Raw genomic sequence first — 144,179 nt, forward strand, 5'->3', positions numbered from 1 at the left:
CAAGAATCCCTTAGAAGAAATGGAGTAGCCATCATAGTCAACAAAAGGGTATAAAATACAGAACTTGGATGCAATCTCAAAGTGACAGAATGATCTCTGTTCATTTCCAAGGCAAACCATTCAATATCATGGTAATCCAAGTCTATGGCCCGATCAGTAATGCTGATCGGAGCTGATATTGAACATTTCTATGAAGACCTACAAGATCTTCTAGAACTAACACCCAAAGAGTTGTCCTTTTCATTATAGGGAACTGGAATGCAAAAGTAGGAAGTCAAGAAATACCTAGAGTAACAGGCAAATTTGGCCTTGGAGCATAGAACGAAGCAGGGCAAAGGCTAACAGAGTTTTGTCTAGAGAATTCACTGATCATAGCAAACACCCTCTTCCAGCAACACAAGAGGAGTCTACACATGGACATCACCAAATGGTCAACACTGAAATCAGATTGATTATATTCTTTGCAGCTAAAGATGGAGAAGCTCTATACAGTCAGCAAAAGCAAGACTGTGAACTGACTGTGGCTCAGATCTTGAAACCCTTATTGGCAAAATCAGACTTAAATTGAAGAAAGTAGGGAAAACAACTAGACAATTCATGTATGACCTAAATCAAACCCCTTACAATCATACAGTAGAAGTGAGAAATAGATTCAAGGGATTAGATTTGATAGTGCCTGAAGAACTGTGGATGGAGGTTCAGCACATTGTACAGGAGGCAGTGATCAAGACCATCCCCAAGAAAAAGAAACTCGAAAAGGCAAAATAGTTGTCTGAGGAGGACTTACAAATAGCTATGAAAGTAGAGAAGTGAAAGGCAAAGGAGAAAGGAAAGCTATACGCATTTGAGGAGAAGGCAATGGCACCCCACTCCAGTGCTCTTGCCTGGAAAATCCCATGGGCGGAGGAGCCTGGTAGGCTGCAGTCCATGGGGTCGCTGAGGGTCGGACATGACTGAGCGACTTCACTTTCACTTTTCACTTTCCTGCATTGGAGAAGGAAATGGCAACCCACTCCAGTGTTCTTGCCTGGAGAATCCTAGGGATGGGGGAGCCTGGTGGGCTGCCGTCTATGGGGTTGCACAGAGTCAGACATGACTGAAGTGACAGCAGCAGCAGCATACCCATTTGAATGCAAAGTTCCAAAGAGTAGCAAGGAGAGATAAGAAAGCCTTCCTCAGCGATCAATGCAAAGAAATAGAGGAAAACAATAGAATGGGAAAGACTAGAGATCTCTTCAAAAAAATTAGAGATACCAAGGGAACTTTTCATGCAACGATGGGTATAATATAGCACAGAAATGGTAGGGACCTAACAGAAGCAGAAGGTATTAAGAAGAGGTGGCAGGAATACTCAGAAGAAATATACAAAAAGGATCTTCATGACCCAGATAACCATGATGGTGTGATCATTCACCTAGAGCCAGACATCCTGGAATGCAAAGTCAAGTGGGCCTTAGGAAGCATCACTACAAACAAAGCTGGTGGAAGTGATGGAATTCCAGTTGAGCTATTTCAAATCCTAAAATATGATGCTGTGAAAGTGCTATATTCAATATGCCAACAAATCTGGAAAAATCAGCAGTGTCCACAGGACTGGAAAAGGTCAGTTTTCATTCCAATCACAAAGAAAGGCAATGCCAGAGAATGTTCACACTACTGCACAATTGCACTCATCTCACACGCTAGGGAAGTAATGCTCAAAATCCTCCAAGCCACACATCAACAGTTCGTGAACCATGAAATTCCAGATGTTCAAGCTGGATTTCGAAAAGACAGAGGAACCAGAGATTAAATTACCAACATCCGTTGAATCATCGAAAAAGCAAGAGAGTTCCGAAAAACATCTACTTCTGCTTTATTGACTACACCAAAGTCTTTGACAGGGTGGATCACAACAAACTATGGAAAATTCTTAAAAAGATGGGAATACCAGACCACTTTACCTGCCTCCTGCGAAATCTGTATGCAAGTCAAGAAGCAACAGTTAGAACTGGACATGGAACAACAGACTTGTTCCAAATAGGGAAACGAGTAAATCAAGGCTGTATATTGTCACTCTGCTTATTAAACTTATATGCAGAGTACATCATGTGAAATGCCAGGTTGGATGAAGCACAAGGTGGAATCAAGATTTCTTGGAGAAATATCAATAACCTCAGATATGCAGATGACCCCACCCTTATGGCAAAAGCAAAGAGGAACTAAAGAGCCTCTTGATGACAGTGAAAGAGGAGAGTAAAGAAGTTGGCTTAAAACTCAACATTAAAAAAGCTAAGATCATGGCATCTGGTCCCGTCACTTCATGGCAAATAGATGGGGAAACAATGGAAACAGTGAGATACTTTCTTTTTTGGGGCTCCAAAATCACTGCAGATGGTGACTGCAGCCATGAAATTAAAAGACTCTTGCTCCTTGGTAGATAAGCTATGACCAACCTAGACAGTATATTAAAAAGCAGAGACAGTACTTTGCCAACAAAAGTCCATCTAGTCAAAGCTATGGTTTTCCCAGTAGTCATGTATGGATGTGAGAGTCAGGCTATAAAGAAAGCTGAGTGCCAAAGAATTGATGCTTTAGAACTGTGATGTTGGAGAAGACTGTTGAGAGTCCCTTGGACTGCAAGGAGATGAAACCAGTCAATCCTAAAGGAAATCAGTCCTGAATATTCATTGGAAGGACTGATGCTGAAGCTCAAACTCCAGTACTTTGGCCACCTGATGCGAAGAACTGACTCACTGGAAAAGACCCTGATGCTGGGAAAGATTGCAGGAGAGAGGGAAGGGAATGACAGAGGATGAGATGGTTGATGGCATCACTGTCTCGATGGACATGAGTTTAAGTAAGCTCCAGGAGTTGGTGATGGACAGGGAAGCTTGGTGAGCTGCAATTCATTTGGTCAAAAAGAGTCAGAGACTACTGAATGACTGTACTGAGAAACTCTATATAGAGGCTTCCCTGGCTCAGATGGTAAAGAATCTGCCTGTAATGTGGGAGATATGAGAGACTAAGTTTTTATCCCTGGGTTGGAAAGATCCCCTGGAGAAGGGCATGGTAACCACTCCAGTATTCTTGCCTGGAGAATTTCCATGGACAGAGGAGCCTGGTGGGGTACAGTCCATGGGGTCACAAAGAGTCAAACACAACTGAGCGACTAAACACACACACACACATACACATACACTGAAACAATCCTAAAGAAGTAATTAAAGCTTGTCATTTCTTTGTACTTATAGATGTAGTGGGAAAAAACCAGCAAAGTTTGACAATAGTCTTTGAATATCTTATAGAAATAATTTTCCATATATGATAAGTTTTCAAATAAAATGTTTAATTTGTGATTTTTTAAGCAGGCTAGTATATGAAATCTCTTTAATTCTACTAAAAGTCTAGAAATGAAATATATTTAATTTTTAAATCCTTTTCCAAGCCATATTAGTGTATTTAATGAAAGGAATTTCAATTTTTGTTAGGCAACAAATCATAGCTGTGGAAATGGACTGCATTCCTCTTCATTTTTATACTCTTATAAATGTTTTTTCTATGCAAGCATGATTATTAAACATGAAAAAGTTAGTTACTTGAATGAAAAATCTTTTCTCACTTGTTATGTCAATTTTATGAAGTTAAAATGAGAATTATTCTTTATTCCATACAATGTTTGAAGATAAGCCATTATTGCTTTTGCTCCCTCAGACCTAGAAAAGTTTATTATGATCAAAACTTTAAATTAAAGTGAGAGAATACAATGACTCATAAGTAGATAAAAATGATGTTCCTTAGTTTATTCTTAAAGTTATTCTTAGAAATTTATTGGAATTATATATATATACATATGTATCATATAAATATATATATGTGTATAATAACATATATACACATATATGTATAATTCTACACACATTTATTTTAATTAGTGATGTTATCATTATTAGCTATAACTTTTATTATGGAAATGACTGATAAAATATGTCAGATGATATTACCTTTTTATAAGAAATGATCGCAGAATTTGAATATAACAGACTCTAAGAAGACTTACCAGTGTGAAAATGCATAAAAATGATATTCTTCCAAATAAAACAGTTCCTTAAAGCAGCATTCCTGAGACTCTGCAAGTATTTAGCTATTTTGTGACTAGGGATTTAACAAGAAAAGGATACTATCTTGGATTTCAAACTGGTTTGGATCTAATTAAACTGAGTTGTTTAATAACATTTTCTTTTAAATAACTGGGAGGGGACATTTTCTTTGCAAATTCTAATTCTTTGGCTCTGTTATCATGTAGGATCTGATATTAAACTGGCTTGACATTTCACTTCTAATTCCCGGGCAAAGATTGCAGCAGGTTAGCTTGTGCAGAAAGGCTCATGTTTTTTCACTGCTGACATTTCACTTGGTCATTTTCTTTGTCTTTGAAAGAGTGACCTCTCAACTTTGCTCTTTATCTCTTCTCTGTCAATTTCTTCCTCCCTCAGTCTCTATTCCCTGGAAATGCTTTCATCAACAAGCATAGCCCTGCCAACTAGCGAGCTAATTTTGATCTGAGCAAGAAGTGCATTAAAGCTTATAAATCCACCAAACCTGGAATTATTCCTGCTATTATCTGGGGCTGCAAACTAAACAGCACAATCTTTGCCCCGGGAGGGAGACATTATCTTTATTATTCTGGTCAGGAAACAAATCTGCCCCTGCCCCGGAGACACTAACTTCCTGAGTGCTCAGTAAATTGAATGGAGCTTGTCCTTGCAGATGGACTTAATTCATACAACTGATTTTCTGCTTAGATTTTCCTGTCTAGGAAGGATTTCTGCCCCAAGCATAGTCTCCTTCACTGGAACCCTTACATTTTACCTAATTTTTCTAATCTCTTTCACAAAGATGCTATTCTTTTCCTTACCCCGTATCATCTCTGCCTTATGTCTTGTCCTTTCGCTAATGGGCTGATGACATGGACCCTAGAGGCTGAAGACCTACATTTAAATCCAATTTAGATATGAATATATGCAAACATGCACCAAACACAGATTCATCACACCTCTTTGGGCTTTTGTCAGACTGTCCAGCAAACCTCAGGATCTATTCTATTTCGACTTTTCCCTTAGTTGGGGGGTGGTGGTGGTAATTCTGCATGACATTTCTATATGACTGTGACAGCTTTTCTCCAAGGTATCTCTTAAAAGATGTTTATATAGCAAGCAGTCTTAGAAGATAGAGATAGAGTCTTTATATACCCTGTAAAGGTAGAGGGCAAATTTGTTTCCTGAACAGGATAGTAAAATATTATCTTCCTCCTGGTGGCTGAGATGGTAAAGAATCTGCATGCAATACAGGAGACCCAGGTTTGATCCCTGGGTCAGGAAGATCCTCTGCAGAAGGAAATGGCAGCCCACTCCAGTATTCTTGCCTGGAGAATCCCATGGATAGAGGAGCCTGGCAGGCTACAGTCCACAGGTCTACACAGAGTTGGACACGACTGAGTGACTAATACTTTCTTTTCTTTCTTGGACAAAGAATGACATTGTTATCTGTCATCACTCTGTAAGACTGAAGATCTTCCTGAACTCAAGGTTCATAAGCTATAACCAAACCCAACTGTGTGCCCAGCATTCACCTAGGCCTCTCTACATTGACCTATGGTGTTTGGGGGTTGGGGGAGAACTGACTGAAACGTGAAGCTCATGTTGCTTGCTGTGCTATGAAGCCCTTTTGCCTCTGACCTAGGAGTCTTATGTCTTCTGCTAGCATGTGTGAAATTGAGAAAGGGTAAAATTTCAGACCCTTCACAGGTTTTGCAATTACTCCCCTCTTTTTCTGTGGAGTGGGAAAAAATACAGGCTTTAAACTGTAACAAAATTTAAATTCAGTCACTTCTCTGCTTTGTGATCTCATGCAAGTCATTAAGCCCTGTTTCAGTTTCCTCATTCATAACATGAGCTAACATTGTTGAGGATTAGAAAATGCATGCATATAGAAATGTATATGTGTATACAGCTTTGTGTATTTCATGGATCATAGACATAAGGACTGAAGCCAGAGCATCTGGTTCCTACAGCCGTGTTCTTTCCACTGTAGCACATGGATCTGATAGGAAATACCATTTAATATATTGACTCTTTTCTTTCTTCTGTTTTGTTAATTTCAGACATACTTATTAAAAAAACTTCAATGTATATAATTAATTTTTCACCAGATATTTTCAGAGAACAGGAGGTATTTATATTAATTTGGAAGTATTGGTTGACTTGAGAATTATGCTTCCTGAAAAATGACATTTTGCATACATTATACATTTGTATAATACATAATTTTCTACTTAAAATTTAAAGAACTATACTCCTTTAAAAACTTTGCCTCTTCTGTTGTATTACAGATGATATCCAAACAGATTTTGCGTTTAACTTTTACTGGTTGAAATTCTCAAATTTCAAAGCAACTAACACAACACAACAACAACAGGCTTTATCTGTAGATATAGTCATGGTGGAAGGCTAAGGCTGCAACATGAATTTTGGAGGGACACAAACTTTCAGTACCTAACAACTATGGTAGTATTTCATAGGATAATTTCTTACAAAATCCTTAAGTACAGGCCAATGGCAGTATCCCAAGTACATTAGGGTAAACGCACTATTGATGTCCATTTCAAAAATAGCTATATCTGTATTTGGAAACAATGTAAATATGTACTAGCAGGATATTAAGTAAATAAATTTTGATATTTTCATACAATGCTGCTGCTGCTGCTGCTAAGTCACTTCAGTCGTGTCCGACTCTGTGCGACCCCATGGACTGCAGCCTATCAGGCTCCTCCATCCATGGGATTTTCCAGGCAACAGTACTGGAGTGGGGTGCCATTGCCTTCTCCCTTTCATACAGTAAATGTATGTAAATATTAAAACTCTGTTTTCAGAGAACCCTTAATTAGTCAGATAATCATAAAATAAATGTTAGTGAAAGAGTGAGGGCACAATCTATTTCTGTCTTTTGTATCCCAATTGTAGTAATGTGTCTGTAGAGGAAATGCAAGAACAAAGGATTAACAATGATTAACTCTGGGCAGAGAAATTTGAAGTGATTTTATTTTCTTCTCTATATTTTAAAAAAGTTCCCACTTACACTGATTACACAGAATGTTTATGTTATCAGTGGTGGAAAACAGTAGATGTTTAAAAAAAAAATCATCTGACTGTGACCATGACAGAAATCCAACTACTGGCATAACATTTAAGGCTCCAAGACCTATTTCTAGTCCTTCTCTCTGGCTTTCCTTTCTCTTCATAGATCCCATTCCCTGGCCAAACTGAACTTCTTGCTGTTAGATCAATAAGTATTCATCCTTTTTTTTTTTTTAAACCTCTGTGCTCATGTGGTTAGCTCTGCTTCCACCATAACACTTCCCCTCACCTCTGTTAAATTCTACCCAGTGATACACTCCTTACTCTTTACCCACTTAATGAAATTGTCTTTACATCCCTAAATGCCCCTTGAACAATCTTCCAAGTTACTTTTGACTTCTTATGGCAGTAATCAACTTAAAAGTAATCATGTTCATTTACTCAATCAATATTATGGAGCATATATTATAATATGAACATTATTTTAGTTACTGGGATTATAGCAAAGAAAAAAAAGGGGGAAAACCAAACAGACAAAACTCCCTGCTCACTCTGAATTTTTAGCAGAAAAGAAAGAAAATAAAAAGTAAATATATTAGAAGATGATCAGTACTATGAGTGAGGTGAGTACGTCATAATGTTCCCATTGCCTGTTTGTCCCCACGTAAATAGTAATAGCATCCTTGCCCATCTCAAAGTGTTTTAATTTGGATAAAAATTTATTTGGACATTCTAACTATGGTAAAAAAAACAATGAGGCCGAGAAAGGCATAGGGAATGTAAGTGTTGGGGTCTACATTTATAAATAAGATGATCAATAAAAATGTCATGAGGAAAGGACAGATGATTAAAGATCTAAGAGGTAGGGAAGTGTGAATGTATTTATATGCTTCAGCCCAGTGAAAATTTGAAATTTGTGTACAAAAATGAATAAAAAATTTTGTTGTACTTTCTAGATTTACAGGCTTTTGCTTCTTCTAAGTTAGTGTGTGTGTGTTTACTCAGTCATGCCCAATTCTTTGTAACCCCATGGGTTGTGGCCTGTCAGGCTCCTTTGTCCATGGGATTTTCCAGGCAAAAATACTGGACCAGGTTGTCATTTCCTTCTCCAGGGGCTCTTCCCAACCCAGGGGTCGAACCTACATCTCTTGTGTCTGCTACATTGCAGGCACATGGTTTACCACTGTGCCACCTGGGAAGCCCCTATGTTAGCATCCTGTGCAGCTAATTTGATTAATCCAAGATACTCAAGTCCCCTTATTCTTGTTTCTGGAAGTAGAATTTGCATGTTACATAAAACTTATGTTGGTATTAAAATAGCTTCTGAGATAAATTTAGTTTAGGCACATGCTTACTTACCAAAAATGAAAAAAAATAGGACCAAAGCAGCTATTTCTAAGAGCCATTTGCAGATTTTGCAGCATATGCTATTTGGAGAAAATTATGAAATATTAAAGTTATTCACCAGGGGGTGCTATAGTTATCTGAAATAAAGTATAGCAGCACAGCCCAATCTCAGGTATGCCCAAGAGTTTAGACTTATGCTTTGGGAAACATACTTTTTAAAATGTTCTCCTTTTTTCATTTTTCTTTCCTTCTTTTCCATTATCCTTGTGTTACCTCCAACAAATCCACAAAATGTATTACCCTAGGCAATGGCTCCCCACTCCAGTACTCTTGCCTGCACAATCCCATGGGCAGAGGAGCCTGGTATGCTGCAGTCCATGGGGTTGTGAAGAGTCGGACACGACTGAGCAACTTCCCTTTCACTTTTCACTTTCATGCATTGGAGAAGGAAATGGCAACCCACTCCAGTGTTCTTGCCTGGAGAATCCCAGGGACGGGGAGCCCGGTGGGCTGCCATCTATGGGGTTGCACAGAGTCGGACACAACTGAAGTGACTTAGCAGCAGCAGCAATGATGCTTTATGTCAGCTAATATTAAAATCAGTTGAGCTTGCTTGAACCATAACTACTGATAACAATCACGAATCATAAACACACAGATAATTCACAAAATGATGCAGGTATAGCTAAGCAAGTTTGATATGCTGAAATACATTTCCTGCCTAAAAGTTACATTACATTTTTACCATGGAAACCACTAACATGTGGTTATCACATAATTTCTTCTCAATGAATCAACACATAATTATATAAATAATTAACAGATTTATGATGATGATAGTGAGCCTCTTTCCATGGGGCTCAAAGTTTATATTCAGGAGAATGAGAATATCTTTGCACCATAACTTATGATAAGTTATGAACCAATATATTGCTTTTCCCCATAAGCTAGGATGAGCTGGTTTTACTGCCCATAAATGTAAATAATAGTACTTATCTCAAGAGGTTGTTTTGTAAATTATAGAGATAATCCACATGAGACCTCTAACACAGTGCCCAGCACATAGTAAATCCTTATTACTGTTGTTTTTTGCAGATCTAGAGTTGGACTATCTGGGTTCAGATCCTGCTGTACTACTTAGTGTCTGAGTAACATTGGCTAGGTCATTTAATCCTTATGTGCCTCTTTTTTTTAAAAAAATAAAATACTGATAATTGTAGCATTTGTCTCAGGTTCATTAAAATATTTAAATGAAACAGTACATATAAAGCATTTATCACAGGGACTTTCTCAATAAACGCTCCATGATTATTATTACCAAATGACTATACCATTTGATCAACTACAACATCTGTATTTTCCAGATTTTTCTGTTCCGTTAAAATACCCATCCATGTTCTACTGTTCTATTTGATTTCTCTGACGCTGACTTTTCTTTCCTGGGTCTAAATTGTCTTTCTTTGCTTACTCACTTTTGAGTTTCCTCTCCAGCCAGGCACACTATCTCCCACTCGATCTGCTGACACAAAAGTTGCCCAAGTGTCCTTGGACAGCTTCAATGGTCCTTTCATGGAGGTATCGAAATGTATTTCAGTTCTTTACTGTTATTTTTCCTCGTAATCAAAATAATAATTTCCATTAAAATATGATTTGGAAAGCTCACAGATGCGTAGTTGAGGAGAAAAAAAAGGCAATCACTATATTAAGAGCTTGTGTGAATTTGGCTCTGTCACTTGATCACTATAGGGTTTTGGACCACATGCTCTTTTGAAAGATCAGGACCCTTCCCAAGTGTCAAGGTCACTTCAGGCTCCAGTTTACCACCTTTAGCAAATTCTCATTTGCATTTCTTCTTTATATTTATAAATATAGATATATTTTTACCTGCTATGTAGCTATAGTTATATAGTCATATGTAACTATCCAAGCATTGACCCATAGGGGAAATCAGTATCTATCGTTGAGTTTCTCCCAAATATCCTTCTCTTACAAGAGCTCTGCTTGTGTGAGACTCTAAGTGAAGGTCTTAGAGGACCAAACAAAGGTTACTTTGACAAAGCAATTCTAAAATTGAATATTAGAAATTCTTATTCTTTAGAATTCCTGGATGATTTGCTCATATAATTTGACTCTTTCTCCTACTACATTTTTTCTCTTTTCAATCTTATTTCTCTCATCAGAGAAAGCAAACAAGTGTAAACACTTTATTTGGCAGAATAACTTGGATTTCAACAAATACATTGATTTTTCTTTCACATTACTTTTCCTGTTTATCTCATGAATATTTTGCCATATAAATAGAAACTTTGTGGACAATATGTTAATGGCTACATATTTGTATTGAATACATCATTTTCTTAATCAACAATGGTTTGGGCATTAAAACATTTGATTTTTTTACTCTTATAAAGTAACCTGAAGTTAACACTTCTTTGTGAGTTCGTTTTTTCTCACATCTCATATTGCTTCAAGAATACTTAGTTTTGCACTTACTCAATAAAAGCTTGACAAAAATAAACTTTTTCCTGAAGAAATAGTCTTTAGTCATATAAAATACAATTATTGAAAACTTGGAAAATATCAGAACATTTTATTGTTTTTTTCTTCCCTTTCATTTGAAAAGCAGTTCCCATCCACCTGTGTTGATATTTCCTGAAAAAATTGGTTCATTTTATATCTTACCTGTGGAAGTTTATACTACCTGTGGTGGTCATAAAATAGCAGGTACTGTTAGCATATACAGAACACTGTATTTGTATTATTTTCCTATCCTCCAATCTTCTACATATTATTATCCTACCTCTTTTGGAATAAAACATGTTTCAACCCACAACTCATTGAGTACCCAACTTGAGCATTCCCCATCCCCCACAGAATTATCTGTGTGTTTATGATTCATGATTGTTATCAGTAGTTACCATTCAAGCGAACCTGTGCTCTGTCTTTGGGCACAAAAAAGCCTTTCTCAGTGTCCTCACCAAGGGCTGCAACAGCAGTGGACTTACTGAACAGGATGCCTCCCTTTCCTCTTCCACAGCAGCATAAGGAAGGCTGTCTACATTTGGTAGTAGTATTGGTGCATCACTGCGTGGCTGAAGCAGGCTGTGAGTGGAGGATGTGGAGGGCCTCTTACTGGCAACACTGCATTCCTGTTAGTGTTCAAAAGGACTGGGGATAGTGGCAGAATTCTACTTGAAGTGACTGCGGCTAGAAAGTTACGTGTGCTAGTTTGAAAGAGTTAGTAGAGTTGAACGATCTTGCATTGTTTTGGGGGAATAATTTCCTCTGACTGACTGATGTCTAGAAGATGATTCTTTCCTACTGTTACAGAGTAGGGTAAAAGTGGCAGTGAAATGGCAAAAGGTAAATTATATATATACTAATAATTAAGGTGTGACACAAGTGAAGTTATTTCTGTTGTCAAATCACTTGCTTCACTTCTATTGCCCTTTATTTCCATTCTGTGTACTATATTCAAAGAAATAAGAAGACAATAGAAAAGAATTCTAATTTCCAATCCAAGTGTAGTACCAGCTTGCTTCTGGTTCAAGATGGCAGAGTAGAAGGCCGTGCAGTCTTCTTCTGTGAGAGCACCAAAATCACCACTAGCTGTTGAACAACCATTGACAGGAGGATGCTGGAACACACCAAAAAAAGATACCCCATGTCCAAAGATAAAGAAGAAGCCACAGTGAGACGGTAGGAAGGGCACTATAATGATAAAATCAAATTCCATACCCATCAGGTGGGTGACCCACAAACTGGAGAACAATAATACCAAAGAAGTTCTCCCATTGTTGTGAAGGTCTGAACCCCACATCAGGCTTCCTGGCCTGAGGATACAACAAAGGGACTGGGAATCCTCAGGGAATCTGACCTTGAAACCCAGCAGGATTTGATTATAGGACTTCCACAGGACTAGGGGAAACAGACTCCAGTCTTGGAGAATACGAATAAAACCTTGCATGCCCCAAGACTCAGAGGAAAGGAGCAGTGACTCCACAGGAAACTGAACCAAAACCACCTGCTAGTGTTGGAGGGTCTCCTGTGGAGGTGTGGGTCAGCAGGGGCTCACCACAGCTATGGGGAAGTAAGCCCTCATGGAAGTTGCCCTTGACCAGAATATAGACCCCAAGGCTGGGTCACCTCAGGATCAGCAGATAATTGGATTAAAGCTTTACTGAGCAAGGCCCTGCCCATCAGAGCAAGACCTAGTTTTTCCCACCACCAGTCCTTTCCATCAGGCAGCTTACACAAACCTCTTAGCTTCCTCCATCAGAGGGCAGACAGGAGAAGCAAGAAGAACGAACCACAATCCCACAGCAAGTAAAACAAAACCATGTTACAGAAAGTTAATCAGCTTGATTAAGCAAAAAGTTATGTCCCAGATGAAAGAACAAGATAAAACCTCAGAAAAACAACTAAATGAAGTGGAGATAGGCAACTTTCCAGAAAAATAATTTGGAATAATGATCCTGAATATGATTCAGGATCTTGGAAAAAGAATGGAGGCAAAGATTGAGAAATGTTTACCAAAGACCTACAAGTACTAAAGAGCAAACATACAGAAATGAACGATACACTAGAAGGAATCAATAGCAAAATAACTGAGGCAGAAGCATGGATAAATGACCTGGAGGACAGAATGGTGGAAATTACTGCCACAAAGCAGAATATAGAAATAAGAATGAAAAGAAATGAAGACATGCTAAGAAACCCTCTGGGACAACATCAAATGCACCAACATTCACATTGTAGAGGTCCCATAAAGAGAAGAGAGAGAGAAAGGACCTGAGAAAATATATGAAGAGATAATAGCTGAAAACTTCCCTAACATGGGAAAGGAAATAATCAACCAAGTCCAGGAAGCACAGAGAGTCCTGGGATGGGTAAACCCAAGGAGGAACACATTGAGACATATAGTAATCAAAGTGACAAAAATTAGAGACAAAGGTAAAATATTAAAAGCAAGAAGGAAAAATGAAAATAAAATACAAGGGAACTGCCTTCAGGCTATCAGCTGATTTCTCAACAGAAACTCCACAAACCAGAAGGGAATGGCATGACATATTTAAAGTGATGAAAGGGAAGAACTACAACCAAGATCACTCTACCCAGTAAGACTCTCCTTCAGATTTGATAGAGAAATCAAAAGTTTTCCAGATAAGCAAAAGTTAAGAGAATTCACCACCACCAAATCAGCTTTACAACAAATGCTAGAGGAACTTTTCTAGGAAGAAAACAAGGAAAAACCCTACCTAAAGAAAATAAATCCCAAACAATTAAGAAAATGCTAATAGGTAATCAGATCATACATATCGATAATTACCTTAAATGTAAATGAATTAAATGCACCACCAAAAGGCTAGACTGTCTGAGCAGATGAAAACATGTGCATGTATGCACTTCCACTTACAAATCACACTGCTTGGTCCCCCAAATTGCTTGTAATTATTTTATATTGTTGGGTTAATCATATTCCCATTATGGCTGTGAATTGTAATTATCTTTTATTTTTTGTCTGACTATTGATTGTGAAAACTGATAAACATTTTTTACTATTGTGATTATGTAATGATTACTCACTTAATACCATTGTATCATGATTGGTCAACAGAAAAATTACAGAGTTCTATTTTACCAAAACTACCATTTAATAGAAAAACCTGCAATCACTTTTTAAAATCCATATGCATATCAGAATTATCTTGAAATTTTTTGAAAAATACAAATGCCCAGGTATTGCTTTTTACCCCCAGAGCTCCAGATATGTTTCTAATGAGCATCCATGTTTAAAAACAACTGTACTATATGAGCATCTTTTACTTTTATCTAGTTTGTTTCACTTTTTCTATTTCATATACAGTGCTCCCATTTCATTTAGTTAATGTTTTCCAGTCTCTCCATCTCTTTTTTTTTAATGTTCTTTCTCAAGCCTTTATCAAGCATAGTAGAAAATTTTTTGTATACATATATATATATATATATTTTAGAAGACTTATAAATTTTTGCCTAATTAAAACATTTATGACATTTTGATTCCACTTGTTTGACTTAGTATGAATAGAATGCTAAATTTCTAATAAAAAAATAGATATGAAACTGGGATCAAAGTTTACTATGTAGCACAGGGAGCTATAGTCAATTTCTTGTAATAACCTATAGTGGAAAATAGTTTCAAAAATAACTTATGTGTGTATGTATAACTGAATCCCACATACAAAACAGAGTTCTATTTTTGAAATGTACTAATGTTTATCTTTTTGCCAGCTTTTTCTAAATGTCCTATGGACATCTAATAACACTGTATGAAACACAAAATTGTAAATCTATTTGTGTAGGAAATGATTAATATAAAGTAATTAAATCTATTATATTTAAATTGTTAATGATATCATTCAAGATGCTGCTGTCCTTATTTTTTTCTGCCCTTGATAAAATATTCTCAGAAAATGTTAATATGTCTCACTATGACTATATATTTTTTCTTTTTCTTTATATTTCTTCTGATTTTTGCTTTATGTATCTTTGTTTCTTTGTTATTAAGTTATCTAATGGTTTATGATGTCTATCTTCTTTGTGAAATTGTACCTTTTTTCATTAAAAATATTCATCTTTTTTTCATTTAAAATTTAAAAAAGAACAAATGTAGTACAATGTGAAGGTTGCTTTGAATACATGTTTTTTGCATTATCCTTATACACACAAGTCATTCTTCCTCATACTCTATTTTGTCTAGATGGTACATAGAATGTTTAAAAAGCTGAGGATTCAGATCCCCGAAGACTTTTACGTTAAATTAAATGTGTACACTGAAATGGGCAAGTGGGAAACTAGCATGAATTTTCAGATCTTTCACAGTGTATGTGTAGATGAATGGTGTTTAATTTAATAGGCAATACTGTTAACTTCTCAACAACTCCCCCAAGGATCTCTTCTGTGTTGGCCTTTCTCATCTATCAGAATCAGTGTGTTGCCAGACAAAGAACCCTGGTTCATTTAGGGTATGCGGGTCACTTGTTATACTGGCAATGAAGACTCTGGTTAGAAAGTTTATTAGATTTAGAGACTGACGATTGAGGGCTGGAGTCTGAGTTTTATGAAAGCTTTGTAGCTTTCAGCTTTAATGACTAACTAGGGAAGTATTCCTTAGGCTCCTGCTGTTAGATGACACAGGCATCAAAAAGAGACTCCTAATTAAAATGAACCAAAACCATTTTGCTCTGCGTTCTGGGGATTGGTTCAAACAGTTTGGGAATGAACAGACTTTTTGCTTGAATTGAATCCAGTAATTTTATTTAGATTTGGAAGAGCTCTTGGAATTTCTCTTCCAATATTTAGTGGGCACGTTAGAAACATTAGTAACATTTGTCAGGGGGAGACTTTTCCACCAGCAGAAGTTTGGGCTAGTGTTGGGAGCCAAGATTTAGCAACCACAGGGACTTTCTGGTGAAGATCAGTGGTTGCTTGTACCCCTGGCAATGTCTGGTATTGCTGTCTGCTAAACCAGAATTATGTCTCCAGAATAATTCACTTGTCTGAAGGCTTCCTAAGGACTATCCCATTTTAAGAATAAGAGTAATGAGACTCTAGAACAATGAACACCTATTCTGTACCAGGAAATGCTCAGTTCTTTAAATATATAATCTTACTTTAAACATGCCATAAGGTAACTAATAGTATTTCTTTCTTTCTTCTTTTTTTTAAACTGGAGAAACAGATTTAGAGAGGTTTAAAACTATATCCTGTTACTTAATAAGAGACAAGGTGAGGATGCCATCCAAGTTTTTGATCCAAAGCCTGTGCCTTTAGCTCCTGTGTTATATTAAGTTTACCTAATTGGTTGTATGATGAACTCTAACAATTGAAAGACTGAAGTGCCTAATACTTTGTATTAGTTATTGATTTAAGTGTTTGCCTCCATGTGAATTTTCAAAACCTCCAGAGCATTTACCTGAATGTGCCAGCCTGTCTTGTTTCCACGTTTCAGTGTTCCAAATATGAGCAGAGGGAAATAGCTGAAGGTCAGTGTGACGCTCAAACGAGATAAACCTGCTGTGTTGGCCTCTGGCTGAAGGCTTGAGAGAAAACAGCACTGACAATTTTTGTTTTATGATGAGTATAATTATATTTTTAATAACCTTCAAGTGACTAAAATATCCTTCCTAGATATCATAGCATCATTGAAAAAGTGACTAAAATATCTTTCCTAGATATCATAGCATCGTTTAAAAAGTCTTTTATTTGTGAAATAATCCTTTCATATGATATCTTTTTTCCTTTTTATCCTTATTGCTTTTATGATCTCAGATGGTGCATTACCACAGTGTCTTTTGAGGATGGATGGGATAAGAAGTGTTAGGTTTTGTCAGTGGTGCCAGTTTAACCAGTTTGAATATCCAACCCACGAATTTGAAAATATAAGTGTAATGTGAAAATGTAGTGTGAAAGGTATATCTAGCTTTTTTAGACTTGTCTTTGAGGTACCTAATTAACAAAGTAAGAGAGCCTTATTCCTAGGAGGCTTCTGAGGGTGTCATTGAATTTCACTTCAATGCATTTAGCAAAAATATAGGGAAAAGATCACCTAAAAGAAATGATTGATTCTTGTTAGATTGCATTATGGCATTACTTAGCTTTTGCTCTCAGTGCCATTTTAAAGTTTAAGATCCTTCCATTGTTTGGTTTACTAAGGTTAGCTAATAAGCTATTAGAAATGTAAACTTAAGAGTCAGTTCGTAGGATATGAAAAAGGGAACTCTTTATTACTTTACCCTCTTCTTTTTCCATCTAGATTTTTGCTTTATTTAAAGGTTAAATGTATATAATTTCACAAGAAATGGCCATGCCAAATGTTGTCCTTACATCAATTAAAGTCAACAAATTCATCTGGAGCATTGACTTTGTGCCAGACATTGAATGAGGTACAGTGTCCTCATTGGATCCTGTCTCCTCTATCACTGGGATTAATAATCCTTCTCCATAGCTTCAGTCTCACCTCAAATTCCTGTTTTAAGAAAGAAAGAAATGAAGAGTTTTATTTTCTTTGTTATCTCTGAACCTAATACCTTGGTACTTGTGTATCTGTCTTACCCTCACGTTTTCAAGTGCTGGGCTTTCTTCCTGTGAGTTCCTATTCTACATGGGTACCCTTTGCTGGAGCCTGTACCCATTAGTAGCCTCATACCTTGCACAGATCATCCAAATTTGTGTGGATTCTGGAGAGAGGGTCTCATGTTCCTTCTATTCTGGGCTTACCTCTTGGTTTTTGCATGTACTTTTTTGACTTACACTCTATAAAAATATTCATGTTTGGTACAAGTTTTTAGGCAGCAGCACAGAATACACGTACTCCCAAATTTAGTTGTCCAAAATCTAAATTATAGGTCTTCTAAGCCTTTGCTATTTTACTATGCACTTGCAAAGATTTCTTCTTTTTTAAAAAAATTTGAACAAAACAGTGTAATTTGTCCTTTAGTTAGATTGTAAATATTCTTCAGTAGGCTTCATTTCTTTAGTTAATTTTTTGCCATTTTTTGATCAAAGTTAAATGGAACACTGCCTCTAAGTTATATGTTTATGTGTAATCATGATATAACCCTTAGGTTTTGGATATAATTATTTTGTAGCCCTCTTCTTCAGCATGAAGTCAAATGAGGACTCTATTCCTAATTAGGACTTTAGGAAAAGTTTGTGCAAGAACCTAGGAATTATTTTGAATCTTAGGCCTTCTGCTTTCTAATCATCTTTTTCTTAATGATACTGTTTCTTCTGTGTTATTTTCCTATTGCTTTGAATTTTCTGGAGAAACAAAAATCACTTACGTGAAGGGAAAATTGTCTGGAGGAAAGTTTATTCAAAGAGTCTAATGACCAATGGGGATGGCATTGATTGCTTATATCTAAGTGATACAGAAGAGATCTTGGTGACAAGTCAACTTCTTAAGAGTAACAGATTTTCTTACAATGACTGAGATCTAAAAATTAGTGAAAAAGTTTAAAGTAACGCATATGTAAGGAGGAAAAATTCCCCTCTACTCCCTTTCGGCCTCTGGCTAGGCCAAAGAATTGAACTAACATAAGACAAATTAACAGGGGAAAAGTGTACAAGTTTTATTGAATTTTTACTTGTACATGGGAGCCTTCACAAGAGAATCAAAGCTCCAGGAAGTGACCAGAGCGAGAAGTTTTTATACCTTTTGGACGAAGAAGATTCATTTGTGAAGAATTGACAAGAAAAAGGAATCTGAAGAAGTAACTAGGAAAATAAGGGTTAGTTTAACAAACTTTACAGCCCTAAATTTACTGTCTCTGGTGATAAGGTTGTCTTCTATTCTTCTGTCACATGGAGGGTGCCTTATTTATAGAAGGTTTATCTCCTGCTTTCAGGAGTACAAAGGAGGGTCAGAATGCCCTTCTTGCATTGTCATATTTGGCTCAATATTAAGTTGTGCAGTTTTGGTTTATATGGGGCTCACTGATAGAAGCAAACCAATGCTGTAAAGGGGTTATAGCATAGGAACCTGGAATGTTAGGTCCATGAATCAATGCAAATTGGAAGTGGTCAAACAGGAGATGGCAAGAGTGAACATAGAAATTTTGAGAATCAGTGAACTAAAATGGACTGGAAAGGCGGAATTTAACTCAGATGACCATTATATCTACTACTGTGGATAAGAATCCCTTAGAAGAAATGGAGTAGCCATCATAGTCAACAAAAGAGTCTAAAATGCAGTACTTGGATACAATCTCAAAAACGGTAGAATGATCTCTGTTATTTCCAAGGCAAACCATTCAATATCACAGTAATCTAAGTCTATGCCCCGACCAGTAATGCTGGAGAAGCTGAAGTTGAACAGTTCAATGAAGACCTACAAGACCTTCTAGAACAAACACCCAGAGTTCCAAAGAATAGCAAGAAGAGATAAGAAAGCCTTCCTCAGTGATCAATGCAAAGAAATAGAGGAAAACAACAGAATGAGAAAGACTAGAGATCTCTTCAAGAAAATTAGAGATACCAAGGGAACATTTCATGCAAAGATGGGCTCAATAAAGGACAGAAATGGGATGGACCTAACAGAAGCAGAAGATATCAAGAAGAGGTGCCAAGAATACACAGAAAGGGAAGGGAAGTTGCTCAGTCATGTCCGACTCTTAGCGACCCCATGGACTGCAGCCCACCAGACTTCTCCATCCATGGGATTTTCCAGGCAAGAGTACTGGAGTGGAATGCCATTGCCTTCTCCGTATATCCATATATTCTCCTTGCTCAGTATGTCCCTTCCCAAAAGGGGTGAGGGAGATTCTGGCATGATCAGAAACTCGTGTGAAAACAGCACAGAATCCCAGCTGCAAGATAAAGAATAAGTGAAATAATACCTTTTGTCTCGTCCAGACAGTCCCAGTACAGAAGTGGATCGGGAAGAAAGTGGGCCAGGGGCTTCAGTAAGCACAGAATAAGTTGCCCCAGTATCTAAAAGGAAATCGACGGATTGGCCCCCCCACAATTATTAATACCCGGGGTTCCTCAGGTGTAATTAGGACAGGAGCTTGTCTGGGGAATACACAGAATACACAGAAGAACTGTACAAAAAAGATCTTCACGACCCAGATAATCACGATGGTGTGATCACTGACCTAGAGTGAGACATCCTGGAATGTGAAGTCAAGTGGGCCTTAGAAAGCATCACTACGAACAAAGCTAGTGGAGGTGATGGAATTCCAGTTGAGCTATTTCAAATCCTGGAAGATGATGCTGTGAAAGTGCTGCACTCAATATGCCAGCAAATGTGGAAAACTCAGCAGTGGCCACAGGACTGGAAAAAGTTAGTTTTCATTCCAGTCCCAAAGAAAGGCAATGCCAAAGAATGCTCAAACTACTGCACAATTGCATTCATCTCACATGCTAGTAAAGTAATGCTCAAAATTCTCCAAGCCAGGCTTCAGCAATACATGAACTGTGAACTTCCTGATGTTCAAGCTGGTTTTAGAAAAGGCAGAGGAACCAGAGATCAAATTGCCAACATCTGCTGGATCATGGAAAAAGCAAGAGAGTTCCAGAAAAGCATCTATTTCTGCTTTATTGACTATGCCAAAGCCTTTGACTGTGTGGATCACAATAAACTGTGGAAAGTTCTGAAAGAGGTGGGAATTCCAGACCACCTGATCTGCCTCTTGAGAAACCTGTATGTAGGTCTGGAAGCAACAGTTAGAACTGGACATGGAACAACAGACTGGTTCCAAATAGGAAAAGGAGTACGTCAAGGCTCTATGTTGTCACCCTGCTTATTTAACTTATATGTAGAGTACATCATGAGAAATGCTGGACTGGAGGAAACACAAGCTGGAATCAAGATTGCCAGGAGAAATATCAATAACCTCAGATATGCAGATGACACCACCCTTATGGCAGAAAGTGAAGAGGAACTAAAAAGCCTCTTGATGAAAGTGAAAGTAGAGAGTGAAAAAGTTGGTGTAAAGCTCAACATTCAGAAAACGAAGATCATGGCATCCGGTCCCACCACTTCATGGGAAATAGATGGGGAAACAGTGGAAACAGTGTCAGACTTAATTTTTTTGGGCCCCAAAATCACTGCAGATGGTGACTGCAGCCATTAAATTAAAAGACGCTTACTCCTTGGAAGGAAAGTTATGACCAACCTAGATAGCATATTCAAAAGCATAGACGTTACTTTGCCAACAAAGGTTCATCTAGTCAAGGCTATGGTTTTTCCTGTGGTCATGTATGGATGTGAGAGTTGGACTGTGAAGAAGGCTGAGCGCCGAAGAATTGATGCTTTTGAACTGTGGTGCTGGAGAAGACTCTTGAGAGTCCCTTGGACTGCAAGGAGATCCAACCAGTCCATTCTGAAGGAGATCAGCCCTGGGATTTCTTTGGAAGGAATGATGCTAAAGCTGAAACTCCAGTACTTTGGCCACTTCATGCGAAGAGTTGACTCATTGGAAAAGACTCTGATGCTGGGAGGGATTGGGGGCAGGAGGAGAATGGGATGACAGAGAATGAGATGGCTGGATGGCATAACTGACTCGATGGACATGAGTCTGAGTGAACTCCAGGAGTTGGTGATGGCCAGGGAGGCCTGACATGCTGCAGTCCCTCGGGTACAAAGAGTTGGACACGCCTGAGCAACTGAACTGAACTGATAATGCTTATGTGACTAGATATATCTATTTCTCTTGCAATATAATCCTGTTTTAACTACTAATAAATGATAATAACTCAGTGCTTTCAGGGACAAGTCCCCCCACTTTATTCATCAGAAATGTCTTGTGTAATATTGGAATTTGCTTCTTATATAAATTTTACAGTCAGCTTGAAAAATTCTTTGAAAAACTGTGTTGGGGTTTTGATAGGAATTATATTAATTTTGCAGGTGTCTTTTTGGAAATTTGACCTTTTTTTGAATATTAAAATTTCCTTTCCTCTAGCAAGTGATTAATGAATACAATAAATTGGGCACCTTTTGTTTATGCTTTATAGTGCTCTATACAGTTACTGTACACTTTCTTAGATATATTCTGAGGTACCTTATATTTTATGTGCAGTTATTTGTGTATGTATGTAGATATAAAAGTGTGTAGTATAATTTTATATATATAGACTTAAATCCATGTAAGAAACCTGAAGCCTGATGTGCCGCAGTCCAGGGGGTCGCAAAGTGTCGAACAAGACTGAGGGACTGAACTGAAGATGTAAATACACCTTAGTGTTACATATAAATTATTTAAATTATATCCACATTATTTAGTAATTTAATTAATACTAATATATTGATTTTAAATCTGGCCTGTTTGCTAAGTGCTTACATAGTTTAAAACAATTTTCTGGTAGATTTTGTGGGGGTTTTCTTTGGAGATAAGAAGGGCTTCCCTAGTAATTCAGACGGTAAAGCATCCAACTGCAATGCAGGAGACCCAGGATCAATCCCTGAGTTGGGAATATCCCCTGGAGAAGAAAATGGCAACCCACTCCAGTGTCCTTGCCTGGAAAATCCCATGAGCAGAGGAGGCTGGCGGGTTACAGTCCATGGGGTTGCAAAGAGTTGGACATGACTGAGCAACTAACACACATACTTTGGAGATAAAAGAATCAAATAATGTTTGAATAGTAAAAATACATTTCTTACTCTTAAATCTTATTTTATTCTTCCATCTTTTCTTAATAACTTTGCTAGGATCTCAACTCTAATGTTTAATACTTTGTCCTTGATTCAAAGTTATGCTGCTGCTGCTAAGTCGCTTCAGTTGTGTCCGACTCTGTGCAACCCCATAGACGGCAGCCCACCAGGCTCCCCTGTCCCTGGGATTCTCCAGGCAAGAACACTGGAGTGGGTCGCCATTTCCTTCTCCAATGCATGAAAGTGAAAAGAGAAAGTGAAGTCGCTCAGTCGTCTCCGACTCTTAACGACCCCATGGACTGCAGCCCACCAGGCTTCTCCGTCCATGGGATTCTCCAGGCAAGAGTACTGGAATGGGATGTCATTGCCTTCTCCGAAAGTTATGCTACTGATTGCCATTAAAATATCTGTGTTTGTTCTTTAAAAAAAAAACACTTTACTGAGGTATAACTTACAGATGATAAAAGTCACATTTTAATAAGTATGATTTTTAGGTTTTAGAGTTGTGCATATGTCTCCACAATCTCATTTTAAAACACTTCCCTTGCTCACATTTTCAGTCAATCCCCATTCCCACCTTCACAACTAGACAACCACTGATCTACTTTTTGTTGTTATAAATTTGTTTTTTCATACTGTTTCACATAAATGGATTATATGTATTTCTTTTATATTTCTTTTGAATTGTATAATATGTATTTCTTTGGCTCTTTTTAAAATTAAAATAACATTTTATTGTATGAGAATAGCACACTTAATTTATCCATTCTTTTTTGATGGACAGTTGGATTATTTCTAGTTCTCACTATTTAAGTAACATTGCTATGAAATTTTCTGTATATGCATTTTTGTGCACATAATTTTTCATTTCTCTTGGGTAGATTCCTAGGAATGGAATGGTTGGATTGCATAAGTTTATGTTTAGTGTTTTAAGAAACTGCCCAAACTAATTTCCAAAATGGTTGTACTATTTTATATTCACAGGCAACATATGAGGTTTCCAGTTTCTCCACATGCTTGCCAATACTTAGGTAAATTGGACCTCACCAAAATTTAAAACTTTTGAGCTTCAAAGAATACTGACTGTCACAACTCAACAGTGAAAAGAAAAAAACCCAGTTGAAAATGGGAAAAAATTTGAATAAACATTTCTCTAAAGGAAAAATACAAAGGCCGATAGGAACATGAAAAGATGTTCATATTATTAATCATTCAGTTCAGTTCAGTTCAGTCGCTCAGTCGTGTCCGACTCTTTGCGACCCCAGGAATCGCAGCACGCCAGGCCTCCCTGTCCATCACCAACTCCCGGAGTTTACTCAAACTCATGTCCATCGAGTCGGTGATGCCATCCAGCCATCTCATCCTCTGTCATCCCCTTCTCCTCCTGCCCCCAATCCCTCACAGCATCAGGGTCTTTTCCAGTGAGTCAACTCTTCACATGAAGTAGCCAAAGTACTGGAGTTTCAGCTCTAGCATCATTCCTTCCCAAAAAATCCCAGGGCTGGTCTCCTTCAGAATGGACTGGTTGGATCTCCTTGCAGTCCAAGGGACTCTCAAGAGTCTTCTCCAACACCACAGTTCAAAAGCATCAATTCTTTGGAGCTCAGCTTTCTTCACAGTCCAACTCTCACATCCATACATGACCACTGGAAAAACCATAGCATTGGCTAGATTAAGGAAATGCAAATCAGGATCACAATGTAATACTCCTTCAGATTCACTAGGATAACTATAATAAGGACATATAACAAGTATTGGTAAGGATTTGGAAAAGTTTTTTTTTCACACAAAAGCTTGTACACAAATATTGATAAAAGTTATTCATAATAAACCAAAGTGGACGCAACCAGTCACAAAAGACTAAATGTTGTATGATTCTATTTATATAAAGTGTTCAGAAGAGGCAAGTCTGTAGAGACCAAAAATAGATTAGTGGTTGCCTAGGGCTGGAGAGAGTTAGAGACTATGTAGTTAGGGATTTTTAGTACATGAGTGTTTCTTTTTGGCCTAACAAACATTTTAAAATTGGATAATGCTAATGGTCACTTAACTCTGTGATTATACTGAAAACCATAGGATTGCACACTTTAAAAGGAGAAATTTAATGGTATGTGAATTATGGCTCAAAAAAGTATTATAAGAATCAATGGATTATAAATATAAGAGTTTATTTCTGGACTGTCAATTCTGATGAGCTAATGCCATATTTATATGATTACTCTTGCTTTTATAATAAATTTTGAAATCAAATAGTCTTCCAATTTTGTTGTTTTCTTTCACGACTATTTTTGAATATTCTACATTTACACTCCCATACAAATTTTAGGATTAGATTGTCATTTCCACAAAAATAGCGACTACAGTTGATAAGAGGTGTATTGAATTTATAGATCAATTGGCAGATACAGTTGACAATATGAAGTCATCCAATTCATGGTCATGGAAAGTACCTTCATTTATTTAGGTCTCTAATAATCTCAGTAACATTATATGCTTTTCCGTATGCACATCTTACATGCTTTTGTTAAATTTAGTCCTAGGAATTTAAGTAAATTAGAGGCTACTGTTAATAATACTGTTTTCATAATTTATTTTTAGTATTTTCATTGCTAGCATACTTAAGCACAATTGACTTTTATTGATCTTGTAGCAATACAGTATGACCTTCCTTAACTTATTTATTGGTTCTAGTACATTTTTTGTGTGTGTGGATATTAGAAGATTTTCTACAAATAAGAGTATGTCATCTATGAATAAGAGTGTTTTATATTTTTCCAATCTGGTTGTCCTTATTATAAATGATAATCTATTATTATAATTACCACCACCCACCACCATCATCATCACACATCAATCTCAGATATTATTCAGTTCAGTTCAGTTGCTCAGTCGTGTCCGACTCTTTGCAACCCCATGAATTGCAGCACACCAGCCTCCCCGTCCATCACCAACTCCTGGAGTTCACTCAGACTCATGTCCATCGAGTCAGTTATGCCATCCAGCCATCTCATTCTCTGTCATCCCATTCTCCTCCTGCCCCCAATCCCTCCCAGCATCAGAGTCTTTTCCAGTGAGTCAACTCTTCGCATGAAGTGGCCAAAGTACTGGAGTTTCAGCTTTAGCATCATTCCTTCCAAAGAAATCCCAGGGCTGATCTCCTTCAGAATGGACTGGTTGGATCTCCTTGCAGTCCAAGGGACTCTCAAGAGTCTTCTCCAACATCACAGTTCAAAAGCATCAATAAACTGTGGAATTCAATAATTCAATCAATAATCCTTTGGCGCTCAGCTTTCTTCACAGTCCAACTCTCACATCCATACATGACCACTGGAAAAACCATAGCCTTGACTAGATGGACCTTTGTTGGCAAAGTAATGTCTTTGCTTTTGAATATGCTGTCTAGGTCATAACTTTCCTTCCAAGGAGTAAGTGTCTTTCAATTTCATGGCTGCAATCACCATCTGCAGTGATTTTGGAGCCCAGAAAAATAAAGTCAGCCACCATTTACACTGTTTCCCCATCTATTTCCCATGAAGTGAATGGACCAGATGCCATGATCTTCGTTTTCTGAATGTTGAACTCTAAGTCAACTTTTTCACTCTCCTCTTTCACTTTCATCAAGAGGCTTTTGAGTTCCTCTTCACTTTCTGCCCTAAGGTTTGGTGTCATCTGAATATCTGAGGTTATTGATATTTCTCCCGGCAATCTTGATTCCAGCTTGTGTTTCTTTCAGTCCAGCATTTCTCATGATGTACTCTACATATAAGTTAAATAAGCAGGGTGACAATATACAGCCTTGACATACTCCTTTTCCTATTTGGAACCAGTCTGTTGTTCCATGTCCAGTTCTAACTGTTGCTTCCTGACCTGCATACAGATTTCTTAAGAGGCAGGTCAGGTGGTCTGGTATTCCCATCACTTTCAGAATTTTCCACAGTTTATTGTGATCCACACAGTCAAAGGTTTTGGCATAGTCAATAAAGCAGAAATAGATGTTTTTCTGGAACTCCCTTTTCTAAAACCAGCTTGAACATCAGGAAGTTCATGGTTCACGTATTGCTGAAGCCTGGCTTGGAGAATTTTGAGCATTACTTTACTAGTGTGTGAGATGAGTGCAATTGTGCAGTAGTTTGAGCATTCTTTGTCATTGCCTTTCTTTGGGATTGGAATGAAAACTGACCTTTTCCAGTCCTATGGCCACTGCTGAGTTTTCCAAATTTGGTGGCATATTGAGTGCAGCACTTTCACAGTATCATCCTTCAGGATTTGAAATAGCTCAACTGGAATTCCATCACCTCCACTAGCTTTGTTTGTAGTGATGCTTTCTAAGGCCCACTTGACTTCACATTCCAGAATGTCTGGCTCTAGATGAGTGATCACACCATCGTGATTATGAAAGGTTGTAGTATCACGTGAATACACTGGGATTCTTGGCCCCTGGAGGAGAAGAATTCAATCCGGGGCCAGAGACGAGGCTTGATCGCTCGGAGCTTTTGTGTAATAAAGTTTTATTAAAGTATAAAGGAGATAGAGAAAGCTTCTGACATAGGCATCAGAAGGGGGCAGAAAGAGTACCCGCTTGCTAGTGTTAACAATGAAGTTATATAATCCAAAGAATGTCTGCAGGTTGTAAAGACCTCATCAGACCTACTCCCATAATTTACATTTTAAGATAACACTGTCCTCAGGCAAGATACATCCTTATAAAGACCAGGTCTACTCCCATAATTAACATTTTAAGATAACAGAAGGTTGAATCCAAAGACTGTCCTCAGGCAGGATACATTATTGTTATATAATCCTAAAGAATGTGGAGAAAGAAAAAAAGTTTGTCCTTTCTTCCTCCTTGAGAATTCCAGACCCCTCTCTCCTTGGGGACCCCTAGACTCCCTATCAACCTGCCTAGGAACTGATTCTCTCAATTATCTGCGTCATAAAGATCTTTTTTGTACAGTTCTTCTGTGTATTCTTGCCACCTCTTCTTAATATCTTCTGCTTCTGTAAGGTCTATACCATTTCTGTGCTTTATCAAGCCCATCTTTACATGAAATGTTCCCTTGGTATCTCTAATTTTCTTGAAGAGATCTCTAGTCTTTCCCATTCTGTTGTTTTCCTCTATTTCTTTGCATTGATCACTGAGGAAGGCTTTCTTATCTCTTCTTGCTATTCTTTGGAACTCTGCATTCAGATGCTTATATCATTCCTCTTCTCCTTTGCTTTTCGCTTCCCTTCTTTTCACAGCTATTTGTAAGGCCTCCTCAGACAGCCATTTTGCTTTTTTGCATTTCTTTTTCTTAGGGTAGGTCTTGATTTCTGTGTCCTGTACAATGTCATGTACCTCCATCCATAGTTCATCAGACACTCTGTCTATCAGATCTAGTCCCTTAAATATATTTCTCATTTCCACTGTATAGTCATAAGGGATTTGATTTAGGTCATATCTGAATAGTCTAGTGGTTTTCTCCACTTTATTCAATTTCAGTCTGAATTTGGCAATAAGGAGTTCATGATCTGAGCCACAGTCAGCTCCTGGTTTTGTTTTTGCTGCCACAGGACTGGAAAAGGATAGTTTTCATTCCAATCCCAAAGAAAGGCAATGCCAAAGAATGCTCAAACTACTGCACAATTGCACTCATCTGACACAATAGTAAAGTAATGCTTAAAATTCTCCAAGCCAGACTTCAGCAATACACTAACTGTGAACTTCCAGATGTCCAAGCTGGTTTTAGAAAAGGCAGAGGAATCAGAGATCAAAATGCCAACATCTGCTGGATCATGGAAAAAGCAAGAGAGTTCCAGAAAAGCATCTATTTCTGCTTTATTGACTGTGCCAAAGCCTTTGACTGTGTGTATCACAATAAACTGTGGAAAATTCTGAAAGAGATGGGAATACCAGACCACCTGACCTGCCTCTTGAGAAACCTGTATGTAGGTCAGGAAGCAACAGTTAGAACTGGACATGGAACAACAGACTAGTTCCAAATAGGAAAAGGAGTATGTCAAGGCTGTATATTGTCATCCTGCATATTTAACTTACATTCAGAGAACATCATGAGAAACGCTGGACTGGAAGAAGCACAAGCTGGAATCAAGATTGCCAGGAGAAATATCAATAACCTCAGATATGCAGATGACACCACCCTTATGGCAGAAAGTGAAGAAAGATCTTCTTGATGAAAGTGAAAGGGGAGAGTGAAAAAGTTGGCTTAAAACTCAACATTCAGTAAACGAAGATCATGGCATCTGGTCCCACCACTTCATGGCAAATAGATGGGGAAACAATGGCTGACTTTATTTTTTTGGGCTCCAAAATCACTGCAGATGGTGACTGCAGCCATGAAATAAAAGACACTTATTCCTTGGAAGAAAAGTTATGACCAACCTAGATAGCATATTAAAAAGCAGAGACATTACGTTGCCAACAAAGATCCATCTAGTCATGGCTATGGTTTTTCCAGTGGTCGTGTATGGATGTGAGAGTTGGACTATAAAGAAAGCTGAGCGCCAAACAATTGATGCTTTTGAACTGTGATATTGGAGAAGACTCTTGAGAGTGTCCCTTGACTGCCAGGGGGTCCAACCAATCCATCCTAAAGGAGATCAGTCCTGGGTGTTCATTGGAAGGACTGATGCTGAAGCTGAATCTCTGATACTTTGGCCACCTGAGGCGAAGAACTGACTCATTTGAAAACACCCTGATGCTGGGAAAGATTGAGGGCAGGAGGAGTAGGGGACAATAGAGGATGAGATGGTTGAATGACATCGCCAACTTGATGGACTAAGGTTTGAGTAGACTCTGGGAGTTGGTGATGGACAGGGAGGCCTGGAGTGCTGTGGTTCATGGGGTCGCAAAGAGTCGGACATGACTGAGCGACTCAACTGAAGTGAACTGATGGGATTGGAATTTTTCCATATGTCAGCAATAATCAGTCATAGGTATACATATGTCCCCTCTCTCTAGAACCTCCACCCGCATCCCACCCCGTCCCACCCTCCTAGATTATCACAGCCCTAGTGGTTTGAGCCCTCTGTGTCACATAGAATATTCCTACTGGTTATCTATCTAGTTTGGCCTTGAAATACAAAATGAAGCAGGGTAAGGGCTAAAAGGGTTTTGTCAAGAGAATACACTGGTAATAGCAAACACACTCTTCCAACAACACGAGAGATGAGGCTGCACATGGACATCACCAGATGGCAACATTGAAATCAGATTGATTATATTGATTATATTCTTTGCAGCCGAAGCTCTATATAGTCAGCAAAAACAAGACAGGAGCTGACTGTTGCTCAGATCATGAACTCCTTTTTGCAAAATTCAGACTTAAATTTAAGAAAGTAGGGAATACCACTAGACGGTGCAGGTATGACCTAAATCAAACCCCTTTTGATTATACAGTGGAAGTGACAAATAGATTCAAGGGATTACATCTGATAGAGTGTCTGAAGAACTATGGACAGAAGTTTGTGACATTGTATAGGAGATGGTGATCAAAACTATCCCCAAGAAAAGGAAATGCAAAAACACAAAATGGTTGAGGAGGCCTTACAAATAGCTGAGAAAAGAAGAGAAGCTAAAGGCAAAAGGGAAAAGGAAAGATACACCCATTTGAATGCAGAGTTCCAAAGAATAGCAAGGAGAGGTAAGAAAGCCTTCTTAAGTGAACAGTGCAAATAAATAGAGGAAAACAATAGAATGGGAAAGACTAGAGATCTTTTCAAGAAAATTGGAGGGATTAAGGGAATATTGTGTTCAAGGCACAATAAAGGACAGAAATGGCAGGGATCTAACAGAAGCAGAGGAGATTAAGAAGAGGTGGCAGTAATATACAGAAGAACTGTACAAAAAAGGTCTTAATGATCTGGATAACCATGATGGTGTGATCACTCACCTAGAGACAGACATCTTGTAGTGTGATGTCAAGTGGGCCTTAGGAGACATTACTATGAACAAAACTACTGGAGGTGATGGAATTCCACCTGAGCTATTTAAAACTAAAGATGATGCTGTTGTGCTGCACTCAATGTGTCAGCAAATTTGGAAAACTCAGCAGTGGCCACAGGACTGCAAAAGGTTAGTTTTCATTCCAATCATAAAGCGCAATACCAAAGATATTCGAACTACCACACAATTGTACTCACTTCACATACTAGCAAGGTAATGCTCAAAATCCTTAAAGCTAGGCTTCAACTGAGAACTTCCAGGTGCACAAGCTGTACTTTAAAAAGTCAGAGGATCAAGAGATCAAATTGCCAACATTGTTGTATCATAGAAAAAGCAAGAGAATTCCAGAAAAACGTCTATCTCTGCTTCATTGACTATGCGAAAGCCTTTGACTCTGTGGATCACAACAAACTGTGGAAAATTCTTATAGAGATGAGAATGCCAGACCACCTTACCTGCTTCCTAAGAAACTTGTATGCAGGTCAGGAAACATCAGTTAGGACCAGACATGGAAAAACATTCTGGTTCAAAACTGGAAAAGGATTACATCAAGGTTGTATATTGTAACCCTTCTTATTTAACTTATATGCAGAGTACATCATATGAAATGCTAGGCTAGAAGAATCACAAGCTGGAATCAAGATTGTGAGGAGAAATATCAACAACTTCAGATAATGCAAATGATACAACTTGAGTGGGAGAAAGTGAAGAGGAACTAAAGAACCTCCTGATGAATGTGAAAGAAGACAGTGAAAAAGCTGGTTTATCACTCAGCACTAAAAAAACTAAGATCATGGCAGCTGGTTCCATCACTTCATGGCAAGTAGATGGGGAAAAAATGGAAACAGGGACTGACTTTGTTTTCTTTGGCTCCAAAATCTCTGCAGATGGTGACTGCAGCCACAAAATTACGATGCTTGCTTCTTGGATGGGAAGCTATGACAAACTGGACAACGTGTTAAAAAGCAGAGATATTACTTTGCCAACAAAGGTCCACATAGTCAAAGCTATGGTTTTTCCAGTAGTCAGTTATGGATGTGAGAGTTGGACCATAAAGAAAGCTGAGCACTGAAGAACTGATGCTTTTGAATTGTGGTGCTGGAGAAGACTCTTGAGATCCCTTGGACTGCAAGGAGATCAAACCAGTCAATCCTAAAGGAAATCAACTCTGAATATTCATTGGAAGGACTGATGATGAAGCTGAAGCTCCAATACTTTGGCCACTTGATGCAAAGAGCCGACTCATTGGAAAAGATCCTGATTCTGGGAAAGATTGAGGGAAGGAGGAGAAGGGGGCAACAGAGGATGAGATGGTTGAATACCATCACCACCTTAATGGACATGAATTTGAGCAAACTTCTGGAGATAGTGAAGGACATGGAAGCCTGGCATGCTGCAGTCCATGGGGTCACAAAGAGTCAGACATGAGTTAGTGACTGAACAACAGCAACATGTATTTTACATATGATAATGTATATGTTTCCATGCTATTCTCGGTTCGTCCCACCCTTTCCTCCCTGTACTGTATTCACAAATCTGTTCTCTATATCAGCATCTCCATTGCTGCCATTCAAATTGGTTCATCAGTACCTGTTTGCCATTGTTTTATTAAGGAGTTTGGATCTTTTTTTATGAGTTATATTGATTTGTAGTTTTCTTTCCTTGTGATATATTTTTCTTCACGCTTAGGTTTCAGAGTAATTGTTGTTAGAGTACCACCAGTCACCTTTGGTAGGTCTTCCCTGGGCTCGTATTTTCTGAGGAGGCGTTTATATTATTTATTTTTCAAATAGTTGATAAATTTCTACTGTGACGTGGTCAAGCAGTCAAGCAACAGTGCAGTGGTTAATCAGGCCACAGGTATTACTACCACTGTTGTTAAGTTGACTTTTCACACATATTTTCATAAACTGGTCATAGAAGAAGACAACAAGCCCAAATGAATTCAGACAGTTTGTTACTTACACAGACAAGAAAAGTAGCACAGTCTAGTCTCAGCTTCCCACAGCCCCCGTGCCACAGGCTGGCACAGAACCATAGTCCAGATGGCATAGTCCATATGACAACATATGCAGTGGGTCAGTCTGTCATGAAGAAGTGGTCTCTAAAATATGAGCAAGCAACTTTATAAATTTCTGTAGAAGGGCTGGGAGGACAAGCTGGAAAGTTCTGCACTTAGCTGAAACCAGGGAGATGGATGAAAATGATGATGGTAGTCTTCCACAAGATAAGAATGAGGAATTTCTGTGGCAACTCCTCAATGGATGTATCTCCTCTTGGTCCAGAAGAAACCATAGGACATTCCACCAAGACGTGGGTTAGATTGCAGTCAAGCCTTGCCTATGAGACCTCTTACGTGTCTACAGGTAAAAGAGTAAAGTCACTAGGGTGACCAGGCAGAGCCTTTCTTGTATAAAATCTTAGTACTGGGCTTTTCTTTGTGGGAATATTTTTAATTCCTAATTCAATTTCTTTCCTTATTTTAGGCCTATTCATATTTTCTATATCCTCCTCAGATATAAAATAAATATTATTCAGTTAGTTTCAGTGATTTATGTCTAAGAATTTGTTCTTTTTATCTAAGGTATCTAGTTTTGGTGTAGTATTAGTTTATAATCTTTTTTATTTCTGTAAGATTGGTAGTAATGCCCCTCTTTCATTCCTGATACTGGTAATTAGTATCTTTTTTTCCCCACCTAGTTCTCTGTAGCAACATGTTTTGTCCGTTTTGTTAATCTTTTCAAAAGTTAGTTAGCTGCTTAGTCATGTCCAACTCTTTGTGACCCTGTGGACTGTAGCACACTGGGCTCCTCTGTTCATGGAGTTCTCCAGGCAAGAATACTGGAGTGGGTTGCCATGTTCTTCTCCAGGGGATCTTCCTGATCCAAGGATTGAACCCGGGTTCTTTACCACTTGAGCCACCAGGGAAGCCCAGTCTTTTCAAAGAACCAACTTTTTGTTTCATTGTATTTTTTCCATTTTTCAGTTTTGTGTTCCAGTGATTTTTTTCCCCCACAATTGTTATTATTTCTTTAGTTTATTTTGTTTATCTGGTATTTTTTGGTGAAAACTTTTATTATTGATGTGAAATCTATTTTCTTATTTGATAAGAGCACTAATACTCTAAGCACTGTTTTAGGTGCATTCCATAAATTTTTGTTTTATTTTCATTGAATTTTGATTGTCATCTTATGAGTGGGGTTTGATATTCGGTTTTATTTTCAGGGCAAGGCTAAAGACATCTGAAGGTATGTTTTTGTGTACAGGGTTTGGATTGATTGGGTCAAATGTTTTTGTGTGGCAAGGTTTTTGATACTACCAACTCGACTTTTATCCTTTATACTGTTTTTCCATCAGAGCTAACAGACTGGAATGTTCCTAAGTGCCAAGAGTAGAGTAGTGCAAAGTTTCTACAAAACTTTGGAAAGGATGATTAACTACTTGACAGGAAATTTTTCTCATTCCAAACAATTGGACTGAATGAACTGGCATTTTGGTGAGGCTGTCCTGAGAAGCCACTTTTCTTTTCCATTTTCTCCTGCTGCCCCCACATCTAAAGAGCACAAGGTTATATATACAGCCATGTGGGATAGTATTGTGATTAATACTGAGTTCTGAAGGCCCTGCTTTTGCTAGTGAAATTATATCATATAGAAGAATAATGGATGTGTATTAAAAGGAGTGTCGTTACATTTATTCTTTTTAATTTTCTTGATTTTTTTAGCAGAAGCAGATTTGAGAATGGTGCTATAATATTTTAATGGTAAATAAAAGCCTCTGAGTGTCTGAGATCTGGCATAACACACTTTTGGAGGTGTTGAAGATACTACTCTTGTCTCAGTGAAGAACAACCTAGACCATAATCCTGGCTTCAACTTTGAGGCCACTTTGCTGTTACTAAGCAGGGAGAGAGAGAAATCAGGGAATAGAGAAGATTTTGAACATTAAACAAATTTTTAAATTGCACCATGGAAATAAGAGAAGATAGATTTAATTTGTTGAAGAATGACTTTCTCTTGACAGTAGAGGAGATTTATGGCAGCAAACTGTTTTTTATTGCTGATGTTGGCTAGGAAGTGAGTCGGTGAATGAGATCATACAGCAATCTTGCAGTAAGATTAAAAAGAAAATAAACACTAGTGTCTGTTGAACCCTTACTATGAGTCAGGACCCCCTAAGTGGTTCTTTAACCTGGTCTCCTTGCTGAGGGATCAACACATGTGGTTTGTACTTCTGCATCAGCACTTTTCACTTTGAAACTCATATTTTAGTTTTTCATATGTGTAGTGTTTACAGTATTACCTTTAAGGGTAAGGGCTGCATTGTATTTGCCTTTTGCCCCTCGCAGTGTCAAGAACCATGCTTTGCACGTAGCAAGTACTTAGTACATTCCTATTAAGTTGCATTGAAATGAACAAGAGATCACAAGCTTGAGTGACGCATTTCAGAAAGATATAAGCAGAAAACCGTAAATAAATGGCACAGCAGAATTGCCAAGCATTGTAGAGCAACTGAAAATGCGGTATATTCAAAGAAATGAGCAAATAAACAGTGCCTAAAATCTGTTTCAGGAATGAGCATAGCACTAAAGGGATGATACTCTTCTAGATGAGAATATTCTCTCAGCTAAAGTTGTTTATGGTATTACCACATTGTATGGTATACATTGAACTTGTGAAGCAAAATTCCTTAATTTCTAAAATAAGTCATGTTCTAGAAATTGGAGCTACCTGGACAATTAGTTGACTAGTATTTTTGATAAAAATTTCTATCTCCTAAACCAGGGAACAAATAACTAATAACTTTCCCATGTGGACTTTTATCATGTGGCCTTGAATTTGTGTCCTAGAGTTTGGAGCCTTGTAAAACATAGGAGAAGCAAGCATTTAGAATTTCTATGTGTAATAATTCAGATACTTTTTTCCCTCCCATGTTTTTTACACAGACATTAGATTTATAAAAATTTAAAGAGAAATTTTTTAAAATCTCAGCTATTCTTTTATGTGATACAAAGCCCATTTGATCTTTCTTTCTTTCCTTCCTTTCTCTCTCTCTCCCTTTCTCTTCTTCTTTCTTTCGTTCCTTCCTCCCCCACACCTTCTCTCCCTCCCTCCCTCTTTCTCTCTATTTCTTTCACAAGCAGAGCATATGATAAGTGTTCCTGTGTAGTGTAGACAGAAAGAGCAAAGGCCCAAGGGAAGGTGTGAGTTTGAACTTGAGTTACATGAATTTTGGCAAATCTTATGTCCCTTCAGCTCTAGAATTTCAGTTTTCTCACCTGTAAAATGAAAGGGATTGAGCTAGAGACTCTTCTAGTTTTATTAAAAAAAATTTTTTTAAGTAGGTGTTTAAACTTATAATACACTTCAAATACATTGCAAATGATGGATGATAAACTCTGTGAGGATAACATACATTTAGCCTAAACTACAAATGTGTTGGTCTAAAATGTAAATGTATAGAAGAGTTCTTTAAGTTTTAAACTGTGGGCTTTTTAAGTCATTGATTCACTTGCTTTGTGTTGTGTCTTCAACGTTAGAAAGTAATAACATAAACTTAGAGGGAGGCAGACATGATTTTATAACTGTTTCCTTGTTTCAAAATTAAAAAGAAAGATTATTTTTAGTATTTTCATAGAGAATTCAGTGTTCTGTGAAGAGTTTTGAAGGTGAAAAGCACTATGTAAATGCAAAATTTTAGTATTACTCTTTGACTGTCAACAATGCTCTTCCCAAGTCATAGCATGTTTATTGCAGTTCTGTTGTCCAGTTCCCTCTCTGAAAAATAATTATTTTTAACTAGCTATTAGCTTCCTATTGTTTAGGATAAAATTGTTTAGCTCAGTAACGTCTCAGCTAAGAAAACTGTGAAACAGCCAACTATTTCCAAGTGGGGGATTTGACTCTATCTTGGTCATTAATTCTTCCAAATTTTTGGGTAGAGTTATTTCATTGTTGATATAATAATACTGCATGAAAAATTAAGCAAAATAATAAACAAGAAAACAGCAAAATATCACCCCAAGTTTTTATAATCGCACAGTAGCCACCATTAGCTTTCAGTTCAGTTCAGTCGCTCAGTCGTGTCCTACTCTTTGCGACCCCATGATTCACAGCATGCCAGGCCTCCCTGTCCACCACCAACTCCCAGAGTTCACCCAAACTCATGTGCGTCGAGTTGGTGATGCCATCCAGCCATCTCATCCTCTGTCGTCCCCTTCTTCTCCTGCCCCCAATCCCTCCCAACCTGAGACTTTTCCAATGAGTCAACTCTTCGCATGAGGTGGCCAAAGTACTGGAGTTTCAGCCTCAGCATCATTCCTTCCAAAGGACACCCAGGGCTGATCTCCTTTAGGATGGACTGGTTGGATCTCCTTGCAGTCCAAGGGACTCACAAGAGTCTTCTCCAACACCACAGTTCAAAAGCATCAATTCTTCGGCGCTCAGCTTTCTTCACAGTCCAACTCTCACATCCATACATGACCACTGGAAAAACCATAGCCTTGACTAGACGGACCTTTTTTGGCAAAGTAATGTCTCTGCTTTTTAATATGCTATCTAGGTTGGTCATAACTTTCCTTCCAAGGAGTAAGCGTCTTTTAATTTCATGGCTGCAGTCACCATCTGCAGTGATTTTGGAGCCCCCCAAAATTAAGTCTGACACTGTTTCCACTGTTTCCCCATCTATTTCCCATGAAGTGATGGGACCAGATGCCATGACCTTAGTTCTTATTTCAGAAAATTCTCTGTACAGTAGAGAGATATACACTCACTAACACACAATACATATAGGTAGGAATAATTTTTTATAAAGTAGTATTATATAATAATGATAGTTTAGAAGTACCAAAATTAATTAAGGTTTTAACACAAAGAAAGATTAAATGAATGGACTAGTTTGAATAAATATTGTTTACCACAAGAGTTCATGAAGATCCCACTAATATTAAGAACAAGAGATTATAAAAACATCAGTGATGTCAAAACCTCTGTTTAATTTTTATATAGCATTATGTGACCTCTTACGTGAAGATAAGAGAGTTCTTAAATTGCATCCAGGCTCTTTATTTGATCTTCGGTGTTTTTATTATTTATATTTTCCCTTTTACTTTATCAAATCTTCTAAATCATTCTTTTTATATAACATAAGTATCACTGATGTTGAGTTTTATGTTTCCTGCATGTGGGGGGATTCAGTACTCACCAAATAGGGTGATCCTTTTAAACATTGTTTCCACTGAGATCTTTCTTTTGATTTATCTTTTTGTCCCTTGGGTTTTTCACTTTTCTGGAAAGGCTCACAGGTGTTATATTCCAGGACTTAAATGTTTCAGTTGGCCATTTTAGTTCTTTCATTACTGTAGGAAATTTTTATATTTTGTCTTTGAATGTATTTTCTGTGCCATTAATTGAACGCCATGCCATGTATACTGATTGCCATGGCCTGGATCATCTTTTCCTTCCATGTGTATCATATTCTCTCTACTTAATTTAATTCTTAATCTAGTTCCTTTACATGCACTTGATAATCTCATGACTATGTGTATGTTTGTGGCTTGATGCTTATAATTTATCTATTGGTTTGCAAATGGTGTTTGGCCTCTCTGTTTCTCTGGCTCTGGACCTCTTTTTTATTTCATTTGGTTGTTTATCTTAGCTTTGAACTCTCATATTATTGAATTTTTATTCTTATTAAGTTCTTTTATAGCATGATGTGTTAATACTTGTAGAGAATGATCTTTTTATTGGATTTGTTCGATTATTTGTTTTTCTCAAAATAAATTCTACATCTGGTTTTGCATGCCATGATCTCCCCTGACTTTTTTTTTTTTTTTTTGCTTTTTGTATTGTGTGTGTATGTGTGTCACACATTTCATCTAGCTTATGCTAAATAGTAGCATCTCTGAACAGACCTCCTATTGGAACTGATTCAGAGGGAGGGTGGTCGCAATTTGTTTATACAGTATTTGAGGACTGTTACTCCCAGTGCTGGGAAAGACTGGGGGCAGGAGGAGAAGGGGACGACAGAGGATGAGATGGCTGGATGGCATCACTGACTGGACGTGGTGATGGACGTGAGTCTGAGTGTACTCAGAGTGTACTCAGTGTTGGTGATGGACAGGGAGGCCTGGCGTGCTGTGAATCATGGGGTCGCAAACAGTCGGACACGACTGAGTGACTGAACTGAACTCCCAGTGAACTGAGTTTTAGAGTCATGTCATGGGAGTTCTAGCCACTTTTTCAGCACCTGCTAGTAGGGATGGGCCAGAAAAGAGGTCTTATTAAAGCCTGAATCCAGTCTGTGTCGGATGACCTGACTTCTGTTTTCTGTTCTTAGGTTTTGTCTTTGATTGTTCTCTAGGCAGAGTTGTACTTTTATTCCTGTGTCAGTATAATTTGGGGTTTCAGATCATTTTCCCAGTTTGGAGTGAAGCCCTGTAAACTAGTGAGCCCTGAAGTTTCTTCTGCATGTTCTCTGAGCCTGAGACCTAGACTCTAATAATTTGGGCATCTATTCTTGGGGATTTTACTACAACTTCTTCCTAGTTTCTTTTGTCTCTGATTATGCGGTATTGGTGAGATTTGTCAGAAGTTGACTTTTCTTTTTCTACCAATACAGCTTCTGAGCCCTGGTTAGGAGCCTTGCTCTTTTAGCTAGAATCTCATTTTTCTGCTTGGCTATCATTTTTTAATGTTCATGTAATAAAGGGTTTCTTTCATTCCATGGTTGTTGTTCTGTCACTAAGTTGCATCTGACTCTTTGCAACCCTATGGACTACAGCATGCCAGGCTTCCCTGTCCTTCACTATCTCCCAGAGTTTGCTCAAACTCATGTCCATTAAGTTGGTGATGTCATCTAACCATCTTATCCTCTGTCACCCCCTTCTCCTTTTGCCTTGAGTCTTTCTCAGCATCAGAGTCTTTTCCAATGAGTCAGTTCTTCACATCAGGTGGCCAAAGTATTGGAGCTTCAGCTTTAGCATCAGTCCTTCCAATAAATATTCAGGGTTGATTTCCTTTAGGATTGACTGGTTTGATCTCTTTGTTGTCCAAGGGATTCTCAAGAGTCTTCTCTAGCTCCACAGTTCAAAAGCATCAATTCTTCGGTGCTCAGCCTTCTTTATGGTCCAACTCTCACATCTGTACATGACTGCTGGAAAAAACATAGCTTTGACTATATGGACCTTTGTCAGCAAAGTGATGTCTCTGCTCTCTAATACGCTAAGTTTGTCATAACTTTCCTTCCAAGGAGTAAGCATCTTTTAATTTCATGGCTGCAGTTACCATCCACAGTGATTTTAAAGCCCAAGAAAAGAAAATCTGTCACTGTTTACACTTTTTTGCCATGAAGTGATGGGACCAGATGCCATTATCTTAATTTTTTGAATGTTGAATTTCAAGCTACCTTTTTCACGCTCCTCTTTCACCCTCATCAAGAGGCTCTTTAGTTCCTCTTCACTTTCTGCCATTAGAGTGATATCATCTGCTTATCTGAGGTTGTTGATATTTCTCCTGGCAGTTTTGATTCCAGCTTTTCAGTATCCAACCTGATATTTCACATGATGTCCTGCACATAAAAGTTAAATAAGCATGCTAACTGTTGCATTTTGACCAGCATACAGGTTTCTCAGGAGATAGTAGTACTACTATTGAATTTCAATGCTTCCCCCACCCCCATTGTTGTCGTTCAATCTCTAAGTCATGTCCGACTCTTTGAGACTCCCATGGACTGCGGCACACCAGGCTCCCCTGTCCTTCCCTATCTCCTGGAGTTTGTTGGAACTCATGTCCATGGAGTCAGTGATGCCATCCAACCATCTCATCCTCTGTCACTCCCTTCTCCTCCTGCCCTCAGTCTTTTCCAGCATCAGAGTCTTTTCCAATGAGTCAGCTCTTCATCTTTATTTCATCAGTTTTTGGCAGATGATTGGTTTGCAGTGTCTGACTTCATTTTCCCTCATACCTCAGAATTCTCTTTTAACACTTCAATAATCAATTAGATTTCTGAATACTCTGATGAAAACAATAACATTTTTGCCTATTTCTAGATATAAAAGCTGACAGCAGACCTTTAAAGAAGGCTGACTACAAACATCCAAAGAACTGGCTATCCCCACCCCACTTACCTGCCTTATTAGACCTTTCATTTTCTGGGGTCTGTCGCTTCTTTATTTTTGATTTTAAAAACTAGTTTTCTCTTCTGGATATAATTACATCACATATAGATTAGTATGCACTTTGGCTTTCTGTGAACATCTACTTGATTAATTTGGCTAATATTTTAAACAGTATTAATAATCTAGGATTTTATTGGGCCATTCTTAAATATTTATATGCTTGTTGTACAAGAATATCTTTTCTATGGTCACTATAGAAGCCATTTTATTGAGTTCAGAATTAAAACTGACGTATGATTTGCCATTTTTAGATTATTATCTTATTTCTGCTATTCCTACCTATTTTGATATTTCAGAATAGGGATATTGTCTTTGGTTTTAACTTTTAAAGTATCAGTTTAAGACAATGACAAAATATTCTTTTCTTAGCTGGTATTTGGTTCCTCTTACCTAGCAAGCTTGGGAGAGAATTTTTAGATTAAAACAAATTCTACCCTGTTTAAGAGTAGAAGGAGTGTTCCACGGTTATTGTTTAATTGGTGAGTTCTGGTTTGCGCTGAATCTATGCTTTCACTTTTGAGGATCTGTCACATATTCAGGTTGTAGAGGAAAACAATTATAACTCAAATACGTGTTGTATTTTTGTTTGTTTACCTGAAATACTGAGAATTTCCAGAGTTTAGAGATACCCCATACTGTACATTTCAAAGGCAGCTGCAGGTGTGGGTTCAGTTGATTGTGTTGTAGAGAATATGAAATTTATGACATGCTGTCATAAAGTCCTTCTACACCATTGGGGAGGAGTGTGTGTGTGTGTGTGTGTGTGTGTGTGTGCAATTTCTCCCTTTGTGTGTATTGTAGATTTGAGGAGACAAAAAGCATGCATTATGCACTGTGTTTTTATTTTCAAGATTTACGTACTGCATAAAATGTACACAGCCCTCCTCTTTCCTTCTGCTACCATAGAACATGTGTGGAAGGAACCTGACAAGACGGACAGCTACATTCTTGCCTAGTTCTCCGGGCCATATGGTACACTCTCATTAGCCATTCGGAGAAGGCAATGGCAACCCACTCCAGTGGTCTGCCATCTATGGGGTCGCACAGAGTCAGACACGACTGAAGCGACTTAGCAGCAGCAGCAGCATTAGCCATTACCAGCTCTCCCTTCTGTTCTTGTGTCACTTGTCTCTCACAGGTGTTTCTTTCATCTTTCTGTTTGCAACTAGCAATTACTCATACTCTGTGCCCACATTTCTAAATAACCCCTGTATTTGCTTGCATTATGTTTAAGAACCAATTTCCTCTTTTAAACCAATTACTGATGATTTTTTCCCCATCATCAGTATTTTTACAGAGCAGTTGAATTCTTTCAAGTTCAGGCTTAAAATTGTTGAAAGTCCATATTTACCTAGTTAACATACATTCTATATGATGTTGCATAGTCAGTATATAATTATTGACTTTTTATTTTCTTTTATGATATCTTTGAAAGGTTGAGCAAATCAAAATATTTCTTTTTTCAGCTCTGTTAGGTCTGGATAAGACATGCCTAGATATTTATAGTTAGAAGCCTTCCAGTGAAACCACCATTTATTATTATTTTTTTAATCCTTTCACTACCTGGTAATGATATTTAAACAGTGAAGTCATTCCCTGAGTGTTCTCTCTAATCTTTATGTTTTTGAGCACTCTTGTGTAACAAGACAGGAAAGAAAACAGAAGCAGTTATTATGTGAAAGAAAAAAATCATGAAAGAATTTAAGCAGTGTTTATATTAACTTCTATTCCTATTTTTAAAGTAAGCACGGTGTTAGCACAATTTTAAATATCCAAATGTAAACAAAGTCAGTTCTTTTCTTTATAAATTTATGGGAAATTCTTCCTAACACAGGATGGATACTATGACAATGTTATAATCTGGATTATACCTGCAAGTTTTTACTTATATTTGACTTTCATATTTCATAGATATTGGCATGTAGGTACTACTGGTAATAAGAATTGTCACAGAATTTTGATATCTTTTATGTCAAATTAAAGAAAATTGGTCACTCATTGGAAGAAGATATATAATGGGAAAGAAGTAATTAATCTTGTGAAACTCTAAATGAGACTGGCTATTATTACAATTAAGCTTGAATAAATGGGCTTCCTAGGTGGCATAATGGTAAGGAACCCACTTGCCAATGCAGGAGACGTAATAGGCGCTGGTTTGATCCCTGGGTTGGGCAGATTCCCTGAAGGAGGAAATGGCAACCGACTCCAGTATTCTTGCCTGGAGAATCCCATAGACAGAGGAGCCTGGCGGGCCACAGCCCATAAGGTTGCAAAGAGTTGGACATGACTGAAGTGGCTTAGCATGCAACACGCAAACGAATCCAGGGTGTTAGTTATGTCTTCCACGTTCCAGGCTCTATTTTACCATGCATGTTATTGCCTAGAGGATCTTATTACCAGTGATAGATGAAAGATAGATAGCCCTTGGTGCAGTGGCAGTGCATTTGGTAAAACTTTCACAGTATCAACTAGGATAGACTGGAATGTATACTGGTGAGAGGGATTCATTAACTGGCTCATTGTTTCAGGAATTTAGAAATATGAGAGGAATAGTAACTGTAATGACAGAGTTGGATGATGCTCTCAAAAAAGATAAAGTGGAAAGTGGAGAGCAAATATTCGGCAATTCAAAGCTAAATATGAAAGGTCAGATTCTCTGAAGGAAGACTTGGCTATACCATGGAATTATGTATGGTGATGTGCGCCCAGTTCTTTTTCCAAAGGGAGCTATGGACATTTAATCAGGTAACTATAAAATGTGGAAAAGGGAATGCCCAAACATTTTGGGAACTAGATACAGGGTCAGATAGAATTGTTTAGCTCTGCCTACCACTCCCTGAACAAATGGTAAATTGTTCATCATATTTCATCTGAGGAGGAATCACAGAGATTAGCACCATCCTTAGAGACATAGAAACCCAGGATGGTGGTTCCCATTGTATTTCCATTTATCTTACCTTTCCAGTCTTGGACCTGCTAAAACCTGGTGGATCCTTGAGGATGTTATCAGATTATCACAACCTCAACCAAGTTGTAGCCCCAGTTTTAGCTGCTGTGCCAGGCATGATATTGTTGCCAGAGTACATTTATACAAAGTTGGGCACATTGCTTGTGGTGATTAATCTGGAGAATGCATTCCTTCCAGTCTTAACAGAAAAGAGGATCAGAAAGTTTACATCTACATAAAACAGATTACAGAATACTTTTACCTTTCCCCCAAGATATAAACTCTCCTGCCTTCTGGCAGAATGTAAGCTCTGCTGTTCTCTGCTAACTACACTCAGCCCACTCAGTGCTTCTGCCCATCCATTTCAGTCTCTTTAGTCTAGTCTCAACCTCATAGCACCTTAACTTCTGTTCCTTTTTAACACTGTGACCTTCTGTATGATAGATAGTTTCTTCAGGCTTCATTTCTACCTTAATAAATGGGAATAATAATTATGCCTCATAAATGAGATCAGTTTTGTGTTAAAAGTTAGGTGAACATGGATAAGACCTGGTGGCTCAGACTTTGTGATAATGTAATCAGGGTCTGTCTTAGCCTGGGCTGCTGTAACAAAATGCCACAAACTTGTCAGCAACACAAATTTCATTTCTCAGAACTCTGGAGGCTAAAAGTCCACAATCAGAGTGCTGGCATGGCTGGTTTCTGATGAGAGCCCACTTCTGGGTTGTAAACTCCTGACCTCATGCTCATTCTCACATGATGGAAAAGAAGAGCAAACTGGCTCTCTAGACTCTACTTAAAATGGGGCCAATCCCATTTATGAGGGCTCTACCTTCATGATCTAATAATCTCCCAAAAACTTACCTCCAAATACTATCACATGGGGTTTAGAGTTTCAACACATAAATTTTGGGGGAGCACAGTCAGTTAATTGCAGGATCTAATGAGGAAAATAAAATGGAATGTGCCTTAAGTAGCAAAAGAGAGGAAATTTCCATAGGTGATGCTGGAGATGAGAACCAAACAAGGAATGCTGAGGACCCAGAAACTGACAGCAGCAGAAGTGTTCATCCCCCACTAGGCTTGAAAGACAAAGGAATGAGATAGACTGGTGTTGTCAGAACTCAGAGGTTAGGTTGACTTGAACCTAACCTCTGGAACCACAGTGGGCTTGAATGGTGGGAGCTGAAGCCAAAGAGGAAATTCAGCCTTTCTCAAAAGAGCTGACAAAAGCAAAGGATGGAGAGATGAAGAGAGAATTACTAGAGTTGCTCTGTTTTCCCTACCCTCCAGTATCTTGCCTCTCAATGACCAGAAGTCAGTTGACATTGAGCCAGGGAAACACCACCTGCAGAGGCCAGCTCAGAGCACAGGAAAAATCTGAAGCCAACAGTGTTTTCATCTTTAGGAGATCACACGGCATAAGGCCACATCACTGTGGGTAGGAGTGGGTGTGGGGTGTCCCATGGAGGTCCTGCTGTTGCCACTATCAGCTTTTCTGGAATTGATTCTGGTTTAGGCAGTGAGGAACTGGAAAAGAAAACTAATGGAACACTAGGCAGCAATAGGAAATGAGTTTCAAATGCATTATGCTAAGTGAGAGATGCTAGACATAAAGAATATGTATACTGAGTGATTCCTTTTATATAAAATTCTAGAAAAGACAATAGTGATGGAAAGCAAATCAGTGGTTTTGGGAGGCCAGGATATGGAGGGAGAGGAGTAACTGCAAAGTGGAATGAGAAAAATATTTTAGGATAATGAAAATATGTTGTAATTGTGGTGTTAGTTGCATAACTGCATATATTTCTAAAAGTTTATCTAATGGCACATGTAAAATTGATGAATTTCATTTTATGTAACTACCAGTAATGTTGACCAAAACAAGTAAAATCAAATATACGCAAGTAATTTTAATATATATTTATTTTAAAGGGATGTTAATTGATTTCTCAAACATGTCTCCCAATTTATTATCATTTACTATTGTGTTCTGTTCTCACAAATCAGCATATAGATTGCTATCATGTGGGAGACTAATTTTCTAACCCATCCTTTGATTATGTTAGAGAAGTCAAAACTCAGTTTTTCTAAAGTCACATTTAAAACTGTGGTTCTAACAGTGCATACTCATCTGAATGATTGAGAAAATTTTCCACTTTTTGTCCAGCATTTAATCATGGAAGCCCAGTTAAGAGTGTATGGTTCATATGAGGCACATGTTAGCATTTGACATCAGGTGCGTTAATGATTAATTTTCTACAACATCTAAACAAGGCATGTTAGAGGGGAAATGGCTGTCAAGAACTCTGGATTCCACATGAAAGACTCGTTTCAGGAAATTATTTTCTGAATCAAACCGTATAACTCCATGACCTCCCTGGAGGGAAAACTTGAAGTACTCTTGCCTAAAATAGCAAAGTTGGACTTCTAAATTATGGAAAATGACAAACACATTGAAAACCTGGAAGAAACTTCTTGGGAGATTAAAACAAACATCACAAAGTACAGTGCATAGAAAAGAGCTGATTAAATTCAATATCATTATGAAAAAGATGGGTGGTACAATTTCAAAACTTAATAATATCATAGACTGACTGGAATGTTTGGAAACACTCCTTAGTGGAATTTTGGCAAGGCTGATGGAGGAGTTGATAACTTAATGTTGTGTGGAACTTACTTTCAGATACCAGTACTGTAGATAAGATCCATAATGTGGGATTAAAGAGGCCCTGTAACCAGAGAAAAATCATGGTAGGTAGAGATTTGAACTCCGGATGTGAGAGAGACCCTTCAGTCAGAAGGAAGATCCTTGTCTTCTTGGAGCTAAGCCTGGAGACGCAGACTAGGGAGGGAAACTGCCTGAAATACCGCAGAGGGCATACTTATTGTTTCCTGTATAATTGTCAGTGACACAACAGGAGCAACTTATCTCCTTTGACATATTGAAGGCACACAAAGACTGCTGGGGAGGAGGCCTCTTGACATCACTCAGACGCTGATCTTGCCTCTAAAATAAATTCAAAGGAACTTTTATGTTTCCTAGAACTAGAGAATTTCTATGATGCTAATCACACTTTAGCTGTTTGGAATTGTTCTATCTTTCAGGAGTTTTCATGTTCTTCATAATTTATCTCAGTCATAATGAGCATAATTAGAAGTTTGTCTTTTTGTGATCTTTTAGCAATTTAAAATATATCATTAAATATTGCAATAAATATGAAGGGTGAGCTTTCTGCATTAATAGTGCTCAATAATATATTTTAATTGCATTATGAAAATGCATTTCATAATGCATTTTCAGCATTATGAAAATATTTTCCAATGTCACTTTGGGGAATCAGGAGAGTTAGGCCTTTGTCAATGAAGTTTGTAGAACTTTGTTTATATCAGTGTGGTAATACAGTGGAGAGGTAAAATGTCATTTCTCAAGCTGTAATACAGAAACTTGATAGGCATGAAACTTTATCATTCTGAAACATGTTTTTGGTTAATCAGACTGTAACTTAAGTGCTGCACTAATAGAATTTTAAATCAGTAAGTTATTATCACTCACAATAGATATATTGATTAGGGAAAACATAAAGATTTTACTCACTAGATTCTTATTTCAAATCCTTTCTGTCATTGAATTGTGAGTTTAAGTGCATTTTGTTTTGTGTCTTTGTATTCCATACAGCTCTGTTTCCTTTGAACACATAGATATTCTAGATAAGACTGTCAGACTAAAAGATAGAGTGACTCTTGGGAGGTATTGGGGGAAAACCTGCACTGAGAATCTGAACAGATGTTAGAAATATGCTTTAATCCCTCAAGGCTCTTCAGATGTCAGTTGGCTTATGTTTCTGGACATTATCTGCTGGATCACATTGAGCTATCTCAATTTTATATTCCCAGGGATTGATTTCATTAATGAAGAACATGCCAGGACTTGGGATTATCTACAATGAAAGATGATTTCTTCAGGCCTGGTGAGCTGAAAGATGACTAGATGACCACTTTGCGAATAGAAGAAATTAAAGCTCAGGGCTGGTGTGAAGACTTTTAACAGCAAGCTGAAAAAACAACTGGACACACGTCAGAACTTTCTGGCAAGTGTTTACAATCAACTGGAACAATTTCAGGGCACATTAGGAAGAGGAGGAGGAAGAGGCCTGAACTGCTGCTGTGAGAAACTGGTGCATGGAGTTCTCATCTTACAGCAATTAAATGCCAAACATTCCCCCATTTACAGAGAGAATGATGTTGGGTTGAGTGAATGCTTAGAGTAAAAAAATATGTGTTACAGAAACAAACAGGAAATATGGCTAGGAAGTAAGGACGTATTCTGATCTGGCTTGTGAACTTTATGTTCAAACATCTTACTACTTTCTGAGCTAAAGGCAATAAGAGTTTAAATCCATCTATGACATTAGAATTTAATTTCCACATTATTACTCAGAAACTAAGTGGCTTGTGGAGGTTCAGAGTAGGAATTGATACTTATTTAAATAGATACCTAGAACATTTAGTATGTTGTCTGATGTCTGAATTACAGCAATTTTAACCTGCAACTATTTCCCAGGGTTTCTTAGTGCATTAGTATTGGGACAGGTTTTATGTTGGAACAGACAGCTTTGGTCAAATGATATTCTGCAGCCATGTGTGCTAAAAGAGAATCCTATGGGCATCCCAGGAACACTACAAAAATGAAGTTTTTATATACTTTCTTATAAAATATTAAATATCACTCTGATAAAGAGCTATTATTCTCTTATTTCCATTAAGGGATTGAGGATATTTCACTAAATCTTGAATAAGATTCTTTGGCATTCCCTGGGGGAATAAAATTCATTTGGAGATAAGCTTTTATTTTTTGTTTTTTTTTGTTGTTTTCTATTTTATTTTCTCATATAACTTAGGAATGATGTGTATCTGCTGTGTCCTCTATTAAGGCTAGTTTACTCCTCTTTCTAGAGCTATTTTTAGCTATTAGACTTTTGACACATTTTTATTCCCAAACATGTGAGAACAAAGCATGCTTTCCAAAAGAAAATTCTAGATTCCAATTCTGTTGAATAGTTCAGTCTCAGTTCAGTTCAGTTCAGTTCAGTCGCTCAGTCGTGTCTGACTCTTTGCGACCCCATGAATCGCAGCACGGCAGGCCTCCCTGTCCATCACCAACTCCCGGAGTTCACTGAGACTCACTTCCATCAAGTCAGTGATGCCATCCAGCCATCTCATCTTCTGTCGTTCCCTTCTCCTCCTGCCCCCGATCCCTCCCAGCATCAGAGTCTTTTCCAATGAGTCAACTCTTCGCATGAGCTGGCCAAAGTACTGGAGTTTCAGCTTTAGCATCATTCCTTCCAAAGAAATCCCAGGGCTGATCTCCTTCAGAATGGACTGGTTGGATCTCCTTGCAGTCCAAGGGACTCTCAAGAGTCTTCTCCAACACCACAGTTCAAAAGAATCAATTCTTCGGTGCTCAGCTTTCTTTATAGTCCAACTCTCACATCCATACATAACTACTGGAAAAACCATAGCTTTGACTAGATGGACCTTTTTTGGCAAAGGAATGTCTCTGCTTTTTAATATGCTGTCTAGGTTGGTCATAGCTTTTCTTCCAAGGAGCAATTGTCTTTTAATTTCATGGCTGCAGTCACCATCTGCAGTGATTTTGGAGCCCAGAAAAATAAAGTCTCTCACCATTTCCATTGTTTCCTTATCTATCTGCCATAAAGTGATGGGACCGGATGCCATGATCTTAGTTTTCTGAATGTTAAGTTTTAAGCCAACTTTTTCACTCTCCTCTTTCACTTTCATCAAGAGGCTCTTTAGTTCTTTTTTGCTTCTGCCATAAGGGTGGTGTCATCTATGTTTCTGAGGTTATAGATATTTCTGTCAGCAATCCTGATTCCAGCATGTGCTTAATCCAGCCTGGCATTTCGCATGATGTACTCTGCGTATAACTTAAATAAACAGGGTAACAACAGACAACCTTGACGTACTCCTTTCCCAATTTGGAACCAGTCTGTTGTTCCATGTCCAGTTTTAACTGTTGCTTCTTGAGCTCCATACAGATTTCTCAGAAGGCAGGTCAGGTGGTCTGGTATTCCAGTCTCTTAAGAATTTTCCACAGCTTGTTGTAGTCCACATAGTCAAAGGCTTTGGCGTGGTCAATAAAACAGAAGTAGATGTTTTTCTGGAATTCTCTTGCTTTTTGATGATCCAGTGGATGTTGAAAATTTGATCTCTGGTTCCTCTGCCTTTTCTAAACCCAGCTTGAACATCTGGAAGTTCTCAGTTCACATACTGTTGAAACCTGGATTGGAGAATGTTGAGCATTAATTTGCTGATGTGTGAGATGAGTGCAATTGTGTGGTAGTTTGAACATTCTTTGGCATTGCCTTTCTTTGGTATTATGTATAAAGAATCAAAACAGCTTTCCTGAGTGTCAGAAATTTTATAAAATAGTCTAAAAAGTTAAATTATTATGCATTGGTTTATTGAACTGTGGGAAACTACCATGAGGCTTTCATTTATTTCTAGTCACAGTCTGCAGTCATGACTTGTTGACTACCCTATCCCTCATATAAGCCCACCTTAGGCAGATTGTACATTCTTATGGTCACTCTCCATCATAAAAAAACATGTCATGTTCTTAATTCTCATCTTCTTCTCTTAATTACTCGTCTCTTGCAACTTTGTCCCAAAGACTTAAATTGGAGGAGAAATATCTGTTTTTTCACTCTTTCCTCTTTCTTCTCTCTCTCTTTGTTTTCTCTCCTTTGTTTTTTAAAAAAAAGAAGATGGGGAGGGCTGAATGTCTAGAATGAAACTCAAATTGTTTGTTCTTTTGCCTTTTGATGTTCTTGGTAAGAGAGTTTGATGCCAGTTCTCCTTTAGAGTGCATATTTGAATTTCTTGGGGTGGTTCGTGTTTAGGAGTGGGATCTGCCCATTTCAAGTTTCCCTGATGTGAGGGGCCAAGTCCCATTTTATTTCTTCCTAATCACTTCTCAGACTTTGTTCCTGAATGTTCACTGCAGCAGGCCTAGATTGCCACCCTGGGCTTGGAACACCCGGACTCAAGACTAGATATTTTCCATGGGATTCAACTGACCTGCCTCCTTTTTGTTCCTCATGGTGATAGTTCAGATTTTCCACAGTTGCCCCCTCTTCTGATTTCCCTCTCCCTTCACCCGTTCTCCTTTCCTCTCGTTCAATACAATAATGAAAAATCAATAAGCCTACTTACTAATTTAGTGCCCAACTAGGGTTGGATGACTCACAAGCTGGAATCAAGATTGCCAGGAGAAATACCAACAACCTTAGATATGCAGATGATACCACTTTAATGGCAGAAACTTACGAGGCACTAAGGAGCTTCTTGATGAAAGTGAAAGAGGAGAGAGAAAAACGTGGCTTGAAACTCACCTTCACTTCATAAAACGAAGATCATACTATCTGTCCCATCACTTCATGGCAAATAGATGGGGAAAAAAGTGGAAACAGTGCCAGATTTCGTTCCTTTGTCTCCGAAATCCCTGCAGATGGTGACTGCAGCCATGAAATTAAAAGACACTTTCTCCTTGGAAGAAAAGCTATGACAAACCCAGACAGTGTGTTAGAAAGCAGACACATCACTTTGCTGACAAAGGTCCGTATAATCAAAGCTGTGAGTTTTCCAGTAGTCATGTACAGATGTGAGAATTGGACCATAAAGAAGTCTGAGTACCAAAGAATTGGTGCTTTCAAATTGTGGTTCTGGAGAAGACTCTGAGAGTCCTTTGGAAGCAAGAAGATCAATTAATCCTAAAGGAAATTCACTCTGAATATTCTTTGGAAGGACTGATGCTGAAACTGCAATACTTTGGCCACAGATGGGAAGAGTCGACTCGTTGGAAAAGACCTGGTGCTGGGAAAGATTGAGGACAAGAGAAGTGGGTGACAGACGATGAGAGAGTTGGATGGCATCACCAATTCAATGGACATGAATTTGAGCAAACTCTGGGAGATAGTCCAGTTCATGAGGTTGCAAAGGGTTGGACATAAAATACCAGTTTCCTTTTTTTTTTTTGCAGGCTCCTCTCCATGAATCCCGTCTCCCCAGGTTGGCATTGGAAAAGGCAGGAAAAAAATAACAATCCTTCCCCACAACTCCAACAATTTTATTCCTGTTCCCCTCTACTTTCCCCATCCCTGCTTGTGCAACTAGATGGAAGGGCTTGTGGAGATTATTAAGGAGGAGTGGGTTTAGCCACCACTTAATAACCTCTGGAAGATGAGTTCCATTGTTTGCAGTTCTCTTCAGATTGATTAATATAGGATATCTTCTTGTATCTCAGGCTTGAATCTTGGTCATCAATTCCAGGGTAAGAAAAAAAATCCCATTCATCACATTGCTATGCTTACAGAAAAACAATTTGTAGTATTCTCTATACATCAATCCATAAGGCATTATAAGTACTCCTGTCATTGGCTGTGCTTATGTTCACTTGTAATCTCATATTGTTCATGAAAGAATGATTGTAAACTTTTAAAGATTATCCAGGGATGTGATTTTTTTTTTAGCAGCTGATTTTTTTTTTCTCAATCAGTCCATGATCTTTAAATCTGACACTAATGGCTGTTAACCACATTCTCCATAAAATTCTTCCTAATTTCATGTTCTGAGCTCCCAGATATAACACCTTTCAAATTTTCTTTATGTCATTCTCCTATTACCTTCTTCCTTGCTGTTATGGCTTACCATTCTAGACTGATGTTTGTAAACTTAAGTTGCTATGAAAGTGTGACTCCAGTTTGATTCAAACACACATTTATGTGTATTAGCCAGACTGACTAATCTAATTTAAAAGGAACTTTCACAGAGCTTTCACCAACTTTAGAACACTGTACTCATTCAGTATTTACCTCAAAGACAGACTCTGCAACACTTTCAAGGCTTCAATAGTGCTGTCCTTTTGTCTCTTTCCAGTTTTTTTTCAGCTCTTTGCCTCCCAAGCTTTGCTTCAGGCATTCCTGTATCCTCTTGTCCTTGGTGTCTTGGGAATATACGCTTTTTCCGGTCTCTGTGTTTTAGCAAATACTTCCCCTCCTAATAAGAAAGCCTCCGAACTTCACTCACCTGCCCAAATAATGAGTTTTAAATATTATACTCTGTCATGAAATATTTCTGGATAGCTCTAGCTTATAGAGATCTTTTCTCGATTACTACATCTTATGGGTAGACCTCGTTTTGTTGGACTTTTCATTCAATATGTTTCCTGCTATGTTTGTTCCTCCTTGGATTTAAATATTTTGAATCATTAATACGTTAATACTTACTGAGGTTGGTGACCATATCTTAGATTTCTTTACATGCCTTGAAAGAGCTAGCATATACAAGTAGATAATATTTTTAAAAGTATAGTTTATTGTGCTCAGTTGCTCAGTTGTGTCTGACTCTTTGTGACCCTATGGACTGTATAGCCCACCAGTCTCCTCTGTCCATGGGATTTTCTAGGCAAGAATACTGGAGTGGGTTGCCATTTCCTTCTTCAGGGTATCTTCCTGAACTAGGGATCAAACCTGCATCTCCTATGTCTCCTGCATTGGCAGACGGGTTCTTTACCCGCTGAGCCTCAAAGAATATATAATACAGTGCAGCAGAAAGAGCTCCTGGCAAGCCCTCAAAATAGCAGTGTGGTCTTGGGAAATACTGCTTTCTGTCTTAAACCTCAGTTCTCTGGTCTGTAAGATAGGAAAGTAATGTCCCTTCTGTCTACTCTGAAATATTATTAGAAGTTGTGAATAGGATGTGAAGAGTTTTTAAATCTGAAAATAAAGATTTGCCTATTACTTTAAATACATTTAGAAAAATCTGCCTAAACTTACTGTAAGTTCAATATAAAGAAAACACAAGAGTTGGATGGAAATGGAGATTTTTCATTTTCTACACTCGAAAGGACAAATTGCTTATGCCTTTCTATAGAAAAATTTTCAGGTTTGAGGACATAAATTTATTTTATCAGTTTAGTAGATGACAGTGTTGCTGCACACAGCAAAATTTTGTGTCTTATATAAGACCAGTGGCAGAACTAGAAATATACAAACCTTAAGGGCACAACAGAGGATGAGATGTTGAATGGCATCACCAACTCAACGGACACGAGTTTGAGTAAACTCCTAGGAGATGGTGAAGGACGGGGAAGCCTGGCGTGCTGCAGTCCATGGGGTCACAAAGAGTCAAAGACAACTCAGTAACTGAACTGTGACTCCTGGGGGTCTGAATATCTACTTAAGTTTTCTATACTGTTGTAAAATGAATAAAGCAACTAAGAGTTTGAAAAAAATTAGTTTTGAAATATGGGGTTTTATACTTTAATACATCTGAAATCTAATTTTTCTAAATTTAAAAATATGTCCTCTGTAGTTTTGTTTAGCATGATTTGAAGACAAAGAAGGAGTTGATGATAGTGAAAAAGAATGTACAGTATTCTGCCTGGTATTATTGAAGGAAGTTCCAGGGTTTGCATTTAGGGAGATCAACTTCTAGTCTGCCTTTTGGGTTTATAACTTATGAAAGATGACTGAAACATTTGAAAACAATTAAGTACACTTTCTTATTCTGTGACTAATAATTCACCTTAAAATGTTGGAGAACAGTGCACACCCAGAACTGTAACTACATAGATTTAGATCAAGTTGACTTTTTATTTCCTTAACATTCTGGCTTATTCTGTTGAGGCTTGTGATGCAATTCTCAGCAGAGAAACAGACAAAAGCCAGCATATCCATACAGTATCACATCAGAATGGGAAGAATGTGCTTTGTTTCACAACCTCTCCATTGTGGTAAAGCAACACTGGGACCAGGCTAAGGAAATGCTGACTCAGTGTTTCCCATCTTAGAATTTTAACAGCAATACCACAGACCTTCCTACCCCCTTGCCAGGGAAAATTGCCTTTATTTGGCATAAATAATTTAAGTATATCTTATTGCTAAATTAGTATTCACTTCTAAATTCCTGAACATGTTTACCACAAACACATTGTTCCTTCCAGCTTAAATAATATATTACTTTAGGGACTAATTCTGTGGCTTTTACTTAGGAAATATAGTCCCAGAAGTAAGTCAGTTCTAGGCTGTAAATTCACTCTAGTTCCATCATTTTTTTCCCCAATTCAAGTGCTGTTCTCAGCCTGTGTTAATAATGAAGATTTGTTCGAAGGGTCCTGGATGTGATTATTGTTTTTATTTTTGAAATGGGAGTTAGATAACATAATTTCTTTGTTAGTTTACTGATTACACTAAACTTTTTTAGACAGAATTTTTTTTAAAATAATAACTGACTTTTTTTATACTGAGGAATAAAAATTGGTGAACAACTTTCTGTATAAATTATTTATCTCCCTTGCTCTAATCTCAGTACCTTTAAAAACACAGATTAAACCCATTAGAAAAGTTAGTTAAAACCACTTTCTACTTTTAGAAAAAAATCTCAAAACTTTATCAAGATGCATAGATCACCTTTGCATTTTGTGTTTTGCTTTGCCCCATCTGTATACAAGACATGTTCATGTCCTATAGTTACTGATTTGATTAATATTACTTTTATCACCATCATGCTCTTTCCCCTCAGCCACTTTCTTGATTCAGTTCCTCACTGTCTCTTTCATTTTGAATTTCATCAGTTGCTGGACTGATCTTCTTCTTTAGTTTCATTTTAAGCTGTTAATAATAAATATTTGCATTCTTCAGCAGTATTTTCAATTCTTCTCCCTCCAGCACATGGTAAGGCTGCACTGTTTTGTGTCGCTGTATGAAATATGAGCTGTGACATGTCTCTCTTCTTGTTGGGAACCTCCAATGGCTGAAGTCACCATGCCCCCTACCCTCCTTTGCTATTATTGCCAGTGGTGCTCATATGTGAAGCTTTTGTCAGCCAGCATCCTTGAATGAGGATGAAATGGAATAGCACTCTTGCCTCCACCCTAAACCCCAGACAAACCAAGAAATAAACTTTAATTTTTTAAGCCGCTGAGAATTTTAGATTTGTTTTTGACTGCAACGTAACATAAACATTCTTTACTGATAGACTATCCCACTCAGAAAAGAAATCTTTGAAGAGTGGTTTTTTTCAATATGCAAATCTTTTGATGTTACTACTGTGTTCAGAATTCTTTGGTGGGGCCCCAAGATAAATAAATAAAAACAAAATTCCTATCTCTGGTACCAAAGGCCCTTTATGAACTGGCTTCTAACTTTTAAAATCAATAAGAGTTTAATAATGTGATAAATTTTCAAAATATGTAAAAATATAAATCTTCTATGTATAATATAATGGAGTTTCCCAGGTTACTCAGCAATAAAGTATCCGCCTGCCAATGCAGAAGACACAGGTACAATCTCCAGGTTGGGAAGATCCCCTGAAGAAGGAAATGGTAACCCACTCCAGTATTCTTGCCTGGAAAATCCCATGGACAAAGAAGCCTGGCAGGCTACAGTCTATAGGGTCACAAAAGAGTTGGACACAATTTATCAACCAGACAACAATGACAATAATCTTCTTTCATTCAATCAACTAATATTTACTGAGATGTAGGCATCTAAACCTTTTGTATTCAGAACAATCAGAGGGTAAAGTATATTTATTGTGACAAATGGAAGGAGCTTGTGTTTGGGCATTTCAAAGAGCTGGGTGGGGAATCCTGCCAGCGGCACTTAATAGTTGCATCATCTGAGACCTGGTTTTTAACTGCTCTGAATTTCAGACCCCTCATACAGAATAAGGATGACAATCCCTACCATAGACAACTGGCAAAGAAAACCTCTACCACAGAGGTTTTAATTAAGCCATACATTGAAAGGGCTTGGCATGGAAGCTCAGTTATTACTGGTTCAGTCTTTTGCAGGTGAGAATATAGAAGCTCAGAGTTGAACATCAAATGGGTTTCTACACTTTTCCAGGTTTTGCCCTTTCAGGCTTTGTACATTCAAAACTGATTTAAATTTCCTTTTCCTTCCAGATTGTCATTTTCTGTAGTTTCTTTTCTTTATTCTTCAATATCTATGAACCCTGCTTTGTTTGGGGGAGGAGAGGCTGCACAGAGGCAAGATTGAGATCACAAGATCACTTGAAGTATTCTCAGGGTCCTCTGGAATCTTTAGGTGGGAATTTGGAGAGTATGGCGGAAGCATCCCTCATCACTTCTAAAAGATGTGTATCTTTCATTCTATCCATAAAAACTGCTTTAGGGAAGAACTTTCCTGTGACTACAGGTTAAAAAAACAACCAACCAACCAAAACCCTGACAATTAAGGCTCATAGACACGAGGAAGATTCTTTTCTGTAATGGTGACATATGTTAAGGCAATATATCAGGGCAGCTTGGGATTTATTGGCAGCTCAGCAAAATAAAGAAACCAGATACTTCTTAAGGTTACTGTCTTTATATTGTCAGTTGTGTTTTCTTAACACCAGAAATTTTAAAGAGATAGGAATTAGAGTGTCTGTTAATGTCATTTAGCTTTTGGAATATAGGATATATGCTTGCTGCTTAGGGAATCATTTCTCCCTCCTGAACAAAGAAATGTTGGCATTTTTTAGTGGTGAAACTCCTAAATTTCATTCACTTCTTTACCATATATCAACCATTATGCCATCATAAAAATTATGTTTTAGAAAACTCAATAATGTAAAAGCATTGGAAAATGGTAATCTTAGGTAGAGAAAATACGTGAAAAAATGTATGTGCTATTTAGGCATGATTTACAAGGAAAAAAACCGATCTAAATTTTTACATGGAAATACAGAAGAGTGTTCTTTAGCTTCTATTTCTTAATTTACTGTATTTTTAAAGTTTTTCAAAGACCCACATATTTTATTGCTATTATAAATATAATTACTCATATATATATGAAATTTATCTATTTTGCATACTTCTATAATTGGTGACATTATTGAATTCTTATTAATTCTTATTAGTGCTGGTAATTTCTCTGTTGACTTACAATTTAGCAGCCCATAAACATGTTAAATAGTAGTCAATAACCATGAATTAGTTGTGATTTTAAAAGAAATTTTCTAATGTTTTATTATAGGTATGCTAGCTCTAATTTTTGCGACTTCACTTTCACTTTTCACTTTCATGCATTGGAGAAGGAAATGGCAAGCCACTCCAGTGTTCTTGCCTGGAGAATCCCAGGGATGGGGGAGCCTGGTGGGCTGCTGTCTCTGGGGTCGCACAGAGTCGGACAAGACCAAAGCGACTTAGCAGCAGCAGCTCTCATTTTAAATATATAGGTATCATTTATTAAGTTACAGAAAGCAGTTCCAAGGTGGCTCAGTGGTAAAAAATCCACCTATCAATGCAGGAAATATGGGTTAGATCCCTGGGTTGGGAAGATCCCCTGGAAAAGAAAATGTCAACCCACTCCAGTATTCTTGCTTGGGAAATCCCATGGACAGAGGAGCCTGGTGGGCTGTAGCCCATGGGTCTCAAAACAGCTGTACATGACTTAACGGCTGAACAACAACACATTGATATTTATAGATATTTTTAGATTTTGGGATTATCTTTAAAAGCTTCATAAAATGAACTGCAGCCTTCTACCCTTTTTATGCCTCAACATATTTTATAGAATAAATATTATCTGTTCCATGTAAATTTGAGTGAATACACCCATGACATTGCTAAAACTGGGATAAATACTTCTTTTGTTACTTTAAAAATCCTTTTATGATTAACAGTATAGTCAGTTATTTGATTTCTTTCTTTTCAATAATAATAGTTCATTTTTCCTAGAAAAACATTAATCTCCTGCAGTTTTCAAACTGAATACCAATGATATTTTATGCAATTTTATGACCATTTTAATATTTATCTTTCTGTAGTCTTAGCCCCTTCTCATTTGCAGGTTGTGTGTGTGTGTGTGTGTGTGTCTGGTAGTTTAGGTTAGCCAAAGGTTACTTCCACCTGGAAGAGACACAGTTTTTTCCAGATTATCTCTCTTTGTTTCCTCTTTGACTGGATACCTCCTACTCATTCGTTATGGCTCAGCTTAAATAGAACTTCCTTAGGAAAGTCATTCTGATTGCCTCAGTTCAGTGAGGTTCCAACCACAGTCTGCCATATCTCACTGTATAGTTCACTTTGGCTAACTTTAATTAAGCAGTAGATGCAGAAAAATAGTAAGATAAAACAGAGTACCTACATATATATGTGGCTCGGAAGGGTTTCTGGGGGTCTGGTAATTTTTAATTTGGTGATAAATGAATTTTTCACTTAATGATAATTGATTGAACTCTACAATTGCTTTTATACATCTTGTAGATTTTTGATGTTATATTTCACAATAAATGATTTTAAAACTTGATACACTATTCTTACTTTTCTCATTTTCTCCTGGTGAGAACTTCACCACAGAGTTGACCATTGTCCAAAGACAGGACTTGGGCACTACTGATGTGACAATTTGGAATTCACAAAAGATTTAAAGTAGGAAACTCACAATAAAATTTAAGAAGAGCAAATAAAGAAGTAGGGAAACAAGTTATGAAGCCATTTCAGTAGTTCTCATGACACTTTGTTTCTAGAAAAGATGGAGTTAGAGGAACTAAATTTACCTTGATGCCTTTTTGAACAAAATCACAAACAAAGTATGTGAGAGAATGGTTTTAGAGGCATTGTATATAAGGCAGTAAAGGACAGTGATTCTTGAGACACTGGAAACACATGAGGTGAGGTCTACAGTTTCCCAAGTGAATTTCTTGATAGGGAGTCCAAGTTCTTGTGTAGGAAGGAGGAATCCAGGCAGAGTCCAGTAGACTCCTTAAATTGATAAGATGGAGCTGACCATCTAGGGAGACTAAGGCAGTTAGAGTTCATAGGACAAAATATTGGAGAGGAAAGAGCTACACAGAAAGAGAACTTCTAAGATACGCAGAGAGCCGCCCTCTAGTATTCAGCTGAATATTCATCAGCTCATTCATGTAAGGAAACTATCAGATTAATCCAAAAGGATTAGAGAGAACAATGCCCAAGATTCATACAAGAACTGGAATAGTGCCTGTTCCTACCAGTCAGACTGGAAAACCTTATGATACATGAGGCTTTAGGCAGAGCACCCAAGAGAGTCTTAGTTCATTAATGGCCTGAAGGCTTCTCTGATTCTGCCTAACAAAGCTTAAAAACAAAACATAATAAACTCATTTGCATCCCAGAACAAAATTCAAGAATATTTATGGGAATACAAAAATATCTAGCATCGAGTAAGGTAAAATTCATAGTGTTTGGCATTTAATTAAAAATTATTCAATTTTCAGAAAAGAAAAATATGACCCATAATAAATAGAAAAGACCAATTAAAATATACCTAAAATTTAAACAGATGCTAGAATTAGCAAACAAGGACATAAAAAATTATAACTATATATTTTATATATTCAGAATGTTATACAGAGACATAAAAACTTTTAAAAATTCAAACAAGCTCTTCCCTACAAATATTACAATGTCTGAGATAACAAATACACTGGTGGAAATGTAAGTTGATGCAGCCACTATGGAGAATAGTATGGGAGTTCCTTTAAAAACTAATAATAGGGTTGTTATAGTGTCATCTACGCCACTCCCACTTTTCTGGATATATATGAAAAGATGTATCCAGAAAAGACAAAACTCTCATTTGAAAAGATACACATACCCCAATGTTCATAGCAGCTCTATTTCTGTAGCCAACATATGGAAGCAACCTACATGCCCATCAACACATGAATGGATAAAAAAGATGTGGTACATATATATATATATATATATATATAATGGAATATTAGTCATAAAAAGGAATGAATGCCATTTGCAGTAACGTGGAAGGGCCTAGAGATTATCCTATTAAGTGAAATGACTCAGAGAAAAATAAATGATATCACTTATAAGTAGAATCTAAAACAGTGATACAATGAACTTATTTACAAAACAGAAATAGACTCACAAGACATAGCAAAGAAGGTCATCAAAGGGTAAGGGTGGGAGAGGGATAAATTAGGAGTTTGGGATTAACAGATTCACACTACTATATACAAAATAGATAATAAGATCCTGGTACAAAGAACTGTATTCAATATCCTATAATGAACCATAATCTTCCCTGGTGGCTCAAACGGTAAAGCGTCTGCCTGCAATGCAGGAGACTGGGGTTCAATTCCTGGGTTGGGAAAATCCCTGGAGAAGGAAATGGCAATCCACTCCAGCACTCTTGCCTGGAAAATCCCATGGACGGAGGAGCTTGGTAGGCTACAGTCCATGAGGTAACAAAGAGTTGGACACGACTGAGCGACTTCCTTTCACTTTTCATTTTCACTTTCAATGAACCATAATGGAAAAGAATATGAACATATATATATATATATATATATATATATATATATATACACACACACACACACATATAACTGAACCACCTTGCTATATGCTTGAAATTAGCACAATATTGTAAATCACCTGTATTTCAGTTTAAAAATCTTATATGCAACAAACATGATATAAGTTAAAAAAAACTGGAACAGTATTTTCCTAGAAAAGGACATTATAATAATTGTCTTTAAATATTGAGAGGATTGCTGCATAGGAGAAAGAATTAATTTTTCTATATCTAAGTAGAGATGAATGGGTAGAAATGTTAAGAAAGGAAGATTTAAAAATCAATGTAAGGAATAACTTTAGAGCAATTAGAGCTGTTGAAAAGTCGAATGACCCATTTTTTAGCTAATGAATTCCTGCTTATTGGCAGTGTCAAACACAAGTAGAAGGACTTATGTCAGAAATGCTGTCAGTAAAATTTCTGAACTGGTGAGGGTTTGTTAAAAAAGAAAGAAAGGATGGCCTTCTAAATTTTTTTCTCTAAAGAGCCCAATTGAAGTAGGTCAACAAAAATATTTTTAGAAGGGAGAAAGCACTACCTTGGAGACAGAAACATTTAAATCTCCTGCAGACTGAAGAGGCACAAGAACTTTATGTCCAAATAAGCATTTTCAAAAATCTCAGTCCTGTTCATGAAGGAAAAATTCTACAAAACCCCATTGAGTTAAAATATCAGGATCAGGTTATTATGTGTCTCTGAGAATAATGGAGATGTACTCTCTCTTCTTGTCCCTGTGTAGTATTCCAGAATATTTGTTCAAAGAATGGCTGTTTACAAAAATTAGCATATTGCTTTTCTGTCCCTTGCAAATTAGCATCCCTAAGTGGCTAAAAGATTTTTCTAGGCTTCCAAGGGCCTCTATAGCATTCATCAGAGTAACTCAAGCTGAATACATTTTTTTGCTTGCACAAATTTGTTGCTAAGCAGAAAATTTGGTACATCTAATTATGTAATGCTACTTATCCTTCTCCCTAGGAAACGCCCCAATTTTCACAATGTTAGAGAGCCCCAAACTTAGCCAAAGCATACTTTTTGTTTCTTCCTGGATACTGGGCAACAGGGGAGTCTATGGGATAAAATAAGATTCATTACCTCTGTCATTAGAAGACTGAACCTAAATAAAAGCCCTTTAAAAATAAGCAATGTTTATCATGAATTGCTTAATGGTGCTGGTTTCAAATAAGTCTTTATTTTAAAGGACATGAATTGTATTTTCCACTAATCTAGGGTGCTGATAAAACTTATAACCAAGGATTCAGAATACTTTAAATGGCATCTGAAATAAGATTCTTAAACTTCCACTGTACTGACTTCAAATTTTGTGATAGGCTTAATAGAGGATGTATTTCTGGCCTGCTTAGCCATCCAACTGATCTTGCATCTGGAACTGACTCCTCCAGGTGGTTACTACACCTGTGACAAGCTGCAGGTGACCATCTAGCTTACCTCTGCCTCTGGCATAGTCATGATGGGATTACAGATAAATTCTCTTTTTGTTGGTACTTTCTTTATTCTGATCAGCAGTCTAATTGAATAAGAATGCTCTTTCTGTCTTTATTATAGATTGTAACTTAGTACTTTTTCATCTCAAACATGAAACTCTGTGGAAAGATATGTGAGTTTCTTAAAAGAGACTTTGAACTTCCTGTTTTGTATTTCCCATCCTCTTGAACCATGTGTTTAACATCTCCCTTTGTTACAAATTATTTTAATATTATCATTTTGCCTATGATTTCTCAGCAGCATGCATTTAAAAAAATGCTATTTTTAGCATTAATGTTAAAAAATAATTTGCATGTCTATGAATTCAGATCTGTCAATGATTCTTATCTGTGTTTATGCCTTGTTACCTTCGTAAATCTGATCAAAGGCATTAAGCATTAAGCTGGTTAACTGAGTAAGTAGTACCTGTTTGTGTCTGGAGTGGAGGGATTGATAGTTCATGTCTAGTCTAGTAGTTATTATGTCCCCATCAGTCCCAGTATCAAAGAACATTAAGTAGGACATCCAAGGTGCACCAAGAGGCACAGTTAGTCTTTTTTTCTTCCTGATATTCTTTGGCTTCTTGAGCTTGAACTTGGCAACCAAATGATTGATCTTTGATTTGTCAAATTCTTCTTCTTTAAATGGGTCTCCAGGCCATTTAAAGAAGGTTTCCATCTTGAATAGGGAACTTGGTAATATCAAAAAAGTCCAAAGGACTAAATCAAAGATCCAAAGGACCAAAGACCAAATTATTACTTGACTCTATACAGCAATATTCCTGTCCAAATAATAAGAAATAGCATAAAGAGTTGGCCTTTTCTTTTCAAGGCCTTAGTAAATAAAGGATTGCTTTCTTTTCTCTATAAAGGAAAAAGCCCAATTTTGCTATAAATCATAAATTACAAGGAGGCATGCTTCAATATTAAAAATGGAATAAATGATATAAAATTTTAAATTGTGAATAATTAAGATTGATTCTTTTTCATGGTTTAGTTTTGACCCTCCCAAGTGTTTAATGGTCATGTAATTAAACAATTTTTCTGTTTCATTACTTATCCATATTGGGATTAATATGGATAATCCAAATATCTGTGTTTGGATACTGATCAAGTCCTTTACTTTCTAGCTCTGAATTTTCCTATGTACAGATCCAATGCCTTAGGAATAAGAAATTAAATGTTAAATGGAAACTCAATTGAAGGTCATTTTGTCTTTTTCCATTATAGCAGAACCACAAAATACCACATTTAGTGAGATTTGACTTTCCATATAATTTTCTACCCAATGATATAATTTCTTTATAGTTTGCTTCTTTTTCTGAGCCAGTTTCTTATTAGTTAAATGTCTATTTGGCAGTGATATATTTGTCCATTTTAAAATGTGGAAAAAAACCCCTCCACCTGCATTTCCATTATTAGCCTATTTAGAGTTTTGGTCTTTGTTTGGCTTACCTACTGTTTGTCCTGCTAAGAGACCTTAGCAGATGTAGGGCAATGTAGTAGGTGTTGAAGGACATGAAGTTAGAGAAAGGAAAAAATATAAAATTCAAGGACAACTGGTGACAATCACCTTAATTTCTCCTGGTGGTAATTTATTACATCCGGAAATGCTGGGCTCTTCAATTTTTTTATTTCACTGTGGAAACTTTGAAGAGAGAACAGGATATAACATGCCAGAAGTATGTCAAAAAGGAGAGGAAAACAGAAAATAATGAGACAAACTCTTCATTTTTTATGTGAAACAGCAAAGGAAGACGAGTCTTTTCATCTTGTCCAAATGTCATATTCCATTATTTCCTTTTGAAAGTTTTTTTTTTGAGGAAATCTAGATTCTCTGCTATGGACTCCTTTGTAGTAATGAGTGCTACAGTTAACAGTTTTTGATATTTATTGAGGATTATGAAGGGAACTTCCCTGGTTTCTTAGATGGTGAAGAATGTCAATAAGATCTGAGGACCAGAAATTGTACGCAGTAAACAATGAATTGATATGAGAAAAATTTGAAAACTATACTGTTTTATCTAATGTAAATTATTGCATCTATTATTAATGCCCTTTCACAATTTACTTGAATGTTCTGATTTATTTTTATTATTTTCATGTTTGTAAGGGTTTACATTTAAGGGAAGTGGTAAAGTCTTCAACATTTTATTAAATATTAAAGTTGGGGTTTGGGGGTCTAACTCTATTTACTCCTTAGCTGATTTGATGCTTGAACCTGAATTATATTCACCCAAGTACAAGTGAAGGGAAAATGGGAATAGGAATATTTTTTCCTCATGTTTAAATAGCTTTTGTACTGTCTTGAAGCATATATGCTACTTTTCTGGCATTTAATCATTACTGCATAGCTCAGTACACATTTTTTTTTTACAGAAATCTGACCTATTTCTTCTCAAAGAAGACTGTATTTTTGAAATATGAACATTTGAATCTTTGAGTATCAGATTATGTGTGAATAGGAATAATAGTAAAAAAAATACAGAGGAGCTGTGACAGTAATATAGACAAAATTTACATTTGGTTTTGGGCTATGTTTTGAGTGTAGAGTTGAATAGCATCATAATTGATATTATATAAATGAAAGTACTTCCAACAAAATAATGTCTCAAGACGTGTTAGAAGGCAGCTTATTCCTAATGTTTTATTACTTATAATTTGTGGGGAATACTTAAATTGGTTGCTTTTGTGAACTTAATATAAAATGTTGGCTATTTGCTCCCTCTCATCTCACTATTTTATCATATTATATTGTATTTCTTTGGGACTAGGAAAATAAGTAGGTGAGAGATTTATAATTTTTTAAAAGATATAGTTTAGCAACTGCTGGCCAAATGTAGAACAAGTTAAAACAGATAAGGTTAATATCAGTAAAAACAATTGCAAAGAAAAGAGATAATCAACTAGTAGGAAAAACTTGGAATATGTATTAATAAGAGATCTAGATTTATCCATAGATTTACAACTAATTTTCCATTTCTTATTTTTCCAATTAATCTCTTTGAGTCTTAATTTTCTTATCTGCAAAGTGTGGCTTAGAACTTCTATTACTTCAAATATTTGCAAGAGGGGGTGGAACATCAACCAGAATGCAACAGCCACAATAAAAAGATAACCTTTCCCACAGGCGGACTCCTGAGTTGTTGTACGAATCAAGTTAATAATATAGAACTTTATAAACTCTAAAGCACTTAACGCATTACCTTTAACAAAAAGATAACTAGGGCATGCTAATAACACTGAACTGTGAGTTTGGACTATAAACTCCAGTGAAGAGACTGGAGTTTTGTGACTTTATTGTGACTATAAAGCTTGTTGACATATGAAGAAGATTTGATAAGAGGATAAGGGACCTATTCAGACAAGACAGGGTAGGGTACGATTGGCTACCATTTTCAGGGTTGGTCTTTGATTCACACACAGAAGCATAATCGTGTACTTCAAAAACTGTAAACTTTTTGCATAAGCATCACATAATTATTATTTGTCTTATCTTTGCAAGGGAGATATATTATAATCCAACTGCCAGATGAAGAAGCTGAGAGACCCAGTGGTTAAAGGCCTTAGCCAAAGTCATAAAACTAAGGAATGTCAGGGCCAGTATCAGAACTTCTAAGGTGGTGTGGTTTCTGCCACATTGTCAGTGATGGTTTAGATATGGGATGATAAAGTGATGAATATGGATAAAAGTTCAAAATGCTTAGATTTAATATCTCTGTTTTGAATCCATCATTTTCCTCCAGAAGGGTGCTGGAGCCAGGAAACTACTCTTTCAGTGAAAAATAGAGGAAGAAACCACTTGAATCACAGCTGAAATATTCAACCCAATCAAAGCAACCTTCAAGAGCTGACAAGTAGCCACAGCTTTGAGAGTCCATGCAAGTAAGCCAATAAATCATGCTATTTATTAAATGTACTATTAAAATGACACTGGAATCTAGTCCTTTGCCTACATTATTTCAGAGTTGCCAAATTTAAAGATGGTAACAACTAGCAAAATACCCAGAACTTCTAGCAAGCATGGGGAGGTAAACCGTTCCTTTCCTGAAAAAAAAAAAACAAAAAAACAAACAGCTGTTGTATTTGTGTAGTTGAATCCTATGAGGATGATATCATAAAGAAACTTCTTGGATGATGACAGATATTTAAGGTTCCTAAAAATATGTACTATTTTAGGAAATATTTAATGTCATAAGATCATGACTTGTAATTTTAGAGAGTGTTGTATGAGATTTGAATTGCTTATTAAAATACTTGTATTAAAAGGGTTTATATTTCTGTTATACTTTTTATCTTTCTCATGTTTTTTCATATGTAGATATCTTTTGAACATTTATTGAGCATGTTTTCATAACTATGAGAACTTAAGTTTATGATATTAAAATTTATATTTGATGTATACATACACTTATATAGTATAGAAAGTAATTTCACTTAAATAACATTTTGAAATAAATTATGGTGGTAGAAGAGGATCCAGGTCTAGAGGCTCTGCTTCTTATGCTAATATTTTGTAGACAGAAGACTCAATAAATGTTACTTGAATGATTGAAAAAATAAATGGGATTATCTCTGAGCTTTAGTTCCCTCATACATAAAAGACAAAAATACTTTTGATAGTGTTTTTTTTTTTAATGGGGAAGTTTATATCTAATTTCTGTTATAGTGACTAGACCACAACAGCTGCTTAAAAATGATAGCTGTTATATAAATATCAATTTCCTCTCCTACTTCCTGTTTTTCCTTTGATTCATTTTAGATGGAAATCTTTCCAAAATGTTGCCCATTCTTGTAATAAAATGAAGTTATCTGTGCTATGCGCTGTGTTTAGTCGCTCAATCATGACAGATTCTTTGCAACCCCATGGACTGTAACCTTCCAGGCTCCTCTATCCAAGGGGATTCTCCAGGAAAAAATACTGGAGTGGGTTACCATGTCCTTCTCCAGGGGACCTTCCCAATCCAGGGATTGAACCCAGGTCTCCTGCATTGCAGGCAGATTCTTTACCATCTGAGCCACCAGGGAAGCTCAAAGTAATTTTTGTGTGGAAGACTAAGAGAATAGCAATAACTAATATTTATTGTTTTACTATGCTCTAAGAGCCATAAGAATCATAATGTTTTTCTTAAATATAAGGAAATCAAAGCTCAGATAGGGAAAACAACATCTTCAAAGCCATATAACCATTTAGTGAAGAGACAGAGTGTAAATCTAAGCATTTGGACCCCCAAATTCCTGTGCTTGGCTCTAACGCCCAACCATGGTTATGACAGTGGGCTTGTGTACAGGGAGACTGTTAGAAATTACTAATGCTTGTTTGTCCTATACTGAATAGTCTTAATAGACTAATACTAATGTGCTTTTACAAGTTCAGGCTGTTTTTGATGATTTTTTTGGTCTAATGCCTGTTAGCTGGCGACTTAAGTCATTTCCCCCTTCATAGTCTAGGAGAGAGTGCTTTTATTTCACTGCACCAGTATTTTGTAGGTTGAGAAATCATTTAACAACATGTTTAAGACTCTAGATAAGACAAAAATAAATATGCCTGAGGAATTCTTCTCTTACCAAAAGATATAAAATTTAGCAACTGAGCTTTTAAGGCAAACTCATTATGAATCTGACTAATGCTTATTAAGTGTTGGGCATTAGGTAGCATGTAAAAATGGGAAAGACTTGTCTGTTACCCATAGACCTTACAATCAAGTCATTCAAGGTGCCATATTATGTGCAGATAAAAACTACAAGATAAGTTATATGTTTAAATTAGGGAATACTCATTTCTGAGTCAGAGAGAAGACAATATAAAAATTGTGAGCATACTTAGAACTTCTCTTGAAACAGAGAGTATCAATAGATTTTCCTTAAGTTGAATTGAATTATTTAAGTTGAATTCCAAGATCCTAAAGGTCTTAGTGAATATAAAGTGCAAATAATAAAGGCCAGCAAATCATGGGCAAAAAATAAAGAGTAGGAAAGTTTATGTTCTGAATAAATGTCTTCTGAACAAGTATATTTTAACTAAATTCTTTATATTGGAATATAAAGATGAAATGAGTTATTTTTGTCTGAACCCCTCCTTTTACCGGAAACCTGTTCCATTTTTGTGCTGTGCTGAAATTGACTAGTAGGTATTTTTGTAGCATTTACTAGTGTGGGAGATTGTATTTTCCAAAAATGGCTGCCACAATATTTGCCACCACATGTACTCTTCAGCAAAGCAACAATAAAACACATTTCTGGACAGCAGAGAGTAGATGAAGTGAATGGCTGACTAAACAGAGCAAAAGAAACTATGATCCAGATCACTCTAGGTAAGGGCTACAGGGGAGCGGGGGAGCCAATCTCAGAGAAAATCTTGGGGGTAAGAAAATCAGGACCATTGAAGGTATCTCCTATAAAAAATGCTTCTTCTGGTCTTGCAAGGCCCCCCTGCACATGCCTGTATGCTAAACAGGCAGCTGGAATTTATCCACATGCAAAAAAAAAAAAAAAAAAAATACAGCAAAGGGCTTTTTCTAGAACAATTGAACAGTTTTTCTGAGGAAGAGCTGAGGTTGCCTGAGGTGGATTTTATAGCCTAGAGTAAAACCCTATGTACATTGATATCTGGGGACCTAAACCTCCAGGTAAACTTCTTATTTGTACTCTCCAACTTGAAACTTGCCCTTTGACAGGTTCTGCCTGATGACTCAGGTTTCTGTCTTCCTACCCTTTCAAAAAATAGATGTATAAAAGCAACAGCAGAGAAAACCACCCAGCTACTTTGAATCATCAGCCTATTTATTTATTATTAAAAATAAAGGGACATGTAGAGGCCATTAGGTATGTGAGAAAAACCAGCAGCGTAGAAGAGAAAGATCATAATTAACAAAACAACAAAACTCAGGGCAAGCAAAGATAATTCAGGCAATCAAAGAGAATATTAAATGAAAATTTCTATATTTAGGAAAATTCAAAATTTATTATAGTCACATAAACAGAAGAAAATAATTTTAAATGTGAATGATCAGAGAAACCAGAAGCTGTTGGATATTTAAAAAAGAGTATTACCAAAATATGGTTTAATGAAAGAGTTAGAAGATAAAATTGATCAACCCTTCTAATATACAGGAAGAAGAAATAGAAAACATGAAAAAATGATAAGAGAAATAGAGGATTCCTCCAAAAGGCCCAATTTCTGAACATCTCACTGGAGAGGAGTCTCAGAATAGAAAACAGAAAATGTGAAAAGGAGCAAATAATCAAATAAATAATAAAAACAAAAATTTCCAAATCTAATAAAAGAAAATTTCTTCTGACTAGAAATGTTTACCATAGCCTAACCCAGATACTTTTCTGCAGTGATTTTCTGGGCTCCAAAACCACTGCAGATGGTGACTGCAGCCATGAAATTAGAAGATGCTTACTCCTTGGAAGGAAAGTTATCACCAACCTAGATAGCATATTAAAAAGCTAAAACATTACTGTGTCAACAAAGGTCTGTCTAGTCAAGGCTTTGGTTTTTGCAGTGATCGTATATGGATGTGAGAGTTGGACTATAAAGAAAGCTGAGCACAGAAGAACTCATGCTTTTGAACTGTGGTGTTGGCAAAGACTCTTGAGAGTCCCTTGGACTGCAAGGAGATCCAACCAGTCTATCCTAAAGGAGATCAATCCTGGGTATTCATTGGAAGGACTGTTGTTGAAGCTGAAACTCCAATACTTTGGCCACCTGATTCGAATAGCTGACTCATTGGAAAAGACCCTGATGCTGGGAAAGATTGAGGGCAGGAGGAGAAGGGGACGACAGAGGATGAGACGGTTGGATGGCATCACTGACTCAATGGACATAGGTTTGGCTGGACTCCAGGAGTTGGTGATGGACAGGGCAGCCTGGCGTGCTGTGGTTCATGGGGCTGCAAAGAGTTGGACATGACTGAGCAACCGAACTGAACTGAACTGAACTGAACCCAGATACATGAAAGTTACACACAAAGAATAAAGACAAGATTACAAAATTTGTCAGAAATATGAAGAGAATATAAGAATATAAAGAATAGGAGGAGAATATAGTGGCAAAGAAAGAGGAGGAACCTTACTTTCAATCAGTGGGGTGAGGGTAAAGAGGGAGGAGAGAAATCAGTGGAGGGATAATTCTAAAATTCTGAGGGAAAAAGATTTTGAATTTATGATTTTATTCTCAGCTAAAATTGTCAACTGAATGTGAAGGCCAATTAGAAATATTTTCAAACATACTAAGATTGTGAAGTCTTACCATCCATGCATTTTTCCCTTGAAAAATTGTTTAAGGTGTTACTTTAGTAGTGTATGGGAGAAATCCATGGAAGATCTGAAATCCAAGAAAGCATCAGACTCAGGAATTAGGAAAGGGAAGTATTAGCACGTAAGCTGTGCAGACAATCTAGAACATATTGGTTCAGGTTGGAGCAGGAGATTGGTGTGCTCAGGGAGAGTACATCTCCAGGAAAAAGAAGAAAGATTCCATGCAGTAAATGACCAGATTAAGACAATGGGAAGCTGTGGAATATTGTGAATACAGATTTTTTTTTTCCACCAAAAAGGAAAAGAACTGAAACTCTAAGGGAAAAAAGTTGTATGAATCTCTCATGGTTAAAATACAAAGCAAATTAGACTGTGGCACAGAGTACTAGAAAAAAAAAATAGAGTTGATTTTGATGGTAGTGATGTTTCTCTTTGCATAGCACAGGGTATGAAACACTGGACCTGTAAAGAGGAAATATAATTTTAACACACAGTTTTGAAATACAAATGATTCATAGGCACAATAACAAAGTACTATATATAGGGGTTCAATGATCAAAATTAACCAATAGATAAACATGTGGACCATTTTTCACTATCTTTACCCTGAGAGTTTCAGTGACATGTGATGTGACAGATTTATTGAACTGACTAAGTAATGAAATCATGTCCAAAATGAAAAAAAAGTCAAATTTTATCTGAAGAAGCATTTCTGTTTTAACAACTTTTGATTAGTCTACTGGAGGAAAAAAAGTGATCTTAAAATATGAATAACATCACTCCAAATATAAAATATTTCAGTGGTTTCTGGCTGCACTTAGAATAAATTCTAAACTTTCCCCCAAGACCCTGTATGTCTGGATTCCTTTCAACAATTATTTATAGGGTTTCACACCACATTCTCAGCATCTCGTCTACCTAACCATGGTTCTGACCACTGTCATCCATCCACAGCACCCTCCAACATTTCAGTTCGATGTTTGTTATATCAGCTCATTCTACTTATTAAAAGTATCACGTTTTTTTTTTCTTTTAAGCTTGTGTTTACTTTTTGTTTCCCACCAGGAGATAAGTTCAAGAAACAAGAATGATGTCTGTCTTTTTCACTGCTATTTCCTTGCTGTTTGTTCTGCAAGTTTTAATATTAATACATATGGAACCCACATTCTCAGTGACATCTTGTTGAGTTCTTAACAACATCTAAGACAATGACTGTTAAAGATCATAAAATCTGAAGGGACCTTGCTATCTTTTGAAAAAAATTTTCCAATGAGGTCCATCTTGAAAGCACATGTATAATACTTCAGCTTGGACAAGCTCAGGCCCACGAGGACTTGGCTAGGTTGTGGGAGAGCTTTGGATAAGTGAAGTGTCTCACATTTAAAAGGCCAGAACAGGTTATTAAGAATGCTTTGTAAAATTAATAACAAAGGGTGGTGTGGAATTATTATAGTAGAATTACAGCCAGGCCCTTTTTATGAATTTTAAAATGAGCAGGATGCTACTCTGAAAGTATATTTCTCATTTATTGTACTTACTCCAAAATTTCTGAGAAAACAGTTTTGAAGAAGGTAAAGTCACTGTTATTATCAAGTGTGATGCCAAAATGGATTATTAAGAAAACAATAAAAACTGTTGTTGAGGATGTATGAGATGCCAGGCACTGTACTGAGCCATAAACATGTATGACTTCATTTAATTTTCCTAAAGAACCTCTGATTTCATCCCTCTTGTACAAATATTACCAATGTTCAGGGATGTTAAATAATTCAACCAAAATCTCCAATTTTATAAGTGGCAAACTCAGGCTTCTAATCTACAGTATAGCGTTATAACGGTCAAGATCAGAAGGCAATGAAAAATCAAGGCAATTTAAATGAAGGAGGAGATAATCTTTCCTAAAATATTTATTCATGTAATCAAAATATTCTGTATGTGTAGTTAAAAATTACAGTGTTTTTCATGATGCCAAGAGTAAATTAGCAAATTCTGTGCTAAAGGCATAAAGACAAAGTGACATAGAGTTCAATGGATTTGGTGATGATTTTTATAATAAAGAGGTCTAAGAGCTTTAATACTTTCTCCTAATAGAACAAAGATTTTTTAAAATGAAGTAAGAATGCTTTTGCTGAATAAGATTGTTGTAGTGAGAATATGATTTAATGCCATTTAAATGCCTTGGGAAAACCCGTGAAGAGGTTACACTTGTGTATGAAGTCCTAAAAATCAAAGGGTACTTGGCCATTCATCTGTAATCACACTTCTTTTCCATTTTACTGAAGAAATTTTTACTAACAACCCTCAAGATAGGATTTGTGTAAAATTCATTGCTCTATTACTCAAAATAAAATCATTGTAATAGGTTTACGCAGAGTAGGTATTCAATATTGTTGAATATATTAATTAATGAATAAAGGATACTAAGTATTTATCATATTTTTGCATAATATTTTGTGCTTTAAAACACAGTATCTCATCTAATTTCTAAATAACCCTGTGAGTTATTATTTATATTTATTTTTAAACTTCATTTTTGTACAATTCAATTTTTACTATTTGAAATAGAATTTAAAGTGTTATGTTTGGTCATTATACCACATACCTACGGAGAAGGCAATGGCACCCCACTCCAGTACTCTTGCCTGGAAAATCCCGTGAGCAGAGGAGCCTGGTAGGCTGCAGTCCACGGGGTCGCTAAGAGTCAGACACGACTGAGCAACTTCACTTTCACTTTTCACTTTCATGCATTGGAGAAGGAAATGGCAACCCACTCCAGTGTTCTTGCCTGGAGAATCCCTGGGGAGCCTGGTGGGCTGCCGTCTATGGGGTCGCACAGAGTCGGACACGACTGAAGCGACTTAGCAGCAGCAGCAGCGGCAGACCACATACCTATGATCCAAATGCATGTACAATCATTAATTGGAAATAATTCTGTTCAAGTCTTAAATCTTGCTTTGAAGCACTCTGCAGCAGATCAGGTAGTATTAAGTACATTTTACAATTTTTCAAAACAAGGCTAAGGCAGAAATGTACCTTATACCAAACAGCCTTAGGTGTTTGGAACCCAACTCCTCTGACCTCAAAATCACTTCTTTTTCCATAATAAACTGTTTTAGTATCTTATCTTTTTGTTGAGAGCGTGGCTCGTTGGGATATCTGAAGAAGGTGAGACGTAAGAACATGTATATGTTTTTCTTTTCCAAGAATCACACGGAGCATATACCTCACTGGCTTCTAAGTATTAAACAGGGCTGGAAGTCTTCAATTTCCAGCCAGGCTTTGGTAGCTCAAGCATTCTATAACCTTGATAGAAGCAAAATGATTGAATAATTCTTAAAACGGAAGATTGTATTGAATTTTAATGAAATGCTCTTTAAAAATACATATTGCTTGGCTTTTCTGGGCTCAGTTTCCTCATTCAAAAGAACACAATTGGATTATATGGCATCCGTGCTCCTGCCAAGGGCAGAACTACTTTCAGTATTATGAAGAAAGTGCGTGCATTTTTTCCCAGCTATTAGTAGCTTGTTTCTTTCTTTTCATCATTCTATTTGTAGACAGTCTTTCCAGCATGATATATTAATATATGGTGGCTGATGGAGGTGGTTTCTACAATGTTTATAAGACTATACATTTTCTTATCCAACAACTCTAATTTGGTTAAATGCTATTGGAAATTTGGGAGGATGGGATTATAAGACCAAGTATCTTTAGCTATTCTACAGCCTGCTTCATATTGGTGTGTCATTTTTAGATGTTCATGCCTATCTCTTTCTGAAGTGAATAGGGATTATATTCTCTTATTTGTATCTCCCTAACATATCACCTCACAGCAAAAGACGTGTTGGTGATATCTTGTTGACAGAAAGAATGGTCTGTGTCAACGATAACAAGCATGTTCCTGTTCCCTGACCCTGCCATTTATCTTCTGGGTGCCACCTTTCATACCTTTGATAGGCTTTCTGGGCAAATTTTAAAATGACCGTGCTTATCAACCTTTTCATGTGATGAGGACATCCAGACTGCTGCCCTTGCCGAATACAGAAAATGACACTTGCAGTAGCCCAGAAATCACCTCTGTTCTGCCTCAGCTGTGACCAATGACACAGACTACAGCATTAAGAGAACTGCTACTTGTCCTGGGAAGGAACGCATTTTCTAAAGAAAGAAAACTATTTTGGAATTTCTGGATGTGACAGCCTCTCTTGTTCACACTCAATAGACACATTAGCTGGATGCTTCTGATTGTCAATTAGCAATGTTTTTGCCAGGAAGACTGGCATCGATGCTGTTTTTAGCATTGAAAACTCCTGTGGGAGAAATGTGGAATTTTGCATGTTGTAGGTCTTAGGATTCCTGAGTGTCTGACAGTCTTCTTGGAACTATTATAACTAATGAAGTTTTCCATCTGAAAGACCGACTCTTACTATTAGGTTTCAAGAGGAGTTTCTTTGAAAAACAATAAGTACTACGGGCTCAGATTGAATCTACTTTCAGAGGCAAGTCACACCTCTCCTTATTGAGCACTTGGGCTGAAGAGCTCCCAGGGCACATGAGGCCAAGGTCAGAAGTGTTCAGACATCAGTGGCCAACTACCGTCTTGTAAGAAATGATTCTGTCCTTCGGCTACAGTTTATTCCCTAGCCCTGACTTGCTCTCGCATTGAGAGATGGTCGTTGTACCTGACACAAAGGAGAGCAAGAAAGAGATTGTGAATGGCAGTGGAAATCAAGATACCAAAATAAATTAGAGAGCTAGACTGAATGTGGATTTGTGACTTCTTTGTGTTAAGCTGAGCCACACAAAATTGCTAGGTTTGCTGGTTTAAAAATAAAAATAAGAGCTATTTTATATGGTTCAAATTTACATTTTTCTGATGATAATACAGAAAGGAGAATTTAGAGAATTCTATTAGGTCAGCTAGGCTGATTCTTTTTCATGCAAACACAATTTCTTCAAGTTAAATGACCAAACTTATACTATTTTAAATACAACAACAACAACAACATAGGGTATTTTAAAATAAAATTTTAGTAGAAGCAAAGTGACACAATCTAATAAATAATTATTTATTTTATTTAAGCCTGGTAAATTGTGGGGCAGTTCATGTGATTATGTGATGATGATTACCTCCTGAAGCCAGGACGCAAGGTTCAAACTGAAGCTCTGATACATCATACCTTCACCTCGAGCAGGTTACTCCATCTGTGGCCCAGTTTCCTTACTTTAAAATGGGCAGGATAATAGTATCTATCTTGTTAGGTTGCTGCAAGGATTAAATGAGTTAATCTACATAAAACATTTAGAATGATACTCAATAAATATTAGCTGTTATAAGTAGTTACTTATAACTACCAATGACAAAATGAAGTCATGGTAGAAAACTAATTAGGTATGCAAATGCCTGTTGCTGTCATTTTTGAAATAAATTTTCAATCTAGAGCAATTAATGATAGAGCCCAGTATTGTATTTTAGGACTGGCTAGCGGTGTTATGCAAAGCTCACGTGCATGTTGGGTGATAACACTGTCAAGATGGCTGAAACATTTCACATGATGAACTTTAGACGAGCCAAGAACTCCAGTGAGCTCTAAAGATAGATCATCAGCCTGCAAAGAATCCATCTCTGCTTTTTTCCAGATCAGAAGTGCCATGACCTCATTGTGAGTCTTTTAGAGTATAAGAACGATTGGGTGAGGACAATGTTAGTAACTTGGTTGGTCATGATATTTCAGTGCCTATCAGCTCTTTGGTGTCTAAAATTTTGTCACATTGATTCCTGTCACCAGGAAAAAGAGGCCAGTCCTCTCTTGTTTAGGAATTATGTGAGGTTCAACAAATACATAGCAACAAAGTTTTAATTTGAGCAGGGTTATAGATAAGTTCTCCATATCCTTCTAGAAGAAGAAACACCTGAGACAGCCGTGTTTAATGGTCAGATGACTGCTGAAAAAAAAGAAAGTGGAATCTAAAAGTCAGAATTTTCAGGGCTGTAGACCACTACCTTTCCGCTTTTCCACTGAAAACTGTGGAAGTCATGGACATGGAACTGTAATTTCTGGAAAACAAATTCCTTTCACACGCTGTTTAGCAGTGGATTTGAAGCAAAATGTCCCTGGTCACTGTTTTACTCTATTATTAGGGAGAAGGGAGAGTGGTATAAACACTCAACCTCCCTGCTTCTCTCCCACTCTGCCAAATTTGTTTGTTTTGACAATTCCTAGTTGAAGTAATTGAACATTGCTGGAGAAGATATTCACAGGTCAGCTAAATGCTTTTAAATTCATGTTAGTTTTCAAATGGGCACTCAATTCTATCCTACAATCCTATGAAATCTCCCTGGGTGTTCACTTTCCCTATCTCTGGCACCTGTATTTCATGTTCTGTCCCACCCTCTTCTCTTGTGTTCATCCGCTGACTTTCCATATGCTTTACCAAGAAACGAAGCCCTCTCATGGGAATACCATCTTCCCACCATCAAGTCAGAAACCCACCTGCTCAAATTCTCTGTGTCCCCTCCCATTTTCTCTGCTTATTATGCCTAGATCAGCCCTGTTTCTTTTACATCATTCTGCTCTTATGGATTTTCCCCACTGGAATTATAACCTTAAAAATGTATTAATCCTCATATCTACAATCTACTAACACATTTTTCCTCTTCTCTTTACAATAAAATCTGTTGAAAGTTGTTTACATTCTTTCTCTCTACTTTTCCTCGACTCAGTCCAATAAGACTCCCTTCGCCAATCCTCCCCTAAAAATGCTCTTGTCAAGGTCAGCAATGACTTGTGTATAGCCAAATTCAATGGAGCCTACCCTCTCAGTTGCATTTGATAGAAAAGACCGCTTTCTTCATCTCCATACATATCCTGGTTTCCTGTTGCCTCAGTGCCTATATGCTGTCTGTTTCCTTTGCCAGCTTCACTTCCAATGTTCTACCTTTCCATGCTGGTATACTTTAGTATCCGGTCCTGTGGCTCTTCTCTTTTCCATGTACATTCAATCTCCAGATAATCTCAGGTATGGCTTTACATGCTGATAATTCCCACACTTGTAGCTTTTGCCCATATTATACTACAGACCTGTGGACTCATAGATCCAATTTTAGACTTGTCATACAAACTTAGTAAGTTAAATTTTCAATGTTCTTAACAGAGCTATTAATGTATATTATCTCCCTTCCCACATATCTATTTCTTACCTATCCTAGTAAATGGCCATAGTTTACCTGGGTAGTGGAAACCAAAATTATGTCAGCCTGTTCTTTTTGTTTGTTCACTTCTCATTTCCAGTCCAGCAGCAAATACTGTCCAGTGTTCTTTCTCTATTTTATGAAGAGATTTGTACAAGATTAATGGTATTTCTTCCTTAAATGTTCGATAAATTTTACCAATGAAACCAACAGTCTGGATTTTTCTTTAGGGGAGGTTTTTGGTTAACAGTTTTACTTTATTTAAAAGAGGGCTATTCAAATTGTCTGTTTTACCCCATCAGTTTTGGCAAAGTGTTTTCAAGCAAATTGTCCATTTCCTTGAAGTTGTCAAATTTGTTGGCATAAAATTGTCTATAATATTTTTATTTTTCTTGTCTGATCTGTAGAATCTATTGTGATGAATCCCTTTCATTCTTGATCTTGGTAATTTATATTCTCTTTCTCCCTTTTTTTGTTTATCAGTCTAGCTAGAGGTTTATCAGTTTTGTTGGCTTTTTCAAAGAGATATTTTTATTGGCTTTATCAAATTTTTCTGTTTATTTTCTCTTATTTCTACTAAATAATTTCTGTCGAGCCACTTTAATTTTATTTTGCTCTTTTTTTTTTTTTTTTGACTACTTAAGGTGGAAGCTCAGGTCATTGTTTTTAGAGGTTCTTAAACTTTTTTGTCTCAGAACTCATTCACACTCTTAAAAAACCAAAGAGAACCCCAAGAACTTTCCCTGTATGGATTATATCTATAGACTGTCTATGATTACATATCATATAATAATTTTTTTAATGTTATAAATATTTATTTTAAAAATATCTATAATAAACCCATATCATGTTAACAAAGTAAAATATTTATAAAAAGTAACTGTATTTTCAAAAGCAAAAAACATAGTGAGAAGTGACATTGCTTTAAGAAAATTTCTGTGTTTATCATCTGGCTTTATAGAAGACAACTGAATTCACATTTCTGCTTTTGTATTCAATTTGTTAAAATATATTGTTTTGATTGGAGTTTATGAATAAAATTCAACCTCATACAAATATATAGCTGGAAAAGGGAGTTTTATTTTCATAATTTCTTTAGATAATGGTGAGTATTCTCCTTTAGTACTACACCAAAACTCTCAACAGTTGTTTCAAAGGTTAGTTTCAATGTGGAATCTAAAATCATGCCTGTGAAATTTTCATACTCTCTACTGTGACCTTTGAATGGATCTGTGAATCTTTTATTAATTTTTTTTGCAGTAACAGCATGCTTTATCAGAAGACTGTCAACTCACAGTTACACAAATCTTCCAAAGGTTGACAAATTTCATTATGCAATTTGAAAAAAAATCTCACTTGTTAATATCACCGGTCATCTCCTCTGTTAAGCCTTTAAACATTTGGTATTTGGAATTAATCAAGTTCACAGTGGCAGATACCAGTTTCCCAAAATTCTAAGTTTCCTATGAAAGCTTAAATTCTTTATTACTGGTAATAATATCAATTGTTATCCTTGAACTGAGAAGTTCATTTATTTTTTGCAAAATATCTTCTAAACATTCAAGTCAGATTAATGATTCCTTGTCTGTCAGTCATTTTTCAAGTAAAATAATTTTTACTCAACAATTTTCTCAGCAAATTTTGAGTTCGCTCAACAATTCCTTGAAAATTATGGCTAGGTAACCTCACAACATAAACAAGCACACAGGTGCTTTTTTCCTCAAGATTTTCATTATACTTTGGTATAGACACCAGAGGGCCTTCTGTATGATCTCATTTTGTCACAAAGAATGATAAACTCTTGTACACACTAGAGTTAGATTTAATAAAGTTAATGTTTTTCCTGATTTATCAATGATATTCTTAAGTAAACTAACTGGCAATTTTTTATCTTTACTGCAAGTAATGATGCAGAATGCAATGACTATTACCATAGTTCAGTCCCATGGCCCTGACTTGTACTAAAGCACCAGCACCAAATATTACTTTTGCATCATCAGTATAAATGTCAACATTATGAAAATGTCAAACAATAACATCATTATTAACAATACATTGTTCTCAGATTGTCTTGGGTGATCCTCAGGTTTTTATGGAGCACATTTTTAGAAGCTCATGCTTGATTAATAAAACAGGTAAATATACTATTTATATAAATATAAATTTACTGCATAAGGTTCCTCCTCCCTACTCTCACTTGCCTTACTACCACTCAAATGGAAGAACCAAGACTCAAACTTGGCTATCCAAGAAGCCTAGTCTCTTATTCCTTACCAGATACTGTTGGGTTTTCTGATAGGGCAAACGGATTATGTTTGGCTTCTTAACTCAGCAGATTAGTTCTGGAGGTTAATTTTTTGGCTTTTCATGAAGCAGAGAAGGGTAAATAAGTAGTTGCCATCTAAAGAACCACTTTCTCTGCAAGAGCCCAAAGCCAGTGTAGCCAGCTCTCTATTGCATCATCATTTCAGGTAGAAGGAAACTTCTTTAGTAACTGCACCAGCTCACCTCAGCTTACTACTCGAATCATTCCAGCTAATTATATAGCTTCATAAATATGTTTAATAAAATGATTGATGGTTTTTATAAAACCCTAGTGTCCCAGGCTTTCCTATCCTTCACCATCTCCCAGAATTTGCTCAAACTCATGTTCATTGAGTCAGTGATGCCATCCAACCATCTCATCCTCTGTCATCCCCTTGTATTCCTGTCCCCAATCTTTCTCAGGATCAGAGTCTTTTCTAATGAGTCAGTTCTATTGGAACTTCAGCTTTAGCATCAGTCCTTCCAATGAATATTCAGGCTTGATTTCCTTTAGGATTGACTGGTTTGATCTCCTTGCTGTCCAATGGACTCTCAAGAGTCTTCTCTAGCACCACAGTTTGAAAGCATTTGTTCTTTGGCACTTAGCCTTCAGCCAACACTTACATCTGTACATGACTAATGGAAAAACCATAGCTTTGACAATATGGACCTTTGTTGGCAAAGTGATGTCTTTGCTTTTTAATAGGCTGTCTAAGTTTGTCATAGCTTTCCATCCAAGGAGCAAGTGTCTTTTAATTTCATGGCAGTAGTTACTGTCTGCAGTGATTTTCGAGTCAGAGAAGATAAAATTTGTCACTGTTTCCGTTTTTCCCCCTATTTGCCATGAAGTGATGGGATCAGATGCCATGATCTTCATTTTGAGTATTAAGTCTTAAGCCACTTTTTCACTTTTCTCTTTCATCTTCATCAAGAGGGTTTTTAATTCCTCTTCCCTTTCTGCCATTAGGGTGGTGTCATGTCCCTTCTATTAGCTTATTAAAATCTACACTGAACATCTTGAAACATGCAGTGAACTCAACTGAAGGGCTTTTAAAACAAACTTAGAAAACATTTTCTTCAGGGGTCTGAACACATATAACTGTGTTGAGGGGGAAAATGCTGTTAAATTTGCTTTGACTTTTAAAGTGCCAAAGCCCTCATGGGGAAACTAAAAGCATGCAAATAAAAAGGTTTATTCTAAGATACCTGAAAACTCTCATAACATATTGCATTTATTCTCTCTACTGCTTTTCCATATGACAAAAAAACACAACCCCACACTGTAATAAATACTGTTTTTCTCCTCTCCTCAGACTGAAGTCCAAGACACTTGCGAAGAAATACTCCTCCCCACCTAAAAGAAGAGCAAAATTCTCAAAGATGAGATATTTTATATCTCCAAAGGATATAAAATTTGATATCCTTATGACTCCCAGTAGACTAAAATTTATTTTGAACATAATATGATAATGTAAGGGAAAATCGAGCCTACTAAAATTAGTGACACTCCAGTATTCTTGAATGTCTAACTTTAACATTTGGCTGGTGCCTGTGAACTCACCATTTAAATAAAAGCAAACTAGTTCAATCTCCTTGTCTGAGAAACTTAAGGTTTAAATGTGTTGCCTGCACATCTTTACTATGATATTTAACAAGCTAAAAATACAGTCCACCATTGGGAAGTAAACTAGGAATAAGTCACATTAAAGCTGTTTGAAGTCTGAAAAATGTGATACTTTTGAGCCCATCAGAGGAAAAGTGACATTTTTTACTACCCCATCAAACTTATAGTAACTTAAGTCTGTTCCTTGTTATCTTTTCTCCATTATTCTTAGAACGTTTTTCTTTATTCTACTTTCCCTTTGTGAATCAGGTTATTATAGACATTACCTGTCTTAGAAACAGTCTTGCGATCCTTATGCCATGGGGTATATCAGAGCTGACCGGATCATGAAGTTTATGGGCTAGCTTATTCTGAATGTTCTTCAACAGAAAGACCTTTAATCTTCAGCACTTTGAATATAAGGAATTGTGTTTCCTTCTCTGTGATTGATCATATTCTTATTTGCCATTGAAAAGGTATATTGTTTTCACTTGTCAGGCTCCCCCCCAAAAAATCCCTGATGTATATGAGATTTATCTTATAGTTGTCATCCTGTTGGAAAATTTAAAAGCTCTAAGTAAAACTAATGTCAGCATAAATAAAGCCTAAGCATTTTAAACAGTTTCCCCCCCGCCCCGGTATTAGTTTTTTAAAATAACCTTGGTTTATTGATCAATTAAAACTAATCTGATTTACAGACTTTAAATCTGTCACTCAACCTGATTATTCAACCTGATTCTGAACTCCTTGTACGTCACTATTAAATTTCTCCTGAGGTCATCATTGTGAGAGAGGCTTTCTTTGATCAAACAAAAAATTATCTTGGCTGTTTATATTTCTACAGGGCCTGTTATCTTAAAAAATGCATATTTGACATATTATACTTCCTAGAATTTTATAACTGTATGAAGATTTTTTTCCCTGTACATTTTAATTTTTTGTATCAGAAGGTTAAATTCCCTGGCCAGAATTTAACCATTTATAATCACTGAATTGAATGGTTTGCTTTGCAAATGAACTGAGAAATTCTGTTGTTTTTGAGATTGCACCTAAGTACTGCATTTTGGACTCTTTTGTTGACTATGAGAGCTACTCCATTTTTTTCTAAGGGATTCTTACCCACAGTCATAGATATACTGGTCATCTGAATTAAATTTGCCCATTCTGGTCCATTTTAGTCTACTGATTTAGTCCACTGAAGATAAAAAAGAGAATGAAAAAACTAGCTTAAAACTCAACATTCAGAAACCTAAGGTCATGGCACCCAGTTGCATCACTTCATGGCAAATAGATGGGGAAAAAGTGGAAACAGTGGCAGATTATCTTTTCTTTGACTCAAAAATCACTGTGGACAGTGACTGCGGCCAGGAAATTAAAAGATGCTTGCTCTTTGGAAGAAAAGCTGTGACAGAGTAAAAAGCAGGGCAATCATTTTGCCAACAAAGCTCTGTATAGTCAAAGCTATGGTTTTTCCAGTAGCCATGTACTGATGTGAGAGTTGAACCATAAAGAAGACTGAGTGCTGAAGAACTGATGCTTTCAAATTGTGGTGCTGGAGAATCCTCTTGAGAGTCCCTTGGCCTGCAAGGAGATCTAACCAGTCAATCCTGAAGGAAATCAAGCCTGAATATTCATTGGAAGGACTGATGCTGAAGCTCCAATACTTTGGCCACCTGATGTGAAGAGCTGACTCATTGGAAAAGACCCTGATGCTGGGAAAGATGAAGAGTAGGAGTAGAAGGGGATGACAGAAGATGAGACGGTTGAATGGCATGCTATGCTAAGTCGCTTCAGTCGTGTCCGACTCTGTGCGACCCTAGAGACAGCAGCTCACCAGGCTCCGCCATCCCTGGGATCCTCCAGGCAAGAATACTGGAGTGGGTTGCCATTTCCTTCTCCAATGCATGAAAGTGAAAAGTGAAGTCACTCAGTCGTGTCCAACTCCTAGCGACCCCATGGACTACAGCCTACCAGGCTCCTCCGCCCATGGGATTTGTCAGGCAAGAGTGCTGGAGTGGGGTGCCATTGCCTTCTCCTTGAATGGCATAGCTGACACCAAAAAAAAAAAACCCTGAGTTTGAACAAACTCTGGCAGTTAGTGAAGGACAGGGAAGCCTGGCATACTGGAGTCCACGGTGTCACAAATAGTTGGACTCAGCTTAGCGACTGAATGACAACAATAACAAGCGTTGAATTGATCCTTTTCTACTCAACTTTTTCCTACTCTGTAAATAAAACAAATATTTTCATTCTGTGTTTCATTTTGATAATTCAATACTGGCTCATCTATGAAAGTAACTATGTTTAAAGTGAAAAAAATATTTATGGAGCTTGAGGAATATTTGGTTATCAATATTCATGGAGACAACATGGCCAAACTTAAATGTAACCACCGCCAAAATGTATTTTTTTTTTTTTTTTGATGGCTTTTCTGGTGGCTCAGCAGTAAAGAATCCACTTGTTAATGTGGGAGATGCAAGTTTGGTCCCTGGGTTGGGAAGATTCCCTAGAGAAGGAAATGGTAACCCACTCCAATAATCTTGCCTGGGAAATGCTATGGACAGAGGAGCCTGGTGGGTTATAGTCCATGGCGTCGCAAAGAGTTGGACCCAATTTAGTGACTAAACAACAGCAACGAACTTATTTTAAAAGCCCCTTTTTGATTTTGAAGATAAACAACCATCAGGACACAGATAGTCATATCATTCTGAGATTTTAGTTGGTGAATCAAAATCATCAAGGTATAGAGATTTCCCCTATTTGAGAGAATGTATCACAAAATATTGTAAAGCATATGTCCTCCAATTAAAAATAAATTATGAAAAATTTGTTTCATAAGATAGGAAGAACTCTGGAGTTTTAGCAAAATATAATATGTATTGCTATTTGAAACAAATTAAATTTACACATAATGGAAGAAACACTTTGATTTTATTTTTTAAAGTTACATGGGGAGTAAAGAGGTAAATAGGAAGAGAGAAAATAAGTTAGTGGTGTATTCAAAATTCTGCACTTCACTTGTTACCATCAGTAAAACTACTAAAAAACCAACAGGGTTAAAGGGAACCTGGTCCAGTTGTTACAGTGGTAAAAGAATCTACCTGCCAGTACAGGAGATGCAAGAAACATGGGTTCCATCGTGGGTTGAGAAGATCCTCTGAAGTAGGAAATGGCAACCCAGTCCAGTATTCTTGCCAGGAAAATTCCATGGCCAGAGGAGCCTGGCAGGTTATAGTCCATGGTGTTGCACAAAGTCAGACATGACTGAGCAACTGAGCATGTAGTATAGGTTTATATTCATAAAAATTAGTTATGCGTTACTTAGAGTACAGACAGATCTAATGTTACAAATGTACCTAAAATACAGTGGCATAAACAAGAAGGAGGTTTATTTCTTTCTCACACAATGGTTCAGAGGTACGTGGGTGGTTCAAGATCAATAGATGGCTCTGCCCCAGTAGGTCTTTAAGGAACCAAGGTGTCCTTTGTCTTGTTGCCCTTTCCTTTTCTAGGATGTTGACCTTGTCCATGTGGTAGAAGATGGCTGGTGGCTAAGTACATTCTAGACAGAGTATGTGGTTTAAGAGAATACTTAAGGCTGAGAAAGGAACAGGGAAAGACTGGGCTAATATGATCTGAGTGATATGGATATAAAAAGTTATGTGGATAGAAGGAGGTATATGGATAGAAAGAGAATGAGAATTTAAAAATTCTGAACCATTTTAGGAAAAAGTTTTAGAAATATAAAAATAGGGTGATCTAATTAAATAATGGACTAGGAAGATTTTGGTAGTTATCTTGAAGATGACTCAAGATGAGTAGTATAGAAGATGAGATTTCTAAGAGAAAAATAGTGCTGTCTGTCTGGCAATTTTGTACATAATAAGTTGCTAACTAAATATTTAATGGTGTACAACAGTATTAGGATGAGTAGCCACTGGCTAACCACTGGGTGCCATGTAGCTCCCACTGAGGAGGAAATAACATGACTCTGAATATACTTAGCCCCTTATTATTGAATTTCTGAGAAGCACACTGTTTCCTAGAGATCTACAAGAATAAAGGGTTAGAGAAGGAAATACTCAGGCCCTCAGTTGGAGAAGACTCTTGAGAGTCCCTTGGATTGCAAGGAGATACAACCAGTCCATTCTAAAGGAGATCAGTCCTAGGTGTTCATTGGAAGGACTTATGCTAAAGCTGAAACTCCAGTACTTTGGCCACCTCATGCGAAGAGTTGACTCACTGGAAAAGACCCTGATGCTGGGAGGGATTGGGGGCAGGAGGAGAAGGGGATGACGGAGGATGAGATAGTTGGATGGCATCACTGACTCGATGGACATGGGTTTGGGTGAACTCCGGGAGTTGGTGATGGACAGGGAGGCCTGGCGTGCTGCGGTTCATGGGGTCTCAAAGAGTTGGACACGGCTGAGCAACTGAACTGAACACAATTAATAAGATTGAGTGGATGACTATCCTTTAAAACAGGGGTCATGAAACTTATTTTGTGAAGTGCCAGATAATAAATATTTTAGGATTTTGTACCCTACAGTCTCTGTCACAGCTACTGAGTTCTGCTATTATAGGGCAAACTATTCATGGGTAATATGCAAAGAAATGGGAGTAGTGGTATTCCAGTAAAACTTTATCAATAAAAGGTAGAGGGCCAGATTAGGCCTATAGACCATACTTTCATGCCCTCTGTTTTAAAGCAATGAAATGAGAATAATTAGGTAAATTAGGGAAAGTTTTTTTTTAATTGTAAGATTATAAAAGTTCATAAATAAGTTGCACTCTACTAGATATAAACTATTTAGAAAGATCAACAGTAAGTAAGAAAGAAGATATTAATGTTCTCAGAGGGTGCAGATGCTTTGGAGTAGAAGATAACAACATTTCATTATATAACATTAACAACATTATAAATATTGTTGCCTCTATGAATGTTTGGATTCTAAAAACAATATTGATAAACCAGCATAAGTTGTATGTAAAGAACTAGAAAACATTAAAATTATATTTAAAATAATTTTAAGAAATCATAAAGAAAAGAGAAATTATTGTATATTTCATTCATTGAGTTTCTCTCTTTCTTTCTTTTTTGTTTGTTATAATTAAATCAGTCAGTCAGTTCTTCTGAAAAGGACTCATCTGGTATAGATAAACTGATTCTAAATCTCACTCCAGACCTTCAAAATATCTTCATGATATAAAAAATTATATTAGGAAAAGGTGCAGAATTACAGGTAGACTAACAACTGAGACCATTGTTCCTTCCAAAGAATTTTAAACTTTTTTTATTTATACAACATTATAGAACCTGTTAACGTAAAATAAATTCTTTTTTAAAATATTACATTAGAAAAATGTTTCCTATATAACAATGCTTGAGCCTCAAACAATATTTTTATAAGATGTACCACCACCTATTTTTCTCTCAGGAATAAATGTCATCAGAAATAATTGCCTTACCTACTTTGGAGAGTGACAGTCAAGTGAATAATTATCTCAGCCCTTCACTCTGAAAAGGCTGAAAAGGGTTAAAATGTCTCTGCCTGTGGAAAGATCTGCTTGCCTGAAGGTCCTACTCTTGGTGTGTTTGCCCTTCTAGTTTTTGAAACTCCTGGCAAGAGAGCACTTTCAATCATTGCTGCTTTTAACCAAGGTCTCGATAGTGTCTCTCTGTACTGGCACTAAGTCTTGCCAGTGAAAAATCCAATTTGGAGATCTTAAAAAGGTTGAGTGGCACTCTGATGGTAATGGCCTACACTTGGGGTACTTTACAGTTTATAAAATATTTTTACCTAAATGATTGAATTTCATTTGGAATACTCCTTGGGATGAACAGGGTTGTGGTTCTTATTTTCTAAAGGAAAAAATAAATTCAAGGAATTGAAGCAAACTGTAGTCCATAGCAATTCAGAAAGAGCTGAAACAAAGACAAGATCCCATTTTTTGAGACTACCGGTCTAGTCTTCTCTGTTTCAAGCCTGTCAGTTTTTCCATCTCAATACTTCCAAAGTTCATACCCTTTTTCTACTTTCCACTGAGAACTGTGAGACAGACTTTATAATATCGATGGTTAAACCAGTGGAAAAATCACAACAGCTAAGCATATCAAAAACTTAAACAGCGACTGTATGAAGTCTCCCATTACCAAACCTCACTATTAGCTGAAGTCCTTGGCCCTCTTACCCCAAGCATTAACTGTGTATCCTTGGACAAATCAAGTAACCTATCTGGCTCTTGGCTTCTTTATCTCTTAGATGAAAGGATTATATAAGATCCTTCCTGCACATAAAATTCTGAAACATTAGTAAAGAGATACACATTCCTTAAAAAAAATTGTTCTGTTTTGCTCCCTCTTAGAATTGCTGGAGTGGACTTCAGACTGCAGTATTACAGCTGCCAATTCTTTAACAGTTTGAACTGTGTAGCACTAACTTAAATTCACCTGTGGGAATAGAGTTGGAGGCAATACACCATCTCAACTTGCTGTGTTTGTGTTTTCAAAACCACTAAGGGAAGTTGGGCTGAAACTGGTTTTGGAAAAATACAGAAACTCTATATCAAACTTGACAAGAAAGTTAACTGTATGCCTTATTAATGCATTTTGACTGTATTAGTAATTTCCTATTGCATTGTTTTGAGATTCAGTTATGTTGGCACAAAATAAAAAACAATGTGGTTCCAATTTAATTTAATCTGTTAAGAGTCCAACGTGGGACACAGGTGCATACTATTTGAATGTATGTAACTAATACAGTTTAAAATTTACATAATTGATAAATTGCAGGCTTTATTAGACTGACATCAATAAAAGTGTCTGACTGATCTATATTTTATGAATCTCTCTGGGGAGTCATCTTGCTTCTCCTATTTTTGTTTATCACCAGACCCAGATTTTGGCTTGAAGAATTTCCAAAGATCAAATGGTCAGTCTCAATAATCAACATCATCAACTCCATGCCTCTTATTTCCTCTCCTCTCTCCTCTTCTCCTATTTTTTTGGCTTTTGAAGAGATAATTATTATAAGATGGACAAAGTTCCCAACAGTATCCAGCATAGCTACCCACAAACATATCTTTGAATCCAGCAGACAAGCCTGTGGTCGGTTCCTATTTTGCCACTCCTTTATAAGGTCATCCAGTTCAATTGAAAGGCTAGATGCTGAACTGTTACTTCTCTAATTCCACAAAGTAGCTAGCCATCCAAACACATAATTAAAGAGGGCAGCAGCCTGTGTTCCAGAATGCTGATGTAATATTTCGGGGAAGAGTATGTTGGTGAAGTCAGTAGCACGCCCACCTAGCCACTACTATATTTGCCTAAAAAGAAGGCTATTTTTCTTACTCTGTGGACATTTAAGCTCAAGTCTGTTAATTGTTTGCAGTTCAAAGTCCGTCCATGTCGAAATTAATCATACATAGTCTAACGAATACCAAACTGTGTGGACTGCCAGAGAACTCCTGTGTCAGTTTCCCTGCTGTGAAGAACTTGCCAGTGACCTTTAAAGTTATTCACTTTCTCTTTGCTTTAGAGTTTTTGAACTCTAATCTTTAAAATATAATACCTATCTCTTACTCTACATGAAATCATAATTAAACATTTGTAATGAATCTTAAGTCTGTTAGGAAGAAGTTGTTGTATAAGTACATATCTTCCCACTAATTCACCTCCTGTACGTTGTCAATGCTAGCAGTTAATTTTTCTTCTTTGTTTTAACTAAATCTGTAGAAATGTAAGTTTCTAAAGTGCTTTATTTAAAGAAATGTCTTAACAGTTCCCACTACTGAGCCACCTTCTTTAAATATGCCTGTGGAATTTATAGAAGAACAATAGAGATTATCAACCCAAAACTGAAAATTTCGCCTTCTTTGTATCTTAATAGGGAGCATATTTAAATACCTAAGTGTAGTTTTATTTATTGTGGAAGCAAAAAGCATTTTTTTTTAACTGAAGAACTTTCAAATCTTATTACTGATGCACAGATGAAACACTGTCCATCCTCCTTTTGCTCCTGCTTCTAGATACACATCTCTTTTCCTGGAAAGCACAGCATAAATATGGAAAATGGAAATTTAGCTCTTTTTATGTACTTCATAATTACAGGGTTACATTAGTATTACTAAGAAATTGTGTTTGTTTTTAATTATGATTCCAAAGGAAAGCAAACCCAGGAGCAGATGAGTAACAGATCAGGTTCAGTTGGAAACTTTTGTGTATATTACTTTTTAAGAAATTCTGAAAGCCTTGCCCATACTCATCCTGCTGGTAGAGGGGACCCAAAAGAAGAAGACGAGAATATGACATACTGATCTCATACACTGTCTGTAGCTGTAAACATCCCAGGCCCTTCGAGAATCTCACTCTGGCAAAAGTATTTTGAATCATACCACTTCCTTCCCTTTCTGTAGTGCTTCAGGAGGCTAAGGTACTTTTTGAAAAAATCTTGGAAGAACTGAGACTATCTAAACTTATCTTTCTAGACTTTTCTACACATCTACCAGAATGAACTCCCAGTAGACTAGTTTTTTCTGAAAAGAATAGAATGTGTCATTTGCTGACAGAAGCTGAAGGACAAGCTTTCACACCCTTTCTCTAAGTCTAGATAGAAAAAAAATGTAGTGGAGAGTTAATAAAATTCATATGATTCTGTTGAAGCCTCTTTGGAAACACTGAAAATGGATTTCGGGCATTTCTGCATGAAAATCATCTTTATGTGTCTCTGAAATGAAAGAGATGATTAGAAAGGAAGAGGGACAGGGAAGTGGATGTAGGGGGAAGGAAAAAGTTGCATGGTGAGATACCATTTCAGGGAGACCAGTTTCCCCAGAGAGTATCTTAACTTTCTACTTTACTTTACTTTGCCTGTGTAAATACAGCCTCTGCAAGCTTCTCTTCTCCTTTCTCTTCCTTCTTTCTCCGGAAAGAAATTCTCATTTAACTGTAACTGTATTTTTGAATGTAGAAATTTGGAAATACATTTTATGTTCAGTTTTCTCAACATAGGTGCTATTTATCTAAATCTTTATTTTGGTAAATGTAAGCAAACCACAATAAGATTCAAAGACAGGTAAAATGAAGGGGCAACTTTTCAACACTTAACCATCTTCAAAAAGAGAGAACTTCATAAAAGCATTCCTTTCATTGCCTTCATCTGGAATATTTCTTTTCTTTAGGATCAAAGATTTGACAGAGAGGAAAGACCCCTCCACCCCAATCTTACACAGAAATATATATCAACCAGGAAAGACTCCTTAAGTGAAAACATTCCTACAATAACCTTCTTTATTTCCATCTCTTTACCTAATAAGTTTTCTGAGACACTTTAAAAAATGAAATGGAAGAAAGGAAATGTTCTTTGTAGGCATTTCATATTATGACTGCATTCAACAAACAGATTATAAAATATAGCCGACACAGCTCTTTTAAAAAAAATCTGCGTTTGTGTCATGTACGCTAAAGATTCAAATGACTAAGAAATATTCCACTGTTATTAAGATATCTGATACTGTATTGAAATAAAATTTGCACATAATTTATTGTTCCAACAACTGGGTAGAAGGGTAAAATTAAAATATGCTTTAGATTCCTTAAAAGACCCCAGTGATTTTCCTGTATCACTGAAGGACAAGTCTAGTCTTTTCTGAAAAGAATAGAACTGCATATTCTACATCTGGGCTAAAGACAAAAGTGTATACACTTTTTTCTTTTGGACATATGCATAGTTCTGTGTCATAGAGAGTAAAACATCCATATTGTTGGCATCTCAGTTGCAGGAAACACAACTCATCTTTCTGACCATAATTTAAAAAATATTTTTTATTACAGAAAACAGTGTATAGAGATACAAAAAGGAAGAAACTAAACATCATTTATAATCCTCTATCCTCTTCCACCCATAGATATTCACCTGCTGATGCCCTGAAGTGGCTCAGACAGTAAAGAATCTGCCTGCAATGCAGGAGCAGGTTTGATCCCTGGGTTGGGAAGATACCCTGGAGAAGGCAATGGCTACCCACTCCAATATTCTTGCTTAGAGAATCCCATGGAAAAGGAGCCTGGCAGGCTACGATCCATGAGGTTGCAACGAGTTGGACACAACTAAATGACTAAGCGCACACATATATGCCCTGAAGTGGGGGGAGATGCCATTGATGTGGATTTGAGTTTAGTGTCCATGAGAGGGCTAAAGAGGACCTTGAATCTTCAAGAGGAAGGAGATTTGAATAGAAACATCTATCAAAACCTAGATTACTTACATCAAACTAAAAAATTTCTTGAATTTTTATTTTTGCAGCAATTGAAACAATCAACAAAATTAAAACTCAAACTACAGAAAGGGAGGAAATATTTGCAAATGATATATCCAATAAAGAGTTAATATCCAAAATATATAAGGTGTTCATACAACTCAGTAGCAAAAAGCCAAATAATCTGATTATAAAATAGGCAAAAGACTTGATATGACACTTTTCTTACAAGACATACAAATGGTGAACAGGTATATGAAAACATGCTCATAATAATCATTATGGAAATGTAGCTTAAAGTCAAAATGAGATAGCACCTCAAACTTGTTAGGCTGGCTGTTATGAAAAAGTTGAAAATAACAGACTTTGGCATGGATGTGGAGAAATGGGATCCCTCCCTATTCTGTTAGGGAGATCATAAATTGGTATAGGCTTATGGTATAGGCATAATTTTCTCAAGAAATTAAAAATATGATCTAGCAATCCCACTTCTGGGTATATATTCAAAGGAAATAAAATCACTATCTAGAACTCACTCCCATGTTCATTTTTCACATTAATGAAGATACAAAAACAATTTGATGACAAATGCAGGTATAAACAAAATATCTTGTAAGCAATTTGATCTTAGATTGAAACTCCTCTCTTTTTCTCTATTTGTTGTAAAAAATTCTCAAGTTTAAAGATAGGTTTTTTAAAGATTGTATAAATTTTATTAATGTAAAATCATTTAGACACTAGGAAACTTGGGAAACATGAGTGTCTCCCAATTCCTTCAAAACTAAATGTTAAATGCTGTCAATTTAGCTTTTCCTTTGTCTGCTGTGAAATGTTTTTTTTAATCACAAGACAAAAGAATGAAAATCAAACAGATTTTTAATGGATGTAAAACTCTTAGTCATAAAAATAAGTTAAAGAAGAATTTTTGAGAAAAGTTTTTAAGGATAGGCATTTAAAATTTAAAGTCTTTATTGTTCTTTTGTTGATCTTTCTCATTTTAAAATATAGTCTTTAATTTTGTGCCAAAGGACTTCTATTTTTTGCATTACTAAGAAGTTGCTTGATGGATGATGATATTGTCCATACTCTGCCTGGTGATCCATCTCAACACTGTTCTGGTGAATTTTGTACAAATAATTTTACAAAGGCTTATTCAGTTTCTTAACACCTCCCATGGGAACCTGGGTTTGGCAGCCTTCTATTAGTGATTATAACATTTAGCGTGAGTTGAATCAAGACACAGACTGTGATGTATTCTATTTAAAATCCATTTGTGAGGCATTAGCAGAAGATTTATGAGAATATTGTAATAATACTGTTTAATAGAAGGTAAGAATGTCTTTAGCTATGTGAATAAATAGAGTTTGATTAGATTTCAAGAAGTGGTTTAAGGTTCATTGTTTTCTTATAAATTTGAAAAGGCAATCAACACTATAGTATTAGAAAATATCATGTATTAACTTTTGAAATCCAATTTATATTCATGTGGGTTTTATGTACATGAGGCAGAACTGTATCCTTAAGTAGGTCAAATAACTTCCTGTTCTTTTGAGAATTCAGGCTGGCTTTTGTTTTGGAGTGGCTCAAACAAGACTCAGGCCTTTGGCCTCTTCTCCTAGGTAGCTCTTCATTTCAGTTCAGTCCTTCAGTCGTGTCCATCTCTCTGCGACCCCATGGACTGCAGCATGCCAAGCTTCTCTGTCCATCACCAACTCCTGGAGCCTACTCAAACTCATGTCCATCATGTCAGTGAAGCCATCCAACCATCTCATCCTCTGTCGTTCCCTTCTCCTTCTGCCTTCGATATTTCCCAGCATCAGGATCTTTTCCAATCAGTCAGTTCTTCACATGAGGTATCCAAAGTACTGGAGTTTCAGCTTCAGCATCAGTCCTTCCAATGAACACTCAGGACTGATCTCCTTGAGGATGGACTGGTTGGATCTCCCTGCGGTCCAAGGGACTCTCAAGAGTCTTCTCCAACACCACAGTTCAAAAGCGTCAATTCTTCAGCACTCAGCTTTCTTTAAAGTCCAACTCTCACATCCATACATGACCACTGGAAAAACCATAGCTTTGACTAGACGGACCTTTGTTGGCAAAGTAATGTCTCTGCTTTTTAATATGCTGTCTAGGTTGGTCATAACTTTCCTTCCAAGGAGTAAGTGTCTTTTAATTTCATGGCTGCAGTCACCATCTGCAGTGATTTTGGAGCCCCCAAAATAAAGTCTCTCACTGTTTCCATTGTTTCCCCATCTGTTGTTGTGAAGTGATGGGACTGGATGCCACGATCTTCGTTGAATGTTGAGTTTTAAACCAACGTTCTCACTCTCCTCTTTCACTTTCATCAAGAGGCTCCTTAGTTCTTCTTCGCTTTCTGCCATAAGGTTAGTGTCATCTGCATATCTGAGGTTATTGATATTTCTCCCAGCAATCTTGGTGCCAGCTTGTGCTTCATCCAGCCCGGCATTTCTCATGATGTACTCTCCATATAAGTTAAATAAGCAGGGTGACAATATACAGCCTTGATATACTCCTTTCCCGATTTGGAATCAGTCTGTTGTTCCATGTCCAGTTCTAACTGTTGCTTCTTGACCTACATACAGACTTCTCAAGAGGCAGGTCAGGTGGTCTGGTATTCCCATCTCTTTCAGAATTTTCCAGTTTGTTGTGATTCACACAGTCAAAGGCTTTGGCATAGTCAATAAAGCAGAAAGATATGTTTTTCTGGAATTCTCTTGCTTTTTTGATGATCCATTGGATGTTGGCAATTTGATCTCTGCTTCCTCTGCCTTTTCTAAATCCAGCTTGAACATCTGGAAGTTCATGGTTCATTTACTGTTGAAGCCTGGCTTGCAGAATTTTGAGCATTACTTTACTAGCATGTGAGATGAGTACAACTGTGCGGTAGTTTGAACATTCTTTGGCATTGCCTTTCTTTGGGATTGGAATGAAAACTGACCTTTTCCAGTCCTGTGGCCATTGCTGAGTTTTCCAAATTTGCTGGCATGTTGAGTGCAGCACTTTCACAGCATCATCTTCTAGGATTTGAAATAGCTCAACTGGAATTCCATCATCTCCTCTAGCTTTGTTCGTAGTGATGCTTCCTAAGGCCCACTTGACTTCACATTCCAGGATGTCTGGCTCTAGGTGAGTGATGGCACCATCGTGATTATCTGGGTCATGAAGATCTTTTTTGTACAGTTCTGTGTATTCTTGCCACCTCTTCTTAATATCTTCTGTTTCTGTTAGGTCCATACCATTTCTGTCATTTATTGTGCCCATCTTTGCATGAAATGTTGTGGCAAAATTAGTATCTCCAGTTTTCTTGAAGAGATCTCTAGTCTTTCCCATTCTATTGTTTTCCTCTGTTTCTTTGCATTCATCACTGAGGAAGGCTTTCTTATCTCTCCTTGCTATTCTTTGGAACTCTGTATTCAGATGGGTATATCTTTCCTTTTCTCCTTTGCTTTTATGAATTAGCTAAACCATCTAATAATTGGGAAACCTGCTTTCTGTGACTCTAAGGAATTGGAAGAAGTATCACAGGAGGCTATTGTAATATCTTCATTTTCTCACAAAAATTCAAATGGAGATACAAAACATTGTCACCAAAAGGATCTCTCATGCTGCCATCCTTTAGTCACACCTACTTGATGAAAGTAAAAAATCAGAGTGAAAAAGTCGGCTTAAAGCTCAACATTCAGAAAATGAAGATCATGGCATCTGGTCCCATCACTTCATGGGAAATAGATGGAGAAACAGTGGAAACAGTGTCAGACATTATTTTTGGGGGCTCCAAAATCACTGCAGATGGTGACTGTAACCATGAAATTAAAAGACGCTTACTCCTTGGAAGGAAAGTTATGACCAACCTAGATAGCATATTGAAAAGCAGAGACATTACTTTGCCAACAAAAGTCCGTCTAGTCAAGGCTATGGTTTCTCCAGTGGTCATGTATGGATGTGAGAGTTGGACTGTGAAGAAAGCTGAGTGCCAAAGAATTGATGCTTTTGAACTGTGGTGTTAGAGAAGACTCTTGAGAGTCCCTTGGACTGCAGGGAGGTCCAACCAGTCCATCCTAAAGGAGATCGGTCCTGGGTGTTCATTGGAAGGACTGATGCTATGCTAAAGCTGAAACTCCAATACTTTGGCCACCTCATGCGAAGAGTTGACTCATTGGAAAAGACCCTGATGCTGGGAGGGATTGGGGGCAGGAGGAGAAGGGGACGACAGAGGATGAGATGGCTGGATGGCATCAGCAACTCGATGGACATGAGTTTGAGTAAACTCTGGGAGTTGGTGATGGACAGGGAGGCCTGCTGTGCTGCGATTCATGGGGTCGCAAATAGTTCGACACGACTGAGGGACTGAACTGAACTGACCTGAACTTCTCTCTTTCTTTGAACTTAATCCCTGCAGCTACTAATCTTTTCTCTAAATCTACAATTTTGTCATCTCAAGAATGGCATATAAATGAAATCATACAGTGCTTAACTTTTTTGAAATTGGTTTTTCCCAATCATGATATCAAAAGTTTGCTCTTTTTGTAGCTGAGAATACATGATTTTCAGCTAGAACACTACTAGCTGAGTAGTATTCTATGATCTCTGTATTATAATTTTCAACTTTCATCTGTTGAAGGATATATGTACTGTTCCTAGTTGTCAGTTATTACAAATAAAGCTGCTAGGAACATTCATGTGCAGGCTTTTGTGTGAACATATGTTTTCATTTTTCTGGGCTAAGTGACCAGGAATGCAATAGCTAGGTTGACTGGTAATTGCATGTTTAGTTAAAATCTTTTTAAAGAAATTGCCTAACTGTTTTCCAGAGTGGCTGTACCATTTTATATTTTCAACAGCAAGTGCAACTGATTCAGTTTCTCCACCTATTTGTCAGCATTTGGTGTTTTCACTATTTTTAAAATTTTAGCCATTTTTCTAGGTGTATGATTATATCTCATTGTGACTTTAATTTGCATTTGCCTAGTGGGTAATGGCTGAGATAAGAAAGCCTTCCTCAGCAGTCAATGCAAAGAAATAGAGGAACACAAAGGAATGGGAAAGACTAGAGATCTTTTCAAGAAAACTGGAGATACTAAGGGAACATTTCATGTGAAGATGGGCTCGATAAAGGACAGAAATGGGATGGACCTAACAGAAGCAGAAGATATTAAGAAGAGATGGCAAGAATACACAGAGGAACTGTACAAAAAAGATCTTCACAACCCAGATAGTCACGATGGTGCCATCACTCACCTAGAGCCAGACATCCTGGAATGTGAAGTCAAGTAGGCCTTAGAAAGCATCACTATGAACAAAGCTACTGGAGGTGATGGAATTCCAGTTGAGCTATTTCAAATCCTAGAAGATGATGCTGTGAAAGTGCTGCACTCAGTATGCCCCCAAATTTGGAAAACTCAGCAGGGGCCACATGACTGGAAGAGGTCAGTTTTCATTCCAATCCCAAAGAAAGGCAATGCCAAAGAATGTTCAAACTACCACACAATTGCACTCATCTCACATGCTAGTAAAGTAATGCTCAAAATTCTCTAGGCCAGGCTTCAACAGTATGTGAACCATGAAATTCCAGATGTTCAAGCTGGTTTTAGAAAAGGCAGAGGAACCAGAGATCAAATTGCCAACATCTGCTGGATCATTGAAAAAGCAAGAGAATTCCAGAAAAACATCTATTTTTGCTTTATTGACTATGCCAAAGCCTTTGACTCTGTGGACCACAATAAACTGTGGAAAATTCTGGAAGAGATGGGAATACCAGACCACCTGACCTGCATCTTGAGAAACCTATATGCAGGTCAGGAAGCAACAGTTAGAACTGGACGTGGAACAACAGACTGGTTCCAAATAGGAAAAGGAGCATGTCAAGGCTGTGTATTGTTACCCTGCGTATTTAATTTATATGCAGAGTACATCATGAGAAACGCTGGGCTGCAGGAAGCACAAGCTGGAATCAAGATTGCTGGGAGAAATATCAATCACCTCAGATATGCAGATGACACTGCCCTTATGGCAGAAAGTGAAGAGGAACTAAAAAGCCTCTTGATGAAAGTGAAAGTGGAGAGTGAAAAAGTTGGCTTAAAGCTCAATATTCAGAAAACTAAGATCACGGCATTTGGTCCCAACACTTCATGGCAGATAGATGGGGAAACAGTAGAAACAGTGTCACACTTTATTTTTGGGGCTCCAAAATCACTGTGGATGGTGATTGCAGCCATGAAATTAAAAGACGCTTACTCCTTGGAAGGAAAGTTATGACTAACCTAGATAGCATATTAAAAAGCAGAGACATTACTTTGCCAACAAAGGTTCATCTAGTCAAGGCTATAGTTTTTCCAGTAGTCATGTATGGATGTGAGAGTTGGACTATAAAGAAAGCCGAAGAATTGATGCTTTTGAACTGTGGTGTTGGAGAAGACTCTTGATGGTCCCTTGGACTGCAAGGAGACCCAACCAGTCCATCCTAAAGGAGATGAGTCCTGGGTGTTCATTGGAAGGACTGATGCTGAAGCTGAAACTCCAGTACTTTGGCCACCTCATGTGAAGAGTTGAGTCATTGGAAAAGATCTTGATGCTGGGAGGGGTTGGGGGCAGGAGGAGAAGGGGACGACAGTGGATGAGATGGTTGGATGGCATCACCGACTCGATGGACATGAGTTTGAGTGAATTCCGGGAGTTGGTGATGGACAGGGAGGCCTGGTGTGCTGCGATTCATGGGGTTGCAAAGGGTCAGACATGACTGAGCAACTGAACTGACCTGAACTGAATGGGTAATGATATTGAACATCTTTTAATGTACTTATTTGCCAGACTTATTCTTTGATAAAATGCTTGTTCATAGTTTTGATCCATTTTCTATTTGGATTATTTATATTTTAGCTCTTGAGTTTGAGAGTTCTTCATATGGATACTTGGAGAAGGCAATGGCAAGCCACTCCAGTACTCTTGCCTAGAAATATCCCATGGACGGAGGAGCCTGGTAGGCTGCAGTCCATGGGGTCGCTACGAGTTGGACATGACTGAACGACTTCACTTTCACTTTTCACTTTCATGCATTAGAGAAAGAAATGGCCACCCACTCCAGTGTTCTTGCCTGGAAAATCTCAGGGATGGGGAAGCCTGGTGGGCTCACGTCTATGGGGTCGCACAGAGTTGGAGACAACTGAAGCGACTTAGCAGCAGCAGCAGAATATAGATACTAGGCTCGCTAGACATGTAGTTTGCAATTATTTTCTCCCATTGCATAGTTTAACCTTAATAGGGTCTTTCACATACAAATGCTTTTGAAGTTAGTAGAGGCCAGTTGATCAGTTTTTTATTTTAGGGATTGTCCTTTTGGTGTCAGCTCTAAGTAAGAATTCTTAGCCTAGCCTCAATCCAAATGTTTTCTCCTATTTTTTTTCAAAAAGACTTCTAGTTTAGCATTTTTCATATGTATGCATGGTTAATTTTGAGTTAATTTTTATTATATAAGTTGTGACAATTAGGATGAGTTTCATTATTTTTTAAGTGCTTGTAGAAGTGCACTCATTCAAGCACCATTTATTGAAAAGGTTATCTTTCCTTCATTGGATTGCCTTTGCATCTTTGAGAAAAAGCAGTTTAGGATATGGGTAGAGACTATTTCTGAGTTCTCTATTCTGTTCCACTGATCTATGTGTCTACCCCTGTGCCAATACTGTGTGGTCCTGATTATTGTACCTATATAATCAGTCTTGAATTTGAGTAGACTGATTCCTCGCACTTTATTCTTCTTTTTCAGAATCAATCAGTTCAGTTCAGTTGTCTGACTTTCAGTTCAGTGTCTGACTCTCTGTGACCCCATGGACTGCAACATGCCAAGCTTTCCTGTCCATCACCAACTCCTGGAGCTTACTCAAACTCATGTCTATGTAGTCGGTGATGCCACCCAACCATCTCATCCTCTGTTGTCCCCTTCTCCTCCCACCTTCAATCTTTCCCAGAATCAGGGTCTTTTCCAATGAGTCAGTTCTTTGCAGCAGGTGGCCAAAGTATTCAGCTTCAGCATCAGTTCTTCCAGTGAATATTCAGGACTGATTTCCTTTAGGATGGACTGGCTGGATCTCCTTGCAGTCCAAAGGACTCTCAAGAGTCTTCCAATACCACAGTTCAAATGCATCAATTCTTTGGTGCTCAGCTTTCTTTATAGTCCAACTCTCACATCTATACATGACTACTGGGAAACCATGGCTTTGATTTGATGGATGTTTGTTGGCAAAGTAATGATTCTGCTTTATAATATGCTGTCTAGGTTGGTCATAGCTTTTCTTCGAAGGAGCAAGTATCTTTTAATTTCATGGCTGCAGTCACCATCTGCAGTGATTTTGGAGCCCAAGAAAATAAAGTCTGTCACAGTTTCCATTATTTCCCCATCTATTTGCCATGAAGTGATGGGACCAGATACCATGATCTTTGTTTTCTGAATGTTGAGCTTTAAGCCAACTTTTTCACTCTCCTCTTTCACTTTCATCAAGAGGCTCTTTAGTTCTTCTTCACTTTCTGCCATAAGGGTGGTGTCATTTGCATATCTGAAGTTATTGATATTTCTCCTGGCTATCCCAATTTCCAGCTTGTGCTTCATGCAGTCCAGCATTTTAATGATGTACTCTGCCTATAAGTTAAATAAGCAGAGTGACAATACACAGCCTTGACATCCTTCTTTCCCAACTTGAAACCAGTCCATTGTTCCATGTCCTAGTTTTTAACTTATTTAGTTTCCTTGTCTTTCCATATAAATTTTAGAATAATCTTCTCTTTATCTAAACAAGTTTTCACTGGGATTTTGATACATAGAACAGTAAACCTGAATATTAATTTGGAGAGAATTAATACTTTAACTATTTTGAGTCTCCCAAACAATGAGCATATTGTCTTTCCATCTGTTTAGGTCATCTTTGGTTTCTTTCATTATTTTTTGTTTCTTTGTTTTTTTTTTTTTAGGTTTTCAGCATACTATCTGAATTCTTGTGTTTTTGTTGAACTTACACCAAAGTATTCAACTTTTTCAGTGATTATAAATAGTATTGTGTGTTTTTTAAATTTATTTATTTTAATTGGAGGCTAATTGCTTTACAATATTCTTGTGGTTTTGCCATACATTGACATGAATCCCCCATGGGTGTGCATGTGTTCCCCATCCTGAACCCCCCTGTCACCTCCCTTCCCATCGCATCGCTCAGGGTCATCCCAGTGCACTAGCCCTCAGCACCCTGTCTCATGCATCGAACCTGGACTGGTGATCTATTTCACATATGATAATATACATGTTTCAATGCTATTCTCTCAAATCATCCCACCCTTGCCTTCTCCCACAGAGTCCAAATAGTAATGTGTTTTAAATTTTAGTATGCATTTTTTCATTGCTACTATATAGAAGTGCAATTAATTTTGTATGCTTATCTTATATCCTGAAATCTTGCTGAACTCATTTATTAGTTCTAGCAGGTGTTTTGTGCATTCCCTGGGAATTTTAACATGGACAATGATATCACAAGCCTATGGTGACTGTTTTGTTTCTTTCTTTCCAAGTTGTCTGATTTGATTCCCTTTTCTTGCATTACTCAGTGGCTAGAACTTCCAGCACAGTGTTATGCAAGAGTGGTGGAAGCAGACATCCTTCATTTAATTTCATTCTGTTTTTCTCTCTAGTTATTGAATTTACTTCAATCTTCAAATTTTATTTAATCTTTAAGGGTTCTGACCAGTGATCAGAACCCTATTACTCTTGTATATTAATTTGTACACAAGGCTGCTGAGTTGTAAAATAAAGAAGCATGCCGTCTATTCCTTTCAGGTCCTAAAGACAACATTAAACATTATAACAAAAATATGACTTGAGAAACACTAATTTTAAGCTTCCTTGCCTTGGCATAGATAATATTGAATCCTTTCTGTAAAAGATCCTTGATATAATAAAATAGTCAAACAAGAAAATCCCCAAGGAGCCACAAGTGAACAACCCAACTGCTTCTATAAGGAGAGGCAGGAAAGGGAAGTTGGAAGAAATTTGCTACAAAGCAGAGAATAACTACAGAGCAAAGGTCTCACTAGTAACGACGGGAAATGCTTTTAGGGTTTATGGAGCCTAGAAATTGTAATATAAACAGGCTGGGACCCAGAGATTATTCATACTTTGACTCCATCAGTAACTAGTATACAACCTGGGCACATGTCTGTACATCTTGAAGTGTTTCCTGATGCCTTTTAGTTTTAATTTAAGGATGGAAATATCTACTTTAGAAAGTCAGTTTATGAATTAAATGAAATAAAGTATAATATTTATATGATGAATTAGTTTGGTACATAGTGAGTATTCAGTGTTGATTTCATTTTCCTTTTTCTCTCATTGTTCTGCTAACACAAAGTGTTTTATAAAACGTGTGCTAATACAAAGAACAGAGAAGGAGGCATTTTGTAGAAGGTACTTGACATCATGTGACATGAACATAGTAATGCTGTTCGGTAGAAAATACAAGCAGAAATACCTGTTGATAACATATTTGAGATTTTGTATTTTAAGTATATGTATGGAACATCTTTATTTATTTAAACACATCTATTGAACATCTATATTTAAATATATATATTTAGTATCTTTAAACTGATATTTCTTACCCAGTGAGGAAGCAATCTAACACGGAGTTTGAGAAACCATGAAATAAGAGAAGGACCAACCGGCAACTAAATGAGCAAAAACAGGAGACAGATAATTGAAACCACTAGTGCCTCTAAGATTTACTCCAATGAAGAAAAATTGGTAGTTTACTCCAGAACTGCATTAAAATTATGCTTAAATAAAACTGGTAGCTGACTCTTCATTGTGAGGCTATAGCCTTATTGTTCCTGGATCTTGATAAATGCAGATATGGATAAAGGAGAGATATTTTGTTTGTTTTTTGTTTTGATTTTGAAAGCTTTTATTAATTATATTCTCTCTCTGTGATGAGGACTTGTTCCCTCTTGGGTGTGCCAAGAGTTATATAGTTAAGTGTTGGGATTATTAAAAACTATGCCACACACAGAAGACTCAAAATTATTGCAAATGTCAAAGAAGGTTAGGGTTGTAGTTTAGCCCTGAGCAATATTAGTCTGTCATTAAAGAATTCGTATTTACTGACTGAAATTATTGCTTCAGAAACAAGGCTGAAAGAGTGCATTTTTTCTGGATGGTTTCATAGTTGATCTTTGACTCTTACCTCTTCCAAATTTTGTAAAATACTTTTGAACATCCCTGATAAAGAACTACACAGCACATCGAGATGCTCCACCTGGCTGTTGCCCTTTTAGTTGGCAGGGCCTGATGAGCTGTGTAATTACATACGTGTTTCACCAATACACAGGCACAGTAATGTTTTTCATCTTTTCCATTATCGTATACTTAACTAGAAAGCATACACTCATTTGGCATCCTAAGCACTTTTGATTGATTTACAGTGTCAGTAAAATTTACAGATTATGCATTCCAAAAGATAAGATGGAATTAATGTCTTAGGAAAAGTTTTCAGCATAGCTCCTTTTGCCAACATTAATTTTTTTAGCATTAGTGTGTCTAAATGTGCAGAAGCAAGTAAACATGGATAAGTGTAATCCAAATTAAATTGCTGAGAATATTATTTTCCATTTGGTTTGCTCTGGGTTTATAAGTAATAGTTCTTGATGTATACTTTGAAGTATGTCCTGACTTTTATTAGCAATGTCAAAATAATGTTCAGAATGCTCCGTTACACGTTGTCTCATACTCCCTTTGGATATGCTAGCTTTTTCTTCCCTGTAACACATTTAGATTTAAAACAAGTGAAAATCAATAAAAATAATAAAAGAAGTATAATATGAATTTCAAAGGTGGAACATCAGAGTACCTCTTGGTATTTTGGAAATTATATATTGTCCAATAAGAAATAATAAGAGATTTTTCCTCATTATATTTTAGCTTTACTTACAAATTTTATGCACCTTATAATAAAGGCTATTCAAACAATTGAGAAAGTTTAGCTTGAAAATCTAGTTTACCAAAAGACTTGACAGTTATATAAAATACCCTCTACTCTTACATACTCTTAAATCACATTATGGATATATCAGTAGGAAAAAAATATTTTATATACATATAAAAATAAATCTTATTTAGAAGGGTTATATATTATTGAAAGTAAAAAATCAATACTTTAAAGTTCAGGTTTATATAAACTTGCCAAGACTTTGCTTTATAAAATAACTAAATTTGGCTTTTAAATCATTCTTTCCTTAATGATTTATTTAAGGCAAATCTGCTATTTTAGGGGTTAAGTGAGTTTTTAAGAATAAATATTTAGGATCTCAGAAAAGCATATTTTGTCTGTCATGGAATAAATCAGATATTTAGGGAACAAAGGATCTACAAGGCCTGAATAATTTTTTAGTCAGGTTGCATTCTGAGTAAATATAGACAGAATTTCTTTCTAGAAATTTAGTGTTAAGAGTGGGTTTGTTTGACACAGACTGACATCAGTTGGCTTCTGGAGAAAATGAGTATCCACATAGGATTAGGACACAGACATTCCTAGCTAAGGAGTCAATGAGCAGAGATTGTTAGGTTGCAAGTTTTTATTATGCCAAAACTGTAACCAAAGGTGATTTTTCCCCTTGGGAATGTAGCTGGTTATTTATTTGACTCCTGAAAAGTCTCAAGTACTGGATAAGAAGATAATTTTCTTGGTTTCATTTGTTGCTTTCATCTTGATTCATTTTGAGTGATTATTTTAAGCTCATTTCTCTTCAGATCTGGAGGAATAATTTAACCTTTGATTTTAGAATCTCAAGATGAAATTATTCATATTTTCTTTCTTTAAAGTCCAAACAGAAATGCCTTTTAAAGAACTGGTTAATTAGGAAGCCACAAACATTTTCCACTTATCAGGAATTATTCAGGTATATTATGCACTAGGCCAGTATTTACCTGTTCTTTTTTTAAAATTTTTTTAAATATAATTTTTTTTAATTGGAGGCTAATTACTTTACAATATTGTATTGGTTTTGCCATACATTGACATGAATCTGCAATGGGTGTACACGTGTTCCCCATCCTGAACCCCCTCCCACCTCCCTCCCCGTCATCCCAGTTCACCAGCCCCGAGCACCCTGTCTCATGCATTGAACCTAGACTGGTGATTCATTTCACATATGATAATATACGTGTTTCAAAGCCATTCTCCCAAATCATCCCACCCTCGCCCTCTCCCACAGAGTCCAAAAGACTGTTCTATACATCTGTGTCTCTTTTGCTGTCTTGCACACAGGGTTGTCATTACCATCTTTCTAAATTCCATATATATGCATTAGTATACTTTGCATATACAAAGAAAAGTATACTTTTCTTTCTGGCTTACTTCACTCTGTAAAATAGGTTCCAGTTTCATCCACCTCATTAGAACAGATTCAAATGTATTCTTTTTAATGGCTGAGTAATACTCCATTGTGTATATGTACCACAGCTTTCTTATCCATTCATCTGCTGATGGACATCTAGGTTGCTTCCATGTCCTGGCTATTATAAACAGTGCTGCGATGAACATTGGGGTACACGTGTCTCTTTCAATTCTGGTTTCCTCGGTGTGTATGCCCAGCAGTGGGATTGCTGGGTCACATGGCAGTTCTATTTCCAGCTTTTTTTTTTTTAAACTTTACATAATTGTATTAGTTTTGCCAAATATCAAAATGAATCCACCACAGGTATATATGTGTTCCCCATCCTGAACCCTCCTCCCTCCTGCCTCCCCACACCATCCCTCTGGGTCGTCCCAGTGCACTAGCCCCAAGCATCCAGTATCGTGCATCGAACCCGGACTGGCATCTCGTTTCATACATGATATTTTACATGTTTCAATGCCATTCTCCCAAATCTTCCCACCCTCTCCCTCTCCCACAGAGTCCATAAGACTGTTCTATACATCAGTGTCTCTTTTGCTGTCTCGTACACAGGATTATTGTTACCATCTTTCTAAATTCCATATATATGCGTTAGTATACTGTATTGGTGTTTTTCCTTCTGGCTTACTTCACTCTGTATAATAGGCTCCAGTTTCATCCACCTCATTAGAACCGATTCAAATGTATTCTTTTTAATGGCTGAGTAATACTCCATTGTGTATATGTACCACAGCTTTCTTATCCATTCATCTGCTGATGGACATCTAGTTTGCTTCCATGTCCTGGCTATTATAAACAGTGCTGCGATGAACACTGGGGTACACGTGTCTCTTTCCCTTCTGGTTTCCTCAGTGTGTATGTATTTCCAGCTTTTTAAGGAATCTCCACACTGTTCTCCATAGTGGCTGTACTAGTTTGCATTCCCACCAACAGTGTAAGAGGGTTCCCTTTTCTCCACACCCTCTCCAGCATTTATTGTTTGTAGACTTTTGGATAGCAGCCATTCTGACTGGCGTGAAATGGTACCTCACTGTGATTTTGATTTGCATTTCTCTGATAATGAGTGATGTTGAGCATCTTTTCATGTGTTTGTTAGCCATCTGTATGTCTTCTTTGGAGAAATGTCTGTTTAGTTCTTTGGCCCATTTTTTGATTGGGTCATTTATTTTTCTGGAATTGAGCTGCAGGAGTTGCTTGTATATTTTTGAGATTAATTCTTTGTCAGTTGCTTTGTTTGCTACTATTTTTTCCCATTCTGAAGGCTGTCTTTTCACCTTGCTTATAGTTTCCTCTTCTGATAAAAGATTCATGAAGCTACCCAAAGACTCTTGCAGAGGAGGAGTCCTTGGATTAAGGGGTGGAGACAAAGTAGGGTGTAATGGTGTGGATGCCCTGCCTCAATCAGACTAATTCTACCTTTATATTTTACATATTCATCTTCTGTGTAGGCTGTTATTTAAGAAAATGCTCAGATCTAAAATTTGCATGCTTTAAGAAAAAGAAGATATTGACTAGAATTTAGTTCAGTACAATTCATTAACAAATCTATCAATTTATTAACTGTCATCTAGTGCTTTTCTGAGTATTTTAAATTATTCAAAGAAATAAAATCATTAAGTTTAGCTTATGATTCAGTATTTTTAAAAAAGAAAGAATAAAGGAAAGATTTGTTATTATAGAGTTGTCCACTGAATTCTCATTAAGTAGAGGGAAAAAAAATAACTCAAATGGACATGTATACTAAATTCTTTGAGGCCCTTGTTGATTTGCTTGTCTTAATTGATATGGGACTAGTAACTAGTTAAATCACCCTAAGAAATAAATTGTAATTTAGGGTTGGGGGAGGAGTTAGAGAAGAGGGTAAAAGAAGTACTCAAGGTTATAATTCAGAAAAAGAAAATGTGCATTCAAGAGAGAAAAATATGTAGGAAACAAGAAACAGTTCTGCATAAAGGAACTAGTAGAATGTATTTAGTTAAAATAAGCAATGACATAATAAAATTTTTCTATCTGATTATTAAAAAATAAAATTTCTTAATTTTGTGATGGATACTTTGAGGAAGTCCAGGCCACATGGATGAAGAAGGAAATGACAACCCACTCTAGTGTTCCTGCCTGGAGAATCCCAGGGATGGGGGAGCCTCGTGGGCTGCCGTCTATGGGGTCGCACAGAGTCGGACACGACTGAGCGACTTCACTTTCACTTTTCACTTTCATGCATTGGAGAAGGAAATGGCAACCCACTCCAGTGTTCTTGCCTGGAGAATCTCAGGGACGGGGGAGCCTGGTGGGCAGCCGTCTATGGGGTCGCACAGAGTTGGACACGACTGAAGCAACCTAGCAGCAGCAGCAGCAGGCCACATGGAGAGAAATGAGAAAGAATGCCCAAGAGACCAAAATATGGGGATAAATATTGGATTATATTTTGTGAAAAAAATTTTGCAAAGCAGACCAAGTGTAGAATACTGAGAGGATAATGTCACAAAGAAAGCAAATGCCTCATAGCATTTCAATGTATTTGAATATTTATTATGTAAACAATTATCTGATTTCAATATCATGAATAGAAATAATGTCAATGAATATCCTTAAATTTAATTATTCAATGGTTATTCAGACTACACCGGGTCAGAGGCTCACAGCGGCTTTCCACCAAAGTAGGGAATAAAATCATTTTCTTCTCCCTTTAAATCGAAACTCTATCCCTTTTTTTATTACTAAAAAAGTTTTATAGAAAGAACACATCTGAATATCATTCTATTGGTGATGACAATTGAACAATACTCATAAAACATAACTGTTCTTGAGTAATAATTATCAAAGATTATTGTACAATATTGAGAAGTATAGAATAAAATACAGTTATTGGAGGACAGTTGCTCTACAAAATTGTGCTGGCCTCTGCCACATGTCAACACAAATCAACCACAGGAATACGTATACTCCCTCCCTCCTGAACCCCCCTCTCATATTCCTCCCCATCCTACCCAGCTGCATTCCAAGTCAATCCTATTGAGTTTGGTTGAGCCTAGAGCTGACTATGCAAAGTGAAGTAGGTCAGAAAGAGAAAGACAGATATTGTTTAGTAATGCATGTGTATGGAATCTAGAAAGATGGTGCTAATGAGCCTACTTGCAGGGCAGCAGTGGAGACAGACGTAGACAGCAGGCTTGTGGACGGTGGAAGCAGAGAGTGGGGTGAATTGAGAGAATTGCATGGAAACATATACATTACCATATGTAAAATAGATAGCTAGTGAAGATTTGCTGTGTAAAACAGGGAGCTCCACCCACTATTCTGTGCCGACCTAAATTAAGACTCTATTTTAAGCTACCTTAGCACTTTCTCCTCTTTCCATCCCATTATCTGTGTCTTTTCTTAATGCCAACACAACCCCTCAGTAAACACACACACAAATAAATGTGGAATGAATGAACCTCTCTAGCACGTTGACAGGCGATCTCCTACGTGCTAGGAATATGCAGTTCAATAACAAATCTTATCCACAAGGAACCACATCAAAATACCCCATTCTTTCACCTGAATATATTTGGAGGATTTTGTCTTTATCTCAGTTGACTTTTTAACCCTTTCAACTCTTTCCTTGACATTATTTCAACATTCATGAAAACACAGGTTTCACACAGAAAAATCTCTTACAGGCACAAAGATGTCTCCAAAATAAGCTTCATAAACTATGAAAAGATTAATTATTTCCCTTCACACAAATATTCTTGGATATTGGATGGTTAATACCTTATGTATTTTATATTTTCATGCAAATGAAGTATCTTTTGAAGTACTTGTTCCAGTATAGCAAAAAAGAAAACTAGTGATATAATCATTAAGGTTTCTTAATAGCAATTTTTATAACATAACAAGTGAGAATATGATTACAAAAAATTCAGATTACAAGATTTTAGCCTTCTGTGATAATGTTCAATACATGAGTGAAAAACTTTTATTTTAACCCATATTGTATTAAAATGGTCAAGAAATGGAAACCTTAGATGTAAAGGAAAATACTTTGTTTTCACTACTCTCAAAGGTTTCTTCCAAGCAGTCCTAGGGTATAATGGTTTATCTTCATTTGAAACATGATTTAGAAAATTAGAAAAATGAAAAATCGTTCAAAATAACAATTTTTTTGACTCTATAAATGTTAATATGGAAACAATTCCCTCAGATTAGATGGACTTTAAGCATGTACTCTCCCTGTGCTAAAATACCACTGCTTTGTTTTTGTAGAAAACAAAACTATTAAGTGTTCAATAAACTGTTTTAAAACATATTCCCATGCTGTAGAATGATGAAACAGATTTGTAAATTCACTCAGAGTAACAGCCTGTGTTACAAATTTGATCACAAAGAGAGTCAGAACAGTTCAGACTTCAGCCAGTTATCAATTGAGGATCTTGAGCCATTACTAAACCTCCCTGTAAATGAAATAATCACGTCTTACCCTACGGGGTATTCATAAAGATTAAATGAGCTAAGACATGTAAAGCCCTTAAGACAGTATTTGACACATTGAAACTGGTATTAAGAATAGTTTTTTTTTTGCTTATGCTTATTATAATACATTATAATAAAATATAAGTACCATTCTTTTGCTACATAGAAATCTCATTACTACACCTCCTCCAGAAAGATGTTAAGAGTTTTGTACACATTGTCTTTTTTTTTTTTTTTTTAAGTTTAATCCTTTTCCCAAGCTATGGGTACAGTTTTCCCTCCTTTTGTCTCTATGTCTGCTCACTCTCTCTTTTTCAGCAAGAAAATGTGCTGTAACACCCTTTGTATTTATTAATTTATTAGGCTATATATGCTCCATAATATGAAACCTAAATGTTTGTAGATGAACTTTTAACTTGCTTTGCAGTATTTGCTGGAAATACTTTCCTAGTTTGGTGGGCTTTTTTCCCTGATTTATCAGATTTTTGACATACAGTCATTTTGTAACTGATTTTCTTAGCATATTCTTCAAGGAAAGTGTAAAAGTGATGGATTTTTGGTTGCCATAATCTCCAAACGTGGTGTTACTCTTATCATTCTACCATTTTCTATGAGGTGTTCTTTGGGGGAAAATACAATCAATTATTCTGAAAGACATTTAAATTGCTGGAGGTATACAACTTTACAGTCTTGTCTATCTGGTTGTATGAGCCCACAGGTGAAAATCAGGGAGCCAGAAAAATTCACGGGCAGACTTTGGTCCCTCTTTGTCAAGCTCTTTCCCATTGATTTTGAGCAGTGTTGTCAAAAATGTCAAAGTTTAAGTCACTCTTATGTGGCATCTGTACTATAATTTGTATGTGTGTATACAAACTGACTTTTCTTATGATATAAATCTGTACATGAACTTATCAAAATTCTTAATCATCTCCTTAAGATGGATTATAAAACGTGTCAAAGGTAATGTATATAAAGGGAATTGTGTGTACTGGACACCTATTATTTGGACTATGTAGCACCCCTCTGCTGCTTCTTTTGGCAGTGGTGCATCATCCTTTTCTAACCAAGTGATTCCCAGAGAACCTTCACATGCTTATTAAACTCTTCTCTTGCAGCCACTATTCATTGGCTAGGGCCAACAATTTACCCAATATAGTTCAATGAGTATCTCCCCATCATTTATGGATAAGGGGCCAAGAGGGAATGTATGAAAGTGAAAGTTGCTCAGTCATGTCCGACTCTTTGTGACCCCATGGACTATACAAGTCCATGGAATTCCCCGGGCCAGAATACTGGAGTGGGTAGCCTTTCCCTTCTCCAGTGGATCTTCCTGACAGGAATTGAACCAAGGTCTCCTGCATTGCAGGCAGATTCTTTACCAACTGAGCTATCAGGGAAGCCCCAAGATGAAATAGTTTAGTATAAAATTTAAACACCAAAGCTACTGGAGCCCCTTGTTTCCAAAATGTAGAGCAAGTCAACATGACTTATATCGAGTCAGATAAGCAAATTGCTATTCAGAAACCTGTAATAACTAACGCCCACTAGAGGAGATGAAGGCATCCTGATGACTGTGTTTTATTTCTCTCAAGTTAATAATTTGTAATTATTTTCACTTGTATTTATTTAATTACCTGTGAGGTTAGATTTTTTTTCATGTTTATTAGATATTTATGTTTCTCTTTTATGTATGTTGGTTCAATTTTTTTATTACTAATTCACTTATTTCCTTCATTTCCATAGGCTTTTTTACATTTTTATCAATATATAATTTTTAATATAAAATAAATGTGTAATTATTGCATATCACTGTAGAAAATTTATAAAACTTGGAGAAGTATGGAGAAAGAATATTAGTGTATGATAATGTAAATGTTTTCTATTCTAAGCAGCCTCACTAGGTATCACAAAATTGAAGCCACACTGATTTACTGTGTTGTGACCTGCTTTGGCATTAATATGCACTGACCTATTTTTCATGGCATTAGTTAGTTCAGTCGCTCAGTCGTGTCCAACTCTTTGTGACTCCATGGACTGCAGCACACCGGGCCTCCCTGTCCATCACCAGCTCCCGGAGTTCACTCAAACTCTTGTCCATCGAGTCGGTGATGCCATCCAGCCATCTCATCCTCTGTCTCCCTCTTCTCCTGCCTTCAGTCTTTCCCAGCATCAGGGTTTTTTCCAGTGAGTCAGCTCTTTACATCAGGTGGCCAAAGTACTGGAGCTTCAGCTTCAGCATCAGTCCTTCCAATGAATATTCGGGACTGATTCCCTTTAGGATGGACTGGTTGGATCACGGCATTAAGCCTTACTATAAAGTACAAGGTGTAAACTTCGCTAAAGCAAACCCTTATTATTTGCCATTAAAATCATTTACACTCTTTATTTCAATTATAAGTAATGCTCAATGACCTTACAGATACATATTTGTAGATGACTTTTTTATTGTGGTATAATACACAACATAGCATTTACCATTTCAGCCATTTTTCATGTACAGTTTTGTGGTATTAAGTATAAGTAATCATGCAACCATTACTGCTATCTATCTCTAGAACTCTTTTCATCTTGAAAAATTGGAAGTCTATAGCCATTAAACAATAATTCCTGCTTTCCCCTCCCCCAACCCCTAATGACCACCATTCAGTTTTCTGTCTCTATGATTTTGACTACTCTAGATAAGTGGAATCATACAGTATTTATCTTCTTCCAACTGGCTGATTTCACTTAGCATAATGTCTTCAAGGTCTGTCCATGCAGTGTCTTATGCTAGAATCTCCATCCCTTTCTAAGGCTGAAGAATGTTCCATTGTAGTATATACCACATTTTGCTTATCCAGTCATCTGTCAGTTGACATTTGCATGACTGCCACATATCAGCTACTGTGAATAATGCTGCTATGAACATGAGTATACAGATACTTCTTCAAGACCCTGTTTGCAGTTCTTTGGGGTACATACTCAGAAGTAGAATTTCTGGAAATGGTAGTTCCATTATTAATATTTTGAGGAACCACCAGACTCTTTTCCATAGTGCCCATACCATTTTACATCTCCACCAACACTTCCCAGGGTTCCAATTTCTAGGGAAAGCACAGTATTTGGTAAATATTAGGTCATATAGCAATGAAAACGTGAATCAAGTGTTTTCTTTGTAAACTTGGAGATTTCTGAGTAGTCTTTTGGCATTCAATTCACTTTTCCCTTCAAAGTTTGTGAAAAACCTTATAGGCTCCCCAGAAAGGCTTTACTATGATGCTCTAGGAAACAAATCCACTTTGCACATATGGAAACCATCTCCCCCTGACCTATTTATTTACTGAAACCGAATAGGGCTATATCATATTGAAGGCTGCTCTTCGTAAACTGGCTGATTTTAATCTATTGGGCTGCAGTGTGCAACCTAAAGTGTTTTATAGCTCACATTAAGAACATTTTTGCTGAGTCCTTATAACGCACGCCATATAATAGGTCTTATGAGTTCACCAAGAGGTTGCAGCTACGTTCATGTCATTATTACTATTATTTTGCTTTTTGGCGCATATTGTTGGTAGGTTCTATATATGAGCTTCTATATATAATTCTTCACTCTTGACATTTAAAAAAATAGTTCTTAAGTGATGGAGCTTGCACTTTAGATTCAGACCACATGAGTTCCAAATCCGACTATACCATTTACCAGGTCTTTGATTTTAAACAAATCACTTTATTTTCTAAGAATCGATTTTCCCATATATAAAATGGGGAGTTGGGATAGTTGGGAGGATTAAATACTATGATTTATATTAAATGTATAGCCCAGGGTATTTACAGACTAATCAGTGATTAATATCAAACCACTGTTTTATTATTACAAGTGAAAATATGATTTCCCCTGCTAAACTAACCTTTAGCTACTTGACTAATGCATAACATTCAAAGTGAGAATTCAACAACAAACTTATCATCATCTAAAAAGAAGTAATTTGAGTTATTACTGTTAAATCACATGTTGTTAATATTTTCAAACTTGAAAACTATTCATCTTGACTAAGATGTATGTTAATTCTGCTTTAACTTTTATTTCAGATTCAAGCATACATTTCATTCAGGGAAAACAGCTAGAGAATGATTACTTTTGGTAGACTTCTGAGAAAATTTTTCATGAAGAAAGAACAAAGTAATGTCTGGATATCTGGTAAAATTCTAAGCCTACAAACATATAACTTAAACTTCTTTTCCCATAGGGAACTATAAAATTGCCACACACCCTCAGTCCTTCCATTTCTCATGCATAATGTATCAGTAACTTTCTTAAGATTTATTGCATTAAGGACAGAATTAGTGAATAGTAGCACATAATGTGCTTAAAAAAGAGGCTATTTTTTCTTTTTCCTCATAACACACTCACTCCAGATGGGTTTACCTTTTATACTTCTAAAAAATCGTGAAGACACGGGTTAAGATTTGGGGATCGTGTATCCTTGGCTCTGGTTGGACAAGAAAACATAAGAAGGAATTGGTGAGGCATATGCAACCTATAAATGAGTACTTCTAGAGGTAGAGGAATCCCAAGTATTATAACCTGTAAGAGCCTGGTTTGTGGGTTGTACTGGGCAGAGAAAGTCTGAATAAAATCAATATAAAGAATTCTTGGAGAATTTTATTGTTGTAATTAACTTGTTTTATCATTTATGTTAATCATTAAAGTTTCATTTCCAAATTCAGTGCACTTTGAGTGATGATGTTGCAGATGGATCTGGAGTAAGGGTGGCAGAAGCAAGATGTCTCTTCATGGAGAGACAGGCACCAATTGTAACTTGGTATCAGGAATCTAGTCCCAATAACCAATTTTGACCTGTCCTTTTTGCCTTCCTTCCTTATTTTCCTTTCCTCTCTTCCAGCTCTAGTATCATTGTTTCCAACCACTTGTGGAGACAGCACATTATTCACTTTCACTTTTGCCTCTGCAGTGTAGATTCTCTGTCTCAGATACCAGTCCTTCTTGCTAAGTCTATAAATATATTAGCATCTCTCATATCCCTTCACTCTGACTTCTGCTCAACCAATTTCATCATTCTCTTCCATTTTGATTTAAATTTCTTCATCAGGTAGTCCGTTTTCTCTGTCTTCACTTTCCTTCTTCCATTTATACCACCCACCATTGGAATTCAGTGTCTCTTCTCATCTTTCTAATAAAATTGTTCTCTGATAGGTCTATAAAATATTCAAAAATGTAATAACTAGTTAACTCATAATACAGTGGGTAGTATGGTCAGCTCTGTTGCCAGATTGTGAGCTACTTGGATTGGGGAACTGTGTCTTTTTGATTTTTGCAACCCAGGCACCTAGAACAGTGTCTGGCACATGATAAACACTCTATTTATTGAATTAAATATTCAAATTCCTTGATAAATGAAAACTTCTGGTATTCTAATAGGGAAGAAAAACAAATCTGAAATTACCTTTTTAAATCCTCAACAGGTCCTATGGAATAAATTAACTATTATCTCAGCTAAGAAGTGAAAAAGTTAAAAGTAAACTAATATTTCTTGAGTGCTATTTCCAGGCTCTTCACTTTGGGATTTACACATATTGTCCTATTTATTCTCTCAACAATCCTGAGTGTTCAGAATTATGATTTTCACTTTTACCATTAGAAATCTGAGACTCACAGTTTAAGTGATGTGTTTAAGATCACACAAGTTATGAGCAGCAGCAGTAGGATTTAAGCCAACATCTGATTGATTTTAAAGTTGGTATTCTTTCCACTCTCCTATTTCAACATGTTTAGTAACATATGTCAGCAGCTTTCCAACTTGGACATGAGTACTCCTGGGATAGCTGAAGACTTTCCAAGGGATTCATTGCTCTGGAGAGTTTTAGGGACTCAGTTTCTAGTTAGGGGTGTCATATAGGTTCTGCTTTCTAGCTTTCCTTTCACATCTACCATTCTTCCATTTTAAAAAGAAAAACATCCTAATCTCTAATCTTGTCATGGAATATTGTCCCAGAGAGTACAAAAAAAAAGAAAAAAAGGCAACTTCATGATGACAAAAAGATAGTTGAGAGTACTAAATATCAATGTCTAGGAAATGTTCTTTTTTATCAAGGTGCCTTCTATGTCTCAGTTTTATTTTTTGAATGGAAGGGGAGTTAAAATGTTTCAAATCTACTGGTGAATCAGTATTATTAAATCTGCAAGTTTAAGAAAATAAGTTAAATGAATAATTTATAAATGTAACATTATAATATAAAATAACACTCTGTAATATCTTCAATATTATTTTCTACTTGTAGACGAAACTATTTCTTCACCATTTTTTCTTAACATGGGAAAAAGTCTTCTGCCCACTGTCACTCCTCATCATTTTTTCCTCTTTATTAATTCATATTAGGTTTTGATTAATTTAATGTGATCTGTATTATATAAGACTTAAAAACAATGACTAATACACCTTTGGCAAGTCACACCCTAAAGTGGTGAAATATTTTCTCTTTTTGCTATTTTTACTGAATCCTTACTCACTCTAGCAACAAGAATTATTTATTCATGGATGCATCAACCACTTGGAGTAAAGCTCCATCCATATTACTATCAAACAATATATTCTTCATAAAACTGTACTTTTGTTGTAATAACTATCAACATAGGAATTCCCTGACAGTCCAGTTGTTACGATGTTGGCTTTCACTGAAGTGGACCCAGGAACAATCCCTGATCAGGGAACTAAGATCCCACAAGCTGCAGCCAAAAAAAAGAAAAGACATGGATTATACTTATATTGTTTTGATCAGTTGTACACCAATAATATTTGAAAAAATAAATCTGAAAAAAGCTGTGCTAACTTTTATAACCTAAAGTAATTGAAAGATATGCATATATGCATATGTTTTGTTGTAGCAAAGTAGGTTAGAGTAATTTTAAGCATAAAGAAATATGACAAGAATAAAATTATGTGAGGGAAAGTGGAATGGAAATATGAATTCAAAGAGAGAAAGGGAAGAAGTCAAAATAGTAACTTAAAAAAATGTGCTCATGTCTTTTAAAATGAATAATGATTGGTGTTAAAACACTACAATATATGTTACATTGGATAGATTAAAATGATAAAAGTATACTTTTAAATGTCTATTTTTAAACTGCATCAGAAATTGCCACACTTATAGCTATTTAAACTTTGAAAAAAATACACGTTAACATAAATGTGCCAGGGAAGAGAAGTGTTTTCAGAATTCTTTTAAAAGTTCAGATCAGTTCAGTTCAGTCACTCAGTCATGTCTGACTCTTTGTGACCCCATGAACCACACAGCACGCCAGGCCTCCTTGTCCATCACCAACTCCTGGAGTCCACCCAAACCCATTTACACTGAGTCAGTGATGCCATCCAACCATCTCATCCTCCGTCGTCCCTTTCTCCTCCTACCCTCAATCTTTCCCAGCATCAGTGTCTTTGCCAATGAGTCAGCTCTTCGCATCAGGTGGCCAAAGTACTGGAGTTTCAGCTTCAACATCAGTCCTTCCAATGAACACCCAGGACTGATCTCCTTTAGGATGGACTGGTTGGATCTCCTTGCAGTCCAAGGGACTCTCAAGAGTCTTCTCCAACACCACAGCTCAAAAGCATCAATTCTTTGGCACTCAGCTTTCTTTATAGTCCAACTCTTACATCCATACATGACTATTGGAAAAACCATATCCTTGACTAGATGGACCTTTGTTGACAAAGTAATGTATCTGCTTTTTAACGTGCTATCTATGTTGGTCATAACTTTCCTTCCAAGGAGTAAGCGTCTTTTAATTTCATGGCTGCGGTCACCATCTGCAGTGATTTTGGAGCCCCCCAAAATAAAGTCAGACACTGTTTCCACTGTTTCCCCATCTATTTGCCATGAAGTGATGGGACCAGATGCCATGATCTTCATTTTCTGAATGTTGAGCTTGAAGCCAACTTTTTCACTCTCCTCTTTCACTTTCATCAAGAGGCTCTTTAGTTCTTCACTTTCTGCCATAAATGTGGTGTCATCTGCATATCTGTGGTTATTGATATTTCTCCTGGCAATCTTGATTCCAGCTCGTGCTTCCTCCAGCCCAGCATTTCTCATGATGTACTCTGATGTCACTTTTAAGAGTTACACAAGCCAAAATTATGAAGACAATGCTGTAAAAGTGATACAATGTGGTTGGGGAGTGCCCTGAATATATACAGAAAACTCTGAAGTCTCTGGCAGCTTCCACCTTCCCTGCTGCTGCTGCTAAGTCGCATCAGTCGTGTCCAACTCTGTGCGACCCCGTAGATGGCAGCCCACCAGGCTCTGCCGTCCCTGGGATTCTCCAGGCAAGAACACTGGAGTGGGTTGCCATTTCCTTCTCCAATGTATGAAAGTGAAAAGTGAAAGTGAAGTCGCTCAGTCGTGTCCCACTCTTCGCGACCCCATGGACTGCAGCCCACCAGGCTCCTCCGTCCATGGGATTTTCCAGGCAAGAGTACTAGAGTGGGTTACCATTGCCTTCTCCGTCCCTGAGGACCCACTAATCCTGTAAATTTTGAATTTGGGCAAGTTACTTAACTCTTCTGGATTTTGTTATCTTCATCTACAAAGTAGGGATAAGCCCACCCACCTCACAGGTTGTTGGAAGAAGAAAGGAGCTCGTCTATGTAATGAAATTAGTACAGTCTTGGCTCACAGAAGAATCTCAATAAATGATAACTACTAGCACTTTTACTGACATTATTGTTATATTTTAATAGCCAGGCTCTAATGTCTCTAGTATCAAATTGCAGTGAATTTTCAGGCACTTAGGATGGTCAGGTCTGTATCAGCTCTCCACAACCAAGTTTCCCTTAGTTAGTTGGGGTACAAATGGTCACATTTTGCTTAAGTGTGAATCTGTTTTTTGTTTAAAATTTTTCTGGCCTTTCCTGAAACTGCCTCTCCAGTGCTCTTCCTTCCCCTTCCCAAACATTGGCCCCAGTCCCACTCCACAGTTTTTCTCTTCACTTTTATCCAGAGCTGCTGGTCTCAGCATGACCTTCCACCATGTTGACTTCCTCAATCTCTCCTCATGCCCAGGGCCCCACCCCAATTTAGCCACCCTCCAACTTTGCCCTTGGGGCCAGTGGAGCCCTCATTCCATCTTGAGCAAAGTTCTCATGGAGTAACTCTATGCAAAAGTATTTTGAAATTAAAGGTTATTCATCATCGTGCTATGTGTGCTGTCTCTTCAGTTGTGTCCTACTCTTTTCAACCCGATGGACTGTAGCCCACCAGGCTCCTCTGTCCATGGGATTCTCCAAGCAACATTACCAGAGTGGGTTGCCATGCCCTCCTCTGGGGGATCTTCCCAACCTCTGTTTTGGCAGGTGGGTTCTTTACCACTAGCGCCACCTAGGAAGCCCTATTCATCATTATGCATCCTATTTTAATTCATTAAAATGTTAAAATTGTCAAAAGAAAATGCTGATAAACAGGCTGGTGAGTTTATGTCAGCTTCTCAGCAAAAATGCATTATGTCAGTCAAATAGCAGCATAACAGTAGAGGTTATTGTACACTTCATTCACTTTTGGTCAGTTTAGTTGTGAGCTAGAGCTCAGACGCAGTCATGTGATGAAGCGATTAAGAAATATGGTAAAGGATTAGTTAAAAAGTAGTCTCAAGTTTCTGAGACAAAGGAAAGTATAGAAAATGTAACAACACCATTTTTATACAGCTTTATTAATGATTTACTTGAAAATATTTCATATTATTAAGCCCACAAGGACAGTTGCAAAATGTTAACACAGAAATAGAAAAGATAACCAGAAATGTGGGATAAAAAGTTTTTTCCATTAAACAGAAATGTAGGCACCTTCCCTTCACTTGGCAATTTGACAGCCAATTCCTTCCTTTCCAGCCCTTGCCCACTTAAAATACATTATTTAATGTTTGACACATACAAAGAAATATATATGCCATATGTATAAGTTATGAAGCATAATTTTTGATGATGATAAAACCCTCGTGAATTCATCATCTGACTTTAAATAATAGAGTATTATTTATTCTGATTAGCTCCCTGTGCTCTACCCAACTTTTCCTACACTCCCCGCCTTCTCCCCTGCCATTCTCTATTTGCTTGAGTAAGAAATGACTTACGTAGCCTCATCCAAATGTTTCTCCTCATCCTAGTTTTTTCATCTCTTCTCTTATTCTTTATCTGTTAAAATTTATCCCATTCCCCCCCCCCAAAAAAAAAAATTTATCCCATTCATCAAAGGCCATGTCAAATGCTAGCTCTTCCATTACAACCTCCTGTACCACACTCACTTAGAATAGTAGTCCTTCTGTGTAGCAAATGTAACACATATGTCTGTGCATTTACCTGCTACTTTCCTTCCTAAAACAGTAACTCATCTTAGCTAATTATTGGGTGCCTTCTGTTCATTCGTTCAATAGTTTACTGAGCACCCACCAGGCCTCAGCACTGGTTGGTGTGTGTACCTGCAGATAGGCAAGAACTGTGCACACTTCTTACAGGCATTGTCTCCAGGCTTGCTTACAGCCATCCATCCTATGTGCTAGCCCTGGTATTATCCACAGTTTACAAATGAGAACACTGCGGCTTGGAGAAGGTAAGGGACTTGATGAAAGTTGCACAGTGAGTAAATAAGGGGGAAAGCTGAGGCTGGTTTCAGAGCCCACGTACTCCTAATGCCAGACTCTCCACCGCCACAGTGACCTGGCTTGCTGGATAGTCACAGCTTAGTACCCGTAGCTGTCTTTTGGTCTGGAGATCATTCCTAAGCCTCCTGGGTACAATATGTTCTTGGTCAGAGTTCTTTTGAATCTTTTCCTTTCTCTACCCTGGCATCAGTTTTCTTCCCACTTTGCTTCAGTTCCAGTCATTTGTTGAATGACACTGCTTTAAGATGTTCACATTTTCTTTGATCCCTGTGGTCTAAAAGGCTGCATTTTAGAGACTCAGAGGCATTTAGTGTCTGTTAAGAAAAAAGATAATAACCTTTAAATCCCTATTGCCTTTCCCAAATTATTTACAGATTTCAGTTACTAACTAAAAAGAGGGCCTTCATTCAAATATGAATAAAGGAAGTGATGTGGCATTTACTACACATTTCATTTTTCCTTTTTGGTTCTTTTAACCTCCCAGCTGTTTAATGTCCTTTCTCTCATGTCCCCACTGTATATCAGCCTTACCAGTCTTGGCAGAGGAGAGACGTCTGCCCCAAAAGGAAAATTGGACTTTCTTCTGTCGTTTGCTTACAATTCATCTACCCTAAGTTCTGTTTCTAAGGATATTGGTCTTTCCTAGCTGAAATGACAGTAAGTGCTAGGGGGCTCCTGCATTTTCTCTTTGAGGTACATCAATATGTTAAAAAGATGTTACAGTTGTAGCTTATACTGATTATAAGAATAATACACATTTACTAAAGAAAGTTTGGAAAATTTGGGAAATATAATTGCCATCTGTTTATTTTTATAAAATTATGATTAGATGGTTTACATAGTTTGTATATATTTTATACATGAGCTATAGTAGTTTCTACTTAATATTTTGGTAAGAAGGTTAAAATAGTATGAGAGGTAGAATTGTGTAGGAAAGTATTAATAAATTTGGCCATATAAAATTGAAATTCTTTTAATAGAAAAATATTATAGGTATGTTAAAAAAGACAAGTAAACATCAGAAAACATCTGAAATCTATAATAGATAAAAGAACTATAAATCAAATAAAGATCTTCCACAAACAGATAAAAGAGCTGAACAAATTAATTAAAAACAAATAATGTAAGCCATCAATTCATTGCAGAACCACACCCTAACAACACTGTGTTTCCAATCTTTAAATCATTGTCAATCAAATTTTTTTTAAAGATACGTTATTATTTAATTTGTGATTCTCTCATTGTTAGTATTAGGTTACTTTTTTGCATAACATTTACAAAAAAGAGTTTTGGTCATGCCTGGAACTTCAGAATAAAGCCTGAGAAACTATTTGTCAGTGGTAACTTGCAATTATACCATGTGGATAGTTAACTGCTTGGCTACTGGTTTTGCAAGTTCCTCCATGTCAGGGATCATTTCTTTTGGTCTTCAGCATCTGGTTTAGAGCAAGGGGTTAGTATAATTTAGCACATATTTTTGAAAGAAAACACAAAAAGCTGATGCTATCAAGGCTTTATTATATAAAGTGTTCATTGTCTAAAATTAATTGGTAATGGTGTCACCATGGAAATAATTGCTGTTTTAATCTTTGCTTTCAGCACATGAGGCATAGGGGTGTCCAGCAAGCTGTGGAAGTAGGAAACAATTATCATGATATTGCTTAAGGTTTATCTAATTAGATTATTTGCTAAATCATTACAGTTCACTTCAGTCGCTCAGTCGTGTCCGACTCTTTGCAACCCCAGGCACGCCAGGCCTCCCTGTCCATCACCAACTCCCGGAGTTCACTCAGACTCATGTCCATCGAGTCAGTGATGCCATCCAGCCATCTCATCCTCTGTCATCCCATTCTCCTCCTGCACCCAAACCCTCCCAGCATCAGAGTCTTCTCCAATGAGTCAACTCTTTGCATGAGGTGGCCAAAGTACTGGAGTTTCAGCTTTAGCATCATTCCTTCCAAAGAACACCCAGGGCTGATCTCCTTCAGAATGGACAGGTTGGATCTCCTTGCAGTCCAAGGGACTCTCAAGAGTCTTCTCCAACACCACAGTTCAAAAGCATCAATTCTTCAGCGCCCAGCTTTTTTCACAGTCCAACTCTCACATCCATACATGACCACTGGAAAAACCATAGCCTTGACTAGACGGACCTTTTTTGGCAAAGTAATGTCTCTGCTTTTCAATATGCTATCTAGGTTTGTCATAACTTTCCTTCCAAGGAGTAAGCGTCTTTTAATTTCATGGCTTCAGTCACCATCTGCAGTGATTTTGGAGCCCCCCAAAATAAAGTCTGACACTGCTTCCAATGTCTCCCCATCTAAGTGACCTGTAAAAGGAGACTGGGGCTTCCCAGGTGACTCAGTGGCAAAGAATCCGCTTGCCAAGCAGGAGACACAAGACACTCGGGTTTGAACCCTGGGTCAGGAAGACCACCCCGGGTAAGGAAATGCAACCCAATCTGGTATTCTTGCCTGGGAAATCCCATGGACAGAGGAGCCTGGCTATGGTTCACGGGGGTCTCAAAGAGTCTGACACGACTCAGTGACTAAACAGCAACAACAACGAAAAGGAGACTCGGGAATAGGATGATGAAACAAGGCACAGTAAGAAAGGAATAGTGGAAAGAGACAGGGTGACCAGAAATTAGTTGAAAAGTAAGGGAAATTTTAGCAAACTAAGCAAAAGGAAATAACTAAAGACAAGGAAGAGTAACTAATGAGTTATACGGTTCTGGCATCTATTCTGCTTAATAGACTCATTCAGCACATTGATGTCTATCTGGACCCAGATCCTGGGGTCACAGCTGTTCTTAGCAGCCATGTGGGTGGGAGCTGGGACAGTACCCAAATATGACAGCATTCACTGACGTGTTGTTAACTCTGTGTCAAAGGTGATTGTGTGCTGAGGTGCTACCATTATGTTACTGCAGCTTTCCTAGGAAATCTGTGATTAAATTTTAAGATGATTTTTTTTTTTTTTTTTAGATTTTAGTAAAGAAAGCATGACTCCTCACTCTTTTAAGTGTGGGTTGTACTTTTTTTTCAAAAGAGTTTGAATAAAGAGAAAAACCTACTTTATAGTAAAGAAACTTCACAAACTCTATGTTAGCTATAGAATCAGGGTTAACATGAAAGGTGGTAAGTCATGTGGAGAGCATAAACCCTTGATATGACATGGTGAAAATTGTATTTTGCTTCTTTGTTCTTCCTTCTAATCCCAGTCTAACTATGGAGAAAATATCAGACAAATCTCAATTGAGAGACCTTCTAAAAATGGTTCAACACTTCTCAGAACAATCAAGGTCATCGAAAACAAGGAAACATAGTTTTACCATTAGGGATTGGCAGTCATGTTGCTGAAAAGGAGGGCTAATTGGGACACTATGTTAAAACTCAAATTTTGAAAAACATGAAGATTTTTAAACTAAAAATATCAAACTGGGAGTTATTTCTATAAGCATGTTAACTTCAAGTTAACATTTTTTGTTATATAACATAATCTGATCCCAATTTTTATTTGTCAGTAAAAGATGTCTTTAAATATCACAAGTGTCAGTTACACTTTTGCTTTGTCTAGCTGAATTATGTTTTCTGGTACTGTATAATTCTGGAAGACAACACAAATTTTACTTACACTGGCATTTTAAAAACATGCTTTATAAATAAAGCACAAATAGAAGCCTAATTTTCTCAAAGTTTTCTGTTAACAAATATTTTAAAGAAAGAAACTTCTCAAACACGTTTTTCCTCTCCCTGTACCTCTGGATTGACCAAAAACACTCCCTAATGAAAACCTGCAAAGTTTTGTCATCCTGCAGTGTTATGCGGAGAAGCCATTAATCAGACCAGTGTTGATTTAGTTGCACGCACTGGCTGTGGTGTAATTTATCACTACAGGTCTGTGCTGCGGTCCCCTTTCCTGTTGTTTCCTGGATGTTTCCTTGCCTGTGACAACATGGTGATTGATTATTTTACTTTCTCCAGTGGGAAAGTGGTAGATGCATGCTTAAGTTTTGGTATTTTATGGACAATATTAAGAGTGAACACTACAATCAACACAAACTTGAAAAAACATTATTTTGTAAAAATGTTAAGAAATCAGGATAATAATGGATGATACAATCTCCCAGTATATTTCATCATTGTCCTTGAAATTAAGGACATCAACTAGAAAGCCAAATTGCCATTCCTATTCTTCTATTGCTATGTATTTATTAAACATAGAAGGAACATACAAAACAGATTAATCACATTGGTTTTATTATCTGATAATACCAAACACATATACTTATGGTTAATAAGTTTTACCTTATAGTTCTATATTTTAGAATGAATATTCTGGAGCTCATTTGATGTTTGGTAAGAGCTCCTATTCGGAGAAGGCAATGGCACCCCACTCCAGTACTCTAGCCTGGAAAATCCCATGGATGGAGGAGCCTGGTAGGCTGAGGTCCATGGGGTCACTGAGAGTCGGACATGACTGAGTGACTTCACTTTCACTTTTCACTTTCATGCATTGGAAAAGGAAATGGCAACCCACTCCAGTGTTCTTGCCTGGAGAGTACCAGGGATGGGGGAGCCTGGTGGGCTGCCGTCTATGGGGTCGCACAGAGTCGGACACTACTGAAGCGACTTAGCAGCAAGAGCTCCTATTAGGACTAAAATTAAAATCAATGCTAGTTGATCAAAGCATGTAGTGAATAATGAATTAAAACAATGTCATAAAAGTAGTTAGAAAAACTCCTTATATGATCCTGTAATAAAAAATAATGTTAAGGTTTAAAAATTTGTAATGGTAGCTTGGACAACAGAAAGAACATGTAGGAAGCTAACATAATACAGAAATAATTTTGTTCACCATATTAAGTAGTCAGTGTGTTGACATGCCATGGAAACACAGACTTCCACGATCTCTAGGACTAGAAGGAAATCCCAAGGTCTGCATCAACTCATGCTGGGTTTGAGATATGGCCATCCATTCTTTACTTGAACTCTTCCAGGGAAAGGGTTAGTGACTTGCTTATCACCAGTTCTTTTGTCTTAGACATCATGATGGATAGAAATTCATTATATTAAATTAAAATCTATCTCCTTGAAATTACTATCAGTTTTTCCTGGTTCTACCTCAACTGGCTAAATTTTCCAACCACAGCACTGTGAGGATCATATGGACTAATGTGTGAATTGCTGGGTAAATTGTTTCTCTTTCTTCTTTTTTCTTTGTTGAAACACAACTTTGATTATATCATTCTACAGTACAAACATTTCCAATGGCTGCCCCATTGTCTGCAAAATGTAATCCAACTTCTTTGATTTCTGCAATTGACAGTGACAGATATCTATCCCAAACATCTGCATTGTTTTTTTTTTGCTATCTTCCTTAAGTCATTTATCTCTTTCTCCTTTATATGTTAGTTATTTACACATATGTAAGTTCTCCCTTACACCACTGTGACAGCCTTGAAAGGAGGATCTCTACTTGATATAATTTTGTATTCCTACAATCTCAGTCTTACATGATACACTGTAGCTACTCAATAATAAAAGAATAAATCATGGCCTCAAAAAATGGACATGATCCAAATGGCTTTGATCAAAACAGAACACCATAGAACTGTCTCTTCTCTTGTCCTTGACACTGGGCTATTATTAATGAAGCTTAAAGTTGTCTTTACTATTTTAGCAGCTAAATCATGCTGCAAGTTCATTCTGACCTTGCAGTCAACTCTAACTGCCAAATCCTTTCACATGAATTGCTGCTAATCCTGTATGTGTGAGGTTAATTTTTTTTTTTAAGCAGAAATGTAGAACTTCATATTTCTACCTTTTAAATTTCTTCTTGTTTTTTTTCTGGCCCATGTAAGTTTGTGGATGATATTTTTGAGTCCTGATTCCAACATCTCTCCTATAAACTCTCTCTTGTGTCATCTATAACATTCTAGATGGCAGCAGGCCAGTCAATAAAGTTTGTTTGATACAGTCAATCAGATATGACTACATATAAGTATCATCACCAAGTTCAGGAAATTTTCACTCTTTCATCAATTATCAGGAGAGATTTTATTAAACGCCTTGCAGAAGTCACACTGTACTACATAGTAAGTTGTAGTTTTCTTTAAAATATTCATTTGTCCTTGAAGGTATTATGTAGGGCTTCCCAGGAGGCTCGGTGTAAAGAATCTACCTGCCAGGGCAGGAAACATTGTCTGATCTCTGAGTCAGAAAGATCCCTGGAGAAGGAAATGGCAACCCACTCCAGTATTCTTGTCTGGAGAATCCCATGGACAGAGGAACCTGGCGGACTGCAGTCCATAGGATCTCAAAGAGTAGGACACGACTAAGCTACTGAGCACGCGTAGACGAAGATATTGTATGTATTAAATATCTATTGAATTTGAGGCACTCTATAGGCATGGTGTAAAATTTACCTTTTTTGAATACTATTAATTCTAGACATTATTATCCTGTTTTAAAGTTGAGAAAACAATCTCAAAACAGTGAAATACTTACCAGTGATTTCACAGCTAGCAAGTGTCAAGACTAGGCTTCTGACCTAAGGCGCCACTGATTTGCTGATACAATGCCAAGTCTGTACTTTGCTGTGTTCTTTGTCTTAGTCCTCATGTGTCATCCATCAGCAGCAAGTTCTGCTAGTCTCTCCTACAAAATCCCAAATTCAATCTCTCCTTTCATCTCCACATACTATTCTGATCCCAGAGTACCATCAGCTCTTCCCTGGATCCTTCAATAATTTCCACATAGTTTCTCTGTTGCATTATTGTCCACTTATAACCAATTCTGTACAGAACTACCAAAATACTCTTTTAATCCTAAATCAGATTATGTCATCCCGCCCCTTAAACACATTCCAAAGGCCTTTAATTGAATTATAAAAAAAATTTAAACATATTTTTATGGGTCTGTATGTCCCTAAAAAAAAATTAGGCTTCTGATTATCTCTCAACCCATTGCTATACTGTTTTCCATTTCTCATATTGTGTCCAGACTGAATATTTTTGACATTCCTTATATATTAACAAGTTTACTTCTTCATCCTAGAAAGTTTTTCTAGCATATTCTTTTGCAGCTGGTTCTATCTTATATCATGGACTCAGCCTAAATATCTCCTTTACAGGAGACTTCTCTCATTTCCCTATTTTTCTCCTCCCAGTTGATCTTTGTTATTTTGATCTGTACTATTTTATTCAATTCTCATGTACTTAGTTATAATTTTTGTATTTATTGATATATGTTTATAAAAACAGTTATTCCCTCTTAAGTATAAACTCCGTAATGGCAGAGAATTCTATTGTATTTTTCACTATTGTGTTTCCCCCAATCTAGCTGATGGTAGACTCTTCTATCAGTGGGCTTCCCTGGTAGCTCAGCTGGTAAAGAATCCACCTGCAATGCAGGAGACCCTGCTTCAATTCCTGGGTTGGGAAGATCCCCTGGAGAAGGGATAGGCTACCCACTCCAGTGTCCTTGGGCTTCCCTGGTGGCTCAGATGGTAAAGAATCTGCTTGCAATGAGAGAGACCTGGGTTCAGTCCCTGGGTTGGGAAGATCCCCTAAAGGAGGGCATGGCAACCCACTCCAGTATTCTGGCCTGGAGAATCCCCATGGACAGAGGAGCCTGGTGGGCCACAATCCATAGGGCTGCACAGAGTCCAACACAACTGAAGTGACTAAGCAGCAGCAACAGTAGAGTCTTGGGAAATTACTAGTTAAATTAATGAAAACCATTTTCTGATTTCATAAGAAACTAAAATAAAAAGTCTTTCTCCTAAAAAAAAAAAAAATCAAGCACTTTATTAGCCATATATATAGCACCTTAGATTAGAAAGAAGGGAAAAGAAAAAAATGAGTGGGGCATAATTTAAAAAAAAAAAGGAAGAGCACATTTTATACCAATGACTCAGGAAAACAAATGAAAATAAAACCACATTGAGAAAGAATGTACTTTCACACATCCTGACAGTACTTTTCAATTTCAGGATGTATTATTTCTGGCACATAAATTAGAAAAAATAAATGCAAGTGCAGTGAAGGGTAGCAGTAAAAATGCAGGAGGGGGATGTTGCTTTTTTTTTAATAAACCAATATTTAAAATCTTTCTTCAATAAACTACACAAATTGATCTATAAAGCTAAGATTGTATAATAATTTAACAGACATTAATATCAATGACAATAGCTCTCAAGTGTTTTTTCTCTTTAAAATAATTTTAAAAATTGTCACACTTAATAAAATCATGTTCTATAACTCCAAAAATTAAGAAAGCTATGACTATTGTATACCAAATGGCTTAAATATATGTAAATATGCCTAAATCTTAGACAAAATTTTATAGAAAATTATTTGTTAAACTTCTACATGTTACTTACTTCCTTATTTATATCTAAGAATGTATGCTGATAAAATAATTTTATTTTCATTAGAAAAGTTTAAGGGGAAAATTTGAACATTTTTTTCCTAAATATATATTTCATTGTGTAAATTCTAGTCTAAATATGTTTGTCTCCCAACATTTGCCTACTGTATTTCCTGGAATGCCCTTCCCTCTAAGCAAAACTACATAAATACCCCAAGATCTAACTCAGTTTTCACCTTCTCTATGAAGATTTCTCTGATCTCCATCCTACCACATATACAATGTTATACATATTTGTTTCCTCTCTAATACCTCCAATATAGCACTTACATTTCATTTCCATTTTCAAAGGATTTGTCACCTTGTGTGAGATGAAAAATACACAGCTTGTATTATTCGTGTTGCATTCTCCAGGACCTCTAATAGTGTCTGAAACATAGTAGATTTTCAAAATTGATTTCTTCCTTCTTTCTTCCTTTGTTCCTTCATATATTTATTCAACAAGTAATTATCAAGTGCCTACTATTTACCAGGCACTATTTTTAGTGGTGAAAACATAGCTGTGACTATGACATACCCTCTGACACTCTAGAGAAGGAGAGAATAGAAATGTTAAAAATAAATAATATGTCAGCTAGTGATAAGTGCTGCACATAAAAAAATAAATAAAATAGTCTAAAAGAGGGGGGGGAATGGATGACTGGAAAGAAGCCTTCCATTTTAAGGTCAGGGGAAGGCTCTCTGGGAATATCATTTGAGCTTAAACATCAGCAACAAGAGGAAACCAATTATGTTAATCTCCTGGGGAAGAATCTTTCAGCCAGAGGACCAATGAGTGAAAAATGCTGACAGAAGAATAAACTTGTCTTGTTTTAGGGACACAGCAACAGGTCGAATGATTCTGTTGATATCAATCAATGTAGATTTCTGAGCAAGGTTTATTTCTAGAAATACAGTTGTTTTACAGTACTAAAGTGGTCTTTTATCAAGAGGACAAAACAATTCTAAATATCTTGGCACATAATAGGAGATCTTCAAAATACGTGAAGTTAAAAAAAAAAAAACAAAACTGAAAGGAGAACCAGATAAATCTACAATTATAATGAGAAATTCCACTGCTTGTTTCTCAAATCCTTGTTTCTCAATGAGCAAAGAGACAGAAAATAAACAAAGTTAGAAAAGACCTGAAAAATACTACTAATTTAATGGCAATTATAGAATAATCTATGCAACAACAGCAGGACACACATTTTTTTCAAGTTTAAGTGGAGCATTTACCAAAGTTAACTGTATTATGAGCCATAACGTCTTAATAGACGTTAAAGGTTTATGTCATATAAACTGTAACCTCTGACCACCATTTAATTAAATTAGAAATAAATAACAAATATCTAGAAAGTCAATAACAACCGGAAAACAAGAGAAAATTTAACCTAAATTATGCAGAAAGGAGGAAATAATAAAGATAATAGCAAATGTCAGTAAATAAAATTTAAAACACAGTAAACCAATAAAAAAGAATCAATGAGACCAAAATGTGGTTCTTTGAGATGATCAATAAATCTGATGAATCTTAAGCCAAACTAATCAGGAAAAAAGAGAGAGAATACCAAAGTACTGATATTAGGATGAGAGAATGAACAACATTTTAATTCTTACAGACATTAATAGGTTAAAAGGGGAATATTATGACCAAGTCTATGATCATAGATTTGACAAATTACGTGACATGGGACTTTTCTTAAATGATAAAAGCTACCAAAGCTCACTCTCATCTCACCTCACATCTCGCTCTCATCTCATCTCATCTCACAAGAAGAGAGGTGCTCTTTGGCTTTGATCTTATTTTGTCCTTCCTCAGAAAGGCTTCCATCACAGGGTGGTGGTGCTGAGGGAGGTATTTGTTTCTCTTTTTCCTGAAAGACCACTATTTTGTATGTGGATACTACTCCCCACCAAAAAAAAAAAAAAAAAATTCTCGGAGAAAATTTCTGCTTAAGTTTTTTGTGTCAGGTACCTAACCTTTGGGAATAACAGTGGCCACAACTGGGTCACAATATTCACCCTTTAGGTGAGCATACTGCTTACTGTGATTGGCAGCTTCTCAGAGCCACAAAGAGTGGTAGAGGGTATTGCCCCCAGTAAAGGAATGGGTGACATCAGTGGAAAGGAGGGTGTATTCCACGGGCAAAATCAGCATATGTTCCAAGGAGATCTATAGTTAAAGAATTTCTGTGGGGAAGTTTAAGTGACTCTACAAAAATAAAATTTGAGCAATATCAGTGTGAAATTAAGTTGTTTGCCTGGGAGTCAGACAAGGTCATATTTTATTTCTCTAATGAATAGAATTGAAAAAGGAAGCTTACTTCCCTTGGGTTAGATAGGGGTGCATTATTAATAAAGTAAAAGTCTTTGCTTATTGTCATAATATTAATACATAATTAATGTAATGTAATGGCAACCAACTCCAGTATTCTTGCCTGGAAAACCTCACAGACAGAGGAGCCTGGCAGGCTACAGTCCATGGGGTTGCTAAGAGTTGGACACCTCTGAGTGACTTCACTTTATTTTAAAACATAATTGGGTACAAAACAACAACAACAAAATTTTAAAAACTTACATGTCCCCGAGAAGACTCTATACGTGGACATCATCAGACGGTCAGCATCGAAATCAGATTGATTATATTCTTTGCAGCCCAAGATGGAGAAGCTCTACACAGTCAGCAAAAAAAAGACCAGGAGGTGACTGTGGCTCAGACCATGAATTCCTTATTGGCAAATTCAGACTGAAATTGAAGAAAGTAGGGAAAACCACTAGACCATTCAGGTATGACCTAAATCAAATCCCTTATGATAATACAGTGGAAGTGAGAAATAGATTTAAGGGCCTAGATCTGATAGATAGAGTGCCTGATGAACTATGGAATGAGGTTCGTGACATTGTACAGGAGACAGGGATCAAGACCATCCCCATGGAAAAGAAATGCAAAAAAAGCAAAATGGCTGTCTGGGGAGGCCTTACAAATAGCTGTGAAAAGAAGAGAAGTGAAAAGCAAAGGAGAAAAGGAAAGATACAAACATCTGAATGCAGAGTTCCAAAGAATAGTAAGAAGAGATAAGAAAGCCTTCTTCAGCGATCAATGCAAAGAAATAGAGGAAAACAACAGAATTGGAAACACTAGAGATCTCTTCAAGAAAATCAGAGATACCAAAGGAATATTTCATGCAAAGATGGGCTCAATAAAGGACAGAAATGGTATGGACCTAACAGAAGCAGAAGATATTAAGAAGAAATGGCAAGAATACACAGAAGAACTATACAAAAAAGATCTTCACGACCCAGATAATCACGATGGTGTGATCACTGACCTAGAGCCAGACATCCTGGAATGTGAAGTCAAGTGGGCCTTTGAAAGCATCACTGCGAACAAAGCTAGTGGAGGTGATAGAATTCTAGTTGAGCTATTCCAAATCCTGAAATATGATGCTTTGAAAGTGCTGCACTCAATATGCCAGCAAATTTGGAAAACTCAGCAGTGGCCACAGGACTGGAAAAGGTCAGTTTTCATTCCAATCCTAAAGAAAGGCAATGCCAAAGAATGCTCAAACTACCACACAATTGCACTCATCTCACACACTAGTAAAGTAATGCTCAAAATTCTCCAAGCCAGGCTTCAGCAATATGTGAACTGTGAACTTCCTGATGTTCAAGCTGGTTTTAGAAAGGGCAAGGAACCAGAGATCAAATTGCCAACATCTGCTGGATCGTGGGAAAAGCAAGAGAGTTCCAGAAAAACATCTATTTCTGCTTTATTGACTATGCCAAAGCCTTTGACTGTGTGGATCACAATAAACTGTGGAAAATTCTGAAAGAGATGGGAATACCAGACCACTGATCTGCCTCTTGAGAAATCTGTATGCAGGTCAGGAAGCAACAGTGAGAACTGGACATGGAACAACAGACTGGTTCCAAATATGAAAAGGAGTATGTCAAGGCTGTATACTGTCACCCTGTTTATTTAACTTATATGCAGAGTACATCATGAGAAACGCTGGACTGGAAGAAACACAAGCTGGAATCAAGATTACCAGAAGAAATATCAATCACCTCAGATATGCAGATAACACCACCCTTATGGCAGAAAGTGAAGAGGAACTAAAAAGCCTCTTGATGAAAGTGAAAGTGGAGAGTGAAAAAGTTGGCTTAAAGCTCAACATTCAGAAAACGAAGATCATGGCATCAGGTCCCATCACTTCATGGGAAATAGATGGGGAAACAGTGGAAACAGTGTCAGACTTTGTTTTTCTGGGCTCCAAAATCATTGCAGATGGTGACTGCAGCCATGAAATTAAAAGACGCTTACTCCTTGGAAGGAAAGTTATGACCAACCTAGATAGCATATTCAAAAGCAGAGACATTACTTTGCCAACAAAGGTTTGTCTAGTCAAGGCTATGGTTTTTCCTGTGGTCATGTATGGATGTGAGAGTTGGACTGTGAAGAAGGCTGAGCACCAAAGAATTGATGCTTTTGAAGTGTGGTGTTGGAGAAGACTCTTGAGAGTCCCTTGGACTGCAAGGAGATCCAACCAGTCCATTCTGAAGGAGATCAGCCCTGGGATTTCTTTGGAAGGAATGATGCTAAAGCTGAAACTCCAGTACTTTGGCCACCTCATGCGAAGAGTTGACTCATTGGAAAAGACTCTGATGCTGGGAGGGATTGGGGGCAGGAGGAGAAGGGGACGACAGAGGATGAGATGGCTGGATGGCATCACTGACTCAATGGACGTGAGTCTGAGTGAACTCCGGGAGTTGGTGATGGACAGGGAGGCCTGGCGTGCTGCTGCGATTCATGGGGTAGCAAAGAGTCGGACACGACTGAGCGACTGATCTGATCTGATCTGATCTGTAAGTGATTATAAAAACATCTTTATAATGTACAAAGTATAATAATGATTATCATACTATTGTCTCTTGATATTTCTGTCATCCATTAATGCCTGGATTGGTCATTGCATTTCTTAGTGATTTTTAGTTCCTGATTCACTGCTACTTCCCCAATACTATTACTATTTTAATTATTGGCCACATCAATAAACATGCAGTAATCCCTCTAATACCTCACCTCTTAGATATATGAACCAGAATTTAATGGGTACCAAGTACAATATCCACTAAACATGTTTCCTCAATGTCACTTAAAAAAATTCTCCTGCATTCAGTTAAGGGGTAAGCTTTTCTTCTACAGCCCATTCTGAAAACATCATTGCAGAATCCATCCATAAGATGGCTCTCTGAGTATCTGAGGTCTCAGAAGTTATGCTTCTTAAAAGATGTTGAGGGATTGTTAATATAGTTAATGGTCCATAACTCCTAACGTAAGAAAACCACATACATTTATGTAGCATGCAGAGGTTAGAAAGAATTTGCTTAATCTCTTCTCACAAATGATGAAAGTTCAGAAAGTAAGTGACACTATCTGGATCAGCTATCCTCAATCTCAGCATTATTGATATTTGGGCCCAGGTAATTTTTGTTGTAAGGGGCTTTCCTGTGCCCTGTAGGATGTTTAGCAGGTTCCCTGGCCTCTACCCACACCATCTGTGAAAAGCAAAGCTGTGTTGGTCATTGCCAGTATTGCTAAATCGCCCCAGTTGAGAAGCACTGGTCTAGAAGCTGATAGAGCAGTGACCAAAATGATCTTTTACCTATTTATTAGCAGGAAGTTAAATGCAGCTTATAAAAAATATTTCCTGAACATGACATACATTTGATACACTTAAACATACAGATATAGAGTCTAGGTATTTCTTAGAAACACCCCAGTGATGGTAGGTCTCTCTGAAAGTGCTGATATATTGCTGTGGCCCAAAGGTTCAATAATTTATTGAAGTCCTGGATCCAAATATCTATGCGTGTTGACTAAATAAACAATAGAATGGCATCTTTAAACAAATTATTTAAAACTTTGTACCCTCAGTCCAATGACAATTTACAGTCTCCCCAAGAATTAAAAAATGTGTTTCCTGCCTTTAGTGAAGTGGAAAATGAAAGAATCACTGGAGAAAATGCAATGACCGGACCAGTCAGCCCAGCCCAAATAAACACTTTTATTTCCTCTCCTTTTCTAAAACAAACAGAACTCAACCAAAAGTTTATCTTTTCTTCATTTGGAATTCTATTGTGGTGCTCACATCTCAACAGAAAATGTGAAATGTTAGTGAACAAGCATGCCCGGTTAGGGGAACATAAGGCATTTATTACAAACAAATTCCAAATAATTAGTGGAGGAGATCATGAAATGTTCAGAGGGGAAAAAAGGCTGAATTTCAAACAGAAGGGGGTCTGAGCCATTAATGGGTAATCTGCACGACTTTTGTTAATCCCCTGGGGCTCCTGTTACAGGTGGTTCATATTTCTAAGCAGTGAAGTATGTGAGATGAATGGAAAATTTCTCCTTAACATTTTCCACTACCCAGCCTTAGCATGAAAAACCATATAGCAGATCAGGCAGCTGGTATATTATAACTTCTAGTTCAGAGATACATCACCATCCAGTATTCCCACCCCTTAGTACTAACCAGAGATTTTCCTTTCTACATTTCCCTGGTGTAGAATTTCTTTTAGAGAAAGTATGCAGTTAATCTTTAGCATAGACTAGAAATGTTATTTACGTTTGAAAAGACTGGAGTACTTAAGTCAATGTTCATATTTGTTAGGTCTGAGGAGATTCCATGTTTTAAGAAAAGAGTTTACATGTATTTTACATATGAAATGGCTCAAACCTCTGCCAATAGTTGCAGTAGAGATAAATTAGAAAAATATGGATTGCTTTTCCTATGAATATATCTGAGTTTTAAAAGTCCTGAAGAAGTATGCAGTGAAATGTTTTTAATTTTATTAAAAAATTACAAAAATTAATTTAGATGAGGTAGATTGATGAATATGCAAATACATACAGAATCAAAAACTAAAAAAAATCAAAACACAAGAGGTGTTTTGCCTGTCCTTGAACTAGGAAAAGAAAAATATTACACTGGCAGTTTCATCTCTCGTTTAAATTATGCTCATATTTATTCCTATGAGCCCCTACCACATTCTCTGATTCTAGTGAAGCTAGAATTTTGTTTTATTTTAAAAAGTTTATTAAATGTATTTAACATTTTTTATTTTATTTAAATTCCACTTTCTTTCTCTCTCTGTGCTGTCTCATTTTCCCTTCCAGAAAGTATTTCAGTCTCCCTTCAGCACAACTTGCCCTAAACAACCTTCTTGATATGAATTAATGAAAAGCTGTTTGTTATCAGTTTCTTAGTATATGTGGATCTACAGCTTTGTTCCATTATCTGGAGATTTAAATGAGGTACAGCCTGGGCCCTAAGCCTGGAATCATTAGAGGAGACCTCAAGGAGCTGAGATGCAAATAGGACTTTAAAGATAAGGGGATATTTTAATAGGAAAGTAAGACTATAAACAGCACCAATATATCTGTTTCTTATGATGTTTCTCCCCTCCCCCCGCCCTTTTCTTTTGGTAATATCAATTTCAAACTTTTTAAGCTTTTTATTAAAAATATAGAAACCATAGTCAAATTCTGCCTGAGTTCTATTAATATATAATCATTGCAACAATTTGCTTGTGAACTATTATCTCCATCTGAAATCTCTTTTCTTCTAGTGATTCATTTTCTCCATTGCCACTAAAATTCTTTTGCTGATAGGCACATTGTACCACATCACTCCTCTGCCTTAAGGATTTCATTGGCTCTCCTTTCCCTACAGAGTAGAGTTCAAACTCCTTGTTCATTATTTGATCCCCACTCACTCTAACAGTCTCATTTCTCTGCACTCAAGGGCAGAGAATATTTGTAGTTCCTAAAATACACTCTGATATTTCACATATCTCTACAATAAAGCTAATGCAGTTCTAAGTATTTTGTGTAGATTAACTCATTCAATGGTAAAGCAAATACTATTTGCATATAAAGTAAATACTATTATATGCATTTTGTAGAAGAGAGCTGAAGCACAGAATAATTGACTAACTCAAAGAACATCACTCAGACACTGTGTATCAAGGTAGAACCAGGATTCAAACCCAGGTATTCTAGTCCTGAAGTTAGTACTTTTCCTCTTCCTCCACCCATGTCTTCCTGACATAGTTAAATTCATTCTTTAAGATCTAGATTCAATTCCTTTGTTTCCTTAAATTTTATTTGACACCTCCCATCCTGGACTAAGTTTATTATTGTCCTCTGGGCCACTACTGTTCTTTAAATACTTTTCAAATTTCACAAGTATATCACTATAGTATATACATTTTATAAATATATATAATCATATATATTTATATAGTATAAATAATTGGAGAAGGCAGTGGCACCCCACTCCAGTACTCTTGCCTGGAAAATCCCATGGACGGAGGAGCCTGGTAGGCTGCAGTCCATGGGGTCGCAAAGAGTCGCACACAACTGAGTGACTTCACTTTCACTTTTCACTTTCATGCGTTGGAGAAGGAAATGGCAACCAACTCCAGTGTTCTTGCCTGGAGAATCCTGGGGACAGAGGAGGCTGGTGGGCTGCCGTCTATGGGGTCGCACAGAGTTGGACACGACTGACGTGACTTAGCAGCAGCAGAAGCAGCAGTGTAAATAATTAATTATTTACATGATTCCTCTTAATTTAGATCAAATTCCAAGTCTTACCTAGTTTGTTTTTTAAACTCAGCATGTAGCACTGTGTTTGTTTTTACTTGATGAATAAATGAATAAATAAATAGCTAAATGAGCATTCTTAATTTAGTTAATGTAGGTACATAGCCCTTTGCTGAATTCAAGGCCACTATAAACCTTCTAGAACATCTGGGTGGAGAATGATGGGTGATTTTAATTCTTTCTTTTTACCTATCTGCATCCAATTTCATTTAAAAAAATACCATGGATTACTTAATTTTTTAGATTTTTGGAAGTCTAAAATAATAAGTCTTTGGACATAAAAAATTATCTTGAATTAAGAAAGATGTTAAAGTTTTTTATTTAAAAAGTATACCTTAATTAAGATGTAGAAAATATTAAAGTATAAATTAAATATACCAAAGTATTTTAATTTATTTAACAAAGAATACATGAAATATTATTTATGGAAGAGTTTTACCTTTATCTTCTACATTAGACCATCCAGTCAAGAGTGAACTAAAAATGCAGCTGAATTTCCCAGGTAATGACAACTTGGTGGACTTGACTGAGAAAGGTAGTAATTTTGAATTATGACACTAACAACTCCAACAATGGTTCCCTGTTTCATCTTGCCCACTGTGGGTGATTGTAGGATAAATAATGTCTGGCTTAAAATGTATACAGCTTCATAGATCAAAGGCAACCCTTTGAACTGCCTCCAGAAACACCCTGGTAGCCAGTACAAGCCGTAGTGCATGGACGTTAATGTGATCCATCTGGCTGGGATCCTTAAGGAAGCAAGCTGCTGCTGCGTTTTGTAGTAGTTGAAATGATCTAGTTGAAATGAAATGGACACAATAATGTCCACTGGATCACACTGTTGTAATATGCTCGAAAACACAAATTATGAGTGAGGCTATTCTGAATAAAAAGGGAAGTAATAGTGCCTATGTATATCAGTGGAAAAAAAAGATATTCTAGTTTTTTTTTTTAAATTACACAAACTTGCAGATATTACAAGATTTAAAATTAAATCGTTGTGACGCATGTTAAATATGTGTTTATGCATCAAAAAATGGTTCAAGTCTAAGAGAAAAGCTGCATTTCTTTCTTGAGCTAAAAATTTTGACATTTGGTATTATAGGCAAACAATTTTTTCCAAAGGTAGTTGATATTCATCACAGAAATTTAGCTGTGCAGCTTAAATATTATGACATTTATAAGTTAATAAAAAATGAATTATTACTCTTATAGTGTATATATCCCCAGAACACTACATGGGTGTTCGGAAATCAGTTAAAAGTAAAATGAAACCCATTTTAGGATTCTAGTTCCTACTTCTCCAAAAAAGAATTTATTTGGGATTGCATAATATTTAGTTTTCATCATACAATTGTAAGTTTTTCTAAGTAGGGATATTTTAAAATAGGAACTATAAGTGAGCACTTTAAAATATATATTTGTAATTTTTTGTTGAATTTCCTCAAGTGAAATTTCCCCGACTTCTTTCCCCATCTCTTTACCAAGCTACTAAAGAGAATTAGGGAAATTGTCTGGTGAAGAAGAAGAATTTAATACTTAATACTGTTCTTAAATATGTGGATATACAAATCAATGCTCAAAAACAAGAAAAAGGCAGTGAATTTTACTAATTTCAAAAAAGAAAAGAAAAATTGTCTTTTAAAAAATTGTATTTTTTTTTTAAGGTGCTGTGCTGTATTTAGTTGCTTAGTCCTGTCTGACTGTTAGAGACCCCATGGACTGTGGCCCACCAGGCTCCTCTTCCATGGCATTCTCCAGGCAAGAATACTGAAGTGTGTTGCCATGTCCTCCTCCAGGGGATTTTCCCAACCTAGGGATTGAACCCAGGTCTCCCCCATTGCAGGCAGATTCTTTACCATCTGAGCCACCAGGGAAGCCCAAGAATACTGGAGTGAGTCGCCTATGCCTTCTGCTGGAGATCTGCCTGACTCAGGAGTTAAACCAAGTTCTTCTGCATCTCAGGTGAATTATTTATCAGGGAAGTCCCCTTTTCTAAATCACCATACTTTAAAAGAACTATTGAAGAATAAAGACCTTAGCACAAGGGTGATTCTCAATTAGTTGAGGGGAAGAGGGTGAAGTCCATCAGAATTGTTAACCTCCATCAGAATTTTCTCAAACTCTCCAGGCCTTCATTGTGCTCACCACCCATCCTGCATCACGGAATGATGTAAACAACTGAGATCTCCTGGGAAATGAGACTAAGAAAGAGCCTTCATCCCTGAGAGCAGAAAAAACAAAGGAGGGTTTCTCTTATTGGGTAAGACCTGGGGACCAAAGCACCTTTTCTGGCTTTCATTCTAATGCTTCTTTAGACTGAATTTTTCTCCTTACACCAACTCAAAATCAAATTCCAGTTCTAGGGTTGGATGAAAAAACAAACTCTAAGCCCCTAGCACTGTATGCAAATAAAGATCCTAGAGGGATTAGTGTTTCTTGTTCAGCTAGAATCATGTTTACTAGACAGGAGCCTTTTCCTCCTACTGTTGCTTCTGTCTAGAATGTTATTCCTTTTCTCTCTATCCTAGTAAATGTCTACTTATTCTTTAAAGCTTTACCTCCATATATCTACTTTTGAAACCCTTCTTTACTTTCCAATGCTTAATCTACCACTCCCTCCATTAGGTTTGTTTAGCTCAAGTATGGTCAGATAACTTTGTCCCAGTAAACCTCAGGGACAGTTAATGGAATCTTGCTCATTAGCTACTCCATAGACTAACTCCAACAACTTTAACCAAAGTATCAGATACCTTTTTAATTCCACTTGAGATTCTCCTGGTCTCGGTCACTGGGGCCCTTGGCCACTGGTCCCTTCCCAGGTAGTATTACGGTGACTAACTCTGTGTGGACTCCAGTCAACTTCAGGTTTACCTGTGGCTGTCAGTACGACAGAGTGCTGCAGGCAGAGTCAGTGCAACTTGGAGTTCGGGGGAGTTATTGGCTTATGGGGTCATTGACCTTTGGCCAATGAGAGAGAGGTGAGATTGAAAAAATTCACTTTTATCTTTCCCCTGAAGGGACTACCCCATGATACGGTTGTGCATATGGTTTCTCTGAAGGCAATTCTACAAGATCGATTAGTGCTATTTGACAGCAGGCAGGGCCGCACAGAGTCGGACACGACTGAAGTGACTTCGCAGCAGCAGCAGCAGCAGGGCCAGCTAGGTCATGTATGCTTTGTTCTCTCCTCTGCCTCACTCCTTTCTCCTACATTCATTCCTGCTTCCCTGGGAAGCCTCTCCAATGAAGTGTTAGCACATAATATTATGCATCAGACTAATTTTTCCTATTAAATTGAGGCTAGGATAATGGATGATGTTGATTAAACACTTACTGGAAACTAGGCAGTGTGCTGAGTGCTTTACTGGATACAACATGAATAAGGCACCATGTCTCCTCTTAAAGGAAAAATAATCAGGTGGTGAAGTAGCACAGCCTGACATAAATACATGCAATATCATGATGTAAGACTGTTGTGATTGCCTGTAGAGTTCCGAGGAGAAAGATAATGATCACCAACTGGCTACTCAGTATCATCTGAGTCTTAACGTAGACTTTCTAAATCTTCATTGCTTTTCCTTGTCTCCTGAGACCTGTGCATTTTAATCCAGATACCTGAAGGTGCTGCTGCTGCTGCTGCTAAGTCGTTTCAGTCGTGTCCGACTCTGTGCGACCCCATAGACGGCAGCTCACAAGAGGTAGAAGGGCCTTTTTCTTTCCCTAACAGCAAAAAAGAAGTTTCCAAGGAGACAGGGAGCAAGAAAGCCTGTCTCTAAGCTTTAAAATTTTGGTGTTTTCCCAGCAAGGATGCTCAATGTGAATGACAGTCTGCTCAGGTTTGGAATTTACCTCAATCCCTGGGTTGGGAAGATCCCCTGGAGGAGGGAAAGGCTGCCCACTCCAGTATTCTGGCCTGGAGAATTCCATGGACTGTATAGACCATGGATTCGCAGAGTCGGACAGACTGAGTGACTTTCACTTTCATTGAACACCTGATCTGTAATGACATCACCATCCTAGAGTCACCTTGGCAAACACTGGTTGCCCACTAAGGCTTCCCCGTAGAACCAGGGCAACCTTGGGATTGCACCCAGAACACCACTGTCTACTTGTCATTTCAGACCCAGATCTGTCACTGTCTCGATTTTTCACTTGCACTGGGATAGATGAAAAGCGCCATATTGTCAGCTGGAAAAAAGCAAAACAGCCAATAAAGAAACACAGATATATTGCTTATTCTTCATAGATAAGGAGTTGTGTAAATACAGAGGGAAACTGAAAGAAGGCAAGATTTACTCCTCAAATGGCTTTTCCTTTACTTTCCAGATACATCTCAACACTTCTATATAGAAATTCATTTGTGTGCTGTTACTCTATTATTTAGCTGTAGACTGCTTTTCTACCACAAGCCTAAGCTATTCTTTTCAAGTGGTGTATTTTACAATGTGCTTTCTCTTGGCCCTCTTTGGTACTGGATAAAGCAGAGGGGCTTCTAGCTCAGTCATGCAATGATAATGCTGGCAGATTTTCCTCAGAAAAGCCCTTCATTAGATTACTATCATCTTCCCTAAACATTAAAATCTTTAGGCAAGCTGAAGATTGGGAGGGAGAGTTGTAAGAAGTGGGTATACTATAATTTTATTTAGTCTATCCTGAATTTCACATAAATGAGACTTAAAGGGAATGGTGAAATCAGAAAATATAAATCTAAGGCTTCTATTTATTAAATATGAAAGAAATGAAGTTTCCTGTTTAGAAACAAATGGTTTTGGCTGATAGTTAATCTATGTATCCAAACTAAAATATGAAAAAACAATTCTGTTTCATTACCCTGTCTTGATGTAGGATCCCCTTACTCCTCTGCTCCCTAACTATTTGCCAGCACATGCCATTGACTGTTGCATCCCTGGGACATTAGAGGAGCAAGGATGCAGGTGAAAAACAGAGCTTACCTCCCTGGACCATCATATGGTTAATGAGATGAGATGTTACCATGACAGTCCATAACACACCCATTAATGGATTGGACTTGTTCTTAAATATTTAAAGATTTTTATTTAGAGCACAGAAAGTTTTATGATTGGAAATGATTAACGATATCTAGGCCCCTACACCTAGAGGAATGGAACAGACTTTTTTGACTGTCGCTGATAAAACATCCCTGTGTCTCCTCAGTGGGAGCTGCAAACACTATGTCCCAGGTCTGAGGCAGAGATCAGAAAGGTTAACCCTACCTGGTCCTGTCTGAAGGAGGAATTGACCTTACTGGTGATGGGTTAGTGAGTGAAGGGGACCCTTCACTTCAATAAGTGATTATAGTCCTGGGCCCTAAGGAAGTTGTCTTCAACTGGCAGCTAAGCTGTTCAGTTCAGACTTGGTCTAGAAAAGGGGGGAGAAGGACAATGATGATGATGATTCAGAGGAGGAGGTAAGGGAAGAGGACCCTGGAAATCAGTCCTGTGCCATGGGGTCAACACTGTGCTGCTCAGGGTGATTTCTCCTCCGTTACTCCTGGTGACTGTCAAGGTAAGCATCTTAGTGTTATGCTTCCATTAGCAGATGGGAAGGTATAGCGCAAAGACTCAACCTTGGAGCCTGGAGTGCTTCCAAGTCCCTTGCCATCATCTCCTAACTAGTCGATTAAAAAAGTCTTTTTATGTCCTCAAACCTCATTATTTTGACCCACAAAATGGAAAAACTTTATAGAACTGTTGAGATGAGCAAATGATATATTACTTATAAAAATTATTCACAATTCAGAAAGCATTGACTACATGTAACTATAATACTAACATTTTAGGAAGGATTCACATTGATGAATTTAATACATTTGATAGAAGCACTTTGTGGTTCTCTCTCGACTCTGCAGAAAAATGCAAACACGTTGCCTTTCTGTGATTTGTGACCTAGAGTCTTGGGGGCATTGCACAAGATAAAGAATAATCCTCCATCCTGTGAGATTGGGCCCCTAGGGCAGAAATACATTAGCGCTTCTAAATTGCAGCTGATAGGTAGGTACTGGACAGAGAAACTAATCTCATTTTAGATTTATAGTCTTGTTATAACAATATTATGACTGAAATACCAAAAATTTTGAACATGAAATGTTTATGCTTTTAAAATTCTTAATGATCTTTCCTGTATAAAATGGAAAGGATATCAGCTCAAAGAAAAATAACAGAATGTCCAAATAAGAACGTGAGAAATATCTTGTGCAGGTGCAGGGTTCATGATGCTTCCTGTCACTCATCCAAATATTCTCACCGAGAGATCCTCAGTGAAGAATGGTAGACGACAGTCACAGTCTCCTCACTTCACCCTGCGTTGGGAGGGGCTTGAGTTCCATTTTTGAAAGTGCACAGATTAAGAATATAGTATAGGAGATGTTGAAAAG

This window comes from Bos javanicus, chromosome 9 (assembly GCF_032452875.1).
Source record: "Bos javanicus breed banteng chromosome 9, ARS-OSU_banteng_1.0, whole genome shotgun sequence".
Lineage (NCBI taxonomy): Eukaryota > Metazoa > Chordata > Mammalia > Artiodactyla > Bovidae > Bos > Bos javanicus.